This window comes from Salvia hispanica, chromosome 3, assembly GCF_023119035.1.
Source record: "Salvia hispanica cultivar TCC Black 2014 chromosome 3, UniMelb_Shisp_WGS_1.0, whole genome shotgun sequence".
In the NCBI taxonomy this organism is placed as follows: Eukaryota; Viridiplantae; Streptophyta; class Magnoliopsida; order Lamiales; family Lamiaceae; genus Salvia; species Salvia hispanica.
This window is the reverse complement of record NC_062967.1, coordinates 51,993,818-52,110,354: the sequence shown is the minus strand read 5'-3', so window position 1 is coordinate 52,110,354 and position 116,537 is coordinate 51,993,818. Positions and strand designations below refer to the sequence as shown.

At 35.1% G+C, this 116,537-nt stretch overlaps 16 protein-coding genes, 1 long non-coding RNA gene and 1 other non-coding gene across 25 annotated transcripts; 9 read left to right on the top strand and 9 right to left on the bottom strand.

Annotated features, from left to right (window-relative positions):
- Nucleotides 1-10,424: 10,424 nt before the first annotated feature.
- On the bottom strand, nt 10,425-12,798 carry LOC125211199 (phosphatidylinositol-glycan biosynthesis class X protein). 4 transcript variants are annotated; one of them, XM_048110910.1, is made up of 6 exons: nt 12,577-12,798; nt 12,306-12,406; nt 11,838-12,177; nt 11,586-11,752; nt 10,776-11,064; nt 10,425-10,639 (listed from the first exon to the last, which is right to left on the bottom strand). In XM_048110910.1, the coding sequence occupies exons 1-5, from the start codon at nt 12,581-12,583 to the stop codon at nt 10,798-10,800; spliced, it is 882 nt and encodes a 293-aa protein (XP_047966867.1). In that variant the 5' UTR covers nt 12,584-12,798; the 3' UTR covers nt 10,425-10,639; nt 10,776-10,797. The 4 variants fall into 4 exon arrangements, with proteins under 4 accessions (XP_047966867.1, XP_047966868.1, XP_047966866.1 ...); XM_048110911.1 differs by having other exon boundaries at nt 10,425-11,064; nt 12,306-12,391; XM_048110909.1 differs by having other exon boundaries at nt 10,425-11,064; nt 12,577-12,797.
- A 373-nt stretch (nt 12,799-13,171) lies between these two features.
- LOC125210821 (sister chromatid cohesion 1 protein 1) lies at nt 13,172-18,221 on the bottom strand. Its single transcript, XM_048110418.1, has 20 exons — nt 18,169-18,221; nt 17,598-17,666; nt 17,457-17,515; nt 17,329-17,373; nt 17,199-17,218; nt 16,970-17,049; nt 16,615-16,735; nt 16,416-16,488; nt 16,226-16,304; nt 15,979-16,088; nt 15,270-15,343; nt 15,041-15,187; nt 14,695-14,866; nt 14,536-14,618; nt 14,249-14,450; nt 14,091-14,169; nt 13,828-13,970; nt 13,662-13,749; nt 13,480-13,592; nt 13,172-13,403 (listed from the first exon to the last, which is right to left on the bottom strand). The coding sequence occupies exons 1-20, from the start codon at nt 18,219-18,221 to the stop codon at nt 13,321-13,323; spliced, it is 1,893 nt and encodes a 630-aa protein (XP_047966375.1). The 3' UTR covers nt 13,172-13,320.
- Nucleotides 18,222-20,898: 2,677 nt separating this feature from the next.
- Nucleotides 20,899-23,400, bottom strand: LOC125216451 (probable mediator of RNA polymerase II transcription subunit 26c). The gene is made up of 9 exons (XM_048118162.1): nt 22,743-23,400; nt 22,592-22,660; nt 22,398-22,480; nt 22,199-22,269; nt 21,968-22,026; nt 21,775-21,808; nt 21,557-21,696; nt 21,289-21,376; nt 20,899-21,183 (listed from the first exon to the last, which is right to left on the bottom strand). The coding sequence occupies exons 1-9, from the start codon at nt 23,217-23,219 to the stop codon at nt 21,074-21,076; spliced, it is 1,131 nt and encodes a 376-aa protein (XP_047974119.1). The 5' UTR covers nt 23,220-23,400; the 3' UTR covers nt 20,899-21,073.
- A 13,539-nt stretch (nt 23,401-36,939) lies between these two features.
- On the top strand, nt 36,940-37,756 carry LOC125211339. Its single transcript, XR_007174495.1, has 2 exons — nt 36,940-36,979; nt 37,501-37,756. It is a non-coding gene; the product is annotated as an uncharacterized LOC125211339 (long non-coding RNA).
- A 5,950-nt stretch (nt 37,757-43,706) lies between these two features.
- Nucleotides 43,707-46,415, top strand: LOC125216380 (WAT1-related protein At5g64700-like). The gene is made up of 7 exons (XM_048118072.1): nt 43,707-43,927; nt 43,998-44,060; nt 44,158-44,274; nt 45,092-45,341; nt 45,524-45,682; nt 45,779-45,930; nt 46,071-46,415. The coding sequence occupies exons 1-7, from the start codon at nt 43,755-43,757 to the stop codon at nt 46,234-46,236; spliced, it is 1,080 nt and encodes a 359-aa protein (XP_047974029.1). The 5' UTR covers nt 43,707-43,754; the 3' UTR covers nt 46,237-46,415.
- A 156-nt stretch (nt 46,416-46,571) lies between these two features.
- On the top strand, nt 46,572-47,891 carry LOC125209745 (phosphatidylglycerol--prolipoprotein diacylglyceryl transferase-like). The gene is made up of 2 exons (XM_048109329.1): nt 46,572-46,818; nt 47,203-47,891. The coding sequence occupies exons 1-2, from the start codon at nt 46,687-46,689 to the stop codon at nt 47,743-47,745; spliced, it is 675 nt and encodes a 224-aa protein (XP_047965286.1). The 5' UTR covers nt 46,572-46,686; the 3' UTR covers nt 47,746-47,891.
- Nucleotides 47,892-48,913: 1,022 nt separating this feature from the next.
- On the top strand, nt 48,914-49,068 carry LOC125217193. Its single transcript, XR_007175613.1, has one exon. It is a non-coding gene; the product is annotated as a U1 spliceosomal RNA (small nuclear RNA).
- Nucleotides 49,069-49,560: 492 nt separating this feature from the next.
- Nucleotides 49,561-55,099, bottom strand: LOC125215925 (kinesin-like protein KIN-7E). Of its 2 annotated transcripts, XM_048117507.1 has the most exons (14): nt 54,887-55,099; nt 54,274-54,563; nt 53,554-53,643; nt 53,353-53,453; nt 53,129-53,242; nt 52,964-53,045; nt 52,801-52,868; nt 52,649-52,714; nt 52,431-52,555; nt 52,019-52,355; nt 51,825-51,926; nt 50,876-51,742; nt 50,428-50,732; nt 49,561-50,096 (listed from the first exon to the last, which is right to left on the bottom strand). In XM_048117507.1, the coding sequence occupies exons 2-14, from the start codon at nt 54,479-54,481 to the stop codon at nt 49,772-49,774; spliced, it is 2,790 nt and encodes a 929-aa protein (XP_047973464.1). In that variant the 5' UTR covers nt 54,482-54,563; nt 54,887-55,099; the 3' UTR covers nt 49,561-49,771. The 2 variants fall into 2 exon arrangements, with proteins under 2 accessions (XP_047973464.1, XP_047973465.1); XM_048117508.1 differs by lacking the exon at nt 54,887-55,099 and having other exon boundaries at nt 53,554-53,639; nt 54,274-54,398.
- Nucleotides 55,100-63,424: 8,325 nt separating this feature from the next.
- Nucleotides 63,425-67,671, top strand: LOC125214324 (probable serine protease EDA2). 2 transcript variants are annotated; one of them, XR_007175099.1, is made up of 13 exons: nt 63,425-63,686; nt 64,456-64,581; nt 64,826-64,981; nt 65,096-65,275; nt 65,429-65,545; nt 65,902-65,955; nt 66,054-66,125; nt 66,251-66,459; nt 66,577-66,674; nt 66,853-66,927; nt 67,058-67,141; nt 67,317-67,521; nt 67,594-67,671. XR_007175099.1 is itself a non-coding variant. In XM_048115304.1 (12 exons), exons 1-12 carry the CDS (start codon nt 63,516-63,518, stop codon nt 67,430-67,432), a joined length of 1,458 nt encoding a protein of 485 aa, XP_047971261.1. In that variant the 5' UTR covers nt 63,425-63,515; the 3' UTR covers nt 67,433-67,671. The 2 variants fall into 2 exon arrangements, 1 of the variants encoding a protein (XP_047971261.1); XM_048115304.1 differs by having other exon boundaries at nt 67,317-67,671.
- Nucleotides 67,672-67,799: 128 nt separating this feature from the next.
- LOC125214326 (fructose-bisphosphate aldolase 1, chloroplastic) lies at nt 67,800-70,119 on the bottom strand. The gene is made up of 6 exons (XM_048115308.1): nt 69,885-70,119; nt 69,131-69,400; nt 68,928-69,037; nt 68,720-68,810; nt 68,351-68,620; nt 67,800-68,257 (listed from the first exon to the last, which is right to left on the bottom strand). Exons 1-6 carry the CDS (start codon nt 70,041-70,043, stop codon nt 67,979-67,981), a joined length of 1,179 nt encoding a protein of 392 aa, XP_047971265.1. The 5' UTR covers nt 70,044-70,119; the 3' UTR covers nt 67,800-67,978.
- A 1,133-nt stretch (nt 70,120-71,252) lies between these two features.
- On the bottom strand, nt 71,253-75,971 carry LOC125214325 (PHAF1 protein At3g51130-like). 2 transcript variants are annotated; one of them, XM_048115305.1, is made up of 15 exons: nt 75,672-75,971; nt 75,275-75,357; nt 74,800-74,874; nt 74,547-74,614; nt 74,365-74,470; nt 74,218-74,278; nt 73,960-74,126; nt 73,075-73,137; nt 72,663-72,710; nt 72,431-72,544; nt 72,240-72,339; nt 72,073-72,155; nt 71,819-71,923; nt 71,660-71,722; nt 71,253-71,459 (listed from the first exon to the last, which is right to left on the bottom strand). In XM_048115305.1, exons 1-14 carry the CDS (start codon nt 75,763-75,765, stop codon nt 71,675-71,677), a joined length of 1,215 nt encoding a protein of 404 aa, XP_047971262.1. In that variant the 5' UTR covers nt 75,766-75,971; the 3' UTR covers nt 71,253-71,459; nt 71,660-71,674. The 2 variants fall into 2 exon arrangements, with proteins under 2 accessions (XP_047971262.1, XP_047971263.1); XM_048115306.1 differs by having other exon boundaries at nt 72,073-72,152; nt 75,672-75,970.
- A 2,631-nt stretch (nt 75,972-78,602) lies between these two features.
- LOC125210464 (RING-H2 finger protein ATL22-like) lies at nt 78,603-79,273 on the top strand. Its single transcript, XM_048110016.1, has 2 exons — nt 78,603-78,613; nt 78,703-79,273. Exons 1-2 carry the CDS (start codon nt 78,603-78,605, stop codon nt 79,271-79,273), a joined length of 582 nt encoding a protein of 193 aa, XP_047965973.1.
- Nucleotides 79,274-86,575: 7,302 nt separating this feature from the next.
- LOC125215940 (transmembrane and coiled-coil domain-containing protein 4-like) lies at nt 86,576-91,448 on the top strand. Of its 2 annotated transcripts, XM_048117526.1 has the most exons (15): nt 86,580-87,000; nt 87,074-87,155; nt 87,301-87,798; nt 88,147-88,309; nt 88,439-88,588; nt 88,808-88,905; nt 89,084-89,175; nt 89,398-89,468; nt 89,557-89,692; nt 89,959-90,018; nt 90,141-90,223; nt 90,512-90,588; nt 90,662-90,732; nt 90,872-90,929; nt 91,100-91,448. In XM_048117526.1, the coding sequence occupies exons 1-15, from the start codon at nt 86,744-86,746 to the stop codon at nt 91,220-91,222; spliced, it is 2,019 nt and encodes a 672-aa protein (XP_047973483.1). In that variant the 5' UTR covers nt 86,580-86,743; the 3' UTR covers nt 91,223-91,448. The 2 variants fall into 2 exon arrangements, 1 of the variants encoding a protein (XP_047973483.1); XR_007175324.1 differs by lacking the exons at nt 90,872-90,929; nt 91,100-91,448 and having other exon boundaries at nt 86,576-87,000; nt 90,158-90,223; nt 90,662-90,726.
- Nucleotides 91,449-93,341: 1,893 nt separating this feature from the next.
- Nucleotides 93,342-93,818, bottom strand: LOC125210463. The gene has a single exon (XM_048110015.1). It carries the CDS (start codon nt 93,816-93,818, stop codon nt 93,342-93,344), a length of 477 nt encoding a protein of 158 aa, XP_047965972.1.
- Nucleotides 93,819-94,139: 321 nt separating this feature from the next.
- On the bottom strand, nt 94,140-94,723 carry LOC125210461. Its single transcript, XM_048110014.1, has 2 exons — nt 94,479-94,723; nt 94,140-94,437 (listed from the first exon to the last, which is right to left on the bottom strand). The coding sequence occupies exons 1-2, from the start codon at nt 94,721-94,723 to the stop codon at nt 94,140-94,142; spliced, it is 543 nt and encodes a 180-aa protein (XP_047965971.1).
- Nucleotides 94,724-95,518: 795 nt separating this feature from the next.
- On the top strand, nt 95,519-97,934 carry LOC125211572. The gene is made up of 5 exons (XM_048111430.1): nt 95,519-95,894; nt 96,306-96,475; nt 96,896-96,932; nt 97,459-97,534; nt 97,719-97,934. The coding sequence occupies exons 1-5, from the start codon at nt 95,609-95,611 to the stop codon at nt 97,837-97,839; spliced, it is 690 nt and encodes a 229-aa protein (XP_047967387.1). The 5' UTR covers nt 95,519-95,608; the 3' UTR covers nt 97,840-97,934.
- A 1,738-nt stretch (nt 97,935-99,672) lies between these two features.
- Nucleotides 99,673-102,837, top strand: LOC125217134 (protein FMP32, mitochondrial-like). The gene is made up of 7 exons (XM_048118965.1): nt 99,673-100,119; nt 100,564-100,695; nt 100,789-100,848; nt 101,847-101,923; nt 102,013-102,069; nt 102,331-102,397; nt 102,491-102,837. Exons 1-7 carry the CDS (start codon nt 99,991-99,993, stop codon nt 102,608-102,610), a joined length of 642 nt encoding a protein of 213 aa, XP_047974922.1. The 5' UTR covers nt 99,673-99,990; the 3' UTR covers nt 102,611-102,837.
- An 8,575-nt stretch (nt 102,838-111,412) lies between these two features.
- Nucleotides 111,413-114,311, bottom strand: LOC125215264 (cytochrome P450 84A1-like). Its single transcript, XM_048116635.1, has 2 exons — nt 113,291-114,311; nt 111,413-112,224 (listed from the first exon to the last, which is right to left on the bottom strand). Exons 1-2 carry the CDS (start codon nt 114,212-114,214, stop codon nt 111,601-111,603), a joined length of 1,548 nt encoding a protein of 515 aa, XP_047972592.1. The 5' UTR covers nt 114,215-114,311; the 3' UTR covers nt 111,413-111,600.
- Nucleotides 114,312-116,537: the final 2,226 nt, after the last annotated feature.

The following is a 116,537-nucleotide window of genomic DNA, read 5'->3' as shown; positions in this document are numbered from 1 at the left end:
TGGAACTCCTAATAATGGACCGAGGGCATTTTATTATTTTTATAGTATTGTTGTTACTCCATCCATGCATGATTAATTAATCTTTTTAACTTGAATCAAGTTTTAAGAAATATAGTGAAAAAAGTAAATACAAAAAGATAGCAAAACATAAATCCTATTTTTATTCTATACTTAATAAGTTAGTGAAACTAAAATAATATTAAAAAATAAAAACGCCAATTGCTACTTTCATCCCACAGTAAGTGCCACATTTTGTCATTTCGGTCTATCTCACAATAAGAGTCACATTTCACTTTTACCATGAATGATAAGTAGATGTTAAGGGTTAGATTCCCATTACGTCGAACGGCGGCTTCGTGCGGCGGTCGAGAACAATTCCGGCGCCCTTCGTAGGGTTGTCGGAAGATTTAGGATCGGCCGTGCGCGAGATCGATTCCCGTTGGGCAGCGGTATTCCTAAGGTTCATAACTTGAGTAACTTGAGTATCAAGATATTTGGGCAAAAGATAATTCTTATTCATGTCAAGTTCTATGAACAAGTGCCCTATTTATAATCTAAGGACCCTAGGGTTGGTTCGACCTCTCCTAACCATTCCGGGAAAGAACCAACAAAGAAAACCCGAAATATAATAAAGCAAAAAAAAGAAATAAATAATAAAATACTAATATCCAAAAAGAATTACTAAACTAAAAAGATAATAAAAATTGCTAGACTTATTTGGGAACAAAATCGCCAAGTCTATTGGGTTGGCGTACGTTCCCCTTCGGCTTCGTGGTTGTGATGGATGGTTGGATCGTCTTCCGGCTGCTCCTTACGAGGTAGCTGTTCTTGCACCGTATGTTGCACCATATCAGTAGACCCCACATTTCACCAACCAATTCTACTCATATTTTATTATAACACTAATATATATAAATGAGACTCATAATCCACTAACTTATTTAGAGCATCAACAACGCATCTCGTTGCCATCCCTATCTCGTCCCGCAGAGATGAGACGGCGACGAGATGGTGTTGCAACCTCCATCTCGTCCCGAAGGGACGAGCCAACGCGTCCCGTTTCTCGCGCGAAAGGGCATCGCGACGAGATAGCTCGCCACGCGCCAGCGCCATGTGGCGCGCGCTGGCGCTAGGTGTGACGCCCACTCGCGGGGCGGCGAGTAGGCGTCGTAATTATGACGTCATAATTTGATTATTTTTTAAAAAAAAATTGAAATTTGATTTTTCAAAAAAAATAATTAAAAACGGTAATATGACCGTTTAACGGTCGAATTTTTTTTATTTTTTTTTATTCTATAAATACTCTTCATTCTCCATTTTACACACAAACACACATCTATTCTTCTCTCATCTCTCTGTCTTTCATTTCCAATCACTTCTATAAATCATTCCCACAAATTTTTCTTCTCCCAAATTTAATCCATTTGAGCAAATGCGTCGATCCCAGACTTACATCCTTGGTGGCAACCGTTAGATGATCGTCACTAGAGAACTCCTTCTTCTGCTTCTTTGCCTCCATTTTTTTTATTTGAATTTAAGTGTGCAATTTGTAATTTCTAGTTTTTCAAATTATGTCTTTTTTATTTTTTTAAGTTTTTAAATTTAAATTTTATTTTATTTAATGAAATGTGTTTTTATTAATTGAATTTGTTGGAAATAAAAATAAAAAATGAAATTGAATGAATAGTTAAGGGATGAGATAGTTAAGAGATGGATGGATGCAGGCGTTGTCTCTTAGTTAAAAGATGAACTGAAAAGTATAGCGGAGCTTAAGAATAGTTAAGAGATGAATAAGAGATAGTGTCGTGGGAAATTAGTGGGACCTTAATCCACTTTTCTTTATATTTTTTAAAACATGTGCTTATACTAAATGCGATATTTAATGTGAAATCAAAGGTATTAATTAATAGAAAAATAAAAAAGAAAATTAATATCAAGTGGCGAAAAAGTATTACTATTTTTTATTGAATTTCAGTCAAATCAAGCGACATTAATTTAAAGGGAATATTTCAGAAGTAGTATGATAGTATTGCCTTTTATAATTATTGTTTCAGAGTTTTGGTCAATTCCAGAATATATATATATATATATATATATATATGCATATTTTTGAAGGGAGAGAGAGGAACAAATTTCATTAGGTCAATGCCATATATAGAAGGGAACTTAAAAGTAAAAAAACGCGTAAAAAGGGTACCGCGTAGCAAGATAAAGGACTATTTATTGCTTCTGAAGTCGCATGTATTTTAGTCAAACTTAATGCTTCTCGTAAATTTAAAATATAATTACAAAATTTATAAAATTTAGACTTGTGCCATATGTTTTCACGAATTCAATTTACTATAAGATTCAATATCATAATTTTTGCGATCAAATAAAGACATGTGAAAATACCAAATTCCAACCAGAATTGTTAGAGCATCCGCAATGGTCGGCTAGCGACCGGCTAGCCGATTCGTCGCGCTAGCCGAACTATTGCAATCGGCGAGGACGAAATCGGCGAGCGGATCGGCGTGGGCTGGCCGAAGCGCTGGCCGATCGGCTAGCCGCCATTGTGGCGGCCCGATCGGCCAGCGATCGGCCAGCGCTATTTTTTAATTTTTTTTTTTAATTCTTTTTTTAATTTTTTTTTTATTCTTTTTTTTATTTTTGAAAAACTATATAAACGCGATTTTCTCTATCTCTAAATTTCTGTACAAGAGCAACATCTAGCGATGGACAACAACAACTAGCCCAATACAAAATTAAGACCTAAAACAAAAACATGTCCCGTTCGGCTAGCGGCAAACTATAACGGATTCAAGGCATACTAACATTTTTTTATGTATTTTTTTAATAAATTAGTGAGGAGTAGAGTGGGGCGGTGGCTCGTGTGTGGAAGCCCGGAATTTTTTTTTATTATGCAATTTTTTTATTTTTAGTTAATGTACTTTTTTTTAAAAATAAAATTAATGAATTTTCCCGTATATGTCTCGTAAATTTAATTCGGTAATTTAATCGTGATTTTAATTCCGTAAATGTAGTATATTTTGAATTATTATTTATTACGGCTGGCCTATGGCTGGCCTAAATCTGATGTGGCAGGTGGATTTTTTAGTGTTGCTGACGTGGCAGGGGAGAGAATGGCTAGCCTATGGCTGGCCTATTGCTGGCCTATGTACCATTGCGGATGCTCTTATTTGAGAGATGAATACTCCTATTTGAAATACTACATAAATATGGAGTATTTAATTTAGCATTTACTCATATTAATATCATGAATTAGTATAGTTTTATTAGTCATGAAAGATAGCCATCCATATTAGCAGTTGCATAAGGTCATTTCCATCTCTTTGTTTTTGGTGAAAAATGTGGGCAAAGCCCGAATACAAGAATAAAATCAACGAATATAAGTAAAACCTAGTCTGTCATAAAACATCTAGCTATAGAGCTCCGACGGAGGTACCTCGATCTCATAAACACTTCTATGATAAGAATAAGCATAATGCGATAAAAAAATCAACAACAAAATTCCCTTCTTGATGCACATGTTGCAGAGCCACAAAATCGAAATCCTGGAGTAACCCACGTACTCTCTTCACTATAGAGTGACAACTGATAGAAGTTTCGAAGTGTCCCAAGATCATGGCCACTCCAACAAAACTATTACTTTCCACCTCCAACTTACGGATACCTAGATACTTGGCCAAATATAGGTCGTGATATCCACCTTTTAATAATCTCTTATCTACATTATTATGGTCTCATACCACTTTTGACTCAATCTCTTAGAGATAGCACATGCAAACCTTCATCTTTTAATCATTTATCGACCTCACTATTTTATTTTTTTAATTTTAAAAATACAATAATTAAAAAATACTTCATTAAAAATACTTAATTTAAAAAAAAAACCAAAAGTTAAAAATTAAAATCCTAAAAATTAAAAATTGCACAATTAAAATCTTAGAAATTAATAATTAGTTCAACGACGACGATGGCGGATTGGTCAGTGAACCCACCTCATTAGAGGGAAAAGAATTTCTAAATTTAGAAAGTGCATATTTTTATGAGACGGATTAAAAAAGAAAGAGTGAATATTCTTGTGGGATGGAGGTAGTATAAGAAAAAAGTGTGTTTAACCAAGAGAAAAAACATAAAACAAGATCCATATGCAAACACAAAGAAATATTTCAACAATTGCAACAGAAATACCAAATGATGTGGGCAAATTTTCAGATGCTCATTGCAAATGGCACAAAGATAATCTTTAACACCTGGGAAGCCGAGATTGAAAAGCCTTGTAAGATAAACCAAACTAAAAGTTGTGCACACGGCGTGACGAAAATTCTCCAAGCAAGTCTTTCGTGCTAAACCTATTTACTAAATTTTCCTAAGATATGGTTAATTTGCAAATAAAAATATGAAAAAATATTTGACATGTACAAATCCTCATATCACTTTCACTCTCACTCAAGAAATTGTGATCCACGACAAGGTACAAACGTTCTACCAATTCCTCTTCTTAGACAAACAACTTCCTCCTCCATGTGAACTAAACCAATCTATCATTTTTCCAGCTCCCCCTATCCCTATCACCAACAAAGTTGTGTTGCTCAGTAATAATCTTGAAAAGTCCAGGAAAAGGTTTTTGAGGATATCATACTCGATCCTACCGTTAAGCCAAAATTTAGTGCTCTTTCTGTTCCCCATGTTGATTTGAATTCCTCTCTTTGCCACTTCGTGCACTTTGTTCTTAAAGCCCGAGAATTCATAAAATAGCCCCAAGTGCTTGAGGCACTTCACCTCCAATTTGTTAAAAATCTACAACATGCCTAGTGTTGTGCCTGTGGATGAAAGCCAACAAATTTCTATATCGAAACGAAGCGACTCAATTAACTAGGAACAGTGGAAGTAAGTTTTTTCGTCCATTATTATCAAATAATAGTTTAATTATTGTCATGATACATACAAAATCCAGATATTGTACAAAGTGTAATTAATGTAAAATGTGGTATGTGTTTCTTAAATATTTCCTGAGCTTTATTGCTCAAATTATATAGGACTACAATTTCTTAATAAAGAATGAAACTGTAGAGTAGACATGACCACAAATTAAGAACAGTCGGATCCTGTTTCACAAAATATTGACTCGAGAACCGTCGTACCCACTATTCCATCCATCACATCCTCAACATTGCCGATGTCCACAATAACTGCTTCAACAATAGTGTCCAATATCGTTGCTTCAACAATGTTTTCTAAACATTGTGGGTGCTCACGAACCCTTTCGTTGACTGATGAATCCACCTCCAGTAGAACTGTTGGTTCTATTTTTTTTAGTTCTATATGATTCTTCATTGGATCGATTAGGGAACGAGTTCATTGCCTATGATACTGAGAATATTATCACGCATCGAGGAACCGACAAAATTTAGTGGAGCCAATGACAACATGAACTATTTATCTATTTGACAAAATTAGAGATTTTTTACTTCCCAGTGAAAGATTAGCCATCATTAACTATTGCTTTATGAGTATATAATTTAAAAAAATACTCTCTCCGTCCCATTTAAAATGAAACATTTAGAAATCGGCACGAGATTTTATATAGTGTTGTTTTGTGAGTTAATGAAGAGAGAGTAAAGTAAGAAAGATGAAAAAATAGAGATAGAGTTGTATCCACTTTAGGAAGCGTTCATTTTTAATGGGACAACCAAAAAAAAGAAAACATTTTATTTTTAATAGGACAGAGGGAGTAAATGTTTGGCTCACTAAGCTGGCCCACGCTGGATTTGCAACATGAGAGTAAATACATATATTTATTAAGAGTCTCATTATAGCAAATCCATTCCTATTGCCGAACCGCATATGTATACCAAATTTGGGTTTTTAGATCTAGTTTTTTGTGGATGAGATGTGCAAATTTATAAATTATTTTCGTCTTCATCACGAGCCTATTTTAATTCATTCCAGAATATATTACTTCATTCCAGTAGATTTTTACTTCATTCCAATATGATTATTACTTCATTCCAATACGTAAAGACGGTTTCGCTACCGTTCTTTATGTCAACAATGTCTATCACTGCTACCACGACACTGAAAAAAATGGAATGATTGCCTAATTGAATGGTGTAATAAGTGCATGGAATGATGTAATAAACTATTTGAATGAAGTATGTGTAGAAGTATTTGAAGTCCTACTGGAATAAAGTAAAAAACTTTTTTCCAACGAAGTAATAACGTTTCTGAATGAAGTAATAAACCTAATGGAATAAATTGCAATTTTAAAGTGAATAAAGTAAAAACTCAGGTCAATGAATTCAGATGAAGCATGTGTTGAATCTTTTCAAAACCTACTGGAAGCAAGTAAAAACATACTGTAGTTTCAAGGTTTTACGTACCGAAATGAAGTAATAAACCTAATACAATGAAGTAAAATTGCCTTATAATGAAGACAGAAATAATTTACACCGCAGTGCCAGTGCATCTCATAAAAAAAACTAGATCTAATGGCTCAAATTTAGTCTCTAGTTCAGTCTTTAAAATTGATTCGAGATTGATCACAACTCTCTTTATTAATACACATAATTTTTATTATGTATGTAAATAATCTTAAAGGTAGATATTAAAATAAAAATATGTATTTAATATTTTAACTTTTTTCTCAAATAGAATCCATATTCCCCATTGTCCCAAACCAAAAGATAATCATCTAAAAAGACTAATCATAGGCACTTGTCATTTAACAAAAATTGTGACGTCGCCACTAAAGAAAATGAGTAATGAAATGATTATTCAATCAAACGTGTCGTAACATTATTGACTATAGGAACATGCATTGCCATACTAGACATTATAAATCCGAAGTTAAAGTATATGAATGGAATCCACAAAAGTCAAAACTACAAACTTTTAACTCAAGCAATATAACAATTATAGTAGGAGTATAAGTTTATCTGAACCACTGATGTGTAATTGGTCCACTTACCTTGTAATCTTAAAAAGTCATGTTCAGAGGACTATATGAACATAATTTAATTGATAATGTTTATTTTCTTTTTAATTAATAAATTGGGTTATTGAAAGTTTGAATAATCATCGGAATAGACAGAGAATTGGTAATGATTATATTTTATGAAAAAAAGGAAAAAAAAACTTTTAAAAATTAGAGATCTCTAATTTTGAATTAAACACGAAAATTCTCAAGAAGCATGGTTTATTTTTAATTAATCTTTGTTAATAATCACGTTTTGGTAAGAGTGAACTGCAAATTTGATATATGGTTAATGTATGATGATATTTGTGGGTACATCATGATTCATGAAAAATAATTGCATTATAAGTCTCTCTCGACTAAAATTTTAATTCAATTTATTTTTTTCACTTTCTGGGACTATTTCTTTCCATTTTATCCTTTTCAATTTCAAGGCAAATTTGACAGTTTTATTTATTTTCAGCTCTATTCTCTTGATTCTCTCTCTTAATTAGTAACCTATTTTTATGGTAAAAAAAATCAACTTAAGTTTAATTTGATAGATAAACTGATACATAAAATAATAAATTTATTTCTTCATTTTATTAATCATTTGACAGTATATAAACTTAATCGTTTAATTAATTTTTGTAATTTTACATATATATATATATATATATATATATTTTAGTTATACGTAGTATTGCATACGAACTTTAGCTTTATTTTGTCAAATTTGAACTATATATATTTCGATCGTCGAACATTATAGTAGTAGTATAAAATTTGAACTTTGTAAAATTTGTATAAAGAAATGGTTTTGAGATTATAAAAAGCTTATACCTAAAGTCTAAGATTATTTTTATTTTAAAACACATGATAAAAGAGAGAAATGAGAGGATAAGAGAATAATGAAAGAAATGAGAAATAAAAAAGAATAAAAGCATGTCAAATTAGCCATTGAGATTGAAATGTTTGAAAAATACCTCAAATAAGTAAAGCATAGGTCCAAAAACTTCTGGTGCGATTTATTTTCGTGAAATGCCACAAATATGCATTATGCATTTATAGGATACCAAATTTATAGTTTATTATTTTGGTAAAGTGTAAATGTGATATAAACCTAAAAAATTCACCTCACTGGAGATTCGAACCTAAATCATTTAGTCTTAGACATTAATCAATGTACTAGTTGACCAATGTAAACAATCTAATAACCACTTTTTCATTGCGTCTCACAAGTCAATTTGTGAGTGCATTCGCAAGTACACTCTTGTTTTGGTTATTTTTGCATTATGATGAATCATATTATAAATGTTCCACGTAACAAGTTTTCCCAATAAGATTATAGTTAAATTTGATTTCGTGGTATACCGATACGATCACACCTACTATGGAGGACAACCGGAGCATGACAACCAAATAATCATCGACGGAGATGCTCGAGCAGGAACAAGCGGGAGAATATGAGACGACAACGATAGATCAAGAGCAGCCGAGCGCAGTAGTAAAGAGCCTGCTGCCTTGTCGAAAAACTTGGGCGCTGGAAAGGTTTCAAGACTATGCAACATGTTAAGTAGTCAGTTTATTCATTGCATAGAAAGTAGTTACTATTTGTTTTCCTTTTTGAGTATTTAATTATTAAACAATTGAGTCGAGCATATCTATAATCTGATTTCTAGGTTTTCTTTGTTGATTATTTTCTGGATTGCAAAAGAGCTTCAAATCAAGCCTATGGTCCATATAGTCTATAAATGAGAGACTTGTTATTACTTATTACTTTTTCCCAAGAAATAACAAAAACCCTATTTATTTTTACCTGTTTTTTTTTTCTATCAAAAACCCTAGTTCACGTGCTGATTGATGGGAATCTTCCCGTGACTGCCGATCCCGACCACTGAGCGATTTATTGCCACTCGATATCTAGTTGAGGGAGTTCTCTCTTTCACATATACGGTATTACAAATAATAATGTAGTCCACGTCAATATTATTTTATTTTATTTTATTTTTTTCTATTTATCTCATAAGTTAGAGATTAAGAACGTCAATTTTACATATGAAATAAACGCTTTATTTATTCTTCTTTTTGTATAATTTCAAAGATATGAGTAGGGTAAATGAGCTAAGACTTTTATATAATATAGTTTGTAAATTTTGATGACCACAATCAAAATTGACGATGTAGTACAATACAAAATACAAAGAAAAAAATTGCTACTTTGGTACTCATATAGTTTGGGGCAAATCACTCCTCTATATAATTACTCCCGCCGTCCGCCATTAGGAGTCCCGTTTATGGGGAACACGAGTTTTAAGAAATGTTAAGAAAAGTGAGTGGAAAAAAGTTAGTGAAATAGAGGTCCCACTTGTATATATTAGTTTTAAAGTGAACCGGGACTCCTATTAACGGATGGACTAAAATGGAAAAATGGGACTCCTATTCGCGGACGGAGGGAGTATAAAGCATAGGATGCCTATTATCTTCAGTAACGAATTATTTATTTTTAGTACTCCATTTCTTTTATAAAAATAATACTCCCTCCGTCCCACTTTAGGAGTCCCGGTTGAGTTCGACACGAGTATTAAGAAATGTAAAGAAAAGTTGGAGAAAAAAAATAGTGGAATGTGCGTCCTACTATTTTATATTAGTTTTATAATAAAATGTGAGTGAAAAAAGGTTAGTGGAATGTGGGGCCTAATATCATTTATGTAATATTCCAACCAAGACTCTTAAAGTGGGACATCTAAAAATGGTAAATCGGGACTCCTAAAGTGGGACGGAGGAAGTACAAGAGAGAAAAAAGCAATCCCAATATAGTTTGAAGTAGAAACATATTCAATGCCAAACATATTTTAAATTTGTTTGGAAGCAAATGAGATGAGGCCAAAAAGTCCGTAACGGTCCATTTTCTAAGGCAATTCATCAGTCAATACTGCATCATGTGACAAATTGACTAATCAACTAAAATTAGTGCACATATATAAATACTATAGTAAAATATTGTCCACATATTCGTTGTAATTGTCGTTATGATAAATTAATTGATTCAATGAACAACTTCGTAATCGAGGCATTATAAGTTCGAATTGATATATCGAAACCACTATTTTAACAAAACATTATTTCTAGTTTCTAGAGATGAAAGAGCCAACATATTTGGGGCTAGAAAATATGTCATTTAATGTCAATTTTGCATGCCACATTGGTTACTAAATCAGTTACATTCTAATTCTACAATGCGTATATGCAAACATACTGAGCCTGATATGTTGATTTTTTTGAATTTACCTTTCATTTTAAAATTATAAATTGAGCTTCATTGTTATTCAGTTTCAATTAGTTGGAAGACTATATCAGAAAAAGAAATCATTATGTGAAGTTCAACTTCTTAACAAAGCCCATACATTGAAAGATGAAGCTATTTTCAATTTCCAACTAAAGCACTGTAAAAAACAACCGAACAAAGAACAAACAAACAGAGACAAAATACATAAATATTATTTCTAGTCACACATCCATAATTTCAATCATTCACCTCTTAATCACACAAACTAAAGAGTTAAATAGCAAAATCACATATTCAATATTTCTCCTCACAAATGCAAGAACGGGAGAAGCAACTCACACTTCTTACAACATCATTGCTTCCACCTTCGCCTTCATTTTCAGGCACGTTTCCTTCTCGTTCAGGCAAGCAACAGAATCCAAATGGTGATATGCAGTGGAAACTATTCAGTTAGGATAGGCCATGAATCTTGTTCAAGTCTAAGCAACTAAGAAAGTATTAGGAAACACTGTGTGGTTAACTAGCAACCTTGTTGTCGGTTAGACGCTTTTCACTGCCTTGAGTAAGAAACAGATGTCAATACAATAAGCAATGCAGTAGAGATAGCAAACCCGAAAGTAACAGCAGACACAACTGCAGCATGTTCCTTGTTGCCACATGGTATTTCCCACATAAGTGGACTGGCTTTCTTGTCAGGGATGAGGCTCGTGGGGATGGGTTGACAGAGCATTTTAGCCGCGTCTTGTTCAGTGCTGCTGCAGCACGTGAATATATCGGGTGCCCCAAACTCAACCCTTGAGAAACCATGTCCTAGTGGCTGAAAAATTAGAGAAAAATACGTCTTACATTTTCTTTTCTTTTTCATCAAAGGCTCGCTGCTAAAAAACAAAGAAATTCTTTCTCTAGATCGTCGTCCCTTGCCTCTAAATTATACTGAGAGTGTAAAAATAAAGCGAATAGAACTCTATGGGATATCCAAATATCCAAATAATCTTCATTTAGTTAGCAATCGAGGAATATTTACAGATATAGACATCCAAGGGTGAGTTTACGAATAGTTTTGATTCTTATGAAGCCAACATATCTCGCATTATATGTATTTTTCTAGAATGTTAAAACAAGCATGCTAAACAGTGGTTATTTGTTTGACACATCCACAATTACAATGATGGATTTTATATCAGAAACACATGTCTAGAATAAAAAACGAGATCTACGCGAGAACAAGTGAGAGTTTGCATCATTGCACAACTTAGTTAAACTATGAATCTATAAAAGCAAACATGAACAATGAAAAACGACAGTTTTATGAATAAAATTTTCTCCATGTGCACTAACCTGATATCGTGCGTGTAATGGAACCTTAAGGATCACTTCTGACTCATCCTCATCCCTCAAAGGCACTATAGAATCAATGCTCATATGTATCTCAACAACGGTTTGGTTTGAGCGGAAAGAAGGTAACTCTAAATTCGTGTCACCAAAGACGGCTGCATCTGTGAACACTGCAGCAAGAAGACATTAACCAAATAATCCAAACCACATTCAAAAACTCATATAAATGACTTTAGAATCATGGTGATCACCTACCGCCGCGTTGCACAAAGTGCTGCAGCTCGAAAGGATCAGCGAAGACCCCAGATGGCAGCCTTTCAATGACAACGACTTCACATGAACGTGCAGTGAGCTCGTGTTTCAATTCACGTGGAAACTTAAGCCTCATAGAAGAAGAAAGCCAACGATGAGACCCTTCGCCAATCACATTTCGACTTAGACTCTTCGCCATAAGTAGGTTTTCATCTCCGAGTAATTTGCACGAGCCTAGTGGGATTTTATTTGCTATGAAATTGTCAAATTCTCGTTCTATAAAGCTATGGTATTTCTTGAAATAGCTTTCTGCGATGTATTCATCGACAGAACATGTTTGTCCCTGAGGTAAAATGCAAGAGAAAACCACAGCTCAATCAACAATGTAGACATTCAAAAACAGAAATCCCAAAACATAGCATAAAAATTTGAACAAATTAACAAGTTTCAGTATTAAATACTATCACTTACATAAATCGAAGCCAGAACGAGGGATTTGATGCTTATGAGAAATATCACAGAAACACATTGCAAGGAACGAGTTTTCATCCCCAAATCTGAGCTGAAAAACCCTAAAAAATTATGAGGTGAAACAATATCTGAGCAATTGATAAAATTGTGATGGATTTGGTAAATTAGACTGAATCCTTAGCAAATTGGGATCGATATGCATAATTGTCACTGAGAAATAGCAAGAACTTAAGAAAAAATCGATGCTAAATCACCGGCGGCAACAACTGACCTGTCATTTTGTTAAGATAGCCGGAGATCCGATAGAAATCTGGAGATGTTGGGGTATTTATCGCCTGATAGATTTATGCTGATGGCAAACATTATTGATAATTATTGATAATTGCAAAAGAAATAAATGCTAGAAGATTAGTAAGTTTTGCACCAATTTATGCACAGCCTAAAAATAATTCATGTTCTCTCTTCTCGGCGAAAATTGGAATGTTTGGAGTTAGGGTTATTTAAAAAACTTCTGCTCAATTTCATAATCATATATCTAATGCAGTACAATTAAAATTCCGATGAAATTTTTATCCAAATCATACTTCTAAATAAATTTATAAAAGGGATATTGGTTGGAAATACTATCAACTTTTTTAAAAATTTGGTATTTCCACAAATTTGAACTCTGGCTATAAATTATCAACTTTGGATTATGTGCAAATTTCCCATTATGCCGATTTCCAGCCAAATATGTTGCTCTTACTTATCACAAAAATTGTCCAAACAGAAGCTTAACTTTATGATAATTTGTATGTTGCTGAATATATGAAGCAATAACAAATTTGAGTTCCCTAATTTATAGCTCAGAACATAGTAATGCCATCTCTCAAAAAAAGGATACTTTCTAAAGCTTCAAAGGACTAATATATATAAGTAAGACTAGGGAATTAATCTCATAAAAAATCGATAAACCTCAACTCCTATATATTTCGATATATATAGTATCTGTTTCTACTCTTGCTGCTTCTTTGTCTCACATCTCTGGACCTCTGGAAATTAGTATGTCACCATAAGGCATCTTTTGCTCAACTTTTATGTAGTCTCGTGTAGCAAGAACTGTCAAGTAAAACACAAACATTAATATGATCATAGGTTTTATAATGCAACATTGTACGAATGGAAGCTGAATTACCACAAGTCTGGTAGAAAAGACATGCTGCTCTCTTTCTGTTCATCCCAAAAGCTAATTGGTCAAGAGACTCGACTTTGGCGTTTCCGGGTGTGTCAAAATGATTCTTCAAGTGCCTGTATACACCAAGACGTTGGAGCTAATCTGTATGGATTTGTAACTACAAAGTTCAAAGAGAAAATTACACTCGGATGGAATCAGTTATCTGATCTAGTGGCTGATTGATGACAGGATGCTTCTGTGTTTGTGTTGGTCCAGTTTCTACCAGAAGTTCTGCAAATAAACATGTTTATAAGCAGAGATTAATTGCTAGAAACAGCGGAGAAGCAAATCAAGGAAACAAGAGTTTACCGAAATCTGGTGTTAACTCATTTTTTGATAGTTTGGCTAACTTAAAGTTGGGATCAGGATGCTCCCATGAAAGATCCTCTGCTACAGGTTCAAGTCCATTGCCACTGTTTTTAGAAGCAGAGAAGGGTCTTTTTTTGCTCGACCTGAACCATAGACATACATATTCTATTATGTATGACTTTATTTGGTAGATTTATGGATTGACGAGTACTGATGTGTTAAAACCGATGGATTATGCTATGGCCTTGCACTGACAAACTCACCTTCCTGATGTGGCGTCTGAGTTGTGTGAGAAGAAACCATGCCCCGATCCTGAACTGGGGATTGACCTTATTCCATCACCTGCAGCACATTATACACATGTAGCTATTTTGAAGACAGTAAATCTAGAAATCAATACATGGATGAGCATGTAGCATACTGGAATTTCCTGGGGTAGCCATCAGGTTGAGCTTGGATGCGCTCACTCCATTAGTGTCTACAACTCCAAATACATTGTTCCTAAGGTTGTTCCTAAGCTCATCGATTAACACCTCAGGGGGCATCTCATTATTTGCTCTTTGCTTCTCAACGGAAATCCTCATTGGAGGTGAGCCAACTCCACTGTGGAAGTCTTCAAAAGGCTTCAAAATCATAGTTGTAATCAGAAAAGGATGATGCCTTGACCTTCCCAAAGAATCATAAACAAAGAAAGTAGGGGTGCTTTACATCTCTTGCTGGTTCTGGAAAATGCATTCTATCTGGTGGCGATGATGATGACGGTTCTGGTGGCTGAGGGCGAGAAGCTCCTCCTGTAACATGATGTAGTTATATTTCATTGTTTCAGAAGGAAATCTTGTGCATATAGGAGCCAAAAGAAAATCTAACCAGAAGGTGAATCGTGTGGAGGTGGTTGAATACTACTTCTCCACATTTCCAAAAGAGGCTCTGGATAGTAAACTCGTCCAAGTTCACGTGTAAATAAGCTCCCAACCAGTACAACAGAAGGCAACTCCATGACAGTGCCTATCTTCATCAAGGACAAGGCATCCATTGGTCTCTGCAAATTGAGTCAGTGATATTCATCTTAGAATATTTGAGCTAGCTAAAAAGCAAACACATAATGAGATGAAGATGCATTCTTTTGTATGTTGATTTGCCTTGAATATCAGAGTTTGCTATGATAATGTTGAACTGTTAATGTATACTATTATAACTGAAACTTTAGTATCACCTTTCTTTTCCTTTCCCTTACAATATCAGTGGAATTCTGAAGCCAGTTTTGATATATGTGACCAGTAATGATAGTTTGATCATAGTCCATTACACGACCTGTCGGCTTCCTTGCCCTTCTTTGAACAACTTTCTTCCTCTTTTGATCCTGCTTGAGTATATTAATGAGAACCTTTAAAGTGAACACATATCGGATACCCATATCTTTTCTGAGGAAAACATTAGACTACCAAATCAGTTTTCATGCTTTCAGCCGATTGCTGATTGACCTGCTCCTCATGATGTCGTTCCAGGACTTCATCAGCTGCATATTCCAAACCATTAAAATAATGAGAAGAGAGAGGCCTTCAGATGGTGTAATTCGAAAGGTAGAAAAATGGTTCGCATCATATGCCATCACAACGGTCTCTAAGATCTAGAGCTGAGACACAGGTAACTCAGCAAGTAAACAAGAGCAACTAGATAAACACTGCCCTATTTCTCACTCTTCTGAAATCAGAAAATTCCTGAACTTCTGCAAACACAATCTATCTTTTGTGAAATATATCCCAGTTTTCTTTATCTAAATTCCTCTAAGTTTACCTCTATGTCTTTCAATTGAATCAATGTTCTGCACACGGTAAAACATCCTAAAGGTTAAATAGGCTACACTAATTTTCTGTTCTCGTTCTGCTTGTAACAGTCATTTAGGTACTCGAACAGCAACATAAGGGATTATCTTACAAGTTATTGCATACTTTTTTAACATGTGGAGTAATACATGCCTGAACATAAAAATCATCTAAATCAATTTTAATTATTAAGCAACCTCAGCAAAAGTGCAAAATTAGTTGATACCACTTGGTCAAATGAAGATAAAACATTATTGCTGAGTAAATCCCCCATATAGTCCAACTATTCACTATATCTGGTTACTGAAAATACTCATTATTTCCTTACACTTAGGGAGCTCCTCTTGATGAGGTGGAGATGGTATGATATTAGGGATTTCCACATGTTCTGGTGGAGTGAAGTTCAATTGTGTCTCCTCGTCCCCTTCAACATCAAACCTATTTAAAGGCTCTAGAGTCAGTGAATATTTCCTTATGAATGTAGCATCAAAATATTCATAAGAACAAAGGAAAACTGTTGGACACGAAACTTGTTTTCTATACTGAGACATTTGAGTTACAGTTCCAATTTTCACCTTTCAAAGTGGATGAATGTTGTGGTGTCTGCCTGATACGAATCATAATTATCATTTAGTGTAATTTCAGCAGCCTCAGCTGCAATAAAAATCAGAGAGCCTTGAAGTTATAGTTTGAGTTTTACCAACTACTCCTAGGAAACACTGAACGAAAGGAAAATTACATTCTAGTATTCAGTATCACAGATACCTTGATGGTGGTTCTGGTCTTGATCACCCTGAGGGTTTTGGTTTAGATAGGAATCATCCAAGCTATCCAGTCTCTGCAGCAACAATATGGAAGCTGACTCGTGGAAATATTGGCATAGAGGAAGACTGACATGAACAATAAATTTGCATGTATTCCTTCAATATACAAATATTGGTTCAGATGAGCAAAAAGAAAATACCATAGCAAAATAGGAGGTCTGATGAAAATCCGTAAAGGTTTCTGTATTAAAATGTGGAAGTGACTCGTCAGCCTCCCCCAGGTCCTCATTACGATTTGGTGGCAGTGTAACAGATTCAAATCTGCAGAGCCCAGTATAAGTAAAAAAATCAAGGGACCAAGGCAAAAGCTCCTTGCACCTAACTAATTGCACTACCTTTGCAAGCATCTAATATGCTGTCAACAGCTATGTTGATGATGGCAATTCGTAAAATATCCAGAATCAGATTTCCATCAAAGTTTGTCTTAATCAGTATTTTAAGATTCAGTACCACTCATCTAGTAAAATGTCAAAAAAAGAGAAGGATGAGACTCACTTGGCTTGAGCTTTGCCCTTTGGAAGTCTTGTTGGATCTGATGGAGCACTTTTAACTTTCCAAGCTTCATTGATTTCCACCTGACCAAAACAAATACGGTAGCAATTCAAGTTTCGGGTACAGCATACTCCTCAATCCCACTCTGAAATTGGTTCAGAAACTTCATAACTAAAAATGGGAGTGGGGGAAGACATATTGATTGCATCAACGAGAGAATCAATGTTCTTACCAGCAGACGGTTTACATCATCTGTAAAACGACACCACGGCATAAACCAAATAAGTAAAAGAAAGTTATGATTATAAGTCATTCCGCTCCGAAATTGAAAACCAGTAAATTAGCAGTGAAATGAAGTCTACCGTAGAGTAGTTTAACTTTTCTCTCATAAACAATTACAACTCCACCTACAAAAAATAAATTCAAAATGGATGTTAATATTGTACTCCATCAACAATTTCTAGTAAGAGTAACTGAAAAAACAGAATACCCATGAGAATCCCAGAAAGTCTGAGAGCCATTGGAACAGAGGGGTTCAAAATCTCTTCGCTGTGTCAAAATTAGCAGGAATTAGCGGTGCAGACTAGACTAGGAGACGAATTTTCTTAAGAGTTTTGAGGGTGAGTTTTACCAGATTTTGATAATATTAAGCTTGTCAAGCTTTCGGCGGTGGATCTTTGCATGCAGCGTTGCCGCCATCCTTGATAACGAATCCACACAAACAACCGAATTCTCAATCATGAATACAAAAACACCAATTTATAATAACTCACAAAATCGTAAAGAAAATTCGAAATCAAATCCCCCGAATGTCGCGGACCATTTGAATTTCATTTTCACCCTTAAGCCAAAGGTATTTCAACAGAACAACATTCTCCTAACCAAACGTTGGAATTACTGATAAATAAACAACACACACCGAAACACCAAATAGGAAAAAAAAACACAATAACGAGTAATCTGCAGCTAAATTAGAAAATCACAGATGCAATAAATAATCGACGATCCGAATTCCTAGCCAAAAGCAACCCAAAGTTGAACAGTGGAGAAACAAATACCGCGAAAATAAAAACAGAGTGCAAATAGCAGAATTCGACGATATAAATTTCTGTATGTTGATAGTTGATAGAAAATCATTCGGTAGCAAAAATGTATAGCAAGTGGAGTACAAAATTGGAAGAAAAGGAGTTGAAGGTCGTCACCATATCTGGCCGAGTGGAGCTTTGCGAGCTAAGAGCTGATGAGAGTAAAACATCGTGAATCAGTTCGGCGAATTCGCAGAGACGCCTCCAAAGCAACTATAAACTTAGAATTATGGAGGAGAGAGAGATGATATACATATATACATCGCCAATTCAATGCAACAAACTATTTGAGCGCGAAAGTGTGTGTGTGTGTGAGAGAGAGAGAGAGATGATCACGCTGAGCGCACTGCAATGCGGAGAGAGTGTTCCTCTGCGATACAGACTACAGTGAGAATGTTTTTCGCTAATCTGTAATTAACTTTGAGCTGACTAATTAATATAAGTAAAAGCAATAGAGTTTATTTGTTCCGCATTTTCATTTCATTTACTCTTTTAAAAACTAAAAATGCTCCTCTTGAAAAGGAAACACATAGAGTATATACTAGTAATTAATTTACGATCGTTATTTCTTTTATTTAAATGCGTGTTAGGGTACACGCAAATCCAAGATCATTATTTTTTACATTAACCATTCTATCTTTTGGCTTGGCAATGATATAATGTAATGATATAATGTGGTACACAAATTTAATTGTTGGTGCAGGTACTCATTATATTATAATCTCCGGAGTATTTTTATGCTTTTATAATCAAATGAAAGTATTTGGATACATGAACTATATCATAATTTGAATTTCATCGATCAACAAAGTTATAGCTTCAAATTTTAGAGATGTTAATCGGAACAATTTATATAATTTGGCCCTAGTTCTATTGTCCTTGGCCTCTTTATGATTTGTCTCAATCAAGTTACTTCAATCTTGTATTTCAACGTTATCTTAGGAGTATAACTAAAATATAGTAGTACCATTATAATTGAACACACTCTTTTTCTCAAATGATTATCTATAAAAAATCACCACACCATATAAACTTTTCACTATGAAGTGATTGTAAAACTTCCCAATAGACAATCGAAACACATCTAAAACAAAAAAATTTTAACTTTAGGGTGAGACTTATAAAATTAGAGAATTAACTGTGAATAATCTGTAGACATAAACTTTATTTGGAAATAAACACTGTACATTAATGGATAGACAATGTACGGATTCTAAATGATACTGTTGAGCCTAAAGTATAAGTTAGATTTTTTTATAAAGTGAATATATTCATACAAAATACATCTACTAAAATGAAAAACTTGAAAATAATTTATTTTTAATAGTAACATCATTTTAGTTGCAAATTTGCGTTCCGTTTTCACTTATCTTTCATCACTTAGCATTATTCACTTCTATTAATATTCTCCAAATCATTTGAATAGATTGTAGAATAGATTTATTTAGCCCGTAAAACTTACTGCATGATTTTTTTATTATCAATATGACATTTAGCCTACAATCTAGAATAACGATTTCCTTTGCATATAATAAAAAAAAAAAGAAAATAAAAAATCATGTGATAAATAATTTATTTTTAATTTTTTTACCCCAAATGTAATATATTATTCAATCAAATCCATTACGACTACATTGAGAATAAAAATTGGAATGCAATTTAACCAATCTTGCTATTAGACCCAATGCCCGAGCAAGCGTATGAGCAACTTGATTCGCTGATCACCTTACAAACCTCATAGAGGATCCAGATACCTCTTTCAAAAGCTGACGACAATTTCCTACCACTGCCCCAAAGATGGATTCATCCTTCTGTACCCCTGTCACCGCGAGAACTACCGTTTGGGTATCCACCTCAAACTCCATCTCATTCCATCCCTCTCTTTTGACCCAACTCAACACCTCTCAAGCTAAGAAGCTCGGCCATAGAAGGGTCAGCTACCCTTCCCACCTGTCCGCACATCGCCGCTACCACCATCCCTTCAGAATCTCGAAACAACCGTCCCACAACCTACTTTTCTTTGCCCAGGGAATAAAATTATACGTTACAAAGCAACTTAAAATATGTTTTTTCAATATGCGGACTCTAAAAATAGATTCCTTAGAGCTTAGTTAGATCTATGTTTATTAAAGATGACTTAAGTTGAATTTATACTAATACAACTATATGAGTTAGATTGAATTTATTAGAGGTGTAATTCTTTTTAAAATAATAGTACTTACTACTAATAGGAGTTCCATTCTGTATAAGTGGATTCCCTCTTCTTCCCTTCCAACCCAAAATGTGTAGGCCTTGTTGAACTCGCTAAGAATCCATTGGATAAAATCGAGTCCTTCTTAGCTTGTACACCCTTCGTCATGTCTTATTTTAATCGATTTATATTTTAAGAAATTATTTAATTTTGTTAAAGAAAATGGGAAAAAAGTTAATGAAAAGTAGGTCATATTTTTTATTTAGATTTTGTAATAAAATGTGAGTAGTGAATTAGTGGAATATGATGACCACTTGATGAATGGTAAAAGTAAAATGAGACATTTATTAGTGGACGGACGAAAAAGAAAAAATGAACATTTAATGACAACGGAAGGAGTATATATCAAAGAACCTTATCGTCTTCTTCCTTTGGTAGCCTTATCTCACATTGGTTATATGACCTAATCTGATTTAATCTCTTGTATTATAGTACTAGTATTTTTGTACTTTGTGAAATAATGAATTATACCTACTACTTCTTCTCTCTAATATGTCAATATACTTTTAGACATACGTCTATTATTATTCTATAATTGCAAAAGCTAAACCTAACATTCGTCAACCAAAAGCTTTTAAGACAGACATGTACCACTATTTCAATCTCCAAAATCACCAGTTCATATATAACTTCTGTTTGTTTGTAATAAACACGAAATGTTGCCCGAGAGGCGAACCAACTGCTTCTTTGGAGGCCCCTCGGATAATTGGCATCCCATTTTTATGGTACAATGCGGAAAGGAAAGAAGAAGATCACGACAAAAATAGCATATCATCGATGGTGCCTCCCCTGAAAGCCACCCTTGTTCTTGGCAAAAAAGGTGTTCTTTGGTTTAGGGATCTCATGAATATCCATCATCTGGATCGTTCGTTGCTTCTTGGCTTCATGAGTAAAAAAATGCATCAGGATCGGATTAGCATAAGCATTACTACTAATACTACTACTACAACTATTATAGTTTCCAAGTTACAAATCAGAAACCAGACCATTCTGAGCTTCTTGGTAGTTCTCTTGAAGCCGTCTTCTTGCTGAATTCAGCTTCTCGTCGTCTACAACAGTTTCCCTTTGCGCTCTCTACAAAATCACATTACATCAGTCAGAACAAATCATCAATTCAAAGTGTGTGAATTCCACAATGTAAAGAATTGAAGAGTATCGGAATTTCTGCTTCCCATTCCAAACAAAAACCACATATGAATCACTAAATAAGATCAGAAAGAATCAAAAGACATAGTAAAAGATTCAAATTGGTACATTAGGAGGGGGAGCAGAGGAAGATTTAGAAACTGATTGTGGAGGCCTTGATGGAGCTTCCCTCCGAGCTGCTGCAGATGGAGATGGCTTAGGTTTCGGCTCATATTCCGCATAATTCCTTTCTGGAGTCGGACCCCCATCTAACAAAAACAAAATAATGTCTGAAAACTACTCAACCTGAAAAAGGAAAATACTGGTTTAAGAAGCTCAGTACTCACTCCGGGGATTTGGGGAGTACCCAAAATCGGGGACCTGCGACAAAGAAACCAAGAAACTTTAGGAGCACAACAGATATGCTACAAAGGCGGTTTTTTCCCTTTCTGCATTCTTTTCTCATTTCTGTTTCCTTTTATCTTTTATTTTCTGATTTTTCTCCAAAAACTTAAGAGAGTGGAACGATTATCAATTCACCTGGTGATGGCCATTTTGTTGATTTTTGGGTATGTTCTGCTGAGGTGAGTCCACATCAGCTGCCACGACCACCACCACCAATATATCAACATAATGAATCTCTTCTTTACTTTCATATTAATTCATCCACACAAACTATTCCTATCTAATATAGTTTACTAACATAGCTTATCCACAGTCACTACTATACATAGAAACAAGTTTCTAATTTTGAAACAGAGAAAATTTTACCAATGAGATTTGCAGTAGTTGCTTGTGGCTGGTTCACCTTAACCCATTCATCCACAGTTTCCTTCCATTTTCTGCATTCAAATACACAAAAGACCAAATTTCCAAAACAAGAAACACAAGTTTAAACTCAATCAAGCTCTAAAAACTCTATTTCTTCCCCAAAAAGGGCTTTTTTAGTTCTTTGGGGGAAAGTGAGAACCTAACAAGCTGCTTCACCAATCTACGAACTTCACTCGAAGAATGCTTCCTCAGTCGATTCACATGTCTTCCTATATCAGTATCCTACAAATAAAATCAAGCACAGTTTTCTTTTTTCATCCTTGAACACTATTAAATGGATAAGTTTATCCAATTTTGATATTTCTTCAGCTAGAAATAAACATTGATTTCCACCTTGAGAGCTTGGAATGTGATATCCATATCTGCAAGAGTCTGCAGCAACTCCACCACAGCTTCTTCACTCTACACACCAAAACTAAAAAATAAGCTAAGAATTTAACCGATCAAAGCTAAAGTGGAAAATCACATAAAGCTAAAAATTAACCAGCTGTGGATCCTCGAGCTGCTCTTTGATGCTGAAAATTGTGGTCTGCTCATCGTCATCAAACAATCCAGCATACGGATCGACCTCGCCTTCTTCGTCGTTAAGATTCAGATGATCTGAATCCGGAGTCAACGCAGTCTTACCAAAATCCGCATTCATATTCCTATCATCATCAACAGCAACGCTATTCTTCTTATTGCTATCATTATCCTTGTGGTCAACGTCGTCGCTGCTGTAATCAATTTTGCTGCCGCGATTGCAAAATCGGTGATCCTGATCGGCTTCTCCGCCGCCGCCGCCGCCGCAGCTGCGGCACAGCTGCCCCGCGGATGCGTAGAGCGATTCGACGATTCCGTCTCTCCGGCTGCGCAGCTCCTCGCCGTAGTCGGAGCTGGCGACTCCGATCGCCGCGTCAATCAGCGCCCAAATTCCGACTCCCGATCTCGACAAAATCGATCGGAATTCATCCGAATCCATAGATCTTCTCTGCCAATCGGAAAAATCACGAATCGCAACAAATTGGGTAAATTGGAAGGGTTATTACATCAGCAGATCTGAAGAGAGGATTTTTGGAGCGCACGTGGAACGACGTCGTAAATGCGAGATTGAATGTGGAATCAAATCTTGTAATTTCTCTCAGAAAGAAGAGGTAAGAGAAGAACTAATTTTCTTTTCTATTTTTTTTAATACATATACTTATTTTACAGTTTCAATTATTTTAAACAAATTCGTGATATTATCTTTTTTTGTGATTTGACTGAAATGGGTATCGAATAAGTAATATTTACTGATTAGTCTATCGATGCGACCGGCCCTGAGCATAATATCTGAGGGCATTTTATGGAATTTGAGTTTTATTTCTCTCTTCCATTTAATTAATCATTTTCATTTAATTTAACTTTTTTTGTTTTGGCTGATTTTCGGTTGAACTGCAAAAAATTATTACTACTAGTATATGAACTATTTAGTCTCGTTGTTGGTCTCTAATCTCAATTAGATTATAGACTATGTAGTTCTTTAATTTTAAAATATGGTTGAATTACATGTATACCGTGTCTATATAAAAATAGATCGCAGGTTGTAGATTGCATTTAGTTGTAGGTTAAAGAATTTGTTGAAGCTACGTAATACGCCATTAATCAGCTTGTAGAAGCTATCATATTGTTTAACAAAAAAAATAGCTTATTTGATATTTGGGCCGAGTGTAATCAGCTTGTATTGGGGATTCATTTTTTGTTTTGACAACGGGTGTATAAGTGTATTGAATCTGTCTTTGTCGGAATTCGATTAATCTTGGTCAATTGGGTTTGCATGTTCTCAGAGTATTTGCTGTGACAGAATAGAACAATTGTGTAATCGAGATAAACAGAAACGTAAAGAAGACACAGATTTACGTGGTTCACCAACGTTGCGTTGGCTACGTCCACGGGCGGAAACGGAGAACAGATATTATTCAGAGTGTTTTCAGATTACAGAGTTATGCGCTCTACTTCTATATAAATAGGCACACAGACGACGGGCTAGGGCAATACAAAATTATGACCTAAAACATAAACATGTCATAGCGTCGGGCGCGGGGGCTTCTCCGCGCCCCCGGACCCCATGGCAAGGGGGCGTCGCCCCCCTTGACCCCCCAACTCACTGACTAGCTAGCGGCAAACTATAACGGATTCAAGACATACTAACAGTATTCCAGCGGGTGACAGAGTTTGAATTCGTGTCCTCAAGGTCACTACAGCTCCGCGCTGCCAACTGCGCTATTACCCCTTGATGAATCATGAGATCCATTCTTGGAGCTAGAAGTTATGGAACTTTGTGAAGTATTTCAAAAGTGGAACTCATTTCCCATTCCATTCACTCGGATTTTTTTTGTTTCATTTAAGATTTAATAAAAAAAATTACATAGCTTCATTTATAGTATTGCTCTTATTTTACCTGGTCAATATTATCCAGGTTGTCCACAAGAATCCTCTACATGACTTTCCCTCTTGAAGTTTCTGTTTCATGTAGATTAAAATTATTTGGCCAAGAAATTTGTCATATATAGAGATGCTTTGAAGCTTCGATTAGACTATTTTATTCACTTGTTGCACAAGCTTACAATTAATATGTAATCCCTCCGTTCCATAGTAATAACAACGTTTTTCTATTTTCGTCCGTTTCATAGTAATAGAGTCATTTCCTTTTTAGTAAAAGTCAACACATTTTTTCCACATCTACTTTACTCTCTCTTACTTTTTTCTATCTTCATCTCTCTACCTTTTTCATTTTCCACTTTATTCTCTCTTTACTTAATTCACCTAACATAATTTTTCTTAATCTCCGTGCCAAAAAGTTTTGCCTCCATTACTATGGAACGGAGGGAGTATAACCCAAGTTTTTTTTTTTTTTTTTGGTTTTGTAACCTTTTTTTTGTCAATAGTTACTTTGTTGTTTTTGGTAGCACGTCGAATCTTTTTTATACGTTAGAATGCTCGTTATTTCTAACTTTTTTTTTAGTCTTTTTAAATGTATAAAAAAAATATAACCCAAAAATCTATACAAGAATTGTTCTATCGATCCCACATCACAAACTTAACTTAGAATGACAAAACAAATTCCTCCCAATCACACTCCTAACCACTCCATATTTTTTTAAGCTCTCGATGATTGATTCACCGTTCAAATCAAGCTTTTGAGTTATTTTGCTTTCACATTGTAAATGTGCAATAGTATATTCCCTCCGTTCCGCATTATCTGTCACACTTGCGTTTCTGCACTTATTTTGTAAAAATGATGTTCCATCCATCCAAGAAAAATAGGACACATTGTAAATGACAAAGGTTTTAATATGGAATCGGTAAAGTAAGAGCGAAGGAAAAAAAAATAATAGAGATGTAGTAATAATAAAATATGAGGTTCATATTATTAGTAAGAAAGAAGAGAAAAAAGTAAGAAAAGTTGTTGAAAACTTTCCTTTTATAAATAAGCTTTATTATTTGTGGACAACCAAAAATGGCAAATGTGCTCTATTTATCGTGGATGGAGAGAGTAATAAATAGTTAAAGTCGAAAAATAGTAAAGTAAGAGAGGGAATAATGTAAAGAAGACTGTAAAATAAGAGAGAGAATAAGGTAGAGAAGAGTCTTCTTTACATTATTCCCTCTCTTACTTTACTATTTTTCCAGTTTAACTATTTATTATTATTTTTACAAAACGAGTGCAGAAACGCAAGTGTGACGTGTGACTGTTTATGTAGGACAAAGGGAGTACTATATTAGGGGTATGTTATATTCCTAACTTTTTAAGTTGCTAACTCTTCTAACTTGTCAACGTAGTGTATTAAAAATGTTAACACGTTGACATTAAAATGCCAACACAGTACATTAAAATGTCAACAAAATTATATATTAATATTTTAATATCATTATATTGACATTTTTAATACACTGCGTTAATGAGTTAATAAAATTGACTAACTTAAAAAAAATTTAGCAATTCATCATGACTCATATTATATATGTATAGTAGGCTATTAGTAAATTGACAACTATTTTAGATACTACTATCCCAATACTAGTTTATACTTGGCTGAATAAAATACTAATAAAATTATAATAGTGAATGTTTTAGCTAAGTATCAAAATATACTCTCATGGAACTGTACCAAATATTTGGGCCTACTATTGTCTAGAGTGAACTAAAAAATGTTTCATGCATTATGGGTTTATCTCACCTATTTTCTTGGATTTTAAAAATATTGTCAGACATCTTTGGACTAAGAGTTTATCTCGAAAATGGTCTTTTTTCATTGTTTTTGGTCGAAAATACCCTTTTGAGAGGTTTTGGGAGTTTGGACAATTTGGTCTTTTACACTTTTAACATTTTAAATCTAATATTATTTCAGTTATGTACTAAATCTGATATTATTTCAAAATTATCATTCTTCTTCCCTTTTGTCATCCTTCCCTTTGTTTCTTTATTTCAATATTATATTTAATTTTACAAAATTAAATTTTAAATTTCAATTTTTAAATATCAATTATTTTTTTTAATTATAAAAATTATTAAATAACAAAAATTAATAGTCATAATCAATAATTGATAGTGTCTAATATATAATCAATAAGGTACGACAACGCCTTAGTTTTAATCAATATTTAATAGCTTTAATCATAAATAGATCATATAACACAAATTATTCTAAAATAAATATGCATCTAATATAAGACTAATATAATTTTCGTTTATTAATTTGATAACAATAAAAATTTACTAGAAAATTTCAACAAAAATACTCGTATATAAAATTTTTAGTAGGATCAAATTTTTAGTCAACTTCATAATATATAATCACAAGAAATTATAACAACCGAACGAAGGCTAAATAGAATAACTCTTATTTTTCCATCATGATTAATATTATTTTTCTGTACTTCTTCAATTCAGCTGAATATTATATTAAATAACAAAAATTAATAGTTTTAATCAATATTTATAGTGTCCATGAATTAATAGTTTTAATTAAAAAAAATTTATTGATATTTAAAAATTAAAATTTAAAACTTAATTTTATAAAATTAAATTTAATATTGAAATAAAGAAACAAAGTGAAGGATGACAAAAGGGAAGAAGAAATTAATTTTGAAATAATATCAGATTTAGTACATAACTGAAATAATATCAAATTTAAAATGTTAAAAGTGTAAAAAGACCAAACTGCTCAAATCCCCCAAAAGGGTATTTTCAACCGAAAACAATAAAAAAAGGACCATTTTTCGAGATAAACCCTTAGTCCAGGGATGTCTGACGATATTTTTAAAGTCCAGGGACTATGAGCGAGATAAACTCATAGTCTAAGGACCATTTTTATAGTTCACTCTATTGTTTATCTTTCAAATAATTTTATTCAAATCAAATACTAATTGTTATACTAATAGACTTGCAATTGTATCGTAATCGTAGTTCTATATAAATAAATTGTAATTATCATATTGTGATATTCTAAAACCTTTTGTTTGATAAAATTAAGAATTGATATAAAATTGTAATTCTAAATTTGAAAAATAAAAAGTAATTCAATCACATTATTTTGAAGAGAATGAAAATTATAAAGACTAATATAAATATGTCATTTGAAAAAATAAAGTTTACTATAAAAGTGAAAAATATGAATCATTTAAAAAACTAGAAACAAGAGTAGCTACAGAAATGGAGCACGTAGTACGATTTCGAACCTGGGTAACAAATTTAGGCTAATGTTAAAACGCATATATTAGTATTCTACTATGACTAGTACCGATCCTACACTATTAAATCTTAAAATAAGTGATTAAGACTAAAGTTTACGGATTCTAATAAAAAGTAGAAAAAATATCAACAAAGAATAAAGTCATCAATTTGTTAAAAACTACACCATATTCAGTAGTTTTTGTGATTTTAAAAGTGTATTAAAAATATTAATACAATGATATGAATATTTCAACACAAATACAGGAATATATCAGCACAAGTATATTAATATTATACATACATTATGTTGATATTTTTTCATGCATTTGTTGAAATAAAACTGCTTATCAACATATACGAAAAATCAAAATAAAAATATCTAATTTCACCATCCCATCACCGTCCGAACCAATTGACATCTCATTAGGTACCTAATAAATTCCTTTAATTTGATATAGTACTTTTTTTTGAAAAAATAATTTAAATAGAGAGACTTTTGAAAATTTAGGATGTGTTCGGCTAACTATTTTTGAAATTGGGTGGTTTTTTCTTGTCCAGTTTTGGACGGTTAATCTGTATTTGGGAGGAATTGAAAAATAAAATGACGAAACAATCCACAATAAGGGTTAATGGGCGAAAAGAATAGGGAGTAAGTGGTTGGGGATATATTAGTAACTTCAAATTGTTTACTCTTGATATCTGATGAAGTAAGACTACAAAACCACCTCAAACTAGTTACATAAGCCCAATTGTTAAGGGACCAGTGCAGGTGCAGGCCTTCATCTGTATCTAAGTAAGTGAACAACCAGAATTCATTAGAAATGGACCTATTTTTGCCTATATCATGTTAACCGAACATGTCCTAAGGTTTTGAGATAATTATTTGAGAAGAGAGAAAATGATTATATATATAAGAATTAATATCATTACCCTTTCAAATTTATTTAATAATTTTTTAAAATTTAAAATATAATCCACTTGGCGTTATTTCAATCCTTAGAAATTCAAATTTAATAATTAAGAATTGATCTTAGTTATATATATAGGGATATGCGAGTAATTGCTAACTATTATCAAACCACTAATTTCTAGCTAGGATCTAGTGGTTCATAATTTACCATGCAAATTTTTAAAATTAATTTTTTAATATGTAAATAATACATATGTCATTTGATAATATCGTTAGTTATATATGGTTAAATCTCTCATAATCAACCTATATATTTGGATAAATTCCACTTATCTGGAATATATTTCCTCACCAATTGCAAACAACATAGTCTCTATATAAAATTTGAACCAATCAATTTGTTTTTTTATTAAATAGTTATGGCCAAAAATACCTTTATACGTAAAACATATCAGGAAAAGTAAACAATGATCAAATTTGTATTACTAATATCAAATGTTTCTTGTATTGATTATTTCCCACTTAGTTTTCACATATTGTATGCCTTCAACCACAAAACACAAATTTGTATCAAATTATAAGTTTTAGTGGTTCATGATCTAAGTATATTTATCATTGTAGCCTCTGTGATAACCGATAATTATAATAATATCACTTGGTACGTACCAATATAGTTGCACCAACAATTTGCAAATTTTTTTTTATTAAATAGTTATAGGCCAAAAATGCCTTTATACGTAAAACATATCAGAAAAAGCACAATGATCAAATTTGTATTACTAATATCAAATGTTTCTACTTTCTTGTATTGATTATTTCCCACTTAGTTTTCACATATTGTATGCCTTCAACCACAAAACACAAATTTGTATCAAATTATAAGTTTTAGTGGTTCAAGATCTAAGTATATTTAAGTCATTGTAGCCTCTGTGATAACCGATAATTATAATAATATCACTTGGTACGTACCAATATAGTTGCACCAACAATTTGCAAATTTTAGTTTATTAAGGTAATTAATATGCATCCATAAACTACTTTGATTTCCAAGACTTCTCAAAATAATTAATACAGTACAAGTTAATTCCATCAAGAGATATCAGTCATGCATGCATGATAAACCTAGGCCTTGTGGTCGAAAAGGTTTTGTAACAGTAAATAAATTAATAATAGACGACGAGCTTGTTTAAAAAAACAAGACATGTATTTTGTGGGGTAGAATATGTGATAATATTAATTGTTTGATTTAATATCCAATATTTCATAACAACATTAGATTTGAAGCATCATGGCCCGCCGTAGGAAGATTATTAGGGGTTTAGTTTTCAAGGAATAACACCAGATTTGGTGAATTAAATAATTCATTTAATAAGTGCTTATTACAATTTGACCAATTTAACCCCATCTAACAATTGAATAATTCTCATCTTCCCCGCTAAAGTGAAAAAATTGGGCGGCAAATTTCTAAATTTTCAGCGACAGATGCTCTTCAAACGTCCCTGAGGAGATCAAAGCCGAGATTCAAACCACACCAAGGTATGCGCGAATCCTATTGATTTTAGCTTAATCTTCCCCCCTCCCCGTTCAATTCCCTCTCCGGAAGTTTGATCACCACACTTTGCTTACTCATTTGTGTTTGATAATCAACATTTCTTGAGTTCTATGATGTTAATCTTGGATTATACCTATTGGTTAAGGTTGACTACAAAATTTCAAGTTAATTTATTTCAATTCATTTTTTCAAATCGATGCCCTAAATTTTGACATTTGTGACTCTGGGTACGAATTCAAATAAGTGCCAGCAATATGCATTCGTCCAATCCGCTGTTTGTGTTATGCTGGGGTTTTAACTGTAATTTCTTTGCAGCAAAATGTCTATCATGAATCGTGTAGTCGTGAGCTCTGGGATCGGTTCTGGTAGTAACGATTTGTTCTATCTCATAATACGAAACAATAACTCAGATGTATCATGATTATTCAGGTTTTGATATGTTGACTTGTTGATGTGTAAATGTTATAATGAGCAGGTGAAACTGAGCGGGCGATGGCGAAGTTCAAGAAGGGCGATCGTTCACGAATGATCTGGACATTACGCGAGGAAGAGATACTCGCAACAACCTTGGCTGAACTCGTTGCCCGGGATTGGAAATCGGACAATGGGTTTCGCGCTGGTTATCTCTTGAAAATCAAATACCATATTCGCGCTGAATTCCCCAACTCGGATCTCAGGGGTACACCACATGTTACTTCCAAAATTTCTTGGCACGAACTGGGGTTGGCTTCAATCCACATGGGGATTTTAAAATTGACTGTAATGATGTACATTGGGAGCAAATTCTGAATGTGCTATTCCTTAACTCGTTGCTAATGAGCATTTGAATACGATTTAGGTTTAACTTTTTGCTTGTGGTTAGTTGAATGTATAATCCCTCTGTGTGTGTAGGCTGACAAGCATGCCAAGTTCATGCAGATGAAGTCTTGGCCCTTTTGGAGACATGGAAAATTATTTTTGGCAAGGACTGAGCACATGGAAATACGGCTGAAGACTTCGCTGATGCTGCTGCGTGAGCTCGTCCCCAAGAAACCTTGGGAAGTGAGTGCAACGAAAATGATTACCACCATTGTATGGACGACATCCTGGCTGAACAAAGCACTCCAATTGGGGAACAACCTGATCTGCAAAAGTTGAGCTCAGGTACTGATTAGCGCCGCACTTCCACTCCGAAAAACTCCTAAGCGGAAGAGCGTCTCCACTGATGTTGAATTTATGAAGTTTCTTGCAAACCTTCATGTTTAGACTAACTCCCACCTTGAGGTTATCGCTGCTAGGATTTGGTACGAGTTTGACATGGGCAAGGCACAGATGGAGGTGTTTGATAAACTCGGCACCATTGATGGACTAACACTTGTAGAAAGGTATGAACTTTGTGACATTCTTAGTGAGAAATCACAGAGCGTCTGTAGTTCTTTATGGATATGCCAGAATCCGCTCGTCTTGGATATGTGAAAATGTTCATCTAATAGAGCCTTGTACTTGGGTGATTCAGCAATTGAAGTGAAGCTGTGTGGTCTACTATAATACTCCCTCCGTCCATAAACAATAGATCACTTTGTGTATGACACGAGTTTTAATGTAGAATTGGTAAAGTTAGAGAGAAGAGAAAAAAAGTAAGAGAGAATGAGAAAAAGAAGAGAGAAGGAGAAAAAAGTAAGAGAGAATGAGAAAAAGTAAGAGGGAATCTTTCATAAATGGCTGTGATCTATTTTTTGTGGACGGCCAAATATGGTAAGTGTGATCTATTTTTTATGGACGGAGGGAGTATGTTTTATATTATATGTGATTGTGGCAGCAAGTGCATGTGTCAGCTGTGAATATTTTGGTAGACATTGAATCATCTAGCTGGTTGGGGCCTCTTTCATTTTATGGAATTGTTACCCGGTTCTGAAAGCCCCCAACATATTTTGTACCTAAATTATATATAAATGATCCTTATCAATATTATCATTTTCTGTAGCCTACGAAGATGGATGCTATTGAATGTAAATATAGTAGTTATTAACATTTTTTTGGTGGAGGCGAATGGTTTTCATGTATATTCACACACGACATTGAGATTAATGCCCAAATATTTTTCAGTGCAGCCACTAATACCGATAACAAAAGTTTAAAAAAACCAGTATATATTACAAGGTTGAAAATTAACACCATGATGTGATGCATCAGTTGTCGACCAACAACAACAAAAGTTGTAAAACACGCACCATAGTTCCTACATTTCTAGGGCCTTCAAAACCAAATTAAAGCAGTCCTCATCCACATAATACTATCAGTGAAGTTATTGGACTTACTTCCTTACCCCTTCAACAACCTACGGATGCCTTACATTTTGAGGATATCAAGGTTTTGGTGAGTTCGATACGCATGAGCTAGCACAAGTTTTTTTTTCGAAAATAGGTACATAAAGTGAGAAAATAGAAAAGTTTTAGAGTGACTAATACTATGCATCTTTGCAAAAATATTGAACAACATCTGACCAACCACTGTTTCAAAAGTTAATATGGACAAGTTTTCATGTTATCCCTGCAGTTTCAGACTTGAATCACAACCGATAACATTCATAATTGCGACCAACTACTGTTTCAAAAGTTAATATGGACAAGTTTAATTGTTATCCCTGCAGTTTCAGTTTCAGTTTCAGACTTGAATCACGACCGATAACATGCATAATTGAACCCTGGGACCAGATCAGAGTAAAAATGGGCATATTTAGTAGGGATCCCAACGGTCTGCCTCAAACGCTCAATCCCATGCCAAGGAACTCACAAAAACCATCATCCCAGTAAAACGTTTTGGCATGTGGTACGCCTGAATAGCGCCCAAACTCAAATTGTAACTCTAATAGTCGCACCTTTATCAACATGAAGAGTGTAGTTGCCCAAGCGCATATTCCGGTACAATGGTCGAACAATCTTATCTTAATATTCCAGCCAAAAGTAACACTCTTTAGCTAATCCAAAAACAGCTTTTATTGTTGTCTCAATAGCCTCTCGATCAACATCAACCCCTATCGTCTTTTTTATGGTAGCATTACTCACTACAATTACCTTGTCCACAACAGTATCATCTGTATCCTTGCCAACTTTGGTAAGGGAGTCGGTGGTGGCGTCAATTCCAATTTTCATTTCGTTTGCAGCTATTTCCGCCACTAGGTTTAAAACTTTTTGAAGAGAGTGAGCTAGCATGAGTTGACTTGCTTGAGGGGCCAGCTTCACCTAGCGCACCATCGGGACAAGATGCCTTCATAGCATGAGGCGGAGGTAAGGACCGACTCTTTTCAAAGCGTGTGTGAAGCTGTCCATCGGGAGCAAAGTCTATGAAGCATATGCCTTGGTCGGTGGTGAACTCATTGTCGTTCGGTGGAGGAACATCATCAAATAGTTTGCGGCTCACCGGTAGTGGGGGGAATATGTCCGGAGAGTTCACCTCCTCATTCACCTCAGTAGTCTTGATGGTGTATGGATCATCACTAGGAAACTTGTCCGTGTCATTTGAACGTATGACAACCTCATTTTGCCGCTCCACCTTCACATCATGCTCGACCTTCACATCTGCTAAGCCAAACAAGAATGCTAGCTTCGTATATTCAGGCTCGTCGTGGTGATAGTACGCGCTGACAAACCAATCATACTACCACACACCAAAAAACAAAATTAAATAGATGAAATCATCAACATAACAACATGATAAACACAATTAAATGCAAGAGCACCTTCATGATCTTCACCCAAACCTCGTCATTAGCGACGATAATTTTGTTGTCCTGATCCCATTGTGCTCCAAACGTCTTTACCACAACTTTGAGCATACAATAAAGCATGTGCATTATAACCATTATAACCATTCTTTTGGCCAACTCATCCTCGGTGACAACAATACCCACTCTAGTCTGGAGCTCTTGTGCGGCGGTCATCAAGAACCAAGACGGGAAAATGTGTGACGCCCCGGAATTTCGTTCCCTTCTTTCGAGATAAATCGGATTTAGTAGCTTAATTAATTCCTTTTTAGAAGCTGTGTAATCGTAGTCGTGGTTGTAATTTTCGAATTTGGAGTAATGCAAGTATTTTTCGTGGATGAAATAAAGTGCAAAGAAATTTTGTGTCAAGGATAAAAGTAAAGCTATGCTTTTATTAGATAAATAATTGAGGAACAAATTACACAAGAATGTCGAAGAATTTATTCACATAGTACTTACATAAGTGAAAGTGACAATACACTCTTATATTACAACTCTTCTCTAGAGACTCTAAATTACATGAAAATGGAAAGTATGACTATGGTTTCCAAACCAACATTTGGATCTTTCCAAGAAGAGGATCATGAGGATCTTGAGGAAGATCATCTCTTCCTCTCTCTCGACTTCTACACCACCTTGATAGCCAAGCTACACCAAAGAAACCTACAAAAAAATAGCCACCAAAGAGGTTAAAAAAATTCCAATAAAAGAGCAAGGATTTTGGCTTTCACCAATAAGGTATAAGTGATGATCAAGACATCACATTGCTGCCATGGAATCAAAAAAAAATATGCCCAAGGACCGAGACATCCCCAATTCTCCACATAGAGCAATAGAGACAATAGTAGACAAGGGATGAAGTCATCATCTAGGCCTAAAAGGGAGTAAGCAAGATCCCTCCTTACACCAAGGCTGAAAATACAGCCAAGGATGTCATCCAAAAATTGCATCAATTTGGCATGAAAAGCATAGTCACAAAGCTCAAAAGAGAGCCAACTAGTAGCTCAAGAATAGCAGCCCCATATCAATTTAGGAGCCGCCAAGAACAGTTCCAAAAAAGCCAAGAACCATGGCTACATAAAGGAAAGCCCCTGCCTTCTCTTCCTCCACAAAAATTCGAAACCAACAAGGAGTGGAAGAGGAGCAAGGAGGGCAGCCAACAAGCAAGAGGAACCACCAAGTGAGGTAAGTACCTCAACACCAACAACCAAACTTGCATCATGTAGAGTTACCAACACTTAGCCAAGAATTTAGATCAATAGTGTTGCACAATAGCTTGAGCAAGTCATGAGAACTTAGATTCATAGGACAACATCAAGGCAGTAGCTAAAGCAGTCATGAACCAACAACGTGTATCGCAAGAACAACAACAAATCACCAATCCCATAAGCTCTCAAGAATTAATCTATGAAAACAACAAATGCCCCATCAAGTTTTCCATCAAGCACTCACTGCCATAACTCAAAGGAATGAGTAAAGGGGAAAGGGAAGGGTGACTTAGCTTAGACGGGGAGGCGGACCGGCGAGGAAGCAAGCGCCGGCGCAGCAAGGGAGGATCGACCGGCGGCGTCACTCGCCACGGCTGACGGCGGGGGTGATGCTAGGTTCGGGTTCCACGCTTGGCGGAGGACGAAAGGCGATGCCTTTCCCCATCGATCGGCGACCCTGCCGCGGGAGGCGACGCGGGCAACGCCTCTGCACGCCGGAGCTGCGCGGCGTGACGACGGCGACGACGGCGGTGCTGGCCTGAAAAGCGAGCGACGAGCGGCGAGAGGAAGAGAGCCGCGACTCGCGGCGCGAAGTGGAGATCGGCACGTGGGCAATCGCTGGCGAAACTCCACAATCCTCCGGCGGTGCCGGCGTTTGGCATGAACCGCCGGAGAAGCCGAATTTGAAACCAGAGCACCACTACTCCTTCGCTCCTCGAAAATTTGGGGGAAAGTGAAGGGATGGCGGATCGTTGAGGATTGAGATGTGAATCGGTGAGGAGGCGCGCCGGCGACGCAGGGGACGGCGACTTCGCCGAGAATCGGGCGAGAGAGAGGAAGCCACCGCTGTCGGTTCTCCATTTTCGATTTCAAGGAATGGCGATGGGAGAAGAGTATTTTGGGTTCCCATTTCTATCTTGTTGGGCCACTTGAGTTGATTGGGCCGAGATAGGTAAATTGAGGAGTTGGGCCAGTAAGAAGAGACTTTAATTTAATTAAGTTGGGCTCTAGTATTTAAGTAAGTGAATGCAGTGGACTTTGAGCCAAGAAATTAATTATGAAGAGTTGGAATTTATTTAAGGATTTGAGATGGAGCAATAAATTAATTCCCAAATAATTACTAAGTTTCCGGAGGTGGAAAATATTTGGGTTGGAGCTCACAAGTCGAGAAATAAATGTCTAAATAAATTATTTAAACTTCGAGAAAGGAAAGTATTTAGGTGGGAGACGCGAAAGCCGACCGGCGTCGCCCCGCGACGCCATGGGCGGCCTTAAGAAAAATCCGAAGAGAAGGATTTTGAAGAGACTTTCCAAGAATTCCTATTCTTGTTAATAAGTGCCCGAATATTTAAGTTAGAGAAAAATAGAATTTCTCCAAGTTAATAAAGAGAATAAATAAACTCTGCAGAGTAGTAAAGCCGAGGTAGGATTAAGAAAAATCCTATAGGCCGAGACTAAGATATAGGTGCTATCCAATAGGATGCATGCATTCTTTCTAAAGAGAAATAATTCAAGTATTAATTAGCGTGCTACGCTATTTATTTTCAAGGGATAAATTGTTCGAGGGCGAGTGAGGCCAAAGCGAGTAATTGAGTTGAGACATAAGCATATCAGGTGGGCTTTCTATTAATATCCAGCACTATAGTGTGGATATAAAGCAAATATTTGTGAAATTATGAAAAATCATCTTTTCTCAAAATGAAGCAGTGATTATTTTAAAGTTGTTGTCATGCCATAAAATGTTTGTTTTGAGGCCTATCTGTTGGGGTAATAGCCCGTGGGTTTTGGCGATGCCAGCCCGAGTTTAACGAATTCGGTTCCCAATAGGACCGCAAATCCTGTTCGGAATAATGTGCACGAGAGCCGTGAGCCATCAGCTGTTGGCCGGCGATGTGTCCGTTGAAGGTGGCCACCTTCACGGTACACGATTCTCAGATAAGGCGAGGATCCAAAAGAACTTAGACTGCAGTCAGACTTTTAGCTCACAGAGAATTTAGTATGCTCGGGCCTTTTAAGAAAAAAAACCCCGTGCGATACTGTGGATGGATGACAACTATATATTGTATGTTTTGTTTTCGGCATGTGTCCACTGAGTATTCATGTACTCAGCCCTGCATGTATTTATAAATGTGCAGGTTGAACGTCAAGAGGATGGAGAAATGATCGGAGTCGATGCTACTAAATAATCAAGTGGATCTTTTCACGATTCGTGTCTTCATACACGAAGTCGTCTAGTATGGACTTATTCCGCTGCTCTTTTGTGAAGTGAGACATCTTAGAATCTCACCTTCGAACTCTGATTTATTGATGTAATGTTTATTCTAGTTCTAAGACCATGTAATGGTACATTTGACTTCTATTCTATGATATGATCGACTTGGCCTTCGGGCATATTCACAAGTTCTTTCCCCGTTTCTTTCCCCGTCTCTTTAATCCCTCCCATTAGTCGCGATTTACCCGCTTTCGCTATCCTTAGCAAAGTGCGGTCGTGACAAAATGTTACATGTCCGTCGAGTTTCCTTCTTCATGGTGAGCATTATGTCAAGAACGATGGAGTCGGTGGCAGCGGACCAAACAACATTGTAGAGGTAGGAATCTTGAGTGGGTGGAGTCATACTTATTGGAGATCGAAAATGGTATTTTTGGATATGATGTGGAGCTGCACACAAAATACTAGCACCATCAAAGAAACTAAATGAGGGTTAGTAATTGGATTGACATGTAACTACCCACCTAACATCATTGCGATTTCTGCAAACCACATTAACTTCACTCTGCATTTCCACTCTAATCACATCATCAATGTGGTTTACCGCCATTTTTGGGTGTTGACAAATTAACTTCTTTTGAGCTACTATACGTATCATTCCTATTTGAGCAATTATTTAAAATAAGTATGCTGGTTTGAAGTCATACCAATTACTGATATGGATTATTGCTGGTTTGAAGTCATACCAATTACTGATATGGATTATTAAGTATGGGTGCAATATACGCGACAATCTCCTACACTTGGTGAGATTACCACACGACACACGCCATGGGACGTGGCACATATAGAGCTTATAATTTTCTATATAAATTGTACTCACATAATATCATCATATTTAGTTCTGTTTTTATGAACTAATGTCATGACTAATTCATCCCAAAGTAGAGTTTATTTTTAAATATTTTTAAAACTCGGAAATTGATTTCGATTACTAATTCTTCCAAATGGCCCGCTCAACCACGTTTCTCGCTCTCGTGTGTCGCAGGTTGAACAATTCCTTCGGGTTTTGGCGAGCGTCTGTCCCTCGTGCCCATTGTTATTAGCATATGCATTGTCACATAAATAATAACGACATGTGAGATGAACGATGTCAACATACTTTACAGAAACTGAAACATATTTCCAACATACTCAAACAACAGGCCATATGTATTATTTTAATAGACATCTTCAGGCCGTTCAGATGAGAAACGACATCCCTAAGGACACATGAATCCCCTGCAAAACCTTCCCATCTCGGTAATGCATAAACAAATTGCATGTTGCGGTCGCAGGCAACGAATGTGTTGGTTGCCTGCAGCACTAACTAGCACGTTGATATGGGTCCCATCAAGAGCACCACCAACACACCCCTGCAGTGAAATTCACTCATTATGTATAAACTGCAGTAATTTTATTTAAGTAAAGCCTCAAAGCAGTCATGGAAACAAGTTCATACCTTGAACCATTTCCAGCGGTGGTCAGTGTAATCAATGAGGACCGAGTTTGGCTTACTTAGAAGTATATAATGGAGGCTTAGAATGGCACCCAACACCCGATGGACGTAATAACGAACAGTAGCCCCAGATCTTTTGAAGTCAAATCAGACTATCCTATTTTTTTATGGTGAACAAGGACCTCTAAAAAGATAGCAACCTACTCTTCAACACCAATGACTTTACCCACTGTCAACCCACCACCTTCAGTCAGAATACGACACAACTTTCTAAATGTGTTTGGGTCCATGCGTAGGTTCGAAATGCAGTCTGCGTCAGTTCAATGTACGTTGCGGTCTAGGTGTTTTATCTGATCCGATATCCTATTCAAAACACTGTACCTCCTAGCCTGGTCTACTATTTCATGATTAATAGCGTGGTCTCCACACGGTACATGTCCGTTAGGTCTTCAAGCATCAAATACAACCGGGTTGTGTTAGGTGTAGAGGGGATCATCCTGCTTATTGGGTACTAGATAAAAAAAATTACCTTAACATCTGCACAATATTCAGTGATTGATTGGGTGCAACTCTCGGTAAATCATTGACCAACAAAGCACACATAATGAAGCACATATATTAATTGTAGCAAGTAATTAGAGATGATTACCAAGTTCGACATTGAAAACTAACATCAACGAAAATTATAGCATGTAAATAATGTATGATCTCTACAAAATAAACTGCATTATACACACATTCCATAATTCAGGCGCTTACTGATGAAACTTGTCGAGTTTCTATGACGTCTTGTTGGTTTAGACGTGACGATGTAGTACCCAAGAAGTTTTCCTTGCAATTAGCCTACCAAAATACTCAGTTAAATCAAATCAACACAACAACAAAAGCATATGGGTAATTTAGATCTCGAAAGAAAATCATCTTCGTAGACCCAAAGACATTATCAAAAACACATCTCAATTTAAAAGGCAAAATTGTATGAATCAATGGTCAGAGATGTTACAATGAGATCTACCCACCTCTTGGTTGTGGATTCCACACGCGAAGCCCGCATGCCTTCTTCAAATCGACAACCACATATGAGACCCACCGAGAACTTTTGCATCTGCAACAATCAGCGGATGGAAAAAGCAGCATCTACCACTATGGAGTTGCTGCAACTTTTGTTGCCGGCGATGGATGGGTTTTGGTAATTTGAGCCCTAAAAATCATGGTAGCAAATAAAAAAGAGGGGGAAATCGAAAAAAATTGGGACAAAAATGTAATCTTTACACCATTTCTGGGTTGGTGGGCCCAGCCAGATTTCAAAAACCACCTTTTCATCAAGATTAATTTTTCTCTATATCGAAGCTGAATAGTGAAGGCCCAACCCATAATCAGGGCCCTGCACAATTGAGTGAGTGAAACTGAACATTGGATTAATCTCAGATATGGATCCTTTTCTTGGCATTTCCAATAAACTGAACATGCCCTTATTGTGTGCCGCTTATCCATACATAGTAACATAGACATTATGTATTGGGTGCTACCTACCCATGTATCACAGCACACACTACATATATTGGGTGCCACTTACCCATACATAACAACTCAGACTACATACAAAAGAGGTCGTCTTCCCAAGTATAAAAGCAGTCTCTAACTAGGGAGTATTATTTTAAATTTATAAGTATAAATCAAATAATGTCCAACAAATAATTTATTTATCACGTTAAATTTTTTATAATAGATATTGTGCATTGAGCAATTAAACACAACCAAAAGAAATATTTACTTAGTTGCATTATTTGCTTCCAACATTTTCAGTATCCATATATATGCTAATCTAATGCAGGTACAATCTCTTACTCAGTTGAATCCTATATAAGATCTTTAATTGAAAATACATATTATTTGTTAGACAAAAGAATGATTCTACGTATATATATTCCAAACATTTTGAAACCACCACCTACTATATATTAATCGCACCATAAAGGCATAAACGTTGGACTCATAAACTTGTAATGTTTTGTCTGCAATATTTACATAAAATCCAACCTCAACTAAATTAATGCAAAATATCCCACTATGTTTTATTCTTTACTTCAATTAGATCACGTGAGATATATATGTTTTGTTCTCACATTTTAAAAACTACACACGTCTAACACTACATAAGAAAAGTAACATCCAAACGAAAAGCTATCGGCCCTTCTCACTCGCTCTCCTTTTCATCAGCGTCGCTTAGTTGAACCGACGGGCGACCGACCTTAAAGAAGCGCCACGCTCGAAAAAAGCAAGAAGCCGGTTCACGAAATTAAAATTTGTTTTTTCCCTCCCTCTCTTTTTCTCTTTTATTTTCCCCCTCATGTAGCTAAGATCCTTGCGTGTAACTTTAAAAAATTTCATGGAAAACAACACGAGATACTATTTGATTGGTTGGGAGAATGGAGCCCCTAATGAGGGATAGAGTTATCAACATCTCTTTACATATGATAATGACTCAAAAAAGATGAAATGTAGCTATCCTCTTCTTGGAGCATACTAGTGATTGATTGATGAGTTGCTACTTCTTTGAACATGCTAAGGAAATAAGAAAGAAAGCAAGGAATTAAAGAAAATGGCATTAATTTCACATTGATATTTTTGTGATGAGCAATGGTTTTTATAGGCATGTTATAAATGTAGATCCTCTCCGACCCCCACACTCTTATCTTTTTGAATATGTGGGAGGAAATTATTGAAGAATTATGCATGAATTAAGTATATTATTTATGTGTGTTGCCTAATATCTAAAGACTAGGGGAGGGGGAATTTGGTCGGTGAAGAAAGACGTTATTATGCTAAATATGTCAAAATCGATAAAAAATTATTCTAACATTAGGTTCCTTAATATACCTATAGATATGGGCTAGGCATAATTAATTCACGTGCACCAATTCGTGTAAGGATGGCATACAATCCAATATATTGTAATTATATTTTTATTTACACGAAAATTAAAGGATAATGTGCTTAGGTAGTTAGATAAGATCGATACGTAAGTACTAGAATTAGTATCAAATTGATTGATTCCTAACATCTAATTAGAAGCCATTATTTTGAAGTTAATAAGGCATTTTTTAGAGGAACCATTTTTTTAAGAAAAGGTAATCAAATATAGCACTTTATAATCAATTCATGATAATATTAATAAATCTTTTAAAAGTTCAAAATTGACGACCAATTAAGCTATTGGCTTTAACTTTTTTCACAATGCTAAAAGAAGAAACTTGATGTGTACTGGTCAAACTAAGCATTCAATTAGAATGGTTGTTGATTCACTAATACAACAAATTAGCCTGAAATGAACATATATTAATTTGTACTAGTAGTTCTCACTTCTCACATGCGGCAGCAAGTTTTATTTATTTTTTAAGAGATATTTGAATAGTTGGTCAAAAGTATATTTGAGTAACGAGGGAGGAACATGCAGAACATTTCTTTATCCTCCAACCCTTTAAATTTGTGCCAACACTTGCAAGTGTGATTACTTTGTTGTGACATGGAATTTCTTTGTTGAATTGTCACTTCTTATTATACTATTATTATTTAAATCCAACAATTTCCTCATTTGGAGAATCAACCTTTCTAATCTTATCCCACTTTAACAAAGCATGGGGATTTTTTAACCCACCAAAAAATATCAGGAAGAAGAAATCCCATAAAAAGTACCGTAAAAATCAAGGAAATGACAAGAGAGGGCACACTTTTTTTTATTAACAGGAAAGGTGAAAATTCGACAAGAAGTAAGAAAATTAGAGAAATAACAAGAAAGGCCTTTTTATTCGGAATTTATGAATTATTTAGTGAAAATGTGAGTTTAATTTTAATCCATTACTTTCAAATTTAACAACTCTATTTATGATTTTTTAGCTAATAAACAGTGGTAATGAATTCTTAAAAAATAATTACATACCCTAAGTCGGGGCACAATTTTACTAAAGATACAAATTTAAATTGAATAAAAGTTAAAAATATAGTATGTTAAAAAAGATAATGGCACGTATATATATAATGAGATACAAAAAGTGGGACATTAATTTGATCATCCAGTCATTTGGGATCCCATTTGCTAGATTCTTTGGTAGTGTTTTGATATTGTGCAATGACCTAACTTAATATGCGCACATGTGTTAACCCTATATTTAAATATTTATATGCTAGCTATAATTAATATTTAGTTAACATAAAACGTAACTCGTGCATTTTAAACAAAATTTCGAATTTTGTAGTATGTAAATTAATTAGAGAAAAAGATGATTTGAAATTATTGTAACTTGAACAATAATGCTCTAACAACTAAAGTCGCTCCATAATAATTAAAATTATCGTCGTTACAAATTATCTAGTTAATTAACCCTGGTTAATTATATATATGATGACAAGAAATCGCTATAGTCTCTACTGTCAAACAAAATAATAAATTAAATGAGTTTTGTTTTCTTTCCTTTATAATTTCATGAAGGCATAAAATAATTAAAAATGAAGTGTCCAACCCATCACCTTTTTCTCTGTGGCTTCCGTTTAATTCATCACATGGCTTCTTTACTCAGAATCCCTATATATACACACAGAATTAAGAGCCCTATACACACACTTATTCCAACCAAAATTGTGAATCAAATAGCTTGAATTTAATTCTATATTTTAGAGAGAGAATGGAGGAAAAGAAGCCCCTTTTGGCAGTCCTTGCAATACAACTAGTATATGCAGGATATTTCTTGGTAACAAAGCTTGCATTTGATGTTGGAATGAACACTTTTGTGTTCGTTTTCTACAGACAAGCTGCTGCTACTCTCTTCCTTCTCCCCATTGCCATCTCCCTCGAACGGTACGTAAATATAATAGGGTTTCTTAATTCTTAACTTAATTTCTCTCTCTAAAAATTTATTTGATTGCAGGAAAACTTCTCCACCATTGCCACTCTCACTCTCCATCAAGATTTTCATGCTCAGTCTAATTGGGTAATTAATTAATTAATTAGTGTGTAGTTTTTCTTTTCTCTCTCACTCTCTCTAATATAGGGTTTCTTAACTTTCTCTCTCTAAATGTATACTGCAGGATTACAATGAGTTTGGACATAGTGGGTGTGGGATTGAAGTACACGTCAGCATCTTTGGGGGCTGCAACTTCGAATACACTACCTGTTATCACTTTCTTCCTTGCTGTTGTTTTAGGGTAATTCAATCTCATTTCCAAAATTTATTATGTTGTATATATAGTTTTGGGTGCTAATTAAAGCTAAACTTTTGAATGATTAAATGTGCTAACACTAAATAAATAAATTGAGAACACATTTGGTTAATTTTTTGGTTAAGGGTGCTTTCTATTAATTCAACCTAGAAGCCTATCAAATTGTTTTATTATTTGCGAAATGGAGTATAAGTTTTTTTTTAATTTAGTTATTTTAAAATACTTTGATTAACCTGAAACTTGATTAAACTCAATTAACTAAGGAATTAACTTTATGAAGTGGAGGAATCAATAAAAAGGTGCATGATACCTTCTATTTATAGGCTTTTACATAGGAAAGAACCCTAATAGGAAAGAACTAAATAAGGGTGATTCGATGATAAAATTATTCTTCTAATATGTTCTCCTTACGTAGCTAAATATTCTATACATTTTGGTTAATAAAATTAATAAACATATGTAAATAATATTGCACTATTATTTAGTGATTCGAGCTCTCTTCCAATCGTCATCCTCACTGTGATCTCATGAGTATTTTTCTATTCTATAGTCACAAAAGTTGGAATAAAGCCAATATCTTTTTATACACATAAAAATGGGCCTAACTGAATTTCTTGACATTCAATATATATATTCACTAACCCCACAAAAAATTAAATAAAAAAAGGCATGAAAGCAAACAACATAATTTTCATGCATCTTTCTAAGAAATTCAAAATATAACTACTAGTTTAAGAATGATGTGCATATACATGACGTGCATTGATGAAGTGAAAATAATGTTGGTATCGATAAATTGCAGGATGGAGAAGCTGAAGATAAGAACTGGCCCCGGATTGATGAAGGTTTGTGGAGTCACACTTTGCATAGGAGGAGTAGTGACCATTGCCTTCTATAGAGGCCCTTTCTTGAAGTTATTGCTTCACCACCACTTGATTCACAACCATCTTCAACAAATCCAACCACATTTGCCCCCTGCAAACACTTGGATTAAGGGTGTATTTCTCATGCTACTAGCCAACTTATGTTGGGCCTTCTGGCTCGTGTTACAGGTCCGATCATCTCTCAGTGCACGTAATGTATATATGTTTTAATAAAAGAAATTAAATCATATAGTTGATTCACTATTGACTAATAATGTGACAAACATTATTTGGAATATATGGTAGGACAATATTTCCTGTTAACCATTGTTATCATGTCACTCATACTAATCCTATTTTTATTGTAACAGGGGAGAGTATTAAAAAGTTACCCATCAAAGTTGTTGTTGACAACCCTACAATGTTTTTTTAGCACAATACAATCATTTATAGTTGCCATTACTGTTACAAGAGACCCTAGTGATTGGCAACTTGGATGGAACATCAGACTTCTGTCCGTAGCATACTGCGTAAGTTCTTTTTTTTTCCGAAACAATAGTAAAAAATTGAATTATGAATGTACGTGCCCATCGACTGATTAAATGTTGTGCCGGTTTGTTTGGCAGGGAATAGTAGTGACCGGCTTCACATTCTACCTTCAAACATGGGTTGTCGAGAAGAAAGGCCCGGTTTACCTATCCATGACCACTCCATGGATCATGGTTTTCACAATCATTATATCTGCATTTGTTTTGGGAGAGATCATCACTTTGGGAAGGTACTATTTTCTAATCAATTTTTCTACTATTCAATCTAGTATATATACACAAACAGGAACTTTGTTTCAATTTTAACCCTTTTAATTTGTGCTTGTAAAATGAAATATGAGATTGAAATGAGTAATTGTATGGAATGTAGTGTTATTGGAGCAATTCTCCTAGTTGGAGGGCTTTATTTTGTGCTATGGGGAAAGGCTAAGGAAGAAGAGAGGGAGAAGGGGGAATGCAAGCAAATTGGAGATGTTGAGAAAGCATGTGGAGTTTCAAAGGGAGAAACGACAACAACCACGACAAGTACTAACTAGTTAGGGTTCAAGGATTGTCCATGTTATATTAAATCTAGTACTTTCATGTGTGAATTGATTATTTCGAGATCTCACAATGCATTTTAGTAGTATTACATTTCATGTATTGTTGCATATATGTATTTATTTGATGGTGTACAACCAATTGGTTATAATAATACTAATTATTAGCACTACTAGTTTATATGTGGATGAAATTTCAAAGATGAGTGGTTGACCTAACGGTCAAACATGAATTTCTCCAAACCATAAAAAATAGTAGAAATGTAGGAACAAAACTAAACCATTTCTCCTATAAATACCCGATATCCATTTTCTTTCATTTCCTGTCTCCGATCTGCGATTTCACAACCGAGCCCACTCTCTCCATTTATCTCTCTATCTCCCTCTCTCTCTCTCTCTCCGAAAAACTAATTTTACAGAGAGAGAGTGAGACCCCAGTGTGAGAAAATGGGAGGGTGTTCATCCAAGTCAATGCTAAAGAATGTGGAGGAGGAGGTCGACGACGTCGCTCCTCTTCCAATGCCGGAGAATCAAGTGGCTTTGACCAACGTGGAAGAGGCTGTTGCCCCGGCCGAAAAGGTAAAACTCGCATTGTACTATTTTATTTGATCATGCATGCATGAATATATATGTGGTATATAAATGTATATTCCTTAATGTATTCGTGTTGACAATTATAACACAGTCTGTTGACATAAATAATTAGCAATGATATAACGTATAGACTTGAATGGCAAAAGTTACTATTAAATTTTGAGTTTGATGTTTTAAGAAGATAAATTTTCTTACTATTTGACCTTGGGATGGAGACTATTGTATAACGGAGTAACTTGGAAATGAATATTCAAATCTAATTATTCAACTGTTTGATATAGTTAGCAGTTAGCAATTTAAGATAGTTAGCAATCTAACACGACCCTATCATTTTACCAGTATTAGTATTATTTTCATTTGTTTACGTAGGTCGAAGAGGAGACATGCGAGGTCGAGTATGAGCCCAATGTCGAACTAGAACTCGAGCAAATGAAACAAGAAGACACACTCGAGGCCGAGAAGGAAATTGCTACCGAGAGCCTAATAACCGAAACCACGAGTGACGAAAATGTAACGGAGCAATCACCTTCTAAAGAGAATAAAACAGAAGAAGAAGAAGAAGAAGAAGTCGTCCAAGAACTCGTCAAGACACCCGAACCATCCGCTTCCGACGAGAAAGAAGCAGAAGCAGAAGCAGAAGCAGAAGCAGAAGCCTCGCCCGAAACTCCAGAGAAGATCGAGCCAGAAGCCGAAGCTTGTGTTGAAGAGGATGAAGGCGTAGTCAGCCCAGTAGAGGCCGAAAAACAAATCGAAATCGAAGTCTCTGAGAAAGAAACTGAGACACCACAAGTAGCTGAAACGGCTGAGGAAAGTAATGAAACGACAACTCAGGAGGAGGCAGTAGAGGAGGTGAAGAAGGTGGAGGAGGAGCAACCTGCTCCTCCGAGGCCGAGGTTTAGGCTGTGGTTCTAGAGCTCGACCATCGTTCCATTTTCCTCTCTGCCATTCAAATCATATCCTCTCACCTCTAATTTTTTTTTCCAGTGTTTTATTACCATGTTTTTGAAGATTCCTAGCTGAAAATTGCTTCTTCTAGAATAAAATTTCTGTTGCGCCAATTCCATCCTCGGTTTGAATTTATTTTTCTGAGTGTGACTTTGTGAGATTATAAGCTAATTTCATAATAATTCCAAATGAGAATCTCATCTTAAATAACAAATGTTAATCTACAATTTACAAACATAAATCATTTATATTAAACTCAAACTTAAAACTATTATTCCATATCCACCTACATTTTATACCTTTTCAATTATACCTACGTACTTATTTGAATTACATATTAATCCTGTAACACTTTGTCAATAGTTTAACTTAAATAAATAAATAACTTTTTTTATTAATATATTTATGTTTTAATTTTATTTTAAAACTTATACTAACGGTACAACAATAGACCAAGTGTAAAACAATATTTTGTATTTTATGAAAGTTTTGAATTTTGTTATTCTTTTGATTCAATTTCATATAATTTTAAGAAATAAATCCTAATATTAATTTGAAAAAAGTAATAGTAAAAAATTAAAAATTACTGATTTTTCTGAAAAAAATATCAAATTTGCAAGCACGGCTAAAATAGAATTATTTTCAAGCACAACAGATGCTCGTAGTCGTAAGTATCTGGATTTCCGGAGAGGATCACCTACGGCAAACCCTAATTCATTTCCTAATACATACACATATACATAATAAGTGATGGTGGGATCAATCACTCATGTATGTGTGTATGTATTAGGAGATGAATTAGGAATTGTCGCAGGTGATCCAACCAAACTGGCGAGATTTTTTAGCACAGTAGAGGTGCTCAAAATCTGATTTTCTAGCAAAGAGAGGTGCTCAAAGTACTAATTTCTAGCCACGTGCTTGTCGAGAACTCGCAATACTTTGCGACGAGGCTGACGGCGAGCATACTTGCTGCTCACAAAGTGCTCGGAATAAATGTGCTCGAAAAAGAGCTTTTTTACAAAAAAAACTTTTTTTTGTAATGCGAATTTTTTAGGAAAGAAGTGCGAAAAAAGAGTGTTCTTTTTTTTGTAATGCAAATTTTCTGGGAAAGTAGTGTTCATAGAGAGGCATCGGCCCACTTATCTGGACGGAGTCAATGGGAGACCACCCATGGCCTAGGTTGGCGACATCCATTGCACTCCGGAGGGGCGCTCGCCTAAGGTCGGGCTAAGTGGTCGAGCCTACGTCATAATTTGTGTTAGAGGGGGCCTGTGTTCGTGTGCCCCTCCCTTAAAGGCTCATTATTTCTCATTATTTTCTTTCCTTTTTTATATACAAAGTAACAATGTGTATGAATTAAATTGCAAGCAAAAATTAATATACTCCTTCCGTCCACAAAAAATAGTCTCATTTTATCATTTTGAAGTGTCCATAAAAAATAGTCTCATTTCAAAAATGAAAACTATCTTTTATAGTACTTTATTATTTTTTCTCCCTTCTCGCTCTTACTTTTTCCCCTACTTTATCTACTTTTTCTTTCTTCTCTCTTACTTTATCGATTTCTAATTAAAACTCGTGCCGTCCACGAATGAGACTATTTTTCGTGGACGGAGGAGTATATATGTGCTTCATAATCCATGAACAATCATTAGCCATATCAATAAAGGAAATTTTGAGCTTATGTTTCTTGTTAGTTTCTTGAAATATATTTGCTTCTGCACACAAATAATTCAGAAAAAAGAGAAAAATAAAGTCAATGAATAAGCAAATATGAAAACGCAATTTACCAACAAAAAATAAATTTATACAAAAATTATATCTCATCAATGGCTCTACATACATACTCCATAGTTATTTCAAGCCCTCTTTCTATGAGTCAAAATAGTAGTAAGTTACTAACTTTACACCAACCATCATTTGCCTAGCCTGGTAAAAATTCAATGTCCATTCCCAAAAATCCATATAATGTAGAGAGAACGACTCGAAAATCGATCTACAGGAACGAGATCAGGTTCCGTCGAAAGCTGTTGTGGAATCTTGTCGGGTGCCGTGGTGTGAAGTTGAGGCCAAACATCTCTTTGTGGTGAGTCTGCCCGTGTTCCGTCGAGTTCACCAGCTTCGCTACAAGGAATGCGCTGTCGGAAACATGGTCCATGTCGTCCGTCTTGGTCCATACACGGTAGGATAGCTGCAGCCGTCTGAGCTTGGTGTCGAGGTCGATTCCCCACTTCAGGAAGAGGCTCTCCCGTTCTTGCTCGGACAGCTTCCTTGACATCCTCGTGCTCAGCATTCGCCTCTCCTCGCGAAGCGCCTTTAGGCTGTTTACATATAAGAAATGTCAGTTTTATTTTTTAAGGTAATTGTTTGGAAAAGTTCGCGAACTTTGACCTAATTTTGGGTTTAGACGTTGTATGAATCATACAACGTCTAAAGACGTGTCAAAAACATCCCTATGACTAGAAAAAAGACGTGGCATAATTTTTTTCTTGCCGATGTTGGAAAATTATGCTGCGTCTTTTTCCAGGTTGTTGGGACAATCATCGGAAATATAAAATCAACATTTCAAAAATGGCCTCACTTTTCGATATGAAGCAAAATAGACAAGGTGATTATTGAAACATTTTAAGAACATAGGTTTGGAGATGTAACCTTAGAGCCAGAGTGAGACATTGTCCGTTGACGATGGTGCTCTCGCCTCGAGAGAATTTCTCCTTGAGGAACTTCATCCTCCTTATCTCCACCTCCATATATACAGCATCTGAAGCATCGCCACCTCGGAAGAGGATGAAGAAGTAGCTCCTGTGTATCAACGAGACGTTGCAAGCGTGCCAAAGCTCGACTATCTCTTGTTGGAGCCTCCTGAACTCGACAGGCCAATTTGAAAGACCTCTGCGCTCATCCACGATGGGATCCGAACCAACATCTTTAACGCGCCTCTTTGGAGATTCATCGGACTGCGTTCATTACATGACATGTTATATAAGAATTTGTCTTTGTGTTGAGTAAATGGACCGAGCTAAGGAAACGAGAAACCTTAGTTTTCTAAAAAATGGTATGATCCTTAACAAGTGTAAGAGAAAGAAAGCATAATATTCACCTGATTCTTGGAATGCATGTCTTGGGATGGATCCATCTCGATATCAAAAGTGGTGTCGGGTGAGCACTGGGAAGCCTTCCTTGATATTTCTCGAATGAATGGGGTACAGATCAGTGGAGACTGTTTCTTATCAAAATCCACGTACCCTCGTTCTGATCCAATCGAAGAAGTGATCTCACTAAAATCGAGCCAAGGCGAATTCAAGCCAGCAATCCTTGCTCTGCAGCTTCTGCTCTTAGTCAATTTGAAGAAGGTAGCTAAGGGTGAGTCTTGATCCAGACCACGTGTAGCATGAGATGAGAAATCCGGTGTATGAATCGAGCTAAATTCTCTCGCTTCCTTGGATGGAGGATACAACGAGCCTCTCTCTTCGTGTTCCTGTGACTGCTCCTCCATTGCACAGTCATTCTCTTTGATCATTCCATTGTTTTCAAGAGGAGTTGACGATGATTCCACGCCTTGCGTATGTCCATTTTCATATACCTCAACTGGAGGGATTTCAGTGTCCTCTTCCGAATATACGGAATTGCCATTTGTAGCGCTCGACTCTTCAGTCTCAATGCAACGGACCTCCCTGCACATATCCTCCTCCAACGTTCCGTTACTTTGCTTCTCAGTCTCCTCCCAACCGTGATCTGAGTAACTGTCGCTGGAATTTGAAGCTAAGATCATCGGTGATGCATTACCAAGCACGAAGCTCTCATCAAAACACGGAACTTTCACTATTTGACCATCTGAACTCGTCCTGCTGTGGCCCGGTGAACATGTTCTTGCATCACCATCCGAGGAGTGAGGTCTCTCCTCTTCTTCCATTTTACTGTCGGGTGATCTTTGTACTCGAAGTTGAGGGTACTCTCCCACTTCTACCTAGAGAACGAAGTCAAGAAAGAAGTGAACGCACGGAAAGGGAGGAACGGAAAAAAGCAAAGTTTGATACAAGAATTGTTACCTGTGTCAAGGACTCTTCATTTCCAATGATTTCTAACAAATCTTTCACTTGTGATTGAGCGACGTCTCTTTGCAGAATAACCTCGTTTAATTTCTCCTCGAGCTAGAAGAAAGTGAAACACCGAGATAAGAGCTCACGTTTCAATGGTTAATGACATCAAAATTGTTTTCAAGAAACACACAAATGTTTAGTACCTTAGCAATTTGATGATCTTTCTCTCTGAGCATTGAGGGATAATTTGGTGTGGAGATGTTGGATTGATAGTTTCTCAGCTCACTCTCGAGTCTCACTAGCTCCCGTTGCAAATACTTGACCAGAGCTTTGTCGGACATGACCACGTTAACTTGGGCGCTGGTGGCCACTTCCTTTGCACAGCTCGCAAACAGCAGAGTGTTTCTTGATTGCTCAACGTGGCTGCGCGCAGGGCTCATAGTGCAAATGATGGCGGTTCTAGCATTCCCCCCCAGTGACGTTTGCAGGATCCGCGTCAGCTTAGAATCTCTGTAAGGAATGTGTCCGCCTCGGCCCTTGCTGTATAATGTCATGAATCAAACGATGATGAATGAAATTTGGAAGGGGAAAAGATAAGTACGAAAGCGTGCATACCTTAGCTTGCGAATGACTGTTCCTAACGTCAGCAAACTGCGGTTTATGTGGCAGCCTTCTTTTAATCTAGTCCCTGCTGAATTAGCTTGCGATGCTCGTTCGCTTCCAGCCAGATCGACAAAATTCTATACATGATGAAGAAATAAATCGATTTCAATGAGACAAAAAGGCACAGCATTAGGAAGCTATTCACAATACATGCACTTATGTTTCCGTACCACAGCAGCTGCAAAAGCGCCAACGTTGTGACTGCCTGTAAACTCACGGGGCGAGCTTTCAACTGTCTGCAATAATGTAATTTGTCTAAACGAAAAATCATCTAAAACAGACGACTTTAAAAGGCGCTAGATAAGTTAAAAATGAGCCTTACCAGTCGAATTATCTGGTGAGATCTGGAGCTGACTTCATTAAGGGATGTCTCTCCAATTTGCCTTTCGGCTGATTAAAAATGACAGAAGATTGAGAATCTAGATTCCACACATCGGCTGGCTTAGAATTTGTTTTGACATTCCAAAATCTACTATATTTCTTACCTTCGCATACAGACAGTAGCTGAATCACATGATCCCAGTCCCTTATAGTTTCCTCCGTGAGCTTCTCGACCACCGTCCCTCTCTAGCAAAAGCAAAAATGCTGCCTGTCAGGAAATCTTGAATATATTCTCGAACAAATGTAAGCCCGGAAAAGGGATTATTCACCTCTGGATCATCCAAGAGCCTTAGAGGAGTGCTGTCTACACTGAGGAGGTCCCGGACGGATTCGTTGTAGATTTCCAAAGCAGAGAACTTCAACACGAAATCTCTTTCCGAATGCTGAAACATCACAGTTAGTTGAAGAAATAAGGTCGATTTACACCAAGAAGTTACACTGCATTTGCAAATGACAGAAAACAGAAAATTGGATTTTGACATTTTGGCATTACCTTCTGTATGTAATCATATATGTCGGCTATTGCATACTCGGTCACTCCAGTCATTGTAAACGTCTTCCCACTGCTTGTTTGCCCGTATGCAAAAACACTTGCTGCACGAAAGTTTTTATCGTGGTTTAGTTCAGATTTGCACTGAAAGAGACAATAAATGAAGAAGACCAGGCAAGAAATCGAAATGGGGATTAGACTCACAATTCAATCCACTAACAACTGAGATTGCAACGTTCTTGGCTGCTCTTTCGTAGACTTCCCTTGTCGAGCAATCAGGCTTAAACACCCTATCTATGCAGAAAAAGGGGCAAAGAAACACAGCATTTTCACCAGCTATTTCAAGCAACTATTTTCAGCATAAAAAATGAGATATACTAAAACATCATACAACAGATTTAGAATTGAAATCCATAAATAAGGCAACATTCCCATTTATCATACAAAAAAATCACAAACATGCAGATATAGCAACCTCATTGAACTCAAAAACATCAATACACAAATCTTGATCATCTTTTCACAAAACATGACCAAACTCAAACACACAAAATTCTTGAAATTACAAAAAGCCATCAAAAGATCATCTTTTTGTAAAACATGATCAAACTCAAAACACACAAAATTATTGGAAAATTACAATAAAACCATCAAAGATCATCTTTTTGTAAAACATGGTTGAACCCAAACACACAAAACTCTTGGAAAATGAAAAAAAAAATCATAAAAAAAAGATCTTCTTTTAACAAACATGACTCAGACACACTAAATTCTTGGAAATTTATGAGCAACCATGAAAAGATCATCTATTCACAAAACATGGTCGAACCCAAACACAAAATTGTGGAAAAAATGCCAATAAAAAAACATCTCAAAACTATCAATAAACAGAATTTAAAACACTTGGGGGAAACTGCAACTCACCAAATTTGTAAGCAGTTGGATACATGGACCTATCCGAGGCAGAGACATTAGCATTCTTGTAAACAACAGTGTTGTCATTGATGCAATCCCAATCTGCAGCATCATGTCTCGAGATCTCTCTCCCATTCAAAGGCCTCAAACGCACCGACACATTAATCCTCTCCCCATTGCCTCTCACCACCTCCTCTCCACCTCCAACAGACCCCATTTTCCACACCAAAACTCGTGGAAATCACACAATCATCTCATCCCCCAGAAAAATGGGGGACAGAGCATAAGCTTTCAAGAAACTACAAGGAAAATAAAAGAGAATTTTTTTGGGAGTCAGCTGAAAATGCTGCAAGGAGTCAATGGAAATATACTAATACTAACTACTTCTCATCAATCATACATACTGTGGGAAACCCCTTTTGTCTCATGCATTGAATTGGGGATTTTTATGCAATTTACTTTGGCAAAGGGGTTGTGTTGTGTGGTCCATATCTACAGACTGTCAAAACTCAAATGTTTTGATTCTCATGAATGTTTCCCAAGTCAGGGGCTGAAAACTTGAAATAATCTCTGGTTTAGGTTGAATGTATGTCATGTTTAAGGATCAAGATTCAATTTTTACCTGAAAATCCGAGGAAAATATAGGAGTATGATTTTCCCCTTTCTTTTTCGAACGGGCCTTTGTCAAGGAATGTTTGTTTTTGCAAGAAAATGTGGCCTTTTCTCTCTTCTTGCAGAATCCTCAGCTCCCTCTTCCCTCTGGAGAAGGGAGAGAGAGAGAGAGAGAGAGGGAGGCTATAAAGATTGGATCTTTGAAATGGGAAGGGAGTTTGATTCTCTTTCCTTTTCAGGTTAGAAGGTGGCAAAAAACCATGAAAAAGACTGTAAAAAATTGGTCTATTTTTTAATGAATTTTTGTTAAGGTAAGCAACGGTTAATAATATTCTCATCTAACTAATCCTCAAACTAATAGTATTTCGTTACGTGTGTGGATTTATTTGATGTGAGCAATATATTATAATATTAGTCTCGAATTTTGAGTGAAAGTATTGAATCGATTCGAAATGTTTGTTTGAAAGAAAGATTAAAAAGATTATGAATTTTAGGATCTATGACTAAATTTTGTAGGATTAGACTGTCGTTAGTTGACACGTGTGTCCAGAGACACGTGTGTCCAGACATGATTTATGATACAATGTTTAAGTATTAATTTCTGTTATGACTTTTTTTCACCTTTATATATACTCCATCCGTTCCATAGTAATAGAGTCATTTTGTCTTTAGAGTCATTTTGCCATTTTAGTACGTTCAATAGTAATAGAGTCATATCCCTTTTTAGTAAAAGTTAACATATTTTTCCATATCTACTTTACTCTCTCGAACTTTTTTCTCTCTACATCTCTCTACTTTTTTCATTTCTCACTTTATTCTACCTTTACTTAACTCACCTAACATAATTTTTCTTAATCTCCGTGACGAAATGAAAGACCTCCACTACTATGGAACGGAGGGAGTACATTTTATTTTTTTTACTTTTGAATAATGTTAATGAAAATGATGGACCGTTGGAAAAAATTGCCCCGGGAAAATGATAGTCATATTTAATAGTGCTACTAATTTGAAAGTTATATTTAATATATTGTTGGTATAGGACTTCTCGCAATCAATTTTAATTTCAAGAATGAAATGTGGTCCTGCTTTAGTTTTAATATAGCATATTTTTAATTTTGATTATTTGATTAATAATTAATTGGAAGGTGCACGGTGGCTATCACAATAGTTATAATAGTAGTATTATTTTTAAATTTTCATGTCATATGCATTAAGTAGTGATGTAAATATGTTTATGCGTGCTGATAAATTAAAAATATGAAATGCTTACAGTTTAATTTATTAATTGACTTATAACATAACATTTTCTTTTAATACTATACAATAATCATCCCGAAGAATGACTAAGCAAAATATATTTCATACGTTTCTTATTAGCGTAGTAGTTTATTCATACTCAACATCATTAATATAGAATGCTGAAATTCCAAAAAATAAATCGTTTTGAAACAGTAGGGATAATTGTCTTTCACATAAATCTGTACATAGCTAATAATAGGGCCTTAGACTTAAATTCAATAACGATTATCATATTGAATCAATATTGATGATAGAACTTAAATAAAGAAATGAATTCTATAAACCATGTTTACTTGAATTTCTTGAATGTATCTTTTTAGATCGTTTGTTTTCTTTTCTATTATCATATAGTTTCTTCTTCTTTTTTTCAATTTTGAGAACATCATTAATAATTTAATACTAACATTGTTAATAGAAAAGTTGGTAAGTAATCTTTTTCAAACTACAAAGGAGGACCCTTGCTATTTTGCTATAGAATCCAGATTTGTAATCTTTGATATTGATTAAGGTTCTACAAAGTAAAGGCATTCATAAAAAAATGTCAACTGTTCAATTAGACCAAAAAAGTAATCAAACTAATGGAATTACTATGACCAATTATAAGAGCATTGTATCGCCTAAAAAAAATAAGCGCAAGAGTTCCAGCTTCCAAAACATGTAGTAATAATACATTCAGCCTCCATTTCACACCTACCCTGCTCAATATCACAATCATTATCCAAAAAGAAAATATTAGTAATTTAAATGAAATTTGGATGGAATGAGTTAATAGAAGGTGAGATCGTATTACCATTTATAATAAACGTGAATGCAGACGGACTAAAATTAAAAAAGCGGGACTTGTATTCGCGGACGGAGGGAGTACTTGAAAGTAAAATTAATTTAAATCGGAAAATTAAAAATAGAAGAGCTACAATTAAAAAAACTAGTAAAAATCATAATTTAAAAACTACTAAAACCCCGATTTTTTTTCCAAACGCCGCGATCATCTTGTTCTGGAGGACGCATTCATCCTCATTTATTTCGGGAAGTACGTCTGCCACAACAACGCTTCCCCCACAAAATTCATGTTTGTGTCGAGCTCGACTTAATTTTGTGAGAGGAAAGGTGTGGCGGCAGCGGGGGTGGCTTGTACTCATCTATGTTGATTCTGAATATGTGAGTACCCGGGTTATGAATCATCCGGACCATCATTTGCATCGACGAAACTTGCATAAGCAATTCCTAAGTCGCCGAAACCTGTGTTGATGGAAATTGTGGAAGAAAATCTCTATTCCAACTTCCATGTACCCATATCGTTTGGGTTCCAACCCAATACGTATACATAGGCCATGAACGCGGCTTGAGAACTTGGATCCATTTCTGACAAATGTTAAAATAGAATTAAAAAAATTGGAAGTGTGAAAGAGAGACTGTGATGTTTAAAAAATAAGAAGGAAACGTGGTTTATAGAGAAATAATATATATAGTTAAAATAATTTTAAAAACTTCGAAAAAATAAAAATAAAAAATCATAAATTGTACGGCAATTGCAAGCGCCATGGGCGATTTTCCGGACCGGCCGGCGAGGCTGCATTGTGAACGTCCTAAGTAATTCTTTTGTCCACAGTGATCTAATTGGCATTTTTGTTCATACAGACATCCACCAATAGTGTTGTATTTTTATTTTTGAACATTTACAATTCAAACACCTATGTTTTATTAAGTGTATTTCAAATTTGGTCCTTGAAAAATACATTTTTCACATTTTAGGTTCCTGAACTAGAAAAATATCACTAGAGATCTCTGAAATAGAAAAAATATCATTTGATGTACTTAATTTCCATTTTTATCCAAAGCCTGGCATAAATAAGTGTATTTTAGCTTTCTCTTTCCTCCTTTTCTCCTCTTATCATAAAATATCATTTTGATTAAAAATGAATATTCCTACTTAATCAATTTTAATATGTAAAGTGAATTATAACTGTATATAATTTTATATAATTCAATACTTTGATATTGTGCAAGTGTAATTTAATAAATGCATATAATTTTATATAATATTATTCGATAAAGTAAAATGACATTGAAATTTAAAGAAAATAACATAGAATTTTAAGGTTCAAAGATGGTATTAAATTATATTTTTCAACTCAAAACAAGTGAAAAATTAAATGTCATTTAAATAAACTCACATAAAAAAAGAGGAAAGAGAAAAGAGAAGACGTGTGAAAAATGAGAGAAAAAAGAGTAAAGAAAGTTTTTATGCCTTTTTAGAGTTTGAGGGCAATAAATGATATTTTTTTTAGTTTAGGGACTTGTAGCAATATTTTTCCAAATTTAGAGATCTTAAATGTGCAAAGTGTAATTTTAGTTCACTCTTTTATTTTTATAGGAAAAAAGGGCACAAATCAATACTTATTCAATATCTATCAACACTCTTTAATCTTTATGGCACACATATTCTTTTAAACCTTATACACTTTTTTCATATTATACTTTTTATAGGTAGAGAGACTATTTATTAATTTTTTATTTTTATACAAAACGTTAGAGTTATCTGATGCTATTTTTTTTATTAGGAATTTATAGTGTCACAGCCTCAAACGTTAGGAATTAATGAGGCAGTTCACTTCTTACTAAAACACAAACCAGATTCAATTTGAGACGTTATTTACGACAAATGAATGGACCTCTTCATAAGCACGTCACTATTATCAATCACTATTATCAAGTTTTGTTCAAAACCAATTATTCTTTTTCCATAATCAATGAATACTAACCACTCATTCCCTCAATTATGAAAACACTCATCCATTAATCATATCTCAATTTTAAAAATATAAAATAATATACTAATAGTAGTAATAATATCCAACATTTATAATGTAACATGTTATGTTGTTGTAAACAAAGAAAAGCTGCTAAAAGAAAAAAAGTTTTGTAGGGTGGGGACAAAATTTCTATTTTTGACCAAAAAATGGCTTTACAATCCATGTGCATGTGTTAATGTTGTACCATTTCACATTATTACTTCTCCCATGCCAATAATAATAATAATAATAATAATAATAATAATAATAATAATAATAATAATAATAATAATAATAATAATAATAATAATAATAATAATAATAATAGTAGTAGTAGTAGTAGTAACAATAATAATAATAATAATAGTAATAATAATAATAATAACAATAATATAATAAAATAAACAACAAAATCAAATGATTGGTTTCTTTTTAGCCCATAACATTGAAATGAATGTTAATGGGCTTTTCAAGCATATTACTATAGGCCATGCATCCATTGTTTGTTTCCGGTTTGGGCTCACGTTCGTAAGAGCCGAAATCAAGAGAATGATAGGTTAGGTTTTAAAAAAAAAATCACTCCCTCTCAATAAATATCAATAAATATGATACATTTACTTTTCGAAATGAGAATTTATGTAATACTATTGTTTTTTGAGTTAATGAAGAGAAAGAAAAAAATAGTGATATTTTTTTTTTATAAAACTTTTTATTTTTAATGAGACAATCCAAAAAAGATATCTGAAAAGGAAAAGTTTCATTTTTAATAGCGCAGAATGACTACTAAGTGAGTATTATCGAAAGACATAAATTATCCCAATTTAAATTGGGTATTGTGCAAATATTTGATGTGTAATTGGCATACTCATCTTCATTCATTCACACGCCAGAATAAGAAGAAGACTGCCTTTTTCTCCTACCTATAATCAGAATACTTGACGAAAATATATTTGTTTCGCCTGAAACCTAGTGCGTGAAGGGTCGTCATAGCTACGGTTAAGTCAAGTGACATTCTCTCATTGTAATGCTTGGGACAAGACTCAAGGGTATAGAGTGATTGTTAGTGCATAAATTATTTGAATGTTCATTTATTGTATTCTAGTTAACTTTTATGTTTTAGAATTTATAAATTTCTTTTATCATTAGTCTACACATTTTTAATTACGAGTTGATTATTAATCTTGGTAAGAAATGTGTTTTAGTGAGGTTAATTTGGCTCAACTGCAATTTATATACACAATATTGTACCAAACAAAAAATTAAATTACCATTATTTTTAAAACTTTAGTACCATACACACTCGTACTCTCCATGACTTATAATTGATGTTACAGTTTCCTTTTTAGTTTGTTAAATAAAAGATGTTGCATCTCATAAAATCTTGTGCATTACCCAAGTGTGACATCTATTAAGAGTCGGAAAGAGTACTATATATATATATATATTATAGACTATACTCCATTTGTTTCCTAAATAGAAACTCTTTCCATTTTGATTTTTTTCTAGAAACAGAAATTTTCCATTTTAGGAAACTTTTTTCACTCTATAAGGTGAGACTAATTTTCCATTAACAAACTTTTTCTTTTTATCTCTAGCTATTTCTTAACCAATTTTGTATTAAACTACGTTTTTTTTCTATCTCTCTTTCTTTACCAATTTTGTATTAAAATCAATATCATTTTGAAAATTCTATTATTAAAAAACAGAGTGAGAGTATAAATTATTGTAACAATTACTATCAAAGTGTGGAAGAGAGCCTCAATCTACATTAGACTATATAAATTACTAGTATTAAAGTACATTTTAGTTTTTTGGACAATTGTGATTTAATCTTTTCAGTTTCTAGACAATTTTACTGCCATTATTAGTCACTGGTATGTATAATCAGGTTGGAGGAACTTTTGCACTATTTTTTAACATTTTTGTTTTTAGCAATTTTTAACTTGTGGAAAAATTATTCATCGACTATATATCTATTAATATGCAGAATTCAAGGGGTGTGTGAAATTATACACTTCATCGGTTCGTGATTCTGGTTTCAGTCAATTTTCACTTTACTTTATTTCTTTTTTCATCATTTTTCTCTTTTCATTTATATTAATATTAATTTAAAATCGAATTAAGTTTAAAAGCACTCCCTTCGTCTATGAATAAATGTTTCATTTTTGACTAGTTTTAAGATATTGTTTGACTTTATCAAAGAAAGTGATTGAAATAATTAATTGAACGTGGGTCCTACTTTTATATACCGGTTTTATAATAAAGAGTGAACTACGCAAATGGTCCTTCAACTATGCGTTTTGCACGCAAACGGTCTCTGAACTTTAAAAATACCATTGGTAGTCCCACAAAATTATATTTAGAAAATTCGTTAAAAATATATAGTAAAGATATTTATAACAAAATATGAGTATGTGATAAGTTTAGTAAAAATATACACCCTTCAAGATATTGCGGGTATTTTCGTTTGAAAAATCTTGAATAATAATAATAATAATAAAAAGTACTTCGATTGATATTAACTCATAATTGACGGACCTCAAATAATATTTTTAAAGTTTACGGATCTAAAATGATAGTTTGACAAAGTTTATGCACATTTTTGTATGCAACTTCTTATGTAATTTTCTTATAAATTCTAGTACTTCATACGTAATTAAAATTTTGTTATTATTTACTCTTTCTAATATTTTCAATAATATAGTACATATTTATCATTATTTGCATGAATTAATATGAAAAAAATAAAATGAGAGTCTTTCTTCCTTATAAAACTCATTTTCAGGTATTTTTCGATGTTTTCTATTTCCTCTAATTTTTATTTGTTTTTTACCTTGATTTATCGATCGATTTTATTTATTATGATAGTATCCCAATTTTGCAGTATTAATTTATAAATTTACATTGTGTTAATTTACATTTTGCAGATTTTACTTATTATGATAGTATCCCAATTTTCTAATCCATGTATTTAGACAAAGTATTAAGCATGAAAAGAATAATTTAGATGTTGATAATATCTTCGTTCCATAGTAATGAAAAATGTATTAGGTGAGTTAAGTAAAGGGAGAGTAAAGTGGAAAATGAAAAAGGTAGAAAGATGAAGAGAGAATAAAGTAAGAGATAGTACAGTAGGTGTGGAAAAATGTGTTGATTTTTACTACTGAAAAGGGAAATGACTCTATTACTATAGAACATACCAAAATGACAAAATGATAATTAATATGGAACAGAGGGAGTAGAATTTATGAAGACGGCCAATGTTTTAAAAACCGGACCGGCCAGTGAACCGACGAGGCTACTGGTTCACGGTTCAACCGGTCCGACCGATTCAATGACTGGTCGAACCGTTTTTCCTTATAAATATAAAATTAAATATGCTCTTACAAAAGATATTAAATTTAGTGAGTAATTAATAGTAATATATAACAAAAACATATATTAAACATTTTAAGTGAATTAAATATTAAGAGTATTGAAAATAAGTGAATGGTAAAATTTAAATAATTATTAAATATATAAATTTTTAATTAGTGTAGCCAAAAATTGTACATATTTTACATATATAAATAGATAAAATTCATATTATATCAAAAACATTTATGTGGTGAAATAATATTGTAGACAATATATAAAACTAAACATGGAATTTTTAGTTCATTTGGATAAATATATACTATAATAGTATTATTAGTTAATACATAAAATTAAACTTGAATTATTAGTAAGTTTGAAGTAATATTTAGTAAATATGGAGTAATAAACTATATTAATAGTACTATATAATATTAAATCTTAGGTAAAATTAATTTTTCATATATATATATATATATATATTATCAATAAAAATAAAATTTAGTGGCTGATAATTAAAATTAAACATATTACAACTAATAATTATTTAAAAGCATAAACTAAACACAAATTATTAATTTGTGTGGACTAAAAATTATAGATTTAATGTATAACAATATTTAATCTTTACAATATTTCATTCAAGACCATGTGGTGGAGTGAGAGAGATGTTGGTATCTTACCTAGAGGTCTAGTAGGATTCAATCCCCTCAAGCATTTTAAACATAAAAATCGGTTCTCGGTTTTCGGTTCAACCGGTCTGACCAGCTGGTTCTGACGGTCCAAAACCGGTTCTCGATTTTCGGTCCAAGGCAGCCTAACATACAAACGAAACTGACCGGTCGAACCGTCCGGTCCGGTCTAGTTTTTAAAACACTGAAGATGACAGTAGAAGAGGAAGCAACGAAAAGGACGCCGTTAAAATCGAGAACAAAGGACACCATGAAATAATAAAAATATTTTTGCAAGAATAGCAGTTTCAACTATCACGTGACATATGTCAATTACAAAGTACTGCTGTCTACGCTACGTCAAACATTGTAATTTCATTTTCAAATTAATTGTTGAATTATAAAGCAATCAACGTAAATAAGATAAAAAGTTTAGTAAATAAAATTACAAACAGTGGAGTCTTATCGTTATCGGTGTGACTAACTCCGAGATTTCTTTCCACCGGAGAAGCTAAAAAACACGATGAGGTTCCCGGCGGCGGCTATTTCACTTGCGATTTCATCGTTGATTTTGGCGGTTGCCTCGGCGCAGCCGCATTTTCGGGTGCGGGAGACCAGCAGCAGCAGCAGCAGCAGCTATTTGACCAAGGAAGAGCACTGGATGAATCAAACTATTGATCACTTCTCCCCCTACGTAACTTCCTTTTCTCTCTATCTCTCTATCCGAATTGTTTGATTGCTGCTGCTCTTGGTGCTTGAGATGGCAATTCACCTCAATTTTGGTTCTAGTTCAGTATTGAAGCTCAAATTGTGCTCAATTAGGTTTTTCGTAGTTGAAAAGTGATGCGCTTTGAGAAGATTGAGCCCATTTTAGCTTCAATTTCACGTAATTGAAGACTATTGTTACAGTTAAACTATAGGTCTCGCATATGCATTCATGCGCAATTAGGGCAAAAAGTGTTCATTCTGTGTGTGTGTATGCGTGTGTGTTGGATGACAGAGGGAGGAATAGTGGGGTATAGGTTGCATAAATGAAGTTGTTAGCATTGAAAATAACCATTGAGATGTGATATTTATATAGCTTAGCATCATGAAAGGGAATGGTGTTTACCTGGTCCATGCGAAAGTGATTATGCAGCTATATAAGTTGGTAGAGTGTCATTATTGCCATAACAGGGAAAGAGGGATGTGAACTGTTTTTGTTTTTTGTTCAATTTAAACATATTAGGGGTTCTATCTTATGCACAAGATTTTTTGGATCTTTATGCATATAAGCAGCTATTGACTCAAGTTGGGTGGGTATATCTGGAAACTTGCTAGTTTAAATGTGTTATGTTTTCTGGGATATCTCTATCTGTACATTTTTTTTATGGAATGGACAAAAAAGCAAGTCTGTGTTTCTGGAGAAATATGTCAAAATTTGTTACATGTAGTACTAAGAATATTGGCTTATCTCTTTGCAGGACCGCAGACAATTTCCTCAACGTTATTATGAATATCTTGATGAGTTCCGATCTCCTGATGGTCCAATATTTCTTAAGATCTGTGGAGAATCAGTGTGCAGTGGGATTAGTAATGATTATTTAGGGGTAAGTCTGCAGTCCATGAAAACATCTGGGAATATATTTCATCAGTTGTGCCTCATCATATATTACTGGAACTAGGTAAAATGGGCTCTATTAACGGCACATTTAGTTAGACGTATAATACAAAGTAGAAATGTGCAATCTGGAGAGTGACACAAATTACTAGGTTTGCTTTAGATTCTGCTATGATACTTATCATCATTTCCGCACTTGTGAAAACAATTTCTGAACCTTGAAAATTTAACAGGTTTTAGCAAAGAAGTTTGGAGCGGCTGTGGTTTCCCTTGAGCATCGTTACTATGGAAAGAGTTCTCCTTTTGATTCATTCAGCACGGAGAATCTGAGGTATCTTTCGTCAAAACAAGCACTGTTTGATTTGGCTGTTTTCAGACAGTATTATCAGGTAATTAGCTGAAATTGAATAGTCTTGTTCCTCTTACAAGAAGCTACTCACCTTTTCCACTGATCTCTCTCTTTAAATAACTTAGTATCTGGTCCTTCTGTTTTCATTTCTCAGGAATCGTTAAATGCAAAGCTCAACAAATCAACGGACAATCCATGGTTTGTCTTTGGTATTTCATATGCTGGAGCAATGAGTGCGTGGTTCCGCTTGAAGTTCCCACATCTTACTTGCGGAAGTCTTGCTAGCTCAGGTGTTGTTCTCGCTGTCTACAACTTTACAAAATTTGATGAGCAGGTGAAGAAAAACTCTATTGATTCATTAACTTCTTAAGAATTATATAGTCATTTTTCCAGTTGATCCACATTTCACTTTTGAATGATTTGTTATCTCCCGACTTTACTTTAAAATGGTTTCGGTTCTGTTTTTTTGATATGATTTCTTATGCAGGTTGGTGAATCTGCTGGTCCAGAATGTAAAGCTGTCTTGCAGGAGATTACCAGTCTTGTTGAGCAGAGGCTTGAATCGAATCAGAAAGAGCTAAAGAAATTATTTAACGCGCCTGAGGTAGAAAAACATGTTTATCCTTTTTTCCTTATTGGTCTTATTCGTTATGACACATAGACTATTTAGAAACTACTTTGAAATATTAACCAAAATATTAAGTTCCCTATATTTGATAAGTAGTTTTTACTTTCACATATACTCTTCCAGGAAAGTTTTGTAAGTTTTATGAATACATTGAAACTATTCCTCTCTTGTAGATTATGACATTTTGTGACTGATGTCAAGTTTTAATGATTTTCTTCTGAACTTGAGTTCTTCTTTTACAATTCCTGCTTTCTAGTTTCCATTCAGTTTCATTTTGTGTGGAATCTTAGATTTTAGTATGGAATTCATTGATGAATTGATTTCTCTTACAGCTATCAAAAGACGGCGACTTCTTGTATTTTCTGGCAGACGCAGCTGCCACAGCGGTACATTTTCTTACAGCTACCAAATGATAGCGATTTCTTGTTGAATAGAAACGTATTATTGTTATCTAGACAGTTTTAGCTTGCTTTTCTGTTTGCAGATTCAATATGGAGATCCAGATGAACTGTGCAACCCTCTTACTGAAGCAAAGAAAGCTGGAGAAGATTTAGTAGTAAGCCGTTTTCTTAAACCTACAATTGATTGTATTTCCTAGCAAGCTCAAAAATTTGCATGGTTGTGTTTGGTTCTCTTGGAACTATTTCATGAAAGCACTGTTTGAGATATATTCTTATTCAGGAAGCATATGCCAAATATGTAAAGGAGTATTACATAGACTATATTGGTGTCGATGTTGAGACTTATGACCAACAGCAGTTGAAGAAAGACAAAATCAGCAGTAGCAGCAGCTCTACTCGATTGTGGTGGTTCCAAGTGTGCACAGAAGTTGCATATTTTCAAGTTGCACCTGCGAATGATAGTATCCGTTCATCAAAACTTGACACTAGGCAAGTATACATGTATTACGTGCCAACTGCCAAGAGGCTTCCTTCCTCCTGATGTTTCGTTACTGCTCTCCTTGTGCATCCAACTAACAAGATATAATAAAATAAATTGAGTGTCAGATACCATTTGGATCTCTGTAAAAAGGTCTTTGGGGATGATATGCCTGGCCCGGATGTTAATGCAACAAATTTGTATTATGGAGGCAAAGATATTGCTGGTAACATTATTTAACTATTTTTCTTTCTAAATAATTTTAAAGTTTTTATCCCGTTTCTATTATCCAAAAATATGTATTTCTTGGTGTCTCAAAAGAACAAGCTCTTCCTCTCCAGTATATAATAGCGTGTTCATTGTGTTCTGATTCATTTTCTTCCTTATTAAATATACATGCTCAGGTTCAAAAATTATCTTCACCAATGGTTCACAGGACCCTTGGCGACATGCATCTAAACAGACATCTTCACGCGACAGTAAGTCCAAACACCACTTGTATCTGTTGCCTGTATAAATTTTCCTTCATTTGAGGAATGCTCTAATAGGACGATGTCGTTTCACGATTGTTGTCTACTTTATCATAACCCGTTCCTCTTCATTTTTCAGTGCCTGCATACATCATCAAGTGTCATAACTGTGGCCATGGCTCGGACATGCGTGGCTGCCCCCAGTCTCGTTTGGTTCCCAAGGGTATGTTGTAAGCTTTAAGTTCTAGTATTTGCTCGTGATCATCAACTTCCATTTCACTTGTTTGTTCACCATCTTTAAGTCTGCACACGCTCTACACTATATCCAAGCTGATGCTGAATCAAAAATCGCGTCTTTTTACATTTGGAAGTTCTTCCTGTCCCATCCCGTGTTTCAGGTGATGCAAAGAACTGCTCCTCCCCGGACGCGGTCAACAAAGTAAGGCAGAATATCATCACCTACATCGATCAGTGGCTATCCGAATGCCAGTTTTCAGGGGTAAGTGCCATGTAAAGTATAAAACCGAGTGCAGAAAACGAGAACTTAACGCATTATGCTCTACTGGAAGTCAGATTTTTCTTGAAATTTCAGCAGATGTGTGAGTAAGTTCTCTTGTATGAATTATCATCACAATGTTAATTCTGTATGTATATTTAACTTCACTGTTTCTGCAGTTGTCCCTTTCTTGCAAGAGACATTGAAACATGTAGAATTAAATAAAGAGCACTCATTGCATGTTTTATTATTTCTCATACCTCGTATTAATTCTTCGTGTATTATCGAGCTATTTGGGAGTTTTTCGAATCTTATTATATTTAGCTTGCAGTTGAATATGTTACGCAATAGTAGTCTTGAGGATCTTGAATATGTCGATTCGAGCTATTGAAACATGATTAATTAACTGAAAAAGCTCCCACAAATCCAGAGTGTGATCATACAAATCAAAATTACAAACAACAGAAAGTATTGTACTAGGGCTATGGCCAAACATCATAAGCTAGAATCAAACATTTGGTGATACTTTCCCCATTGTTTTGATCAAGCATTCAACTGGACAGCTTAGTAACTGTATCCTTTAACGAACAATTCCTTCTTGGCCTCCTCGGACTCGCCCTCTCCGGTGTACTTTCCAAGCTGTGCAAGTGAGTTCGACTTTGCTCTGAGGAGGAGGGCATCTTGAGCTGCCTTCACGTTCTCGGGCCTTCCTCCCCATGTCTTCAGGCATGTGTTCTGAAGGGCTCGTGCATACGAGAAGGACACGTGCCATGGGTTCGGGGCTTGGTTCATTGCGTTCAAGTTGAGTGTCGCCTCGACCTCAGATTGTCCTCCAGACAAGAACTAATGAAATCAAGAACAAACTAGGGTTAGAGCATTCCCTGCTTTTTTTTTACCATAACAATAGATGTTCGTAAATTAGAAGGATCGGCTTACCATGATACCGGGGACGGATGGAGGGATTCTCCTCTTGAGGAGCGTGAGAGTGAGGTCTGCAACCTTCTCCGGTGTGGCCTTGTCTTTGCTTTCAGCTCCGGGGGTGACCATGCTAGGTTTCAACAGGATTCCCTCGAATAAGACATTGTTTTCCGCTAAGTAGAAGAAAACCTCAGCCCACACTTGTTGAGCAACCTCGAATGTTCTCTCAATTGAATGTTCACCATCAAGCAAGATCTCTGGCTCTACAATTGGGACCAAACCGTTGTCCTAAAACATCGAGAAACGAGCAACTAAATGAGAGACTAATTTAAAAAATTGTCTCAACAACACGAGAAAAATATAGGAATAGGACATAGTCGATTATACCTGTGAGATAGCAGCATATCTAGCAAGGCCCCACGCGGCCTCCTTCACAGCCAGTGCAGAAGGGCCGTTAGGAATGCTCACAACGGTCCTCCTGTAGACAAGACACATGTCAAACAAACAAACAAACTAACTAACTAACTAACTAACTAAACATGCGCCTCCCTCCCTTAGAGAAGTCACATTGTGCAAGAAAAGACTTAAAACTCACCACTTGGCAAATCTGGCTCCCTGCTCGTAGTAAGCCGCTGAGCGGGAGGCTAGACCGTCCAATCCCTGGCACCATGACTCGTTGTTCGAGCCCGCAAGGGGAACAAGACCCTACACCATGAAAATAGGAACACCAATTCTAGTCAACAAAACATAGCCAATAAGATCTTAAAGGTTGTAAAAATGTTAAATGACCATATTGACCTTGTCGACTTTGATCCCGGGCACGATGTTCTGCTCGACTAGGATGTCAACGATCTTCTTGCCGTCAACGGTGGATTGGTACAAAGTCTCCTCAAACAAGATAGCGCCGGAGATGTACTGTCCAAGCCCCGGAGCTGTGACAAGCAGTGTTCGGTAGGCTTGGCGGTTGGCCTCAGTGTTTTCCAGGCCAATCGAAGCCAAACGCTTCCCGCAGGTAGCGTTTGACTCGTCCATCGCTAGGATTCCACGCCCGGGAGAGGCAACAGTTTTCTAGATATCATCAATGACAGTTAAATTAGTTAACATAGAAATTCTTCACTTTTAACTACACTAAATTATTTCATATTCATGATAAAACTCTTTCTAAAATTTTGCACACATTAATAAAAAATAATTGATACTCCTATTAACCTAAACTAATGAGGAACCATAACTATATGATGGAAACTAGAAAAAAAAGGAGAGTTAAAGAGTTATTATAGTAGTATAAGTGAGACAATGGTTTAGTTGGCATGGTATAGAGTTATGATAAAATGCTAATTAAATTCTAATTCAAAACCCAGAACTTTTTTTAGTTTTGTATGTTAAAGTTATCAACACAAAAATATAAGTATATCAATACAAGACTGGTGATATACTTATGTCTTTGTGTTAATTTAATGTACTACAGAACTGAAAGTTTAGCGTTCTGGATTGGAAATTAGTTTTACTATAACGTGACAATATCAAAGAAATGATGAAGACATAAACATACCGCGGTCTTAACAAGCTCATCGGCGTAGGAGGCGCGAATGGAGAGGGCGGAGGGCTGGCAGCGGACGGAGACGGAGTGCTGGCGGAGGAGAGTCTGCCCCTTCACAAACTCCGATTTGTCGAGAACCGGAGATGACTTGAGGAGGGAAGCAGAAGCCATTGAGATTACTATGATGATAATATTATCCCTTTGAAGCTCACTCACTCCCACAAATTTTCTAACACTGCACTGATTTTAAGACAAGTGCCCCATATATATAGTTCTTGGGAGATATGCGTTTTGAGGCCATCATGCAGTGGCCACTTGTCTCCTGACACGTGGAGTGATAACTTTCTGACGTGGAAATTCTAAACATTTTTGTGTTTCAAAAATTTTTAATTAATTTGTGGTTTTTAGATTGTTTTCAGCAAGAACTATTTTAGTGTTTCAGAAACTAAATTAATTTGTGATATCTAGACAAGTGCACCACAAGTTATTTGAGATTTTACTATAACTTGGATTATTCAATGTGTGACCCAAAAACAATTTCGGTAATTTCATGCCAGTATTTGTCATTTGAGGCTATGCTTTGTTTGGTTTGATTGATTGAAAAATGGTGTTTCGTTTTATTAATAAACGGATGGTTTAATTAGCCTATCTCTAAATTATTTTCTAACAAAGTGAGTCCTGTGACATTTTTCATTTACAATATTTTAATTATTTTTTCTATTTTTTTTATTTTATTAATTTTATATTAAAATTTGTGTTATCTATTATCTAGATTATTTTTCATAGAAATTATTTAATCCCAAAATAATCATAAAGCACAAATTATAGTACTCCCTTCATCTGATAAAGCACAAATATAGTAATCCTTCCATCTCATAAGCTTTGGGGATGACACGGCTTTTAATGTGAAATTGATAAATTAAGAAAGAGGTAAAAAAAAGTGATTGAAGTATTGTTATTAGTGAATAAGACCTACCTCATAGGAGGAAATTTTTTTTTGTCAAAAATGGAAGATAATTATTTTTGTGAAACGGCACAAAATAAAAAAGCAATATTTATATGGGACAGAGGGAGTAACGTAACATATGACGTCAAAAACAAAATGATACTCCGTTACAGTGATGAGGGGTAGCAATAGCATGCATCATCTCACCAAACTCTCCACATAGTTTAGAAATGTGTGTTGGTGATAAGTCTGCCTAAAAATCAAAGCAACATGACAACATTTCTTGTCCCTCTCCATATATTTTTCAAGCAATAAAGGTGCCAAAAAGATAGGAGCCGTTGATTGATGCCCTCAACAAGGACAATAATCATATATAGTTAAAACGTCAAAGCATTTAGCAAAAAAATCTTGTTAAGTTAGTTCTTGGATTTCTATTCAGCACAATAGCAACCTCTAATTTTGCCAATTTGTAAAAACATTCAATACAAACAATCTGTTCATACCAGAGGTTAATATTACCAGACACATTTTACCAACTACTCCATGATATACATGTTGAGGATATATCCGAGCATTGAAATTTATGTACAAGAGAAGACACAGTGCACCCGATCACCATTCCACTGTACAGCAACATTTTCCTGTAGAAACACAACCACAAGTTTCGACTGTCAGTTGATAAACAGCACCAGCGGTAAAACGAAGGCATTGATGCGACCAGAAGGTTAAAAGTATGTGTTGATTTGCTCTGTAGGATTCAATAATCATGATCTGCATTTTTGTTTGAGAATAATAAGTTTTATAAATATTAGGCATTGGGGAGAGAGCTCATAGGACGTACACCAGCCCGACGAAACTAAGACTGGAAGAGAGTTACAGTTGCAATGTAGCCATTTTTCATGACCTGTGAACATTGGATTATGCTGTGATTAGAAAAAATAGGAGTCGCCGGAAGATATGAGTTATGAATGATATACAAATGAGCGCAAAATTGCAGAACCTCGAAGGCGATATTTGGGTATCCATACACAAATGTAGATCCAAAAGGATTGCTGGTGGACCCTTGTGTTTGGATGGCGGCTCGCCCGCTGTCTCCAAGAATTTCCTGCAAAAAGATGTCTCTTTTATTCCTTTGAAACTATGGTGGAAATACAAGAATACAGATTGCTCCATCTAGACATCTGAACTAAAAGACGACTCTTTTTTAGCAAAATTGAAGTCCATGTCTAAATAAATACTCAGAAAGCATAACACCTTAACTTGCTCCCACTTTGTGCTAGGTGTAATGACACATTTAGAGGTGTTATTCACATCCTGATGAAATGACCCATCATCTGCTATATAAAAACAAATTAAAAATGCTCAGTCTACATGTTACTGCTACTGCAGGTTGATATCAGGAGATAATTCGGAATACTTACAGTCAGAACTATATATCACGAAGTTGCACTTCATGTATGAGTTAAAATCGGAATGCCCCGGATAGTTGGTATGCAGAACAAACTTTTTAATTTTATGAGTCTGCAGATGCATCAAAATCAATTTATCATCCTATTAATGAACTCAAGCACAATCAGAGTGAATGGTTTTATTGCAAGAAATAAGACATGACCTGTCCATCGAATAAAATGTCCAAGCCACGTGTAAAATAATTGTAGAAGTAATCACCACAGAGGGTGGTTCTTGGCTTCGGATCAGAAGCAGAATGGATTACCATTTGGTCCACCTATATTGCTCAAAATCATTAATCCCATGTTACAAGAACCAGAAAGCCAACGAAAATAGGTATTCGCAATTAACACACACTCATGTACCGGAAAGAGACACCTTACACTAGGCAATACCTGTTTCTGATGAATCCCACAGGGGCAGCCCAATTCAGTCCAGACATCCTATATATGAAATAATTATTAACTGACCATACATGAAATATCACTTTTTATTTATTAACCAGAAGTATACCCTGATCACCAAGCATAATGAAAATTTACAATGAAAATGTGAAGCAATCAAGCAAGTTTATATAACTAACAATACCATCTTACCCCTGCACTTATTTAAATTCAACACATCTCTCAACTAGGTCAATTAAGTTTATGTTCTAGTATCATCAAAGTACCTGAAGACTTTGGAAAATGCAAATTTTTCTTTGAACGCTACTATAAAGCAAGAGAGGAACAAATATAGTAGTAGCAAAATAATACCGCAGATTCGAACAATAGCAGCATGAAGCAAATTCCATGTTGAGTTCAGTACCTGTGGTGATGCACCAAAAGATATATGTTGACCACCAACTGTAAACCACAATTCTTCCCCTAACTGTTTAACAAAAATTAAGACGGCAGAAAATGTCAATAATGTAATAGCATGTATTACTGGTTCCAATTCTAATTGCATGAGGATGCTCATAGTCTGACAAGTGACACCACTATTTAAGATGTCAACATATAAAAGATATGACAATGACCCAATGAGTGGATTTGTAGTTTTGTACATGACTCAATGAAACAAATAGTACTACAGAAAAATGCAAGGTTTAGTGATTTTTCACAAGTAATATCAGCCAAAGAACATAGACATTAAGGTTCTAGGCACCATTTACATGGTGGGAGAAGAAACATGGCCTGTAAAATATATAGAAAGCGGCATAGTGATAAATACTAAATCCACCATCTATCAAATGAAATAACAATGCTGGGAAATCAACATTCTCGTCCACATTAGCAGCTAATTAATAGGAGTACTACATTCCGCCATTTAGGTATACATTTTGTCCTTGTGATTACAGCATCATGAATAGCTATTATAGTAGCAATCAATTTAACTATACGAGCAGTTGGAGACCAACCATTACCAAATTTTGGGAGAAGATTACAAGAAGCAATACATTATTTACAGTTTTAATGACAAAACACCAGATATCACCATGAAGTAAAATATAGTCTATAAGCAAGCCCTCATGACCCAACCCATGGTCCTCGAATGCTAATAGAACAATATATTAGTGAGAATATTTAAAGCATGTCCAATTAAATCACCTTCGGGAGCAATAATGTTGTCCATCATAATAAGTGAAAAATATAGTTACAGTTTTGCAACTTCAGTTCACAACTTCACATTGATTATCATAAAAAATATTACCTTCACTACAACTTCTTCCATGTAGAGGCTGCCAGCTGCTAATGGAGGCACGCAGGCCTTCATCATTGAAGATCCAACACCAACTTTGCGGTCTGTGGAAGAGTCATAAACTGAGACACGGCAAGTAACCGGGGTTGTTCCATCGGGAAACTCCAGTGGGAGCTCAGCTGTTAAAGACAAAAGAAAGGTGCACTAAGGTCTAAGCTCGACGCAATGAGAAAAAATTTGATACAAAAATCGGATAGTAATAAGAATAACCTTCTCGGTCATGACAGCACTGTGCATACTGTGACGGAATTGGAAATGCAAAGGATAATCCCTGCAAAATACCAGCAAAGACCGCTTAATCATATAATTTGCAGACAAAAAGGTTTAGAAATAGTAATATATGTTACGCAACCATACTGGGTAAAATAGAGTGTACACGCCCCGGTCTTTGTCATAAATTCCAGGATATGTTGGCCCGAAAAGAGCATACACGGCAACAAAAGTTGCTAGAGTAGATGTTCCTCTACAAGTGAAGACACACATCAGAACTGCAATTGCAGATGAAACAAAACTTCAAAATTGGAAGCATACGAACTTACCCAATTAATGAAGTGGCATACCGCATTTGCAGCCGCTTGATATCAAAGATTTCAATAAGACGCAACCGCTGTAATCCAGGGAGGGAGGAATAAATATAAGCTTCATAGAACATCAGCAGACATATTTTTCATGTTTTTATTTACATACTTTCTTCAAAAGCACAAATAATCTTTCTATTTGAGTAAGGAATTCAACTTTATTAAGCAAATCAGCTTGTACATATATAACCATGTGATCTTAAGGAGAAAATACCTGAGACCAAGGATCGAACCTAAGATGAAACCCATGGTCAGGGAAGCTAATAACAATGTCAAGTTTTAGCGGCTCCTGCACACAAATAGAAATAATAAAAGTAGATGAATGTCTTTTCGATAAAAAAGAAGATGAAATGTCTTATATTGATAGTCCAACAATACATTTCGTATTGTCAGTCATTTGGAGTTTTCTAAATCATGCCTCATTTAGTTTGTAATCCAATACCATCCTTTTTACAGTGAAGAACTTTTTAATTGATTTCACCGAGACAAGATATGTATACACTCTAGTCACTCAACTATGCTACATTAGATGTGAAAACCAAATTTGATTAGATAGTGTAAGCACACGGAAAATAATGAAAACAAAATAAACAAAAACAAAATGATCAACAGAACTGCATCCACAATTGCCATAACCAGAAACAGAAATTTTGCATCCACCTACTAAACAAAAACAAACAAAGACGAACCTCATCATAGTACTTGACATGAACAACATCGTAGATATTAGGCTGTTGTTCTATCTGAGCAAAAGCTTCGCAGATTGGCATCCCTACAAAAACATATAAAATCAAATACAATATCGTCACTTGTAACCAAGAAAAGCCCCACCGCCAACCTAAATATCAAGTCAACAGTAATCTCTCATCATCAATTTTAACCATATGGCAACTACAATTCAATAAGAATCTCCGATCATGAATCACCTCATACCATCAAACAAAAAAGCAGTCGAATTTCAGTTATACCCCACAGTAGGTATAGTTCCCACGGTGGAAAAAAAAAACCCTAGTATCATTCCCTTTCAATTCAAAACACGATTTCAACACATATATCCTCCAAGAAATCGGCAAAATCGAAACTTACCGAGAGTGAACGGACCAAGTCCGCCGCCGGGGCGGAGATCGAGGATGATAGAAACCATTGCAGTGCTCTCACACCTCCGTCTGTTTCTCTGCATATTCCCCCTTTAATCTGCGTGATGGCAATTGCTTCAAATTCACCTGAATTTTCGGCTTCAATGATGATTGCGATGATTGAAATCCGCGATTCTGTGAACTAAAACGTCTTTCAATTTGCCCCCTTTTTGCTGAATTGCGGGAGAAGAAGGCTTTGCTTGTAGAAATGGATACTCATCGTGCCGAATTTAATATTTATCCAACACCTTCGTCTAATTTAAATTTTGGATATTGGCACTTAATCTAATGGAATTTCAAAAAGTTTCCCAATGAACACAACTTTATCATGAGTTTATTATTTCTCGCCAATAAAAAAATTTCGACAAATAATTTTATTTTACGAATTTTTCTTTGCCGTGATTTCTCGAGAACAACTACGAGAGCTTCAAGTTTTCCAATGCTTGAAGATAGTTTTCTTGAAGCACACCCTCCAAAATTGTTCTTCAATCTTTTAATATATCCGAATTTCTTTCATTGATTGAAAATAACAAACTCATGGTAACATTCATGATATTAATATTTACTAATTTCAAAGTTCGTGGAAAAAATTCAACTTTTTTTAAAGTTTCATGATATAAGGTGCCAATATTCCTTTAAGTTTTGACCCAATTACAAATTTTCGGAAAGCTCAAATTTCAATTAATATATACTAGTATTAGTATTTAATTTCAAACTAATTTTAATACCATCCATTTTTCTAATATAGTGGATAAAATAAATTAAACAAATGATATAGTTTTCATTTTATACAAACTTTATTATTTGATAGTCTCAACTAAGAATACATTTTTCTTTTTAGTTTATCCCTAAAAAATAACATATTTCTATTTTTTTTAATTTTCTATCTCCAATTAAAACATCCAACCACTTTTTTCTCTTTTCAAATAAATATTTAAAATACTTACATCCATTCTTTCTCTCTTTAATTAATCGCATTAATCAACAACTCCTAAAATTTCGTACCAATTAAGAAATGTGTCATCTTAACCTGAATAGATGGAGTAATAATATATAAATATGACGTAGAATAAATGAATAATAATGACATTTGATAAATCTTAAATTGTTTAATTATTTAGCTTAATAATAATACAATGTGTCCCATATAATTGAACTAATTAAAAGTTTAAAACCATCTATATTAACTTGTTTTCAACAAGTCGACACCTAATTTGTAATTAGTTATGATTATTTCACAATATAGTATTCTTATTTTAAATTCCGACGAAGGTTAACTATCACATATTTACATTTATAACAACTTAAGGGGGGGCTTCATTTCGTCTGAGATACGAAGAACATGCCAACTCCAGCCCATACACTAAATCTCATTTTTATTTATCGCAACTTAACGAAGGGGCTTCATTTCGTCTGATATCTGAAGAATACCCATTTTTGGTGTAACAAGAGCTAGGACTTATGTTCAATTTAATCAAATTGTCTAAACAGAAACAGCACACAACTCTCAAGAACAATAGTAAACATCTCATATGATGAATTTGGGTTCATATTGATAGTAGTACTGAAAATAGGGATGGTTACTTTACACATTGGAGCAAGAAGCAATCTGACATCCATCCCATTCCTTTGGTGCCATTAGAAGTGCTTTGATGGCAATCAGGGATGGATCTAATGTGCAAGGAGGTGCAAGGAGGAGGGGCAAATGCCCTCCCTCAAAATTTCATATCTACGTATAAATTCTGTTATAGAAAAAAATTACTCCCTTTGTTCCGGGCAATTCGGGTCATTTTGACCGGGCACGAGTTTTAAGAATTGTAATGAAAAGTGGGTTGAAAAAGTAAGTGGAATGTGGGTCTTATCTTTATATATTAGTTTTAAATAAAATGTGAGTATGAATGAGTTAGTAGAATATGAGGTCCACTACCAAAAATGGTAAAAGTGAAGTAAGACAAATTATGTGGGACGGACCGAAATAGAAAACTGAGACGAATTATCTGGGACGAAGGGAGTAATATTAGTTTCTTCTTTAAATGCCCCTCCTCAAACACTTCAAATATTCCAACATGTATTTTTGCCCCTTCTAGATCTGTCCCTGATGGCAATTGTCCCTTCCATGGGGTGATCAAATATGAAACGGGGCAGCCCTAGAATCTCGGGCCTTCCTGTGCATCACAACACAAGATTAATAACTGAACTTCGAATTTACATTAGGAGTAAGCAAGTTTCTCACAAGCTCAGTCCCATTGATTAATCTGATGGATATTACCTTTCATTATCTTGAATTGCTCAATGACATTATCGATATTGTACAACATCTTTTAATAGGTGCAATGAATTTTGTCACTGTATTCAAATCAAATGTGTTACATTGTCCACCTATATCTTCTCCACTGATTCAATTATTGAAATTTGCACGAATATGAAGAAACACACTTCCCTTAGAAAACAAAACATCAATCTCAACAGTGCATAGCCTACTACCTAAACTAGAAAAACTCCTTTTTTATTGTTGATCAAGTCAAGATATCTCACATCAATAACTGATTCTCATCCTGTCTCACTTTTAGTTATATATCCATTTTCTACTTTTCCATCCTTGGTTTACTCGCAAAACTACAGTACTAGTAATTAAGAAAATTGAATTAGTCTTTAGAAATCGTGTACAATTTTATATCACAGCCCATTGGGCTTTTAAATAGTACAAAATAAAAAAAATTTGATTACCTTAGATAGATATATACTCCCGGATTCAGTTTACAAAACAAGACTACTCCTATGCCTAATAGATATAGGTATAGTTATAACAAATCGCTATGTTCATCTATATACAGTTCCAAAGCAATCTCGAGAGCAAAAAAAATGCGAACGAACGGCATATATGAACGTTCGGTAAGATTCGAGGTAAGGAAACATCGATTACGTCCAACTAAATTCCCTCATCTGAGTCTGAAAATAAACATTTACTTTCACACCAAAAGGTCTACCTATCTTATAAACCAAGATTCCGGAACCGCCCTACGCCATCTTCCCTTCCTATCCTCCGAGGCCACCAGTCCCGCCGCCACCGCCCACCTCATCGTCCGACAAAACTTGTCCTATGATGCCATACAAGACGAGGTTAGGACAGTCATCCGCGGTCATCTCCAAGGCGACAAGCTCAACCAGGCCGTCTTCGGAGGCTACGAGCGCATAAGTAGCAACTCGATCAAGTGCGTATGGGACAAGGTGACCCGAGCTATCGAGACCCCACCCAAGCACGCCGAATTTAACGTGGATTTGAGGATATGTGTCACGTACTATTACGTGCATATGGTTGGGAGTAGACAGTATCATGGCTTGAGGGTTTACGTTGAGGAGGAGAGAAAGAGGGGCTGTTGTTGCTGCATATGCTTAGAGAAGATCAAGACCGATGATGTGGCGTTGCTGATGCAGTGTAAGCATTTGTTTCACCCCAAGTGCATCGTGCTTTGGATGCGGAAGAGTCAATCTTGTCCCCTTTGCCGCTACCAGATGGCATCCACACAAAGGATTGATTGGAAAAAGAAGTAATTTACACTAATGTTTTTATAATTTGGTAGAGAAAAAAGGCGGCTGGCTACTTTTAGGGTTTGAGGGTATATTAATTTATTTATAATATTTTTGGACTTTATGTTATTTATTTTGTATAATAGTACTTGGGTATTATTTTAAGCTGTAAATGTATTTTGTTATTTTAAAGTTTAATAGTAGTAGATACTACTAATTTGATGTTCTTTTTTTATTAAATAGAGTTCAATTTGAGTGTTTTGTTTGGTTATTACTCCATGTCTTAAATTATAGGTTCTAATTTTGACTTTTAATTTTTTGGACTTTCTATAATAAGTATTTTTAAAATTAAATTTATTTTAATTATATAACTAATTTATTAAATAACCCTTTAGTATATTAAAATCATCTTGCTTGGGACGGAGGGAGTATATAGTTTCGACTTTATTAAATTATCACATTCAAAAATTGAGTCCTATTCATTTATTTCTTCCAAAATTTTTGATGCTTTATAGTTTGAAGTATTTGGGGAACATTTTAATTTTTATACTCTTTAATAGAAAAGAAAAATATTTGGGGAACAAGTTTTACATTGAGACATTAATCTAACATAACCGTTTTTAATATGGTACAATTAAACTGGACAAAGCATAAATAAGAGACATATGATCAAATTACAAACTAAATTATAACTAAAGAACTAAATAGCTAAAAATTGAAAAGGGTAGCACCATTTTTTCAAGATCATCAAAATTAGGGAGCATTATTTTATCAAAATTTTAATATGAACTAATGTAATTTAGGTATATTTTATCAAGATTTCATAATGAACTAATATAATTTAGGTGAAGAGAGAGAGAGAGGAAGTTAAGAAAAAAGTATTATGTTTGTGTAAAAGCTTATTTGTCATAAGATAGATAAGGAGAGAGAGAAAACCCAAAAAAAAGGATAAAAAATAAAATAAATGATATTGTTAACATGGAATAGAATGATAGACAACTGTCTTTCTATGAACAAAAGAAATATATTAGTCATTTAAAAGAATTTTGCATATTTTAAATATCAAATATGCATTTTCAACCATGACATATATTTTGTATCCCCGAATATTAGTGTAATGACACTGATGGATAATTACACTAGGTGACTATGTTTTGGATGGAAAGCTTTGGGTGGCCATAATATTGGTAGTAAAGTGTTAGATTCTTCTAAGTGAGTTTAATACCATCTAATTAAATTTGTCATTCAAATTTTAACAACTACAGTTTCCTTCTTTGGTTGTGTCGTACGTAATGCCCATTAATAAATGTCAAGGTTAATCGCTTTCTCATGTTGGTTGTTTTTCAGAAACCTGTGTTTAGTCATGTACAACATTAATGTTGTTTAGAAATGAGTTCAAAACGTATGAACTTTTCATTCATTGTTTGTTTCTAAGTTTTGTTTCTATTTATAAAAATGTACTCCCTCCGTCCTAAGATATTAGACTCATTTTTTTTTTTTGCACAAGAATTTAGGAGGTGTTGTTTAGTGGTGTAAGTGGAGTTGATAATAAAGTAACTTTTTACCATAAATAGAAATAGCTCAAGTATGTTGGGACACCCCCAAATAATATACGAGTCTAATATCTTGGGACATAAGGATTATTTTTGTGTGAGTATTCTTCTCACAAATTACAGATGTACTCATATTAAATTTTATTTCGAATAGGATATCATTCTGTGTAGATTACAACTAGAGTATCATTCTTCCTATTTTTTTTATATAGTGTATATAATGATAATTTTGTTTAATTGTTTATCATTTTTTCTTTTTTCTTTTTATAAAGTGTATATAATGATAATTTTTTTTAATTGTTTATAATTTGTATCCTTTAACCAAAAAATCTTTCGCCCGTGCATAGCACGGGTGCCAACACTAGTATAACTAATAGCTATGAACTGAAAATGTATTTCTCCATTAACAAGAGTAGTGATTTAGAGTCATAACATCTCTATGCCATAATATCCCTATGTCTCTATGATATAAGTATAATTCTTACTTTGACTAATTTACCCTAGGAGTGTTATTTAAAGATAGATTATATCATTGGATACTACCATACCATTTACACCATATAAAATCGTTATGCATATTTACTTCTTTGAATATTGAATGATGTTTGGATTTATAACACTCTAAGATAGATTAAAAAAAATTAATCCGATTAAGATCTGATATTAGAACAAAAGTTAATAAATAGTACTAATAGCTTATAACATCATGTTGGATTGTATATTTAATCTAAAAGGCTAATGTCGAAATAGCAAGTACATGATACCTAGTAATTGAGTAACAATGTGGCGTCTCATAAACTTTCAGTAATCATTTTTCTGCATTATTGAATTGTAAGAATTACTATGCAGAAGTATCCATCACAAAATCAAAAGGCTAGTGTCGAAATTTGATTCCTTATATTTTCCATTAAAAAATATTTGGTCTCATAAATTAAGTGCGTTATTGTTTGGTCTCTAACAATATATTTTGATCTAAAATTAATATTTTCGTTAAATTTAACAGTCAAACGTGTTTCTTTAAATTAATAATTTAATTATGAATCTAATTAACCAAATTATGCCTCGGCGGCGCGTCAGCTGGTTCTGGCGGTGGATGTCGCTGCTCCAGCTCCGACGATCGGTGGAGAGAAGCGGAGGAGAGGGCTAATCCTCCGCCGCCTAAGCGGCTGAAGGTTGAGAATGAGGAGGAAGATGTATGGTTTATTTGCTTTGGTGGCGGTTCTTTGGTGTTCTGCGATCGCAAGTGTATTTTCTACTTTTTCTCTCAATTTTGTTCAAAATGTTTTTACTTTAATTATTTATAATCACCTGCGATATTAATGGACGTAGCGTGTGATTTTTGGAGATAGAAGTGTCCTCTCTCATTTTAATTGAAGAATTTGTTATATAAATAAAGTTGAGTGTGTGGATATTGGCTTTAACTAGTGTTATACCACGGGGCAAATAATTTTCACGTACTAGTTACACATTCTTAATAAATTAACATAAATGAGAAATAATGAAAATAATACTATTATCTTATGCACTTTAAATATAAAAATGTATATTATCCTTATGAGATCATTACAAATGTAAAATTAAATAAGTTCAAGAACTAAAGCAACACATACACATATGTTAATTAGAACAACTTGTATATATTGTTCGACCAAAACAAACACACTTTCAAAAGATTCATTGTTCGAAAAGTTTTAGAAATTCAATGTACATATGCATGTTTTAACAAATATTACCAGGTATCACCTATGTTAAATTCTTTAATATTATAAAAATATGTTGTTTTTATTATATTATACTAATGATGATAAAACAACATTAATAAATTTTAATTAACACACTGATCGACCTCGATACATGCATGGTTTTATTGAGTTTATTACACTAACATGACTAATAATATGCAAAAAGAATGACAAATTTGAGTGTGCAGAAGCCAGAAAACGAAGAACTAGAGAGTGCAGGATCAACCAGATCAACTCAGGAAAAGAGGGGAAATAGCATGAAAAAGAGCAAAGTTGATCCGTTGAAATTGCTGAACTGATCCAGTGGAGTCATGCATCTGCAGTGCTGAGTCATAGGAGAGAGAAAGAGCAAATGTCATTCTAGAAGGGGCACAATTGTCAAAGATAAATGGGCTTACCCTAGGGATTTGGGCCCAACATGCGCTCTATAAATATGGCAAGATCGCATGGATTCCACGTCGCTCATCACTCACCATCTTCAGTCACTCAAGTTTAGTCTAGTTATGGAGTAGAAGTAGTCAGCTGTCGAGGAGTCGTCGTTCCACCATCAAGCTTTCATCTCTTCTTCCTCATTAAGGGAGACTAGGCCAGATCCGCGTAGAAGTCATCCTAGCTTAGCCTTTGTATAGTTTTCGAGGATTTTAAACAATTACTTTTCGTTATCTTTCATCGCTTTCGTGGTTCTGTAGTTTAAACATGTTTTCCTTTTAGTTGTTACTTAGTTTTCCTTCTTATCGTTGTTTAATTTGTGCAAGAATTCTGTTTCCTTTTTTTTTTTTTTCCGGAGATCTTGAATGAAATGGAGTTTTTTATGCAAGCCTTGTTAGATCTAGTGTTTTCAGTGTTGATCGCTTTTATTCGTTTTGGATCTGCTCTTTTACTACTTTCCGGTATGTAGATTTACATTTCCATTCGCTAGTTTGCATGATTTACTTTCCTTATCTTAGATCTGCTTTCGTTTAAGTGCAATTTCCATGGATCTGTTTTATTTTGCTCTGTTCTTATGTTTTATGCTGATGCCCTGTTCTAATTTATTTATGTTTCTGTTCCGTAGCTTAGAATATATATAGGAGGTAGTTAGTTAAAATCACCGTCTCTTTCACCTTTTCATCGTTGTCAGCTTTTCTGAGTGTGCGCGCGGATGTGTCAGTGGTCCCGTGTACCTTTGATTCCTTTCCTCTTTTAGCCTAGTTGATCCAGTCGAGACCTTAGTTTAGAAGATATTTTCATTCAGTTGATCAGTTCACCCTAGTTTAGTCTTAACCCCCAAAAATTAAAGCGTGGCCGCAACCGACCCTTCCAAATGTCTCATTCCCAACTCAAACTGCCTCCATCTCTGAGGGATTCGACCCTTACTTCCCTTTACTAGGTTACTTAGTACTGTGGGTTAAGGTCTTGAACGCTCTTTTCGTCTCTCGTTTACATCCAACGATTGGTAGTAGCCGTCCGACTTGAATAGGTTGTCATTCAGCTTGATCAGGTGGTGGTTGCTGCATGTTTACATTTCACTTGTGAATCGTGAGTGTGCAAGAGAACATCTTTTTAGGTCCACGAACTTTGCCAAAGTATCATTTTAGGTCCGTGAACTTTGAAAATATCATTTTAGGTCCGTGAACTACAAGTTAATATCATTTGAGGTATTTTGAACTTTTTCCGGACGAAAATGCCCTTAAGGCCTTCAAAGGGCAATTTGGACAATTCTTTCGCTACTCATCTTGCGTCAAAGACCTAGAGTCCAACAATTTTTTTACTACTATTTAATTTAGTTACCATCCAAATTGAATTTAAATATTATTAAAATTTTCCGTAAAAAATATGTGTTAGTTTTTCAATTATTAGATGACTAATTATTTAATGATAGTGAATTGGGACTTGATACTTTATTTTATTTTTTCAATCTAAACTGCATTTTAATAACTTACTATAGGTGATGTGTGAATTCTATTTAGTTTATTTGTTTTGAAATTAGATAGCTATTAATTTGGATTGTCATTCGGAGATGAATTTCAAAATGGAGATCAATTAACATCTAAATTGAATTTAAATATAAAAATTTGCCGTTAAAAATTGTTGGATTCTATGTCTCTGACGCAAGATGATTGGCGAAAGAATTGTCCAAATTGACCTTTGAAGGTCTTAAGGGCATTTTCGTCCAAAAAAAATTCAAAATACCTCAAATGATATTAATCCGTAGTTGATGGACCTAAAATGATATTTTCAAAGTTTACGGACCTAAAATGATACTTTGGCAAAGTTCGTGGACTTAAAAAAATGTTCCCTAAAAATGCAATCTAGTTGTATATGCATTTCCGCAGATTGCATTTTAGTTGTAGGTAAATTGCATTTTATAGTGTTGAGTTTTCCATTTTCACATAAATTGCATTTTATATTGTTAAGTTTTGCACTTTCACAAATATAAATGCAATCCCTCTATATATAAAATGCAAATTAAACAGTCAATATCTAAAATGCAAAACTCAACAATAAAAAATGCAATCTGCCGAAATTCATTTATAGCTTCTACAAATATATATTGCATTTTAGTGTTTAAAACTTAAAACATGAATTTCCTAGGTTTAGAATTACTGATCGGATTCTCCAAAGAATCGTCGATTGCTTGCGCCTTCTTCACATGATGTTCTCCATACTCGACCACGAATCTTCTAATATGTATCCTGAACTCAAATTATGACTTTTGGGTGAGAAAAACTTGTCAGAATCGAAAATGACTTGATTAGAAAAGAATACAGAATTTCAGTTCAGGAGAGAACTGAAAATCTCGTCCAATCTGAGAGAGGAGAGAACGAACATAATATTATTATCATCTACTATAGTACTCCCTCCGTCCCACAAAAGATGTCACACTTGTGGGATGACACGAGATTTTAGGAGGTTTTGTTTTGTGTGTTAGATGGAGAGAGAAAATATAATTTTTATATTAATGTGAGAGAGAGAACTTTTTCCAAAAATGGAAATGTGACATCTTTTGTGGGACAAACTAAAAATGAAAGTGTGACATCTTTTGTGAAACGGAGGGAGTATAATAATATTGACTGCCTATCCAATCCCAAATTACGAGTAATACGAGCTTTACCTTTTTAATTTATTATTTCCCGTAAAATATAAATAGCGATTAAATAATTTAAGTTTTGCTATTTGACTTTAATTAATTAATACTCCCGCCGTTGTCTTTAATTAATTAATACTCCCGCCGTTGTCACAATTAGATTTGTTTGCTTCTTATACTTTTAAATGTTTGGGAAACACCTTGTTTATTAATGCATAAACAAACACCAATGCGATAAAATTACTTCTTCTCGCCTTGGGTTAAAAATGGATTGTAAAATTTATTGTAAGCAAACATTTCTATCCGTGCAATTTGCTCGAAATATGTTTTTTAGTATACTAATCCTAACAGGGTCGACTTCCATATGGGCTCCGGATTTAAGGCCCTTATTGTGAATGCCCTTAAGATATAAACCGCAATCAACTACTACTCCCTCTGTCCGTGAAATATTGTTCAACTTTGCCATTTTGTTCTGCACATGAAAAATTGTCTATTTTGCTTTTTTTTTCTATTTCTGGTAAATGAATCCTACTTTTCACTAACTTTTTATACTCATAATATATAAATGTGGGATCCTCATTTTACTAACCTTTTCAATGCACTTTTTTTCATATTTTTTAAAATCTCGCATAGCCTAATTTGGACAATATTTCATGTATGGAGGGAGTATAACAAATCATTTCTTATCATCTAAAAGACTAAAATAATCGTTGTACTCCCTCCGTCCCACAAAAGATGTCACACTTGTGGGACGGCATGAGATTTTAGGAGGTTTTGTTTTGTGTGTTAAATAGAGAGAGAAAATATAATTTTTATATTCATGTGAGAGAACTTTTTCCAAAAAAAAAAATATGATTATGGGACAAACTAAAAAAAAAGTGTAACATTTTTTGTGGGACGGAGGGAGTATGTAACCGACATTTGCAAAGGGGTCGTAGTCAATCGTTTTACGACGTCGTCCCTGACCGCGTCGTTTTTTTCAACTGTGGAAATGGAAAGGAGAGGAAACGGAAAGGTAGTAGTGTGTGATCGCATGATATTCGACGAATTGCCCCAACCAATCCACTTCTCCTTTACAATTCAAACGCAATTACACCTCTTCCTGCTCTGAATTAAGAGCTGAAGAAAATTGATGTCGTCATCACCGTCACTACTGACGGCGACGCAGAAATACGCCGCCGCAGCGCTTTTTGCTCTATCCCTGCACCAGGCGCAGATCCATCAGAGCCGTCCATTGGGATTCCCCTCCCAGCCAGACGACGACGCCGACAACGGTTCTGCCTGTTTGTCGGAGGAACGCATCAGCTCTGGCAGTAGCTGCGAATCCGTCGCCGATGATCCCCAGCTCTGGGCGCACGATTCCTCCGGTCTTCTTCGTCCTATCTTCAAGTACTGCTCTATTCTCTCTCGCGATTGAATTGTGAGAAAACTGGAGATGAATTTTGGGGATTTTTTATTTTAGGTATTTGGAAATTGATATCAGAGCGTGGGATGGGCTGCAGGAGACTGTGACGTATGCAACTGCTAGTCATCATGTTGGAGCTGTTAGTTCTCTTCTCCTTTTTATTCATTTTTTAAGATTTTTTATTTTAATTCAAGTTTGCTATGTGAATTGGTGAATGTTATGTGTTTTATTGTAAATTGTAGCCCTAATGAAGATAATGAGAAAATGATCACTTTTTCCATCAGTTTATAAGGTTGCTAGCCGAGGAAAGTAGCAATGAATCTCGAGAATCGTCTGAGAAGGAACTGGCTTTAGCAAATGCTATAATAGCTATGACCTTGAGTCTAGAAAGTAGTCATGGAGATTATGCGGCTAAGCAGGAGAAGCAACGCGAATATGAGCATGCTTGTCGGGAGAAGTTGAAAACCTCAGAAAAGACGGCAGAGCCAGAATCTGAAGATAATGATCTCTTTACTACTCGTCTGGAGGAAAAGGATGCCACTACAGCTGAGGAAGCCCATGTACAGTCTGTCACTGAATCTGATCGGAAACCATTGGAAGAGATAACAATGCTTAGTTACGCAACGAAAGTAACAGTTCTGTATGAGCTTCTTACTGCTTGTCTAGCCAATGCACCTGAAGACGAAAAGGCCGCTACCAGACAAAGCAAAGGTTATGATGCTAGACATCGCGTGGCTCTGAGGTTGCTATCTGCCTGGTTTGATCTAAAGTGGATAACAGTGGTACATTCTGAGACCTGCTAAATTGTTGAAATTTATGACTTTATGCAATGTGTGTGCACTCAGTTTATTTCTGTTTGTCACAACTGTAATTTCTTCTGCAGTTGCAAATATTTATAAATTATAAGGTATAGTAAGTTTATGTACCCACGATTTTGGCCCTTATTAGACCTCTTACATAGCATATATGATCTTGATATATGAAAATAGAGTTCATTGTATTGATCTCAATCATAGTGCATGCCTATCATCGGTTTTCTAAATTGGGAGACTTTTATACTTATATGATGCCGGCTTCTTTTTCTTTTTCTTTTCCTTTCCTTGTTAAAAGAACTGTTTTTTTTTTTGCAGGAGTCAATTGAAACTATTGTTGCTTGCTCTGCAATGGCTCTTCTAAAAGAAAAGGAAACAGAAGATGTTTCTCATCCAAAAAGCAAATGGGCCAAGTGGAAACGTGGAGGAATAATAGGTGGTGCAGCGTTAGCCGGAGGAACATTGTTGGCAGTTACTGGAGGTAAGATCATGTTATTTCATTCTCAGTTGTCTTGTCACTTGTGATTTTCTGTATGGTTGTTTAAGTCGTTGAATTTCTCCAAAAGATGTCAAATTGGATTGGGATTCACTTCTGACAAAACATGAACAGGTTTAGCTGCTCCAGCTATTGCGGCTGGATTCAGTGCCTTGGCACCTACATTAGGGACTATAATTCCCTTTGTTGGAGCAGGTGCTGCTGCTTTTGCTAGTGCTGCTGGAACTGTTGCAGGTTCTGTTGCAGTGGCAGCTTCCTTTGGAGGTAAGTTGAAGATGCAGCATATGATATTTATTGCGTGAATCTATTGGAACTGTATATATCTCCAAACTAGATAATGTTGACAGTTGTTACATACATATTTCTCAATTCATGCCTGCTTGGTCTGAAAACAGACTTCCTCTAATCTCATTTCATTTGCAAATGCTTGTTTATTTTTTGTTTAGTTTACCCATCTCATATGTTGATGTTGAATTGAAATAGCTGCTGGAGCTGGACTTACAGGAAGCAAAATGGCCAGAAGGATCGGAGATATTGATGAATTTGAGTTCAAAGCTATAGGAGGAAATCATAACCAAGGGGTTAGTATTTTTAGCTTGACATCGATTAAAAGTTAAGAAATGGGTTTATCATACATTATCTACCATATGAAGTGATGTAGGCTACTGTTCTTGTAGCAAATGCACCTCGTTTTTCTTGATCTTGTAGATTTAAAAAATTGCCTTTACTGTGCACTTCCTCATTCTCTTTTCTTGTCAGCGACTAGCAGTTCAGATCTTAATATCTGGATTTGTTTTTGAGGAAGATGACTTCAAGAGACCTTGGGATGGACAATGTGACAACTCTGAAAGGTAGAGTGGTAGACCACCCTATTGAGCAATCAGTTCTATAAAATACAAATATAATCATTGGTTCACTTCCTATACTAAGAAATATAAATTTACTCTTTTCTTTTTTTCAAAATAACACTCGTAGTCGACACATTATTGTACTAATTTGTACTTTTGGGATTTTGCTACAATCACGTCATTGCTGTTCTTCTTGATTTGCAATATAATTATTTTCTTCCTTAGTTATGTACTGCAGTGGGAGTCCAAGCATCTAATTGCTGTAAGCACAGCTATTCAAGACTGGCTTACTTCAGGTTAAGGATTTTACTCGCAACTAAATATGAGTATAAGTATATACCTAGGGTATTTTTCATTGACGTAGAAACAATCACTATATTGCAGCATTAGCCATGGAAATGATGAAACACGGCGCAATGATGACTGTTCTAAGCACTCTTTTGGTAGCACTGGCTTGGCCAGCTACGGTGCTATATCTCACTGATATTATTGACAGCAAATGGACGATTGCCCTGAACAGGTTTGCCCTCGTACTTGACTGTTTAATGCTATCTCTACAGCCTGAATATTTTATCATATAGGTGAAAGCTGGAAATGTATTTGAATTCTGGAAAATCAATATTGTAACAATGATGGCATGTGGTGAAAACACGTAACAGTGATTTTATCTAACTAGTATTATGTTGTTTAGGCTTGTCAAGGAGACAGACCATCTCGATTCTAATGTCTACCATTACGATCCTATTTTGGACAAATCTAAATTCTAAGGGCTGCAATAATCTGCAGGTCTGACAAGGCAGGGAAGTTGCTAGCTGAAGTATTACTGAAGGGGCTGCATGGTCAGAGGTATACTAACGTGTAGAAGCGATAGCAATAAGAGTTACCATCCCAAAATGTTGAAATTTGGCAGACCTACAGTTTCTCTCCTTTTTTCGATTCTAATTTAGTTATGTGCAAAAATTTCTCAGGCCTGTGACACTTGTAGGTTTCTCCCTTGGAGCAAGGGTGATTTTCAGGTGCCTCCAAACTCTGGCTGAAAGTGAAAATAGTGGTAAGTATAATCTTATCACGGTAGGTTTATGTGCATTATTTTTCTGGTTTTATAGCTTCAATCAAGATCGAAATAATGAAGAATAATCAAACTAAGAGCGTTGAACTCCTTTTTCTTCGAATAGGTCCAAATTTAATAAGAATTGTCATCATTGTTAATTCAACTTCTTATTATCATTATTAAATTATTCTATTCTATTCCTAACTCTCGTTTCATCGCTTCTAATGGTTTCTTCTAATCTACTCAACAACTGCTGAAACTAATCCCTCTTATTCCTATCCTCGTCAGCTGGACTTGTGGAGAGAGTTGTTCTTCTTGGAGCTCCCATCGGAATCAAGGACATGAACTGGGAAGCCACGCGAAAGGTACAATAAAGCCTACTAATGCCAATCTCTGTTAGTGTCTTGAGCTCTGAAGTTGAAGTACCATACATTACAGGTGGTGTCTGGGAGATACGTGAACGTCTATTCTACGAATGATTGGATGCTTGGGATTGCCTTTCGTGCCAAGTATGCAACTTCTTATTCCTTTTGTTACTCTAGTTCCACCATTACATTTTCCTGCAACGAGAATCCGATGCTCTATCTTGCATCTTTCGCCTCTTCTGGTTGGGTTTTCATCTAATGTTGCCCATTGTGTGTTTGACAGTCTTCTCACCCAAGGATTAGCTGGAATTCAACCGGTTGATGTCCCCGGCATTGAAAATGTACGTAACTTTCAACACTATCGTTCTTCATTCCCAAAAACATGTATCAGACCTCTGATTGGTTTCGAACCCTGTCAGAGTCTTAACCTGTCATTCGATCTGACATATACTCCATCTTTGCAAAGAATAACATGTCCCGATTTTTCACTTCCAAACCGTCGTGCGAACAGGTGGACGTGACTGAGCTCATTGAGGGGCACTCGTCGTACCTATGGAGAACCCACCATATCCTCGAACAACTTGAGCTTGACACATACTTTCCCGTTTTCAACAGAAAAATCGTAGTGTCATAGTCCATGTTGCAGTGCCCGGCTCATTCCTTTATCGCCGTCGAGCGGTTCAGTGTGGGGGAATAGATCATTTGTGACTCTTCAAATTATGTCAGTTGCAAGTAGTTCTCACAAAAGAAATGAATTAAATTACTACTCATATAACATTTTATATTTCCGTTGTACATTAAAATGACATGAAATACTAAATTTTTATTTATTATATGTAACTAGATAATTGACTATAAAATCACGAAGTTAGGCCAATTTCTGTTTTATTTTACACCTTTTAAAGTATAAATGATAAATTACAAAGTTTCAAAAAAAAATTAATTGTCCCATAATAACTTTTTTAAAGACAAATTCGATGCTAAATTGGTGCATACGTGTAAAAATTTTGGTGCTAAATTGTCAATGAATAATGACATAAATATATATTAATATGTTGAAACAACGTAAAATTGAGCTTAAAAAAGCTAAAAAGGAGTAGCACAAAGTTGTTCAAATGGGACGGACAATTGAGATTTTTTTTAATTTATTTGTCATTAAAAATTGAAAAAGTGTGAGATAAATCAGAATTTTATCAAACTTCACGATTTTATTGATAATTAATCTTATATTAATATGCATATTCAAATTTATGTTATTGGAATTACTTTTTAGAACATTCAACTGCAAGGGAAATTTTTAAAATAAAAATTTATACTCCCTACGTCCCTTTGTAGCTAAGTCGTAGTAGTATTCTTTTTTTTTTATTGTTCCACTATAGTTAAGTCATTTTTTTTCTTTTGAAAAAATAACCTTTTTCTTCTATCTTAAGTACTTAACTTTATTCTTTTTTCATCTCTCTACTTTTTTTCTTTAGGGTGTGAGTGATTCGTTGAAAAGGTTTTATTAAGTTTACAGATTACACGTTTTTCCCATGATCAGGGGCAATTATTTATAAATTGTTGTTTGATAGAAGATGTTTATACACCTACTCCATTGTTTGGTATGATTTACGTGTTGTAGGCCAACATTATATTACATTATGTGATGACTAAAATGGTCTTACTTTTGGGAAGGAAATGACAGCTACACCCTCCATCGATCTTGACTGCAAGAAAAACTCATTTATGAATATGGACAACCCAAATCCCCACTTTCTCATTTTTTAAGCCCAAATATCAAATTACAGAATGAAGGCTGAATCGAATAAGTTAAAACACCGACGCATCTTCTTCCCAAACTTCTCTTCCATAAAATTCTAAGCTCTCCTTTTTCTTTGTTCCAAATTTCCTATTGAAATCTTATCTGCTTCTCTTCTATTGAGTCTCTTCCTTCTTTCTCTAAACTTTAGTTTCACGTCAGAAGGCTGCCGTGGGGTTGGAGGCAGGGCTTTTGAGGGTCGGCAGGCTGAGTAGTGGCGGAAAAATTGGAAGACAAATTAGGTATAAAGCTTGCTCTCAGATTTTCGGCAAAGTAAGTAAAACCTTATACCACAAAATTCCTAAGATAGTGTTTTGCCACAATCGCAGATAGTTATGCAGCATTACTATTTTATTCTGGGTCCTCTGAAAAATTCAAGATGTACCAAACGTGGGAGAAGGAGGTTGCACAATACCTTTTTCGGCCTTTTATGGGTTTTTACCCCCTACCAATCAACACACTTTTAACACAATTTCTTAAATCTCATGCTGAAATGAAATATGTCTTCTACAAAGGGACAGAGAGAGTAAAAAAATTAGAATAAAATAGATTAAAATCATAGTAAAAGTTATTAAAATATAGTATTAATAGTTTGTGCATGGCCTGACTAGGGCCTGAGTTTTAAGAGCACTCCCAATGGTCCGGCTAAAAACTCCCTTATTTCTCCCTAACTCCTGCCACATCAGCGCCACATCAGCACCAAAATTTATCCCCAGTTTTTAGCCAACTGCTCCAATGGTTTCTCCCTTATTTCTCCCTAACTCAACATTTCATTTTTACATCATTACTAATTTAATTGTTTTATTTTTGTATATAATAAAGCTAGCTAATTTATAAGACAAGACAAATAATAGTAATAAAGTTCGTTGTATTAAACACGAGTAAAAAATTACAACGACGAAAATTAAAAAAAAAATAGTACAGGAACGGAAAAAAAAATTCAAAGTAAAAAAATTCAAGGGCGGTGGGCGCGGTTTCTATTTGCCCACAATTCTTCGATCATATCGTGTTGTAGTGCTCGATGGGCTTCCTTTTGGTGTATGTCCATGAACGCCTTGAACCGTTCATGTTCGTTGTACGGTACACCCCGGCGGGCGGACTCGGACTCGGTTGAGACACCGTGACTCGATGATGCAACACTGGTGTCGTTGGTGACGTTGAGGACGCCTTCGTGTTCATCCTCGATGATCATGTTATGCATGATGATGCACGCATACATGATGTCGGCAATATCCCCCTGGTAGTAAAAGCGCGTCGGGCCCTTTACCAGTGCAAATCGTGATTGGAGCACCCCAAACGCCCTCTCCACATCCTTGCGCGCAGACTCTTGCGCTCGGGCAAAATACTTTCTACTATCTCCGATTGGGCATTTGATCGTCTTCAAAAACACGGGCCATTGCGGATAGATGCCGTCAGCCAGGTAGTACCCCATATTATGCACATTGCCATTGGCCGTGAATTCGATGGAGGGGCCTAACCCGTTGATCCGCTCGTTGAAAAGGGGCGACGAATTGAGAACATTTAGGTCGTTGTTCGACCCGGCTATACCAAAATAAGCATGCCAAATCCAAAGCCGTTGGTCGGCAACGGCTTCAAGAATGATGGTGGGATGCGTACCTTTGTAGCCGGTAGTGAACTGGCCTCGCCACGCGGTTGGGCAGTTCTTCCACTTTGCCAGTGCATACAGATCGATGCTTTGCCGAGCATCCCCGGAAAGCCGTGGGTCCTCCAGTGCCAATCCAGCGGCCGGCAGTCAAGCTGCGTCCGGCGAGCGAAGGTAGTGCCCCCCAAATATCTCTCGCACGCCCTGACAAAAATTCTTCAGGCACTCGTTGCCGGTCGTCTCGCCGCATTGCAGATACTCATCGAACATGTCGGCGGACCCTCCATATGCCAATTGTCGGATGGCAACAGTGCATTTCTGCAGGGGCGATAGACCGAGCTTCCCTGTGGCGTCTCGCTGGAGCTGGAACTCGGGGTAACGCGCGGACAACGCATTAACAATGCACAGGAAGAGGAGCGGCGCATTCTGAATCGGCGACGAAATACATCTGCCGGATAACGTGGTTCCTCGGCAAAATAATCGGCGAACAGCCGATCGTGCCCACCAGCGTGGTCGCGGTGGATGTATCGACGCCGCCTGCGGATTGGCCGTTGGGGTGGCTGCTGCATTCGAGCAAGCTCGCTTTGTATGAAACGGGAGATATAGTTGTTGACTGGGTTGTTGGCGAAACCCGCGACATCCCATCCGGTGGGAGCGGGAGGTACCTCCTCTTCGGAAGAAGAATGAGATATCTCCTCGTCGGACCGAGAATGAGAAGATGATTCAGAATTCATTAAATATAGATGGAGAGAGAGAAATAAATGAAGAGAGAAAATGGATGAGGATGAGAAGAGAATGAAGAGAGAAAAGGGATGAGGATGGGGAGAGAATGAAGAGAAGGTGTGTATTTATAGGGGGAAATTAAAAAAAAAAAAAAAAAAACTATTTTTATCGCCGGATTATCGCCCACAGTGGTCGGCGATAATCCGGCGAATTTTCGGGAGTTAGCGTTAATTCGGTAGAATTAACGCCGAATTATCGCCGAATTCTCCCCAACGCCCGGCGATAATCCGGCGATAATCGGCGATTTTTTGCCGGATTTAACGCCGACCCATTGGGAGTGCTCTAAAATTGGCCGAATTGGCTAGCCCATACTATCTGGTTCGTGTTGAGTTAGTTGAGTGATAAATATTTTATTTAATTTATTCTTCTTAACGATAATAAAACATTTCATACATATTTATTATACATGTTTCATAAAAAATCTTAGAAAACAAATCAAATCCTAATTAGGAAATTTAAATCAAATCATAACAACTTAATAATAAATTATAAAATAAATTAAATAATTATACAAAGAGATTATTAGCTTACTTTCGAAATAAAGTGAAAGTCTAGGTCCTTCTCAGTATCATTTTTCTATTTTCATTCTTACTGAAATTAGGCGATTTCTATTTGAGGAAAATTATCTAACACATTTTTTTTTTTTTGTTTTTAATTAGTCATTTTCTCTTCTTTTTCATTTTGATCTAACACATTTGTAAATGAAGTAATGTGGTCATCTATAAATAGAAGAATTGACACCAAATCTCCAAATGAAACAAATTAATAAACCTAAATTGGAGAGAGAGACATAGTTTTTGATAAAAGAAAAGTTCAGCACAAGAGAGATCGAGGTTATGGCGGAAGATAGAGCTAACAGTTGCGAAGAAAAGAAGGCGGTACCGCGCCCTAAAATGCCGGAATCGCCCAACTCCGGCGACTCAGTTGACGCTCCTCCCAATTCCAAACCGAGAATACCGAAACTGGACGATTTCACAACGAAGAAAACGAATCAAGCTGAATCCCCTGCCAATGGCGGGAACAAGGGAAGATCGTGCAAAGGATGCCTCTATTATTCTTCGCAATTGAAATCCGATTCGAGGAATCCTCTCTGCATCGGCCTCTCCCGCTCCCTCCCTGCTGGTATAGCCCCAATTTCCCCCCATTTTTCGATCTCGATTTCGATTTCGATTCGTCTCTTTAGCTGTTTTCTTTGCTGATTGATTAATCATGACGAGGGCAGCGTGTTAGATTTATGCTTTCTGAATTGTATTTCTTGAAGAATCGTTACGAGGGTTTAGGAGATTGTTGTTAGAACACATAATGGATTGATGAATTTAGAAAGTTAAGGTGTTAGTAATTTAGAGGATGTCATGTGCTTCAAGTTTTGTGCATTTGTTGTAGATGAAAGGAAATGAATTTCTGCATACACTGGAATTCTCCTACTTGTGCTTGATTTTGATATTATGTTATGTAAGTATCCAATCTCATACATTTTTTGTGTGTGCTGGATTAATGCGGTAATCGATAATGATTTAATGTTTGATTTATTAGCGCCTCGATATATTGTTGGGAAATCTGAGATGGAAGCATCTAAAGAGGGTAAGATCCTCAGGGATTTTAAATACGGTTGCGTTGGTTATTCTATTTACGCCGACCAAAAGAACCGGACCCCTGATGCACAACAGTCTGAACCGGAACTGCCGATCTGCATGGGACTTGAGGTTAGTGTCATAGACTGATCTTCTAGGTGTCTTAGTTGCTTCAATTTAGCTTTGTGTGAGGTAATAAATTTGGGAATAATTTGTTGTATCTTTATTCAAGAAGAAATAGTACACTGTGGTAACCTTTTTCTCCCATTATGGCACTGTGCAATAAGATTTTGCATTTGTTCTGTTCAATTCACCATTATAATTGCTAGAGCTGATTGGTGGAATAGGGATATTGTGTTAGTGCTAAGAATTGTGATATAGGATACATTTTTATGGATTAACAGTAATTGGTGATTGCAAAGGGGGCGGGTTCTGCTTATTACGTGTGTGGCTTTGAAGCTTTTCATAGTTAAATTTTATCATTAGTATGTCTTGTCTGCTTGTTTCTCTCCTCTATCTGTTACTTCCTCTTCTCACATGTATTCCAATCAGGTGTTAGTGGATCGGAAAATCAAAGAATCTTTGCCTGGTAAGTGAGATTAATCAAAGGTTTCTACAATGTCTTTTACCTACTGCATTAATGGCTTAAGTTACAAAAGCGTGAGCTGTACATACGCGACAGTCAATTAATGGAATATCAGTGAATGATCTGTGTGTCATTGCATGAAGATGCCTTACTCTAGTCAAAGTATTCTGAATATCTATCACTATGGAGAAGATTACTAGACATGTTGGTGCTGCTGAATTATTTACACAAGAAAATGAACTTTGTTGAATTATGAAAAATCTTCTTGGTAGCATCCATCCTCTAATAGACATCCTCTAATAGATAGACTGAGCACTAGAACAAATTTTCTGACTAGTCTTTTATTTTTTATATGCACTTTTATAGTTTATACTGTCGATACCATCTCTGGAAACCCCACAAGGTAGGGGAAGTGGAGTTTTGTTTTTTGCATGACATTGATCATGAAATGAAACTTGTTTGGTTATATTATTGTCACAAACCTTCTTGAGTTAATACCCGGGTGATCTATATCTTGTTATTCTTACAGATGGAAACAGATTACCAGTACCACAGCATCGGTCACCTCAACCAGCTAATTCCAGTCGGGACGAGTTTCTGAGCAGGCAAGTGCCTTTCAATTTCTACTATTCAAACTCATCACCTCATGCATTTACACCAAGTATTTGGATTTGTTCTAGAAACCAATTGAGTGAAATTTGATCTGAAAGTCATCGGCATTAGCATTGTCTTGTATGCTCCTCCGCTCTAGGTATTCTTGACGATTTCATCCGTGCTTTCTTTGTGCAGGTTTACGCGAAATGCAAACCTGATTGCAAATGGGGTGGCGAAGAACATTCGTAGAGTAGGGAACCAGATAAAGCGAAGCCTGGATGATATCATGTATCCCTACGGAAAAAGACCAAAGTAAGTGAAGGCGGATCGAAATGCGTGGTGGATATTGTGCGAATGTGCTGTATGAAACCGAACACAAAACTTTGATAAATATTAACCCTTGGTCCACGACGACTACCTGTTTACAAAACTAAATCCCACAAAATTCTAACCTCTAGATGGAATATATAAGAATTACATCAAGACTTCTGATCAAAGTAGACTACTGACAATAAATCTCATATTAGCTGCTTAAATCCAAACCATTATAACACATTCTTCAGGAATATGGTCGATGAAGCCGATCGTGGTATAGCATTGGATATGTTTCATGTGGAATAAAAGGAGTAACATTTTTAAGATTCTTTGTTTCTTAATCTCACTTTAAATATGCCATATTGATTATGCATTGCTGCCCTTTTTTTTTTTTTTTTTTTTTTTTTTTTAACGCCCCTAGTGGGTGGGGGGTTTAGGCAGACCCCCAACCCGTAAATAAATCAAAATATAACGTTCCAAAACATGATCCTAGCCCAAAAGTGACTAGTATCTAAAACTAGAACATGAAGGAGAAATAAGTTGGCAAAGTTGCTGATGAGAAGGCACCATCTGTATTCAGCTTCACCCATGGGGCATCGGGGGATGCCAAAGGACCATGAGTGATCGCAGAATACGCTGTCTGGGAGAAGAAGACATGAAATCCACCGACGTCGAGCAACCCCTCCAGTGTAACGGGGTAATCTTGCCGGCCAATACGAACGTATGAAGATGATGAGTGACCTGCCAAATAACATGAGTGTGACGGAAAGGACAACCACGATGCTTGCAGCCATTCCTCTCCATCCAAAGAAACCAAACGATCAAACACGAAATAATAAAACTAATATGCATAGTGGGAGCCCTAGATTGATTATGCATTGCTTGGACTTGTTAGTTGTGTAATTTTTTTCACAACACAAATTTCACCACCCTGGTTTGATTCTTTCTACACAATGCAATTTCAAAATTAAAGTTATTGCCCCCTATGAAAATGAAGATAACATATTTTTTTAATAAATCGAAGAGAAAGACTGAAACTAGTAAAAAACTGAATTTAGCAAACGAATTAGTGAGCGAAAAAGAATAATTGATAAATGTTTTAGTTTATCAAAAATTTGCAATATATAGCGACCTACATTATATAGTGCTCGTCCTTACATTGATATTATGCCTTGAATACCTTGACCTAAATTCAATGAATATAATCCAATATTCAGTCGAATCATTGTACACGAAACAATTAAATTTCCATCCATATTTACCGACATAAAATTTATTTTACTTAAATCCTATCCTAATGAACTTAATATGTGATGTGAATTATCTCAAAGTTTATATTTATCATATGTGAACTAAAATGTTATGTAGTGTAGTAAGAATCTTTCATTTTTTCCATCAAGTGCCATTCATATTTATTGACATTCTAAATTTCGAGGATTCTATAGGAATATATAATAATAAATTCCGCAAAGTCCAATTTCCGCGAATATAGACAGTTAACATATTTCACTTAATAGAACTATTCCATCGTTTAAAAATTAAAATCCAGATACACTAAAATTTACTAATAAATATTGCCCTTTACGAAAAAAATGCATTCTTAATCCAAGAGGCGGTTGCAATTGAGGATTCGAGTCATTATACAAAGAAATATATACAGAATAATTCGAGTCATTATTCAAAGAAATATATAGAGAATAATTATTGTAATAAAAAATTCTTACCATGTCAATGATTAAGACAGTGTTAATACACGCTGGAACAAAGTCGAACGCCATTTTTGAATTCTTAAAATTCTTTTATATTCCTCAGCGTTGAGTATAAATAATTCCAACTTCCAGCACGAAAAGGGTGTCAACTCAAACCCAACTTCCAATCCAGTTATTAATCCTCACGTTTTCCTAGGAAAACTTCCCCTCACCTTCCTTCTATCTTCTCCAATTCTTGAGTTTTTCTCTTTAATTCCGCCCCTTTTTGTTGATTCAAGCCTAAAAATTTGATCTTTCAGCTCCTTCCAGCCGGATCGCGTTGATTAGAAGCGAATCTCTCCTCGATTTTGATAGAATCTTTAATCCCATATCGCAGTTGAAACGGTTTTAGTGGTGGTTTTGTTTAAATTTCAATTCTTGATCGAAGCGCCGGTTGGATAAGAATGACCGCGTACGCGGCGGCGTGTAAGCGGGTGCTCAGATTAGGACCCGAGTTGGCCGGGACCCGACCCATTTCCGAGCTTGCTAAATCCAACGGCAAACGGGTCTACCTCGTCGACACTCTCGCCCTTGTAATTCAATTCATCCTCATATTTGTGTTTGGAGTTAAAATTGGTGGTTTTTGTTTGATTGCTGGCTGTGATTCTTGTATTTACAAACTTGTAATTCATCCTTGTATTTGTGTTTGGAGTTGAAATTGGTGGTTTTGTTTGATTGCTGGCTGTGATACTTGTTTTTTATGTTTAGGTTATGATGGTTTTAGTCACATTTTTTGCCTTTTTGTGTTGTGATGATTTGGCACTTTCTTGCTTTTTGGGAAGTGATGCTTCTAGTTACAAACTTTTGTTTCTGTTTGGATGATTTTAGCTTCAATTTTTTTTGTTTCTGTTGTTGATGGTTTAGTTACATTTTTGCGTTTATTATGTGTTGTGATGCTTTAGTTTCATTCTTGTTTTTTTGGAATGTGATAGTTGTAGTTACATTTTGGCCTTTGATGATGTGATGGTTTTGATCAGGTGAGGAAATTGGAGGCGCAGGGGGTGGAATCGAGGCAGGCGCAGGCGATAACAGAGTCAATGATGGAGGTGCTGAATGACAGCATGGAGAATGTTTCAGGTTCTTATGTTTCTAAGAGTGAAATGCAAAAGGTGAGCTGTGTTTCCATTTCTTTGGTTTTTGTTTGTTGGTAAAGAAGAAAATTTGTTTTGTAAACTTGTGTTTTTATCTGTTTTTCGGTGTAGAGCGAGATGTTTCAGGAAAACAATCTGTCCATGTTCAAGACCGAAGTCAAGAGCTCCCAGGTATGGCTAAGAAAGCTTTTGTTTCTTTACATGTTTATTGGAAATTGATGTCATGTTGAGATACTGAGGCTGTCGTATGATGTTAGGGAAGTGAGTCCTTTTTTGTTGCTAAAGTGGGAATGGATGTTATATTTTGCTAGTATGATCAAAGCTTATGATTGCCTTGTTTTTAAATATGTTATGGATTTGATTGTTAAATATGTAGAGGTTGGTTGGTTTTGTCCTTGATACGGAATCATGTTATAGTTGATTCATCTGACTATAGACGACTCATCTCATTCCGTGTCTATAATACTGATCAACAATGTTGTATTGAATGGAACTTTTTTGTTATTTAGCTAAACTATTGTATGTTCTACTCTCCTGAATGTATATAAGTAGGACCGTGGTTCTTGGAAACTTTAAGAAAACCCTTGAGGACGACGAGTGTTGTGGATATTTAGATGACTAATTTAAATGAGTGACATTAACAGCATCTAGTAATGATATTAATTTCTGATAAAAAAGAAAGGGCATATTTGTGGGTGACCAAGAAAGACAAGTACCATTTGTAATAATAGACATCTCAAAATAGAATATTGGCCTGTAAAATCCTCGGGCCTGTTTACTTTGGATGATAGATATGACAAGTCAAGATAGTGTTAGGTTTTATAACTACTTTTAGAGCATATAGTAAATAGTTGTTTTATTAGGTTGTTTGGTTTGCAGTTTATAACATGAACAAAGCCTGAGCCCGAGGTCGTTTCGAGGGTCCATAAAAAATTGTAACTTGCAAAATAAACAAATGTAAAATCCATGTAAAAATTCTTTTCTTCACATAACTTGCAAAGTAAAAGGGCCTACGTATATCCCAAAACCCGAGCTTTAGATTTAACAAAGCTGGGATGTTTGTTCATAAATGTATGTTTTTATTTGTTAATGATGTGTTGGATACTCCAAGCTTAGAGAAACTCGTATGATTAGCCAAGATGTAGCTAATTCATTTGATTCAAGTGCAGGATCACCATTTCTCTATGTTGCAACATGAGATGGAAAAAATTAAGAATGATATAGAGAAGATGCGAAGTGAGTTAAGGTAATGTATAGATAAAATAAACTTCATCGATCAGGGACTTTTTTTTTCACACCTAATTCTGATTGACACTAAATACAACATTGGCACAGGTATGAAATTGACAAAGTCACAGCCGGGCAGCGCTTGGATCTTAATCTCGAAAGGGGGTAAGTATGTACCAATATATATATAGAGAGAGTGAGTGAGTAGTGATATAGGGCAACCACTACTTAAATGTATAACTAGATACCAAAACACGGTGTTCAATAATAGCGTTTTAGTTCACTATAAAGGCATTTTAGTTCATAACACGGATTTGGTCTCTAGTTATGCATTAAGAATCAGTTATGCATTGATCATCTATGTATACATATCAATTTTCCAACCAAATGAAGAGTACTTACTGAAAGTCTGCCCCAATTTTGCAGGAGAATTCGAGATGAGCTGAACAATCAAAATCAAGAAACGACAAACCTCACCACCAAACTTGATCGAGTGAGTACTGTTACACGTAGTTGCTGAAAGTTGATACTACTTCTTAAACTTAAATTTATGCTCGACTCCATTGTTTGCGTTGTGAGATCACAGGAAATCCATACACTGCGAGCTCAACTAGAAGCCGCAAAGTATGATGTGATCAAGTACTGCATAGGTACGCTTGCCTCTGTCTCTGCCGTTGGTCTTGCTGTAATCCGAATTCTGATGTAGCCAACAGGCACACCATTTGTCTGGTTTTGGTGGGGATTTTTTTCTCATTTTTTATGTCTAAAATCCCTGACCAGTACAAAACACTGCTAGGAGAATTCAAGTAACAATGTATTTATTGATTGGTCTTTTGTTTGAAAGCATATTGTAATTTGTAATAGGTCTCTTATCTGTTTCAAGATGTTGTAAAATTCATTATTATATGCAAAAAAAATTAACCTTTATAATCTTTTATTAGGAGTACTATTTATTTCATGGTGATTCTCAAAGAAAAGGCTATTTTATTATGTACATTTCCATCTCAATTTATAATCAAGAAAGTTGTAAATTAGAGAAATTAGTTAATTTTGGAGTGTGTTGTGCCTTGAGTAAGAATGACCAAAGGAGACTAAAAAGCTTTGTATTGTTTGTTCGTTTTAATACTATAGTACTTGGTAGATATTAGTAACGGGTAGTGATAAAATGCAAATTTATATATTGTATAAACTCAAAATTTCTTAATACAGCTTTAACACAGTTTCAATATAATATCAACACAGTGTAAAATTTCAAGATTTTAATGTCAACACAATATCAACACAGCATCAATCATTGACTACCGTTGAAATTCTGTTGATATTTTCCTGTTGATGTTTTTTTGTGATCCGTGGACATTTTTCAATGGTCTAGATCATAGTTTTGAGTTTGTATAATATTTAAAGTTTTCATTTGATCATATCCCTATTAGTAACAGTGTTAATGGATTTGTACTACAAGGGTTACAATTTTTCACAGATGGTTATGGTTGTGAACAAAGAAATTGGGCTGATTCAGAACACAATGTTTTTTTAACCACAATCCAAACGAGAAATATGGTGTCTTAAAATTTTTTATTATTTAATTAAGGCAAAACACATTATTATGTCCTCCCTCCGAGCTTTAATAGTATTTAATTTGTTATATCCTTATATAATTTGTGTGCATTATTACTGTTATTTTTACTTCTTTTTTCCATGTTAATCGATTGGTATTTTTATTGGATACGCCTCTAGTTAAATGGATCATTTTATTTTTTTAATAAAACATAATCTAATCTACTTTATTCTTGAATAGCATCAAATTCAATAACTTGGGAATGAGAAACAAAAAAGTTTTTGATATTATGGATAACAAAATTAATTATTAATTTTCCATTAGTTAACCAACTTATCATTTAAAAGTTTAAACAAAATTTCGATTCCAAAAAATAGTTGATATACATAAAAACCTAGAAAGAAATTTTTGAAGCAGATCGGTTAGGAATATTCAGGCTGGGGTCTGGCAGTTTTAGATGAGAAGATTAATATCCCTGCAATCTAAGCATTGAAGGATAACGTTGGTCCAATGCTAGGTACATTTCTCGAAAGAATACAGATACCTTGTTGATTCTAAATCTTACCAACTTTGTTGCGTAATAATAATTGCAAATATATTACTACTGTATTAAATGGTATTGTACTAATGTCTCATGCTATTCGGACTTTTTTTTTTCAGTCCATTCTAAACTACTTGCACTATTCCTATTTTAAATAAGAATTAAAATATTAAAGTTGATTAAATGTTATAATATTAAATGTTCTCTTATTATATACTTAATATATTAATTTAATTATACTAATTATTCAATCCTTAATTGACGAACAAAAAAAGGGGAGTATCATGGGACAAAGGAAGTACTAGCTCCCTCCCACAGTGTTGAAATAATTTTTGGAATTGAAATTAATAAATAAATGTTTAGTGTTCCAAGTAGAATAAAAATAAAGTAGATAACTAAGGACACTCACATTAGCATCCATAAATCCGCCCTTAAGTGTCGTCGGGTTTATAGGCGCTATTACACGAGTTTGGATGATAAACCCGCCTAATCGTACACCCTAGGAATAGGGCGCGCCAATCGGCTAGGGTGGGTAGATCAACACTATTGCAGCACTATTGCACAGGTTTGGTCGATAAACCCGCCTAGCCATCTGCCCTTGGAATTAAGGATGTCAATCGGGTAGGACCATCGGGTTTCCAGCCAACCCTACTCGGATTGCAGACCAATTGGTGTGGACTAATCGGGTTATGATTTCTTTCGGATTATAAAAGTTCAACTCTAACCATAAAAGCTTGGGTTTCGGGTTAGCCCAGCGGGTTAATCGAGTTGCTACCGATAAGATTTACATGCGACCAATCCAATAAATAGTGATGAAAATTAGTTACAGTTATAAAATGTAAAACATTTAATTATGATAAATTTGAGATGTATGCTTAAACTCGAATATAAACATAATCAAATATTAATATTTGAGATATTTCGTGAAATTATAATGCATGTTTTAGAAATTTAAATATTTTTTAGTGAATTTGAAGTTTTTAATTTATTTATCAATTATTATAATAATATTAATTTAATATATAATTTGTATATTTAATACTATAAAATTGGAAGTTATTTTTTCAGTTTCCTATATTATACAATTAATCAATGAAGTGTCGAATTAGGAATAACATAAAACATAATAATAAAAATTTTATCGAATTTTCGGGTTAGCCCAACGGGTTTTCGGATTTGGCCCTAACAGGTTGCGGGTTAATCGGGTGCGGGCAAATCGGGTTTTAATTTTATCGGGCTAGAAATTTCCAGCCCTAACGCTATAAATTTGATGGGCTATTCAAGTCAGCCCACGAGTTGCGGGCTACACTGACATCCCTACTTGGAATAGGGCGCGCCGATCGGCTAGGGTGGGTAGATCGACACTATTGTAGCGCCTTCAGCTGAATATAAAGCCGATTTTCACTTAGTTTTTTACACTATTTTCACTCTATAAATACACTATTTTTCACTCCATTTATCACCGTTTTACTCCAATCTCCTCTCTCATCTCTCATCTCACTTATCTCTCTCAAGAAAACAAAAAATGAATTCCTATGATTTCTCAACTAATCTCAACGAACTCCGATGCTCCCAGCCTTTTATTTATGTTATTTTGTGATTTTATTTTATTTGATAACATAAAAAAATTTTAAAAATGAAAATAGTGGTGAAAATGGGAATAAGTGGATTTTAAGAGCAGAATTTAGGGCGCTATTGCATGTTGGTACTAAAAGAAAAAAATGTTAAGTGACAAGAGGAAAATGAGCATAGACAGGACACTTTTATAAAGTACTAGAGGAGATCAAGCATTTTGAATTTTGATGAAGTGGTTTAATTATAATGGGATGGACCAATAATCAAAGAATCGACTCAACACTAATTGATAGAGACTAGAGAGTATAACTTTGTCCAACACAATATACATTTGATGCTACACCTCTCCAGGATTTTTGTGTATTGATTGTGGCATTTGCAACATATGAAAATGGCAGACACTTATTTTGCAATATCCAGGATAAAATATACTAGTACTATAAGTGGACAAAAATGCTCTCCACCTCTTGATTCTGAAATGAAAGTCAAGTACGCGCTAGATTTTTTTTCACAAGTTTTTATTGGTTTTGCAATTACATTAATAGGTCTTTTAGAGATGCATTCATACATATGATAAATAAATAGAGAAAGTATGTTTGTTATCAATGAATGAGATTTGTATATTCGATAGTATACACTATACAGAGACATTTAAGAAAATAATTGAAATTGAAGCATATCGTAAAGTAATAACAATAATTAGGAGAGAGGAAGAAATGAGTGCATATCTGGATTTTCCACAATAACCCACCTACATTTTCTGTCAATTATAATCCACGCACAACTACTGCCTTTTTTTATTTAATCTAATCATTAGTTAATAAGATTGATGCCCAATAAAGTGAGGTCAAAGAAGTATATTTACTTGGTTTGATAGTGTTTTTTATTGAGTCGGAAAAAATGATAGACGCTTGCATTATCATAACTAGCATCCATCCCGCGATATGATTCAATTAATTTTTCAGAAACTAATGTAACATTGTTTTATTATTACAAGAATTTAATGGAATATACTTCCTCGTCCTATAGAAATATGTTATTTGAGATTGGCACGAAATTTAATGTATAATTGGTAAAGTAAGAGAGAAGGAGAAAAAATGGTTGAAATTATATAGTGAATTGTGGGCCCATAAATGATAAAGGAAAAAGAAAGAGAAAAATATTTTAATAAATGAACATGAACTATTTCTACGGGACATACAAAAAAGGAAATATCGTCAATTTCTATGGGACGGAGGAAGTAATAAATATACATAATACTTCTTCAGTTAAGAGCATTGACAATTGAGGTCCGATAGAGGAGCCTTCCTCATCGGGCTCCATCGCTCCACCACTGCGGCGGACGGGCCGTCCGTCGGCTCCCTCCCCTCTCTCCAAAAAGTTTGGTGTATCGGCCTTGGCCGATCCAAATGGGGCGTCGATCGGCCCTCCATTGTGGTGAGAGGGCCGACGATCGGCCCTATGATTTTTTTTTTTTGCTGAAACGGAATGAGAGAGAGGAAGAAACGTAGAGGAAGAGAAGAAGAATGGAGGAAGAAGAAAAAGAAGAAAGCAGCTGTTGTGAGGAAGATTAACCCTAATTTATACTCCCTCCGTCCCCGATTAAGAGTCATACTTTTCCATTTCGGTCCGTTCCCAATTAAGAGTCACACTTTATTTTTACCATAAATGGTAGTAGGTCCCACATTCCACTAACTCACTTCACTCGCATTTTATTATAAAACTAATATAAAAAAGTGGGTCCCACATTCTACTAACTTTTTCAACCAATTTTTCTTTACATTTCTTAAATCCTGTGCCCGGTCAAACTGTGACTGCTAATGAGGGACGGAGGGAGTATTACACTATAAATTAGTGGGCCAATAATTTTATTAAATAGACGGACTATAAATTAATGGGCCAATAATTTATTAAATTAATGGACTATATTTGAGATGAGTTAATTAAGGTTTTCATTTAGTTAATTAATAAGTTGTCACATATTTGAGATAAATTAAAATTTATTTCATGTACTATAATGTTTTTATATTTTAATTTAATTAAGTTAATAACATATTCCCTCCTGTCCACCATTAGGAGTCCTGATCACTTTTTCGCACTTGTTTTCTAAAAATGATAATAAATAGTTAAAGTGGAGAAATGGCAAAGTAAAGAGAGAGAATAATATTGAGAAGAGTCATTTTAACATTATTCTCTCTCTTACTTTATCATTTCTCCACTTTAACTATTTATTACTCCCTCCGTCCCACAAAAGATGTCACACTTGTGGGACGGCACGAGATTTTAGGAGGTTTTGTTTTGTGTGTTAAATGGAGAGAGAAAATATAATTTTTATATTCATGCGAGAGAGAACTTTTTTCAAAAATGGAAATGTGACATCTTTTGTGGGACAAACTAAAAAGGGAAATGTGACATCTTTTGTGGGACAGATGGAGTATCATTTTTATAAAACCGGTGCACAAAAGTGACCGAGACTCCCAATGGTGGACGGAAGGAGTATTGTATTAAATATAGAAGTGCCCAAAAATTAAAATAAACTAACGATGATGTGGAAATGAAATGGAAAGGGAAGGGCCCTTCCATTATAGGGAGATATGCCCTTTCAAAAAATGATGACGTGGAATAATAAGAAAAAAAAAGACCCTCCAAGAAGGGCCCTATGGGAGGGTCCTTCCATTGTGAATGCTCTAACGAAAAATGGACAAGATTGTGAATGACACTAGTTTTAATGTATAATTGGTAAAATAAAAGAGAAATAGAAAAAGTAAGAGAAAGGGAGGGAATATGTAGTGAAATGAGTGTCAGTGGATTGTGGGGTTCATATTTAAAATGATGTGTAGGGGTTAATATTGGTTGAAAACTTTCCTTTTTGAACTTACTCTATATTTTGTGAACGGACCAAAATAGCTAAACTTGTCCATTTTTATTTCGTGAACGAAGGAGTAAAAATTTACATAACAGAAAAATACGATTAAAAATTTTCAAAAAAGAAAATATTGATTATAACACGAATGAATATCTGTCACAAAGAGAATAATCACGCTTTGGAATATTATAACATTAAAAAAAATCAACTTCAAACTTAAAAATATAAAACATACCTCATGTTAATAATAAAACAATACTCCCTCTGTCCTGATAAGCAAATAGGAGTAACTTTTTTTAGCACGAGATTTAAGTATTTAATATTTAAATAGTTAAAGTAGAGAGAATACAAGAGAGAAAAGTAGAAAAGTAAAGAGAGAATAAAGTAAGTGAAGATTTTTTGCTAGAAAGGCAAATGATTCACTTATAGTGGAACATCCCAAAAGAAATATGACTCACTTATCATGAAACGGAAGAAGTATATCATAAGTTTTGAACAATAAATATTATACACAATAAATTATTAGGGTAGCCGATAGTGCAAAGCACAAATGTGATTGAATTTATTTAAAAGATCAACCCGATATTCCATTATTTATATTAGAGTACAATTTAGAAAAAAAATACTACTACTACAAAATTAGTAAATTTTGATGTTAACTATATATTACGTCATAGATATTATAAAACATATATATAGAACCAGTGTTTTAAAAACCGGGCCGGACCGGCCGGTTCGACCGGTCGCACCGCGAACCGGCAGCTGGTCCGGTCCGGTTCGGCCCCTAAAACCGTTGGCATGTTGAGCCGCCCTGAACCGCCGGAACCGGCCGGTCGGACCGGTTGAACCGGAAACCGGAAACCGGTTTTTATATTTAAAAGCTTGTTTAAAATATGAGACTAGAGGGAATTGAACCCTAGACCTCTAGGTAAGAAACTAACACCTCTACCACTCCACCACATGGTCTTGAATGAAATATTGTGAGCATTAAATATTGTTATATATTAACTCCATAATTTTTTGTCCACACAAATTAATAATTTGTGTTTAGTTTTATACTTTAAAATAATTTTTAGTTATGATATGTTTAATTTTAATTATAAGCCACTAAATTTTATTTTTATTGATGTAATATGGAGTATATATTATTAATATAGTTTATTACTCCATATTTACTAATAATTCAAGTTTAATTTTATGTAATAACTAATAATACTATTATAGTATATATTATCCAAATTAACTAAAAATTGATATTTAGTTTTATATATTGTTATAATATTATTTCACCATATAAATGTTTTGAGATAATATGAATTTTATCTATTTATTATATGTAAAATATTACTTTTTTTGGCTACATTAATTAAAAGTTTATATATTTAATAAATATTTAAATTTTACCATTCACTTACTTTAAATACTCTTAATATTTAATTTACTTAAAATGTTTAATATATGTTTTTGTTATATGTTAATATTAATTGTAATATATTACTCACTAGATTTAATATATTTTGTAAGAGCAAATTTAATTTTATATTTGTAAGGTAAAACGATTCGACCAGTGATTGAACCGGTCGGACCGGTTGAACCGTGAACCAGTAGCCTCACCGGTTCACCGGCTGATCCGATTTTTAAAACATTGATAGAACGTTGATTGTAGAATATCACAACAAAAATATTTGGACCTCAATAAACACATTTCAGCTAGCAGAATGTAAGACATATGACTGAGGCCAAATGCATGCATTTTCAATTCCGGGAGAATACACAGGGGAATGGATCCCCTACTGTGGCAAAATCACAGCAGGGGATGCTGTGGAACAAAACGCAGCCACTTGGTCATTAAACGCAGGTAAACTTCTTCTTATCCCTTCTTCTTTCATTTTTTATTAAGTGTTTATTATTTTATTTATATTTGCTAATATTCAAAAATAAAAATATACTGTAGAATGAATCATAATATTAAAACATATAGACAAAGAAAGAATCAAAAGCAAAAAGAATGTAAATGGGTTTAATTCTAATATTTAGAATCATAAAAGATGCAAAGAATATAAAAAATGTTAATGACTATACTTAACAGAAAATGAAAGAAGAAGGGATAAGAAAAGTTTATCTGCGTTTAATGACCAAGAGGCTGCGTTTTGTTCCACAGCAGCAACAGGGGATCCATTCCCAATACACAGTGCATTTGATATCAGTACGTAGCTATACTAATGATAAGAGAATATAATATGCAAATTATACTCGAATTTATTTACAACATCTAACTCGCTATTATATATACACTAAATGACATAAATTTTAATACACAATTGGTAAAATAAGAGAGATATAAAGAAAAAGAATTGAAGTAGTATTAATGAACAATGCGTCTCACTTCATTCAATATGTGCCCGTTCGGTTCCCAAGATAACTTTTATCTTCTCCATTCACATTTTCAACCAAATTTTAGCTAACAATTGTAGATTTGAGCATGTTTTGGTCCATTTGAATGGACTCATTTTCACCTAACTAATCTCATAACTAACCATCTCACCTCACCCCTCCTACTAATTTATCCATCTCCCTCTCCTCATTATTCTCTTCTCCACCCTACTCTACAACCATGCATAAGACTAATTTAATCCTAGCCAAGGTCTATTTTAGTGTACCTTACACTGCATCTCAAGATAATTTTGTTTCATGAACCGAACAACCACTATATGTACGTATAAAACTTAAAATTAATTCATGATAACAAACCGGCCGGTCTCCATTAAATATTCCATATCTCTGTATTTGATCAGACTTAAATAAAAGTCTCATTTCCCTTTACTATTTTGGATAAATGAGTTCCACATTCAACGACTAATTTTCTATTAGTACATGTATAGATATAAATTTATCTTATAATTCTTTTCGATTTAATTTTGTTTGGTTACGATGATATTTACAAAATGAAAATAAATTAGTAAACAAAGTATTGATAAAATAGAATAATAAGCACATTTCCCATTCAATCAGACAAACCGTGTTACATAGATATTTTTACAAATTCAATCTCACATATTTCCCCAAACTCGCTAATTATTTCGTTGCATAATTAAATGCGCATAACTATATCCAAAAACCAGCAGAAATTAATAAAAACAAACGAAAACGTGCGCTTAGCTAGTACAGCTGGCACAGCAGCCGCGGCGTGGGCACCGCCATGAGCCTGGTGGCGCGTGGCGCCGTGAGACCGAACACGTCATCCATGTCCATCTCCCCGGGCTTCATCCCGTCCGGCAGCTCCCACGTGAAGCAATGCAGCAGGTGCGCCACCGCCACTTCAAGCGCGTAGAGCCCCAGCTGCATCCCGGGGCACGACCTCCGCCCCGACCCGAACGGGATGAACTCGAAGCTCCCGCCCTTGAAGTCGGCGGCGCCGTCGCGGAGGAACCGCGAGGGCCTGAATGCCTCCGCGTCCTCCCACGCGCCCTCGTCCCGCCCGATCGCCCACGCGTTGATCATCACGCGCGACCGGGCGGGCACGTGGAACCCGCACACGACGGCGTCCTCGGCCGTCTCGTGGAGGAGGAGCGGGATCGGAGGGTGGAGGCGGAGGACCTCCTTGAGGCAGCAGCGGAGGAATGTCAGCTTGTCGAAGTCGGCCTCCTCCACCTTCCGGTTGGGGCCCACCACGTCCATCAGCTCTTGCTGGGCCCGCTTCAGGTCCACTGGGCTTCGCATTAGCTCCGCCATAGCCCACTCTATCGCCGATGCCACCGTCTCGGTCCCACCAAACATTACGTCCTTCAATTTGCGTAATAATTTACACATCATATACTTTTCTTACCTAAAAATTAAATTCGGAAAGGAATGGTGGACTTATCGTATCCTAATTCAATATATTTACGTATTTTTCAATGCTTGTTTGATTTTATGTCCTCTCCAAAGTCAAAAGAGATTAATGGTATAGTACATAGTTTATGATAGGATGTTAAGTGCAACGTGTGAGGTTATATTTACATGTTTTAGAATAATTATAAAGAAATAAGAATACATTTATACTACTATAGGATGCAAGAGATGCGTTCGTTTGCTAATTTTTCTTAAATTGCTAACCTGCTAATACATTAACGCAGTATATTGAAAATGTTAACATGATGATATTAGTATGTCAACACAAATTTAGTTGATATAGTTATGTCTCTGTGTTTGACATCTATTTTTAAAAGTCAATACAGAGATGTATGTATATCAACTTAATTTGCGTTGACGTACTAATGTCATCGTATTGATATTTTTAATATACTGTATAATTAAATTAGCAAGTTAGCAATTTAATAAAAAAAATTATCTTTATACACATCCTATAGGAAGCTAAACATAAATGTTTTTATTGTCTAGACATCATGCTAGGGCTTTGCTCCACCTCTAATACTACAACACGACATCGTATAGTAGATAGAAATCGTATGGCGGTTGAGCAATAAATTTTTGCGTATTTAACCAAATAACCAGAAGCTATACGAAAAGACTATATTAATTTCATCTAACAATCCCTGCTGAAAATTGATTTCTCATCAAATTCATTTCCGAATACTCGAAAACGAAAGCTCCCTTTTCGAGAGGGAACACTAAAATTGCTCATTTAAGGCCTTTTTCATATTCGATTATACACAAAACTACTTTATTTTGGAAATCATCAAATTTAGTCAAGCAATCAAATAGTATATCCTGAGCAGCTTAATTTTTAGTTTCGAATTACTATATACTAAATGATATCATCAATATGCACACAACGACGTCAATAATAATTATAATAATAAACCAAAAAATAGGTGTAATTAATTAGTATAGTATGAGTAACACTCACCATAATAATTGCCTTAATATTGTCCCTTGTTAGACTGATCGAATTCTGCAAATCCTCCGATTCAGAAACCTTAGCCTCTTCACTATAAAAAGCAAGTAGCTCATCCACCATATCCGACTCAATGCCCCCATTTTCGGGCCGGGCTTTTTGCATGTGATCATCGATAATAGTATCAATAAATCCATCAAGTTGGGCCCGAACTTTGATCAACCTCCCATTAATCCCCTGTGGATCAATCCACCCCAAAAACGGAATGAAATCCGAAATATTAAAAGCTCCAAACAATTTGGAGATTTCTTGCAAAATCTTGATGAATTCATCTTGTCCCTCGTGCGAGACCGACCCGAACGCGGCCCGGTACGTTATATTCCGGGTCAGCCCGAACACGAGCTCGCCTATGTTCACAACGGTCCGGCTGCTCATGGCCACGGCCCGGACCATGTCGTCCACCTCGTCCCGGACCGAGTCCCAGGACTCGGCCCGTTTGCGGCTGAAGAGCTTCATGACGCAGAGCTTCCGCATCTGGCGCCAGAAGGGCCCGTAGTGGGCGAATGCCATGTCGGCCCGGTCATACGTGAGGTAGCTTATCGCAATTGTAGCGGGCCGGTTGGAGAAAATGTTGTCCTGGGCCTGGAGGACCTGCCGGGCCACGTCCGGGCTCGACACGGCCACCATGTGGAGGAAGCCCATACGGAGGTGGAAGATTCCTCCGTACTTTTTGGCTAATTGGGCTAGCCCGCGATGGGTGAGCTGGTCCATAAGGCCCATGTTACCTATCACGGGCCAGCCAGGAGGCCCGGGCGGATATCGCTTACGGCGAAATCTTGATAGGAGGAATATAGCAAAGAGAGGGACTATGAGGGAGATTATTAGTAAGGGTTTGGAGTCTAGGAAGTTGAGAAGATTAATCATTTTATTTTCCATGATTAATTTACAAAGAATTGTTTGAGAATTTGTCACAAACAATGGTGGTCCAAGCAACTATGGTGTGGTTGCCAAGTTTTGTGGGATGATATGAAGGGATTATATAGTGGAGAGGTGATGGTAGCTTTTCACGCAGTGGGGGTGTTATTTATTATTTTATTATTTATGGGCACATTTTCATTTATTGGGTTTGAATAAATCCAAGGAATTGGGTGGGAGCATGGAGAAATATGTGTTACATGTTAAATTTGGGAATGAGGTGGGAAGTAATTATCTTACCCATACATTAAGAAGGCCCTTTTTCTTGAGTGTTTCCATGTTAATCCTTTTATATATTTTGTCATAAACGTTTAACTTTTAGGTGTGGAATTGAATAAAATATGCTCAAATGCATGCAACTTCGACATTTCAATGTTATAACTTATATGTTACCTTATCTCAAGTATAACATTTTCTACAAAAGGATATTTTTGAATGATTTAAATGTGCCTCTTTGATTCGATTCTTGAAATATTCCGAAACTATTGGGACATTCGTACCCATGAAGTTGGGTTAATGCACGTCTTTTCCGAGACTATATATAGAAGAAATTCATAAAAATACAAGTTTACTACTCCTATTAAATACAAATTAATTGGTTTTACTTGGACTTTGATGGCATGATCAGAAAGGCAAATGTATGTATATTTGTGTAGATCAAATGATGCATGTGCTACCTATGTGTGTGTGAGTGAGAGAAAGGTCACGGAGATCTTTGAATTCAAACATTAACCAATATATCACTAGACCTACACACGTACTAACCCTTATAACATTATTTGTCTTTGTACTAGTGGCCTAAGTAAAAGGTAAGAGTATGAAACGAATACTATAATTTTTTTAACTCGAACACTTTAAAAAGTGGCCTAAGTAAAAGGTAAGAGTATGAAACGAATACTATAATTTTTTTAACTCGAACACTTTAAAAAGTTAATGCTATTATAAATACACAGTACTTAAATACATTGCAAAAGCTATATTGATGAACTTATAAATAAAAGGTTAATTAATAAACTATTTATTGCTTCTTTAGTCGAGTTATCTAAGTTTCGATCATTTCAAATTTAAAGCATTTAAGTTGACATTATATGCAAGTATACTACTTTTCTATGTTCGAAAAAACTGCAAATAATTACTTCTGGAAACCTCTGGACATACAAGAATAGGTCCAAATAGTATATTAGCATATAGTACTAATTAAAAGTTGGTGAATGCCGCCATTTTGGATCTTTTATTTTCTCTTAACTTTATTCACATTATTTAATTATTATGCTGTTTTATTGTTTGGGAATAACAAAGTACTTATGCCTACATTTTAATTTTTCATGATCGATCGATATATAAACCCAATCACATGATTAATTAGTATTAGTAATTCTCTCTTAATCAAACTCTTGGGGCAAAGCTATTAAATCTAGTAGTATATTAATTTATAAAAAGAGTAGTTTTAGATGAATCCTTGGTTCAATAATTGGTATCTATGAAGTGGTACTATGTATGGAGTGCAAGTAAACAATGAAAAGATAGTTAAAAATAAAATATGAAAAAGCGAAATAAGTTAAACATAATCCAATCACAAAAACAGCTAGTTTTAGGATTTGATCCAACTTATAGATATCATGACAAGTAATGATGCTTGCTTACTTATTTTCTCAATCAACAGTCTTAAATTATTGAAACAAAGTTCAAACTGTCGCTTTCTATTTCACCTAATCTTGTACACCTTTTTAATTCATTTTCAATACTTTAGGAAACCATTTTTAATTACATTTTATGCACGTATACGTATTTCCAATATGATAAGTCTATCGACATGTATATTACAGAATGAACTCTTTTTGTCTTCCAATAATTGAATATTTAATTAATAATTATATTCATTTCACAAATTGGTAACATAGTTTAAATAAATAGTTATAAATGAAGTAGCTTGGAAGGGAAAATGTCGTTTCATATTTTAATTGAAACAACGCCATTTCTTACTTTTAAAATTTGAGATTTTAATCAATTGCATTCGTTTGTTCTTAAATTGCGTATAACCTAATAATAATAATAGTAATGATAATAATAATCATAATTTGAATTTGTTGTCAACACACAACGACATTATAAACCCTATTAAAATCATAATCTCAAAGATTATAAATTTGAAAAGATTATATTAGAAGACAGATTAGTTAGAATATACACATATGATTTTGGTGTAAGTGAGAAAATTGGAATCAGTATTTTCGAAAAGAATTCACAGATTATGATGCATAAACCTCTAATCATTTTTTTGAGT

Excerpts from the sequence above, each read along its gene's own strand:
- LOC125211199 (XM_048110910.1), bottom strand. Across the intron at positions 12,178-12,305 it reads TCGTTCTGGCTTCGATTTAT|GGACAAACATGTTCTGTCGA; the intron begins GTAAGTGATAGT and ends ATTTTACCTCAG. Across the intron at positions 11,753-11,837 it reads GCACTTTGTGCAACGCGGCG|TGTTCACAGATGCAGCCGTC; the intron begins GTAGGTGATCAC and ends TTCTTGCTGCAG.
- LOC125210821 (XM_048110418.1), bottom strand. The coding sequence starts at position 18,221 with ATGTTTTACTCTCATCAGCTCTTAGCTCGCAAAGCTCCACTCGGCCAG. Across the intron at positions 17,516-17,597 it reads CTTAATATTATCAAAATCTG|CGAAGAGATTTTGAACCCCT; the intron begins GTAAAACTCACC and ends ATTTTGACACAG. Across the intron at positions 14,867-15,040 it reads TAAGGGAAAGGAAAAGAAAG|AGACCAATGGATGCCTTGTC; the intron begins GTGATACTAAAG and ends CTCAATTTGCAG.
- LOC125216451 (XM_048118162.1), bottom strand. The coding sequence starts at position 23,219 with ATGGATTCGGATGAATTCCGATCGATTTTGTCGAGATCGGGAGTCGGA. Across the intron at positions 22,270-22,397 it reads TTGGTGAAGCAGCTTGTTAG|AAAATGGAAGGAAACTGTGG; the intron begins GTTCTCACTTTC and ends ATTTGAATGCAG. Across the intron at positions 22,027-22,198 it reads AACTACTGCAAATCTCATTG|CTGATGTGGACTCACCTCAG; the intron begins GTAAAATTTTCT and ends TGGTCGTGGCAG.
- LOC125216380 (XM_048118072.1), top strand. The coding sequence starts at position 43,755 with ATGGAGGAAAAGAAGCCCCTTTTGGCAGTCCTTGCAATACAACTAGTA. Across the intron at positions 45,683-45,778 it reads TTCTGTCCGTAGCATACTGC|GGAATAGTAGTGACCGGCTT; the intron begins GTAAGTTCTTTT and ends TTTGTTTGGCAG. Across the intron at positions 45,931-46,070 it reads GAGATCATCACTTTGGGAAG|TGTTATTGGAGCAATTCTCC; the intron begins GTACTATTTTCT and ends TATGGAATGTAG.
- LOC125209745 (XM_048109329.1), top strand. The coding sequence starts at position 46,687 with ATGGGAGGGTGTTCATCCAAGTCAATGCTAAAGAATGTGGAGGAGGAG. Across the intron at positions 46,819-47,202 it reads CTGTTGCCCCGGCCGAAAAG|GTCGAAGAGGAGACATGCGA; the intron begins GTAAAACTCGCA and ends TTGTTTACGTAG.
- LOC125215925 (XM_048117507.1), bottom strand. The coding sequence starts at position 54,481 with ATGGGGTCTGTTGGAGGTGGAGAGGAGGTGGTGAGAGGCAATGGGGAG. Across the intron at positions 53,243-53,352 it reads TATATGATTACATACAGAAG|CATTCGGAAAGAGATTTCGT; the intron begins GTAATGCCAAAA and ends GTGATGTTTCAG. Across the intron at positions 52,869-52,963 it reads GCTACTGTCTGTATGCGAAG|CCGAAAGGCAAATTGGAGAG; the intron begins GTAAGAAATATA and ends ATTTTTAATCAG.
- LOC125214324 (XM_048115304.1), top strand. The coding sequence starts at position 63,516 with ATGAGGTTCCCGGCGGCGGCTATTTCACTTGCGATTTCATCGTTGATT. Across the intron at positions 63,687-64,455 it reads TTGATCACTTCTCCCCCTAC|GACCGCAGACAATTTCCTCA; the intron begins GTAACTTCCTTT and ends ATCTCTTTGCAG. Across the intron at positions 66,126-66,250 it reads AAGCTGGAGAAGATTTAGTA|GAAGCATATGCCAAATATGT; the intron begins GTAAGCCGTTTT and ends ATTCTTATTCAG.
- LOC125214326 (XM_048115308.1), bottom strand. The coding sequence starts at position 70,043 with ATGGCTTCTGCTTCCCTCCTCAAGTCATCTCCGGTTCTCGACAAATCG. Across the intron at positions 68,811-68,927 it reads GGAGCCAGATTTGCCAAGTG|GAGGACCGTTGTGAGCATTC; the intron begins GTGAGTTTTAAG and ends TCTTGTCTACAG. Across the intron at positions 68,258-68,350 it reads CATCCGTCCCCGGTATCATG|TTCTTGTCTGGAGGACAATC; the intron begins GTAAGCCGATCC and ends TGATTTCATTAG.
- LOC125214325 (XM_048115305.1), bottom strand. The coding sequence starts at position 75,765 with ATGCAGAGAAACAGACGGAGGTGTGAGAGCACTGCAATGGTTTCTATC. Across the intron at positions 74,127-74,217 it reads GTGCTGTCATGACCGAGAAG|CTGAGCTCCCACTGGAGTTT; the intron begins GTTATTCTTATT and ends TGTCTTTAACAG. Across the intron at positions 72,340-72,430 it reads ACATTTTATTCGATGGACAG|ACTCATAAAATTAAAAAGTT; the intron begins GTCATGTCTTAT and ends ATGCATCTGCAG.
- LOC125215940 (XM_048117526.1), top strand. The coding sequence starts at position 86,744 with ATGTCGTCATCACCGTCACTACTGACGGCGACGCAGAAATACGCCGCC. Across the intron at positions 87,799-88,146 it reads ATCTAAAGTGGATAACAGTG|GAGTCAATTGAAACTATTGT; the intron begins GTACATTCTGAG and ends TTTTTTTTGCAG. Across the intron at positions 90,019-90,140 it reads AAGGGGCTGCATGGTCAGAG|GCCTGTGACACTTGTAGGTT; the intron begins GTATACTAACGT and ends AAAATTTCTCAG.
- LOC125210463 (XM_048110015.1), bottom strand. The coding sequence starts at position 93,818 with ATGGGGTACTACCTGGCTGACGGCATCTATCCGCAATGGCCCGTGTTT.
- LOC125210461 (XM_048110014.1), bottom strand. The coding sequence starts at position 94,723 with ATGAATTCTGAATCATCTTCTCATTCTCGGTCCGACGAGGAGATATCT. Across the intron at positions 94,438-94,478 it reads GCTGGTGGGCACGATCGGCT|ATGTATTTCGTCGCCGATTC; the intron begins GTTCGCCGATTA and ends GTTATCCGGCAG.
- LOC125211572 (XM_048111430.1), top strand. The coding sequence starts at position 95,609 with ATGGCGGAAGATAGAGCTAACAGTTGCGAAGAAAAGAAGGCGGTACCG. Across the intron at positions 95,895-96,305 it reads CTCCCGCTCCCTCCCTGCTG|CGCCTCGATATATTGTTGGG; the intron begins GTATAGCCCCAA and ends TTGATTTATTAG. Across the intron at positions 96,476-96,895 it reads CGATCTGCATGGGACTTGAG|GTGTTAGTGGATCGGAAAAT; the intron begins GTTAGTGTCATA and ends TATTCCAATCAG.
- LOC125217134 (XM_048118965.1), top strand. The coding sequence starts at position 99,991 with ATGACCGCGTACGCGGCGGCGTGTAAGCGGGTGCTCAGATTAGGACCC. Across the intron at positions 100,120-100,563 it reads TCGTCGACACTCTCGCCCTT|GTGAGGAAATTGGAGGCGCA; the intron begins GTAATTCAATTC and ends GGTTTTGATCAG. Across the intron at positions 102,398-102,490 it reads TCACCACCAAACTTGATCGA|GAAATCCATACACTGCGAGC; the intron begins GTGAGTACTGTT and ends GTGAGATCACAG.
- LOC125215264 (XM_048116635.1), bottom strand. The coding sequence starts at position 114,214 with ATGGAAAATAAAATGATTAATCTTCTCAACTTCCTAGACTCCAAACCC. Across the intron at positions 112,225-113,290 it reads ATATTAAGGCAATTATTATG|GACGTAATGTTTGGTGGGAC; the intron begins GTGAGTGTTACT and ends CGCAAATTGAAG.